The sequence below is a fragment of the Callospermophilus lateralis genome, chromosome 11 (genome assembly GCF_048772815.1).
Source record: "Callospermophilus lateralis isolate mCalLat2 chromosome 11, mCalLat2.hap1, whole genome shotgun sequence".
Taxonomy (NCBI): Eukaryota; Metazoa; Chordata; class Mammalia; order Rodentia; family Sciuridae; genus Callospermophilus; species Callospermophilus lateralis.
In genome coordinates, this window is record NC_135315.1 from 90,421,519 (window position 1) to 90,565,697 (window position 144,179).

The following is a 144,179-nucleotide window of genomic DNA, read 5'->3' on the forward strand; positions in this document are numbered from 1 at the left end:
CTGGCATGCTGGAGTCACGAGAGAAGCCTGCTGGTGGGGCGGTGAGTGAACCCCAACTCTGGCTGGTGAGGCCTCTGAGCTGGGCTGCTGTGGCCCTGTGGGCTGGCTCTGTGCTCCTGGACCCAGCTTCTCATCTGTCAGATGACCTGTCACTCAGCTTCTCCTGTTCTGGGGGTGTGGGAGGTTTTACTAGTGTATCCTTCCAGGGAACTCTAGCTTCTCTAATCTATCCTTACAAATATTCTTAAGTGTGTTCCTAATTTTAAGGTCCTATGTGATCTTTGTGCCTCTATAAAGTTCTGTTTTTCACAAATCACTCTGTGGACTTTTTGTTGACATCTGCCTCATTCACAGTGCATGTAATACATGGGCTCATGAAGATAAACAGATTTAAACTCTGTGTGTGTGTGTGTGTGTGTGTGTGTGTGTGTGTGTGTGTGTGTTTTAATACTTAACCAGGGGTTATTACCTTATTGTCATCTACAAAAAAAAAAAAAATGGAGCAGTAAGTGTTGGAGTTCAGGTCTGGAATAGCATCATATAAATGAAATCTCCAGAGTTTCTGTGGAAGACTATTAGTGAGGCCTTTCCCCTAGTCATAAGTAGGGGTGCTTAGATGCTGAGGATGATGATTTTTATTGTTTTTTTCCTATAAAGTGTACTAAAAGTTTTTCCATGATATCCTGAGTTGCTATTTCTATCATATTGCCTTTTCTCCAGCTGCCCCTAAAAACAGAATCAGAAACAGCTTCCATTTTTGATGCCATGTCTAGTTAATATTCTCCAAGTTCCAGAAATTCTTCTTACCAGTCCTGTTGTTTCAAGTGGGACTTTTCTTTCCTTTTTCTTTCTTTCTTTTTTTTTTGGTAGTGGGGATGGAACCCAGGTGTGCTTAACCACTGAGCCCCATCCTCAGCCTTCTTTTGTATTTTATTTAGAAACAGGGTATCACTGAGTTGCTTAGGGCCTAGCTAAGTTGCTGAGGCTGGCTTTGAACTAGCGATCCACCTGCCTCTGCCTACCCAGTGGCTGGGATTACAGGCTTGCACCACTGCACCTGGCTAAGAGACTTTTCTGCTTCCTCATTGTTAGATTACATCATCCTTGTATTGCTGTTGTAACAACCACAAACCCAGGAGCTTAAAGCAACACTCTGTCACTTTTAATTCTGTAGGTAAAAGCTCTAATGGGAGTCTCACCAGCTAGCATCCTTTCTGTTGGCTCCGTGGGCAAATCCATTTCTTGCCTTTCCTAAAATCTAGGGGTTGCCTGAATTCTGAGCTTGTGTCCACTTCCTTCAGCACCACCAACCCTGAGCTGAGTCCTGTGCTCTGCCCCCATGCTAGTACTCTGGAGAGAGCTGAGAAAGGTTCTTTTCTTTTATGGATCCAAGTGATTAGATTATACCAATCAGGATAATCCACGATAATCACCCCTCTGAAGGTCCTTAATTTAATCACATCTGTCTTGTAGGGTAATATGATCATAGGTTCCAGGGATTCTGTTATGAATATCTTCAGGGGACATGTTTGTGCTTACCACAGTCCTCAAAATTCTTTGAAAGGAAACGATTCTTTACCCTTTATGAAAATTAGCTTTTTGTGAGTTTGTTTGTGTGTGTGTTTGTGTGTGTGTGTGTGTGTGTGAAGGTGTTTTACTGTTATAGAAAATTTACCTGTTTCCTCATTCCCCTTTTTGAACATAGTCACACCAACTGTTTGCAAAGCATTTTACTATCTAAATAAATTTTTAGTTCTGCTAAGGCTAGAGAGAGAGCCAAGTACTCTTACATGTCACATAGTATGTAATTGTCCCTGAATCTTTTATTATAATGAGTAAACGGAGGAGTGAAGCAAACTTGTTCAGGGTTACATAGCCAGAAGTGGAAGAGCCAGGTTTCAAAAGCCTGCATTTTAAAGCTGTTCATTCTTTTCATTCTGCTTTTCTGCCTTACAAGTGATTATGAACAAACAAAATGAGCAATAGTAATGGAAAAACCTGAAATAATGTCAGATCTCTCTGCTTCTGCCATAATAAACAATAAATATCACTGGTGGTAGATTGATTGCACTAATGGCTCTGATTAATGGCCTGTCTATAGCCACATTCTTCCCCCCCACCCCCATAGCTTTGTAGTACTGCTTCCTTCCCGTTCCCCACCCCTGGTATTGGTTATGTGACTTGCTTTGATCAATGGAATGTTAGTAAATACTGCGTATAAACAGTTTTAAGAGCTCCTATGTGTTTCTGATTGGCTTTGTAAGTACTGGGTTTATTCTCAGATCTCTGCCCCTACCATGAGAATATGCCCAGACTAGCCCAGTGGGGTGAGCCAGGATATGCCAGCTGATTCCATCCTAGACCATCCAGCTTCTTTCTGACCCATCAGCTGCTCACAGTCTCCTGAGCATGTCTGGCCTGTGTCAGCAGAATCACCCGTCTAGCCTGTACCTTTGTGTACAAACATGTTTGTTTTAAGCCACTGAGTTATGGAGAAATTTGCAACAGTTGATACACAGCTCCTATTAGATATTTGAAAAATATGAGAAGTAATTTTAGTGTCCTCTGGAAGATTGTTTTGTATTAGTTGTAACTAATTAATATTCTTTTAAGATTATAATTCTAGCTGTATGAATGTCCCATGATATCTGCTCTTTCCCTGTTTTTAGCACAACATTAAAGTTCTTTAAATTATCACCAGTTTCACTCAGAAGCAGACTCTGTTCTTGAATAGTTAAGAGATTTTTTTTTACTCCATATGCTATTATTTTTTTAAATATATTTTTATGTGGTACTGAGGATCGAACCCAGTGCCTCACATGTGCTAGGTGAGCATTCTACCACTGAGCCACAACCCCAGCCTCAACAATGTATTTTTTTTCAAATCTTCTATTCTGGCAGCTTTTGATTTGAATCTCTAGTAACACATATATTGACTCAGAATTCACATATGTAACAGCAAGTAAAGTTTTTCGAAATAGTACTTATCTTTATTAGTATGATGTCCTCCAATATTTTCTATTCTCTTTTTATTGCTTTTAAAAAAAATGCTGGTCAGGGATCAGCAGACTATGACCAGCTGCCCCTGTTGTAAATAAAGTTTTATTGGAATGGGGCCCTCCCATTGTTCTTGTATTGCTAATGACTGCTTTCACTTGACATTGGCAGAGATGAGTCATGGTGACCTTGCCTGAAGTGCCTGATTTATTTTCTGACCCTTGAAGGAAAACTTTTCTGACTCTTGCACTGGGATGATTTTATAATCTCTCAGTTGGTTGTGACTCTCCATTTGGAAGTGACCCTGGGTACTTCTAATATACTATATATACAGAATACTAACCCATCAACCATGCCATACTCAAACTTTTTCTATTTACTTAGACCCAGCAATTAAATTTTGCTATTTAACATTATACCTGATTGGCTTGCTTGGGAAACTTTTCAAGCATTTCTAAAGTGTTTGATTATAAGTAGTGTTGTGCCTCCCCCTTTTAATTTAAATAAGGCTTTTTAGTGGAAACTAATTGGAATTAAAATGGACACAAATTCCATTCAAGTGCTAGTTATTTATTCATTAGATTCCAGCAGGGCCTTTTTTTGTGATATAATGGAGTCCATTAGTGGAAGAGGTAGAGAAACAGTGATCCTGCTTTCTTTTAAGAACATCTCTGGCAAGTGGTTCTTATTGCCACATTTCTGAATTAGGGTGGTAGTATTTCTGGGCATAATACAATTTAGATACATTAAATTATGAACTTTTGCAGTTGAACAGATTTTAGGAAATTTTTTTTACTCATATTTTATAACCTGTCAGAACTCAACTATAAGTAAACAACAATCCAATTTTTAAAATATGGACAAAAGACTTGGAAGCCCACTTCACTAAAGAAAATATATAGATGGCAAATAAGCACTTGAAAATGTGCTTTACATCATTCCCTATTCACTAAGAAAATACAAACAAAACTGTGATGTTACTCCACACTTATTAGTATGGCATAAATTAGAAGTACCACTTATATGGAGTACTTCCAAGACTTTAAAGAAATTAGAACTCTCACACACTGATGGTAGGAATACAAAATAGTATAACCACCCTGGAAAACAGTTTGACAATTTCTTATGAATTTAAACATATACTTGACATATGACCCAGCTACTCCAAAGTATCTATCCTTATGTAGGTTTCCATCACTCTATGTGTCCAGGTCAAATCCATCAGCAGCCCAAATTTTCCCAGTGTCCATTCATTTACATATTATTTATGACTGCTTCCTTGTACAACAGCATAATTTAATAGCTGCCAGCAAACCCCAATATATTTACTATGTTTCTGGTCCTTAAATAAAAACTTTGCTCTCAAGAGTCACACCTGCCATCAGGTGAGTGATCCTAGCCAAATAATCCAACTTCTACCTGCCACAATTTTCTCATTCATAAAAGAGAAAGATCCACAATATCCCTCACATTCCCTTCTAGCTCAAATTGAGTTTATGTTATTATTAGTCTACCAGCCCCTTAGTCAAAATACCTGTGAAGTACATTTATTAAAAATTAAGAATAAAGTAATATGAAGGAAACATTGATGCGCAAAGGAAATGAGAAAAAGAATACTCTGAGCCTTTTTATGAAATATAAACCAAAAAACTTAGTTTCTCCCAGTATCCTTCACCTCTCAGGAAGAACTGGAAACTAAGTCACTGGATGTCCTAACAATCTCTAAAATCATTTATAGAAGATTCTTGTTTTAATCATTTTTGTTTTGCTGTCACCAAAAGACCTGACAAGGACAACTTGAAGGAGGGAAAGTTTATTTTGGTTCACACTTTCAGAGGTTCAGTACATGGTCAGCTGACTCCATAGCTCTGGGTCCAAGGTGAGGCAGAACATCTTGGCAGAAAGCTAAAGGATATGGCAATCAGAAAGTAGAGAGATCTCTGCTTGTCACCAGAAATAAAATATAAATGCCAAAGATACCTCCAGTGACCCACCTCCAACAGTCACACTCCACCTGATAAGGTACCACCAGTTAATCCATAGCAATGAATTAATCCACTGATTAGGTTACAACTCTCACCATCCAATCATTTCACCCTGAATATTCCTGCATTGTCTCACTCATGAGCTTTTAGGGACATCTCATATCTAAACCATAACATTTTCCCGTTAGGATAAGGAGTCAGAGTCTAGTAGGTTATGGGTTAGTGTCAGAGATTCAATATTTCAAATGGCAAAACGGAAAATGAGTCTAATATATATGCAAACATGTGGCACATAAAAATCTTCCACTGTCATCCACCACAATGCCTTGACATTACTATCACCCCATATAAGACACAATGAGAGGAGAAGAGGAAAAAAATCTGTGAATACATATCTGGAATTGGAAATTCTGAGGAGCTCACAAACTTGGGTGTGGCAGAAGAGATCCCAAAAGTAGGGGACAGGGTAAACGTTCCCCAAACATGGGAGCTTTGCTGGCCTAATGACTTCTTGACTATCTGCTTCTGACATTTGTGCACTAAAAATATAGCTTTGTGTTTTAACTTCCTTTGTAGTGAGACCATCAAAGCTTGGTCTGAGTCTGTTTGAACAGGAGGACATGGGTTTATATTTTCCAATATAAACAGGAGGAAGCAGAGCTGAATCCTCTCTTTTTAGGTAACTGTGGCCGTTGGGGTATGAATGTCTCCGTGGGTGGATTGTGAAGCCTTTGGCTCACCCTCCAGTTTTAATGGCATTTCTTGCAGCTTCCCTGGAAAATTGGTGTTTGTTTTTGAAATACAAAGAGGTCAACCGGGACACAGTGCTGGAGGGAGCTCTGTCACGTGGGGTGAGTCAGGGTCTGAAGGAAAACACACAAACTGGGCTGCTATCCCATATATCTTTCCCACTTGAGTGTAGCAACTTGTTTCTGAGCATCACACCAAATCCTCTCCCCACAACAACATGCCTTTATATTTTAGGGTCTGCTGGCTGCACCTTGTCAGTCACATGTCATTTGGAAGCCAATGACAGAACCACAGGGGCCCACCACAGATGTTGCATCACACACCTGCACTCCATTGCTCCAGGCCCAGTTCCCTGCAGGCTCCTACTCACTGGCATCTCTGTTCTTCACCATGGTCATGAATTCCACTCAGTCAAAAACAGCACTCGCTGGTTCAGTCATGATGAGCAGCAGGATATCTAAACGTTCTCCAGGGATTTCTGCTCATGGGATTCTCAAAAACTTCATGGTATTAGCCTAGACATATTTCACGAATGATGAAGTTGGCACTGTGGGTTTTGATTCATTCAGGAGCCATTAGGTTTTGAGGAATCTGCTTTCAGTAAAAGCTCTGGAGATCGCACACAGGCAAGACTTTTCAAGGAGTGGTGAAAGGTCACAGGAATCCAGGCCAATTAGGGTCTAAAATATGAGGTTCATGTGAGTTTTGGCTCTCAACTATAGCTGAAAAGGCTTTAACAGCAAAATCATGTGAAATCCTGGCTGAGATTCCCAGTGCTGTGGAGAAAGCCACCCTCGGCCTAGATCTCAGTTTCCAAAGGCTCCTCTAATTCCTGGCCTTCTAAAATCCCAACTCAATTCATGGCAATAGTTCTCTGAGATCAGTTCCAGAACTCAGTCTCTAATGGCATCACACCAGAGTTCATGCTGAGGTGGACCCAGTCATCTTTTCCAACCACCACACAAAAGACCACTATTCTAACAAAAACACTCCCACATGGCCCTCATCTTCTTCCATACAGACACTCATCATAACATTCTGGCTGGGGGTTTCTATTGGGTGAGCAGTCTGAAATGGTGTGCAAAGTAAGCTCTCATGCCCATCATATGCCAAATGTCTTGGTAGCCTGGACACCCTTCCTGAGAAATAGGATGCCGCAGTCCAGCTGCAGTAAAATAACCGGGGGGTGACGAATAACTTGTGTACGTTGATACAGCAGTTGTGGAAGCCGTTTATTGTAGAATAAGAGTGGTATTTATACATTTTACACAGCCTATCTAATTAGCATAAAATAGATACAGCAGTCAACCAAAAGGAATCTCCACACTAATGGCTCGCTTTTGTTACTTCACAAACCACTCCCTCTGGCATTTTGCCAGGCACCGTGCAGACTTGTTTACAGACTCTAACATTTCTCTGGCAAAATAACAGGTGCCAATCTGACTTGTTTACAGACCTTAACATTTCCCCCTTTTGTTTAATTTAAATAATGACCATAGTGCTTTTTACAGAAACACCTGCTAGAAACAGAAAGGGAGGATACAAAATGTCACAATACCAAGCAAATTGATGGCTCCATGCAAGAAGCCTTTGGAAAAATTATACCAGCAATGACACCACTTGTAAAGATATCGAGTTACAATTTGTTGTAAATTATAGTTTGTTGTCTCAGTCCGGATAAAGCAGTGTCTCCATAGATTAACTCACAGTCCAGGTAAATCACAGTCCAGGTAAGTTCTGCAGGCAGCTAGCTTAAGTTTCCTCCGGTTCTCAGCAACACTGTAAATTCTTTCACCTTTGTTTTCACTGGCACTGGGATGAAAGCAGGAACTCCGGATGGCTAAAGAATATCCTGTAGCATTTCACTAAGAAAACAACCTTCTGAACAATTTAGTACATTATTTCAAGGTTTTTTACATTTGAAACAAGCCTTAATAGTGTTCATTATTCATCAGCTTCCAGGTGTGGGAGAACCAATGTAGTTACTGGCATTGGAAATGATCAAACTTCAGGGATGCCAGTAGCATCTTCTGCCAGCTGTAGCATTATGGGCAGCCCCAGATGGCCCTGGGAGAGTCCCAGACTCAAACTGCTTCCGGGCACAGGGAGCAAGAGCCTGCGAGACTGTGCCTCCAGGTCAGGCCTAGATTTGGGCTCGCAGTGGCGTTCCGCTCCCCCAGGCAGGGGGGCGAGGAAGAGCAGGCAACTGCCCCTTGAAAAATTCTTGCTGCGCCATGATCAGCTTGGGCAGGTGGCAGCCGCCTTGTTGATTCACGCACCCTCCAGTATCGAAAAGTATTCAGTAATAGCCTTTTGCTGTAACTTTTTTCCTGATAATCCTTCTTCTTCTGAACTTTCTCTTTCTTTCTGACTAGAGTTTCTGGGCTTTCATCAACACATGCCCTAACTATTCTTGGTTCCACTGGGGTGCCTTTTTCCCTTATCAATTTACTTCTCACCCCTTCCATATTTTCGTCACAAAGACAATACAAAGTTTCAAGACAAAAACAAGACGCAAACATACTGTATCAATCTTCTCCATTTTCTAGAAATGGTCATTTTTCCTCTTGCCCTATCTGCCTAGGGATGAGCAGATTGCTCCCATCCTATCTGTGGATGGGCAGCTTTTTTCGTCACTTACCACCAAGTGTCCCAGGGCTCCCCTTAACAGGCCACCATCTGCCGCAGTCCGGCTGCAGCAAAATAACTGGGGGGTGGCGAATAACTTGTGTACATTGATACAGCAGGAGTGGAAGCCCTTTAGTGTAGAATAAGAGCGGTATGTATACATTTTACACAGCCTATCTAATTAGCATATAATAGATACAGCAGTCAACCAATAAGGAATCTCCACACTTAATGGCTCGCTTTTGTTACTTCACAAATCACTCCCTCTGGCATATTGCCAGACACCCTGCAGACTTGTTTACAGACTCTAACATTTCTCTGGCAAAATAACAGGTGCCAATCTTACTTGTTTACAGACCTTAACAATAGGAGAGATAAAATGGGCCTGTAGTTAATACTGCTCTGCTTCTCAAATTAGAGGCCTCATGCCTGCCAGGGGTAGATTCTTTATGTGTACTGGACTCATGAAAAAACCCAAACACCTGTGTGCTAGTTACTGGAGGACTTGCAATAATTCATTTGACCCAGAGGATCCCTGTTCTTACTTCATACGGGTCAGGAGCCTGACCAGAGGAAGGCAAGAGACTTCATCCAATAGTACACTTCTTTTTCACCCTTTTAGATTAGGATGGACACATGGGATTTTTCTTGAGTTTCCTGGGGTGCTGAGAATGTAATTCACAGCCACACACAGGGCCAAGAGTCTGATTCAAACACAGCTTTTACAAAGCACTTTACCTCAAAGGCACAGATTAGGCCTCTTCATTTCCATTTGAAACTGTTTTCTTGAGGATTCCCAAAGGAATGCCCCAAGGCAAACACCTCCCTGACATTCAGGGGAACAGAACAATAGGGAAGAAAGAAGCCTGGAGAAAAACTTGGCTTTAATTGAACACTGTGGCACTGACAGCTCCTAATCATGCAACTTGGGTTGCCATCTATCCAAGCAGGGATTCTCCAGAGAGATCCGTACCAGTCATGCTAATTTTTGAGTTTTCTGAGATGCTTGGCATTCCCTTCAAAAATCCAGTCCATGGGCATGTCACACAGCATGAAGGTGATAACATCTTGGACACAAAACCACGAACCCCTTCAGAGAGCGGCCAAAATTCAGGAAGAATACAGGAACTTAGGATCTTTGTAGGTGTTGCCCATCTGCAAGGCAAGCAGCAGTTTATTCATAAATTGGCCAAGAGGAGTCCTGCAAAGATTTCCACTAGACAGGACACATTCACGGCTGCATTCTTCTCTCTACTCTCTGTAAACACAAACCCAGTGGGATCCACTGACATAGAAAGACTCACTAGTCTACAGTCCATTTCAAACCAACCACAACCACAACAGAAAAACTTTTTTCCTTCATGTTCTCAGAACATAAGACAAAATGACAAATTGAAACACACACCCACTAAGACACACAAACCGCCCCTGTATTTGGTCTGCATCCATCCACTCTGTCCTCTGAGTAGTGGGTGAAAATATGTTCCCCAGCTGTGGCCTGCCCTGTCTCAGCTCTTGTCTCCTTGGCCATCTCTGTGTAGCTGTCAGGAGCCAGCAATGAGCCAATACTTCTTTCTCAGGAAAGGCCCCTGTTCAGACCATTCAAGGCACTTGGCTATCCACACATCACTAGGTGCCAAGAAAGAATGACTCTGGCCTTGGTACAGACAAACAAGTGAGCCCACTGAGACTGGATGGAACTGCCTCTGGGTGCCTTGCCTCCTGGATCCCAAGTTCAGAGAGTTCCATCACCAATGAAGTGACATGAGGTCACAGCCACACACAGGGCCAAGGGTCTGATTCAGACACAGCTTTTACAAAGTACTTTACCTCAAAGGCACAGACCAAGGAAGTGACATGAGGTCACTTCCTTCAGGGAAGTTAATGAGGTCACTGCCTTGGCAACCACTTTGTCCTAACAGTTGTTTCCAAGAGTCCCATGAGATGGAGGCTGCCCCACCTTCCTGTGACATTTTCACAAGACATAAAGCTCTATATACCCTAGGAGCCTGGGATCAGCAATCCACCCAGGCTTGATTGTGTCCATCTTCCCTGCACTGAGAAGAGAGAGGCTGATTCAGCAACATCCCTTTATCCTGACTGGGTTGTTGGCCATGGAAGATGACTTTAGACCTCACAGGTCCTACCTAGCTGCCTACATTTGCTCCAGGGATCATTTCTGCATCTACCTTTGAGCTTCTCAGCAGCTGTAGGATTTCCTACATACCTGTATGGCAAGATCAACTCAGGACCTGCTGTTATGTGAAAATAGATTGAGGGAACTGAGTATGGTTAAGGGTCATATCATGTTCGATTTGGATTAGGAGTCATTCTGCTGGATGAATACGGGTATTGGGCAACTGGGATATTTATAAAGGTGAATTGTCAGTTACCTCAGTGTATTGGGGGGCAGTGAACTCTTCATGAAATTCGTATTTTTCAAAGTGAGAGTACTCTCAAGAATATACCAGTGATGGCAGTAGGATTATATATTTATATAGAAATATACATTGTGACCCAGGCGACAGAGACAGGGAGTCAGGAAGTTACATATTTGTTAATTTTGAAAATTCATGGAGAAGTAAAACGAGAAAAATGTGTGACAGGTTTTATAATATGTATCTCTGATGAAGAAAAAGGCAAATCCAAGTATACACCATGCCTCCTATCAAACGTTTCTACTTCTATTCCTTTAAGATTATTTTTATCGATGTTAGGATAAGGAGTCAGAGTCTAGGAGGTTATGGGTTAGTGTCAGAGATTCAATATTTCAAATGGCAAAACGGAAAATGAGTCTAATATATATGCGAAGATGTGGCACATAAAAGTCTTCCACTGTCATCCACCACAATGCCTTGACATTACTATCACCCCCAAATAAGACACAATGAGAGGAGAAGATGAAAAAAATCTGTGAATACATATCTGTATTTGGAAATTCTGAGGAGCTCACAAACTTGGGTGTGGCAGAAGAGATCCCAAAAGTAGGGGACAGGGTAAACGTTCCCCAAACATGGGAGCTTTGCTGGCCTAATGACTTCTTGACTATCTGCTTCTGACATTTGTGCACTAGAAATATAGCTTTGAGCTTTAGCTTCCTTTGTAGAGAGACCATCAAAGCTTGGTCTGAGTCTATTTGAACAGGAGGACATGGGTTCATATTTTCCAATATGAACAGGAGGAAGCAGAGCTGAATCCTCTCTTTGTAGGTAACTGTGGCCGTTGGGGTATGAATGTCTCCGTGGGTGGATTGTGAAGCCTTTGGCTCACCCTCCAGTTTTAATGGCATTTCTTGCAGCTTCCCTGGAAAATTGGTGTTTGTTTTTGAAATACAAAGAGGCCAACCGGGACACAGTGCTGGAGGGAGCTCTGTCACGTGGGGTGAGTCAGGGTCTGAAGGAAAACACACAAACTGGGCTGCTATCCCATATATCTTTCCCACTTGAGTGTAGCAACTTGTTTCTGAGCATCGCACCAAATCCTCTCCCCACAACAACATGCCTTTATATTTTAGGGTCTGCTGGCTGCACCTTGTCAGTCACATGTCATTTGGAAGCCAATGACAGAACCACAGGGGCCCACCACAGATGTTGGATCACACACCTGCACTCCATTGCTCCAGGCCCAGTTCCCTGCAGGCTCCTACTCACTGGCATCTCTGTTCTTCACCATGGTCATGAATTCCACTCAGTCAAAAACAGCACTCGCTGGTTCAGTCATGATGAGCAGCAGGATATCTAAATGTTCTCCAGGGATTTCTTCTCATGGGATTCTCAAAAACTTCATGGTATTGGCCTAGCCATATTTCAAGAATGAAGAAGTTGGCACTGTGGGTTTTGATTCATTCAGGAGCCATTAAGTGTTGAGGAATCTGCTTTCAGTAAAAGCTCTGGAGATCGCACACAGGCAAGACTTTTCAAGGAGTGGCGAAAGGTCACAGGAATCCCGGCCCATTGGGGTCTAAAATATGAGGTTCATGTGAGTTTTGGCTCTCAACTATATTGAAAAGGCTTTAACAGCAAAATCATGTGAAATCCTTGCTGAGATTCTTAGTGCTGTGGAGAAAGCCACCCCTGGCCTTGATAGACCCAACCTGATCTTTTATTAAAATTGGGAGCCATCTTGCCACAAAGCAATGAAAAGATAATTCGGCTTTACTATATATTACTGCAAATTCTGAACCTGTTTGGAATGCCTGCCCGTGCCTTGAACTCACCCATGCCTGGCTCTCTGACCAGATTGCAGGCCTCTCTGAAACATAGTGACACCTCATAAATATTGGCCTTCCCTGGCCAGAAAACGACCCTCTCTGAGGTTCTAATGGTCCTCATAAATTCTGATGTTGGGGCCAGCAAAAAATGTAAACTACCATTAGTGCGATGCTTGTCAGAGTTCTGTTATCTGTAACCCCCCTTTGTGTAACTTTCTGGGCTATAAAGCTGGGCTGTAGGAAAGGTGGGGCTGCTGTCTTGTTCCTGCCATTTTGGGAGGGAGAAGCAGCCCGGCTGGTCGAAATAATAAGCTTGCTTTAATTTGATTTTAATTGGAGTCGGTGGTCTTTTCTTGCGTCCTGGTCTAACAGCCTAGATCTCTGTTTTCAAAGGCTCCTCTAATGCCTGGCCTTGTAAAATCCCAACTCAATTCATGGCAATAGTTTTCTGAGATTCATTCCAGAACTCAGTCTCTAATGGCATCACACCAGAGTTCAAGCTGATGTGGACCCAGTCATCTTTTCCAACCCCCACACAAAAGACCGCTATTCTAACAAAAACACTTCCACATGGCCCTCAACTTCTTCCATACAGACACTCATCATAACATTCTGGCTGGGGTTTGCATAGGGGGAGCAGTCTAAGATGGTGTGCAAAGTAAGCTCTCATGCCAATCATATGCCAAATGACTTGGTGGCCTGGACACCCTTCATGAGAAATAGGAGAGATAAAATGGGCCTGTAGTTAAAACTGCTCTGCTTCTCAAATTAGAGGCCTCATGCCTGCCAGGGGTAGATTCTTTATGTGTACTGGACTCATGAAAAAACCCAAATACCTGTGTGCTAGTTACTGGATGGCTTGCAACAATTCATTTGACCCAGAGGATCCCTGTTCTTACTTCATACGGGTCAGGAGCCTGACCAGAGGAAGGCAAGAGACTTCATCCAATAGTACACTTCTTTTTCACCCTTTTAGATTAGGATGGACACATGGGATTTTTCTTGAGTTTCCTGTGGTGCTGAGAATATAATTCACAGCCACACACAGGGCCAAGAGTCTGATTCAAACACAGCTTTTACAAAGCACTTTACCTCAAAGGCACAGATTAGGCCTCTTCATTTCCATTTGAAACTGTTTTCTTGAGGATTCCCAAAGGAATGCCCCAAGGCAAACACCTCCCTGACATTCAGGGGAACAGAACAATAGGGAAGAAAGAAGCCTGGAGATAAACTTGGCTTTAATTGAACACTGTGGCACTGACAGCTCCTAATCATGCAACTTGGGTTGCCATCTATTCAAGCAGGGATTCTCCAGAGAGATCCTTACCAGTCGTGCTAATTTTTGAGTTTTCTGAGATGCTTGGCATTCCCTTCATTAATCCAGTCCATGGGCATGTCACACAGCTTGAAGGTGGTACATATCTTGGACACAAAACCACGAAACCCTTCAGAGAGTGGCCAAAATTCAGGAAGAATACAGGAACTTCGGATCTTGGTAGGTGTTGCCCATCTGCAAAGCAAGCAGCAGTCCATTCATAAATTGGCCATGAGAAGTCCTGCAAAGATTTCCACTAGACAGGACACATTCACGGCTGCATTCTTCTCTCAACTCTCTGTAAACACAAACCCAGTGGGATCCACTGACATAGAAAGACTCACTAGTCTACAGTCCATTTCAAACCACCACCAACAACAACAGAAAAACTTTTTTCCTTCATGTTCTCAGAACATGACATAAAATGACAAATTGCAACACACACCCACTAAGACCCACAAACCGCCCCTGTATTTGGTCTGCATCTATCCACTCTGTCCTCTGAGTGGTGGGTGAAAATATGTTGCCCAGCTGTGGCCTGCCCTGTCTCAGCTGTTGTCTCCTTGGCCATCTCTGTGTAGTTGTCAGGAGCCAGCAATGAGCCAACACTTCTTTCTCAGGAAAGGTCCCTGTTCAGACCATTTAAGGCATTTGGCTCTCCACACATCACTGGGTGCCAAGAAAGGATGACTCTGGCCTGGGTACAGACAAACAAATGAGCCCACTGAGACTGGAACTGCCTCTGGGTGCCTTGCCTCCTGGATCCCAAGTTCAGAGAGTTCCATCACCAAGGAAGTGACGTGAGGTCACTTCCTTCAGGGAAGTGAATGAGGTCACTGCCTTGGCAACCATTTTGTCCTAACAATTGTTGCCAAGGGTCCCATGAGATGGAGGCTGCCCCACCTTCCTGCGACATTTTCACAAGACATAAAGGTCTATATACCCTAGGAGCCCGGGTTCAGCAATCCACACAGGCCTGATTGTGTTCATCTTCCCTGCATTGAGAAGAGAGAGGCTGATTCAGCAACATCCCTTCATCCTGACTGGGTTATTGGCCATGGAAGATGACTTTAGACCTCACAGGTCCTACCTAGCTGCCTTCATTTGCTCCAGGGATCATTTCTGCATCTACCTTTGAGCTTCTCAGCAGCTGTAGGATTCCCTACATACCTGTATGACAAGATCAACTCAGGACCTGCTGTTATGTGAAAATAGATTGAGGGAACAGAGTATGGTTAAGAGTCATATCATGTTCGATTTGGGTTAGGAGTCATTCTGCTGGATGAATACGGGTATTGGGCAACTGGGATATTTATAAGAATGTAAGGTGAAATGTAAGTATGAAAATAGAAAACTAGGTAAGATCTGAAGCACACAAGGGTGTTGGGCCCTTGATTTGGATACATAGTTTCGAATTATGTTCTGCAGAGATGAATCCTCTAAATCCATATACAATGGCATGAGATCTTGTACCTGGCACTACTGAATGTAAAAGAGAACTTCCAGTGAAATAGAGAGAGTAGGCAGGATTCCAGACTAGGGTAACAAAGAAGAGTGAGTTTAGGATTTGGACCAAAGGCCCTTTTTGCAATCCAATGAATTTCTCTTAGAGTGTAAATAGGAATGTCAGCACACAAGAAGAGTCAGTCACAACAAGGCACTTGGGGAAATAGATATCAATAGGGATGTTAGGAGATCGGGCAAGGTATAAAATGAGTGATAGGGTCAGGGATATTTTCAATAGGGGGATGGTTGAATACACTATTCTTGGAATAAACAAGTGTATACTCACCATAGGATTGAAATTTGAAAATAGGCAATGCAGACGCAGATGATTTTAGTAATCCATGCTCTCTTTAAAATGAGGCTTTGGTAGAAGAATAAGATAAGTGTGAGTTTTGCATTTTGTGTCCAGAAGATGATGTGATGAAAAGAATACATGGAGCAGGTGACATGCGTATTTCTTCCACCATTTCTGGGAGCATGTTTTGAAACCCTATCATTTAGAGTTTGGGGATAAAAATAGGTGTATCCTGGGTCTACGTATATAGAGATGATGCATGAATAGACCATACAGTGAATAAAAAGTAAAATAGTTTACTATTTTAAATAATGGATTGAAATGAGATTTTAAAAAATACATGAAATCTGATATTCACATACAAACATTCAATCCAAGTAGTCATACATCTAGTGGTAATATTAGGGTTACTAATTACAACAAACTGTGTTTGAGTTTTGCTTTGAAAATGATATTAGGACAGTACGTGGCACATCGCAAATACTCACAAGTGTTAGCTATTTCTTATTTACATAGCAATTCCATGTGGAAGAACATTTCTTCTGATCATTGCTCTAGATCTTAGAGCAGATGATCTAGCTGGAATAGCACAGTTTACACTGGATTGTGTGTAGTGATTTCTTTCTTATCCTTGTTAGTCTTCAGATTTTATGAATGTACTTGACGTGTTCTCATATTACACTATGAAATTGGGTATGTTAATTATTCACTTAGAAATCTTCCTTTTAATGCAATCACTCAATTTACAACTATCATGGTTTTATCTTTGATTCAAAAAACATGCACCCTTTTTCATGTAACCTGGGAGCTATAGATGGTATGGTATTATTTTAGTATTCGATCTTCTTTTATGTTTATTATTTCTTCACTCATTGATATAGATTCTCTAGCCATTTGTTTACTAGAGAATGATAACCTCTAGAACTGGAAATTCAGTCATTAATTCAATAAAATATTTCTTCAACAAAGATCTGTTTATTCCTTGTGCATACTACAAAATGAACCGTTCCCACACCTTTCAGGATGCTTATTGTGTAGTCAGCAAGACAGAGCCAAAAGCACATGATTATGATTAGAGATGTGCACCAATGTCATAGGTTGGAAAAAAGAAGGGCTGAGGGAGTTCAATAAATCTAGCCAGATTTAGGAATCACTGAGTATGTAGGAGTTGACCATGCAGAGAGAGAGAACATCATAGATCATTCTGAAACACCTTAAATAGGCACCTTTCTTTGTAATCTATGATCTTAATTACAGTCAGCTTCCTTCATCATGGAGCACAATGTTTGACATTCTACCTTGAATTAAACAAGAAATTCAGACTTGCAATCACTGCCTCCATATTAAATTATTCGAAGCATAATGATTACATTAAACCTACAACATATAGTTTTAGACATTTCCACTACAACATATAGTTTTAGAGATTCCTTTTAGTATTAAATAACATTTTAATGGAACATTTCACACAATAGTGAAGTTAAAATCTCTTTTGATATAAAAAAGTAATGTGTGGGCTGGGGATGTGGCTCAAGTGGTAGCATGTTCGTCTGGCATGCGTGTGGCCCGGGTTCAATCCTCAGCACCACATACCAACAAAGATGTTGTGTCTGCCAATAACTAAAAAGTAAATAAATATTAAAAAAAAGTAATGTGTAACAATCTAGAAAATCTGGATATTAAAACATCAATGAGTTTTTAACTGGAAGAGCTCATCATTACATTACCTTCACCACCAAAAACAGGACTACTAAAACTAATATTGGTTATCACAAATACAGCCAATTATTAAAGAGAAGCCTAAATAAATTTCTGTGGGACAGTAGAGAGAAATATTTACTCATTTATGCCTTATGGAATATTCAGAAGGTAGTAATAATTAAGGAGTTTACCTGACTACTAGTTTCACTTAGAGCTTCCAGCATTTTTTCAACTGCTGCTTGTAGTTGAGAACTAATATTCAGCATTAATTCTTCATTTTCAGGATCTATTTCAGTTCCAGCAAAACCAATCCTTATAAGGTGCTGTGATAATTCTGTTCCTTCCTCAGTTACTTTTGAACACATGCTATTATCAGTTCTTGGCATATCACTTCCAGAATAGGAGGGTATGGATCTGTCTATAACTAGAATAACAAAATGTTAAAGGCATACATTAATAACAATAATTTCACTTTAAATTTTTAAAATCAAGTCAAATTGAAATCATTTTTCAAAGTACATGTGTTTTAATAACAGCATTGTAAAATTGCAGAATTTAAGATTTGGGTTATTTAGTAATTTTTCTTTAATAAAAGTTTTGGATTTTTGGGGGGGAGGGATACTGGGTATAAAATCCAGGGTCTTGCACATAATAAGCATGTGCTGTATTGTTGAGCTATACTCCCAACCTGATAAAAACTTTTTAAGATAACTGTTAATAGATATTTATCAAATGACAAGCATATAGAGTTTGCTAAGAAATGGAGACACTAAGGAGACAAAATCTGGTTCCTACCGTGAAGGACTTTACAGTATAATGAAACAAAACACATATATACATAAGGAAAAAAAAACTCTATCCTGCAGTGGGATGTAACAGGTTATGGAAGAATAGAATAAGTGCTCCTAATTTGTTTGGAGTAACCTGACTTTTAAGCATTACATATTTGAACATTACCTGCTCTGGCTACAGATTAAAAGAAACAGATAATTTTGTAGCTTGGTATTTTTGTAAAAAGTATACTGGGAAGAAATTAGGATGATGAGCAGTGCTAATTTAACTACAGACACTGTTACCATACTATCAACATTATTGTTACATCTTACATAAGAAAATCTGGTTGACATAGGCAGATGATAAACTTTGCAACTGAACAGAGGAGTATTAATGGAATATGTGGAGATACATAAACTGTTAGAAATTTGGGTCTGCAGAATTAGGGGTCATCTGTAAAAAGGTAAGAGTTTAAACACTGAAAGTGGTTACATCTGTTTTAGGAGTGATATTTAGTTAAAGGAGGAAACAAAGTTGGAGCCTCTGTATATCATAAGCTAACAAAAGAAGCCATATAAGAAATATGAGGTAGACAGGAAAGGGATGTTCTAGAAGAGAACATTTCAAAAAGGAAAAGACGTTAGTGAAGTTATTTGCCTAGAAAGACAAACAGTCAAGGATTATGCTATGAATTTAATGACTGAAAAGTCACTGTTCTCCTCAGAAAGAAGTGTTGGTACTATAAGAACAGAAACTAAGTCAGTTAAAGCAAGAGTTAGTCTATTCTTTTTAATTTTTTATACCTTCATTTAATATATAAATTTTTTATCCAGTTCTGAGGATTGAACCCAGAGCCTCACAAGTGCTAGGCAAGCACTGAGCTATATCCCCAGCCCAGTCTCTTCTTGCTTATTCTCTTATGAAGTATACTGAAGTTTACCTTGTAGTATGTGTGTGTGTAAGTTAAAAGAAACAAATAGTTATTTTTATGAATATAAAATAAAATTTTATGGTACAATATGACATTTTGTGGTACAGAGAAGCAATCAATGGTGAGAAAAAGACTGAAGATTCTGTGTACACATGGGAATAAATCTAAAACACAAATTACAGAAAACACAAGCACAAGGTAAAACAAAGCCATTTATAAATGATCACTGAGTGTTAGGTTTTTTTTTTGGAATGGTAACAACAACAACAACAACAAAAATAGGCAATAAAGCACCTAGAAAAGATAAAGATGTCAATCAGCTTAATGTATTTTTCAGGGCTGGAGATGTAGCTCAGTAGTAGAGTGCTTGTGCTTGCCTGGCCTGAGTGAGGTCCTAGGTTCAATTCCAAGCATGCATGTGCACACACACACACACACACACAAAAAAAAATTGAAGATAGAAATTATCTGAAATAATCTGAATATGTTCCATTAAAGAAACAAATTTGTTTGTTCCTATGAAACAAAAGAGAAAGACAGCAAAATTATAATTACCCATAATGACTAGTCTGGGGGAAAAAATCTGAGGACAAAAAAAAGAAGGGCTATTTTATAACATGCCAACAGAAGTCAAGAACAGGCAATTTGGTGAACAGAATCACTTGAGTGGTGAACCAACCACTCAGATGTATGTTGTAAACACAGCAAATAATAGTTATTCAAGTCTTTTAGTCATATACTTTATGAATTATACCATTCATTTCCTGATGCATAATGGTAAGCTTTTCAGGTTAAAGGAGGGTGAGCAATATCATAGTGTCTTCCCAGCCTCAGTGACTCACTCACTGAAGACCTTTATGGTTCCAATTGGAAATCATGTGAATCAAGCTTGACCCAAGTGTCTGACAGATGAAAACTATACTAAAAGATATGGAGTGGAGACTTAAAGAAATTTGTCCAAAGTCACATTAAGGCAGAAAAAAATGAGGCTTTCTCATTACTAATCCAGTATTCTTTCTATAACTTCCCACTGCTTCAAAAGTAAGCTGAAGCAAACACACTTCAATCCATGGACTCCTACAGGAAAGATGAGCATTTCTACCCCTAAACTATCACACTGCAAACCTAAAGGAAATTTTCTTTTAACAACCTAGGGAACTCATTTTTATGAACTGATCTAATATCCACTCAGGTTCAAGTGATTTGACATTTGGCCAAAATTTCCTTTCAATTTCATAAACTAGTTTGCTTTTACAAGGAAGTGAATAATAGCACAATCATTTATTATTTTCAAGTGTTAACAAGTTCATACATGTTTAAAGCCTGAACAAGTTCAGGCTTGAAGGCTGAAACTACATCACAAGTGATACTTAAAAAAAAATTGATTCACAATCAGATTAAGCCTTAATTTTTTTTTGTTATGGTAAATAACACAAATCTTTCAATGGTGCATTTTAGTTTTTACAGAAATGCTTCCATTAAGAATGTGAAGAAATGTCAAAAGAACTTCTTACATATGGGGCATATTGTCAATATTTAAAGCCAGTATTTTCATTAAAAAATGTTTTTAATCATAAACTCTATTAACTCAATATATCCTTAATGATGCAAACTAGGTAAGTATACCCCAATGATACTTAATTTTATTAGTAAAAGTTACATAGCCAGGCATGGTGGTACATGCCTATAATACCAGCAACTTGGACAGGAGAAGTATGGGAAGTTTAAGAGCAGCCTTAGCAACTTAACCCAGGCTCTACACAACTTAAGATAAAAAGGGCTGAGTTATAGATTAGTGGTTAAGTGTCTCTGGGTTCAATTCTTGGTACCAAATCAAACCAAAGAATGATTTGTGAATACAAAAATTAAGATTGAGTTAATTAAATGGACCAGCAAAATTATCTGTGCCACAATATTTTACACAATGTATTTCTTAACTTTGGATTGAATTTTTCTTCTAATGTTTTCTGAATCAACAGTTGATTTCAACAGTTAACATTTTTAAAGATCAATAATAATAAAAATCAATAATAATAATCATAATCAATTCATATATGTACAAAATGGTTGTAAGTAAAATATTAAGTATGATTTAATCTTCCCTTGAACAGTAATCTCAGTGTTTCCTAGACTATGAACTACTATAAAACACAGGCGATACAGAAATTACTGAATACGTGTTTATAGAATTGAACAGATAAAGTTGCTTATAATTGACAAACTATTGCTAGATATGTTAAAATAGACACTATCTATGGATATAGACAGTGGATAGAGGATTTGCTTTCTCCAAGAAAATGAACATGAACATTATCCTCTGTGTTTGCTTGATCTCAATTACCAATATTTCTTTATAACTCAGCATACTGCTCCTTAAGTAGTTGCTCTTGTTTGCTGAATATTCAGTAGCCATTTTAAGAAGTATCTATGAGAAATGCTAACAAAAAGGCAAAAAAAAAATGTTTGCAATGTACAGAACATTCCTTAGTGTCTTTTGAATATGGAAGTCAATCTAGTACAGTTCTTACCAACAGAACAGCAAAATTCCTCCCTAGATGATTAAGTGAAACCAGTTAATTACCTTAAAAATTTTTTGGTAGTCACTTTTATAAGTTTTAGGTATTTTCAAACATTACCTAGTTCTTCTTAATACATCAAGATCCATATATAGACATAATAGTCTTCATTGAGAACTTAACCAAAAGTAAGTCAATTTGAAAAATATATCTACCTAGTTTGAAAAGAGTAAATGTGGAAGGAAGGGTTTAAAAGTCAGGATTATTTCATCTTGTATTTTACTAAAAATGGAATTGAAAATTATTTTTGAACTCTCCTGAAGTGTCTTTAATTCAAATTTATTTTAAATTCCAAATCAATCTTTTCTCTGTAGTTAAAATGTACTGCTGGCTAACTAGTACTTAAGCATACCTTCTGTAATTGGAATACTTTCTGTTTTTCCCTGTGAAGCTTAAAAACTAGAGTGTTTCAAAAATTGTAAAGCTCTGGCATTTCAGAATATTTCCTTCTACCTGGGCAGAAGTGGTTGGATGTGAAATGATAGTGAACTATAGGCTTGACCTTCTAATTTAAGAATCCAGGGCCTATTTCTCTGGAAGCACCTGACTAACCTTTCCCCTCTTTGATTTCCTGATATCTTCTCCAGCAAGAAAAAAGAAACAGAAAAAACAAGACAGATTGGAGGTCACAATGTGATGGTAAAAATTTAAAATAAGAGTGTACAATCACAGATATAAAAATTGTGTTCTATATGTGTAATATAAATAGTAAAACATTCTGTTGTCATATATAACTAATTAAAATTTAAAAAAAAAATAAAAAAAGAAATTAAAAGAAGAGCCCAACCCACACAGCTACAGGAAAATGACAGAATTAGGAAAAAAGCCATCTCATAACAGGACGAAAACTGTGAAACCACTTTTCCAAAAGTAAGAAAGGACCTAACAGAGGATAGTCTTTGGTTTCTTATAATCACATTCTTCTAACTATCTCAATGCAAACTGGTGCTGGATTCCTACAAGTTCTTTATTTTAAGTTTTCCTGATTTACAGGGTGGTGATGTGGAACTTTTCTTTTATAAGTAGAGAAATGAAAGAGTCTTCTGGTTTGTGTAGGCATACCAAGGTATATAATGGCAACTCTAAAACATTCACTTGCAAATGCTATACAATAATACATATAGTGCTTTGAACAGAGGGGCTTTGTGTTTGGAGGTGCATTTGTTGAAAAATACTTGAATATTCTCTCTCCTATATATTCTACACACAGAAAAAGTGCCTTGAACTCAGCAAGATGATTTGAAGATGATTATTTCACAAGCATATGAAACTAGTATTACCTCTTATGTGTTCCTTGTGGATACCTGACTTTACAGATGCCTCTGATTCTGATCTCCAAATAAGGCTGACAGATGACTGGCCTTTACTAGATCTATCTAAAATCCCAAGAACACGGTGGCCAATAGTTTCTTCAACAACTATGGTAGTCTTTACAACTTCTAAGAGGATCTTCAGAAGTCTGTTGTTAGTTTTCTGGAGTGCAAACCTATACAGATAAATAAAAAATTATTAAAATATTTAATCTCTTTAAAAAACATTTAATCTTAAAATATTTATTTATTAAAATATTTAATCTTTTTACAGTATAAAGCCTTTACTACTAGCTCACCAAAAATAAAATGCAAAATATGTGTTTGGTGAAAAATATCATACAGATTTGCTCTATTTAAATAACACAATAACACCTACAATGAAGTGCTTCTTACTCTTAATTTATTTTTTTTAAAAAGTGATTTGTTTAGAAAACAAATTTATAACATTTTTAAAGGTGCATTTTATTGACCTGAAAGAAATCAAATAATAATGTTTTTTAAGATAGTAATAAATTGGAAGAAAACTTTAAGAAGACATAAAACTTGAGTTTCAAAAAGTTTGGTAATACCAATATCTACATAATTGCATTGGTTATACTGATCATGTTTATATACATATAAGGTTTATCTTTTTATGTGTCAGACAACAATATTTTAATAATTAAGAATCCAACTAGAAAAAAAGTGGTAGTATTTGTATAATTTCTTGGTGATAAACTAGATGTTTAAATTACAAGAACTGGCAAAGACCTACAACACCACAGGAAATATCATAGGCTGTTATTATACCTGCTCCAAAGACAAAAATATCTCTAGTTACGCACATTGCACTCAGCCAGTAGGAAAAAAACATATTTTCAACTAAGTAGAAATAATAGCTTGTCTTTATAGAGATAAGAAATACATCCTAATTTTAAAATGAGAAATATTGTTAATCAGCCTTCAAAATATCTTAGCACGATGAACATGTTAATGCCTATATTTCTAGACTTTTTTCCTCCTCTGCTTCACTCAAAAATATATACATTTTAAAAACAAAAACTGATCATACTGGACAATGTGATTAGAAAACTTTCTTTTTAGCTTAACATGAACATTTTACCATGTGAAAAAATGTGCTTCCATAAATGGTGATTCAAAAGATTATATGATTAATTTTATGAATAACTAAACAACTCACTCAACAGTTTAATTCAACAGAGATACTATGGTTATAAGCTTTATATTTAATACATGTAAGATATAATAAGAAACTTTCAGAGTAAGGTCCCCTGGCCTAAGAGACTTCTTTCTCAACCTCACATGTTGTTTGACACATTACCAACAATCTGGTTGAAACGGTATCTGTTTCACAGGCACATGACAGACCTATTTTAAGATAAGGTAATAAATGGAGAAGTTTTCCTTTAGTATTTGTCAAGTGAAAAAGAGAGTTCTATTTTTGTACCTAGATCAAATTCTCTGCTTATATAATCAAGAATGTTTAAACATAAAACCACAAATAATTTAGTTAGTGGGAAGTAAGGGTTTTAATTCCTTAACTTTTATTTATAGAAGTTTTGTTCAAGTCCTAAATCCCAGGAGTTGGATAATGTGATTAAAACTGATATAATGGTAAAAAGAAATAAAGATGAGCAAGATGTTTATTTTATATTGGCATGGTAACTCTAATTTTCATACACTGTCTTTCTTACTTGAGTTCCATACTGACTATGTTCCATATTGATGATCCAATGGGGAAGCCAAAATCTTAGGGGCCAAATTCCTCCATGCAAGCTGAGGAAGTATGTTAGGAGGACACAAAAGGGTTGACAGTCATAGAAATTGGAAAAGGAGGAAAAAGTTAGTAGATATTAGTTCTAATTAAAATTTAAAAAAATATTTCCATTTGAACAAAATAAATTTTAGATACTGTGCTTAATATTAATGTGGGATAATTATAGTATAGTTTTGTACATTTTAATATTAACATCTACAAAATGAAAGTAAGGAACGTTTTGTTAACATTGGGCCATTAATTTATTACTTTATAAAACTAGGATATGTATTGAAAGTTCTCACCTGTTATGCCATGAAAGCAAGAAAGAAACTAAATCTTGAATATTTACAAATGCAGTAATTTTTTTTCTGAACATAAACAAACCAGAGAATAGCTTACACTAAATCCATGCCCATACACTGAAGGAGGAAAAAAGAAATAAAGCTCACAGGTAGAACTGTTTTTAGTTTTTTAGGTTACAAAACAGCATTAAGAGGAATAAAATTAATCAAGAAAGGTTTGATGTTAAAACAATTCTAAACATTTAAAGTCAAGTTTATGATTAATAGCCAATTAAAATTTTTATTACATAAAAAGATTTAAAAATTTGTAATTTAATGTCTAAAAATTGATAATCTTTTATATATTACACATATATGGACATGTTTCATACATAGAAATATATGACATGTTTCATACACAAGATAGTATTCTTAAGAAAATACACATGTACAAGATAAAAGTAAGGATGAATAAAGTTTATTACATTTGAACAACCATTTTAATTGACTTTGCACTGAAAAAAATACACATTTTGTATACCTTTCACTGGACAGAATATCAGGAGGTACATCTTCAGGTTTTCTGTCCATTTCCTTTTCTTTCAATGTCTCTTCCTCAATTTCCCTTTGGTTTTTATTTTCATTCTGTTTAAGTTTGTGCAACGGCAGAGAGGACAAGACAGAAAGAAAACCTGTCATCTTAAAAACAGCATATCATTCTTCTATACTGGTATGATGTGAAACAGAAAGTGCCTGAAATAATATTTAACTACAATTTATCAAGAGATCAGCAGTATCAAAAAAAGGATAAAACATTCAAGTGTAGAGATGAAAAATGTTTTAATGGCTTCAAACTAATATACTCTATATAGTGTGACAATAAGGGTTGTCAATAAAGGTTGCTTCTTGGTAGAACAACAGTTTCTCCTACAGCAATGCCAGATTCAAATTATCTTAAACAGAAAGCAAGTCATTTTTTTTGTTGTTTTTTTTTTAATTTTTTTTAATTTTTTATTCGTTATTCAAAACATTACAAAGATAGCAGAATCACATCGGTTTCACATCCACATTTTTACATAATGCCATTTTAGTAACTGTTGTATTCTGCTACCTTTCCTATCCTCTACTATCCCCCCTCCCCTCCCCTCCCATCTTCTCTCTCTACCCCATCTACTGTAATTCATTTCTCTCCTTATTTTTTTCCCATTCCCCTCACAACCTCTTATATGTAATTTTGTATAACAATGAGGGTCTCCTTCCATTTCCATGCAATTTCCCTTTTCTCTCCCTTTCCTTCCTATCTCATGACTCTGTTTAATGTTAATCGTTTCCTCCTGCTTTTTCTCCCTGCTCTGTTCTTAGTTGCTCTCATTATATCAAAGAAGACATTTGGCATTTGTTTTTTAGGGATTGGCTAGCTTCACTTAGCATAATCTGCTCTAATGCCATCCATTTCCCTGCAAATTCCATGATTTTGTCATTTCTTAGTGCTGCGTAGTACTCCATTGTGTATAAATGCTACATTTTTATTTTATCCATTCGTCTATTGAGGGGCATCAAGGTTGGTTCCACAGTCTACCTATTGTGAATTGTGCTGCTATGAACATCGATGTGGCAGTATCCCTGTAGTACGCTCTATTAAGATCTTCAGGGAATAGTCTGAGAATGGCAATAGCTGGATCAAATGGTGGTTCCATTCCCAGCTTTCCCAGGAATCTCCATACTGCTTTCCAAATTGGCCACACCAATTTGCAGTCCCACCAGCAATGTACAAGAGTACCCTTTTCCCCACATCCTTGTCAGCACTTGTTGTTGTTTGACTTCCTAATGGCTGCCAATCTTACTGGAGTGAGATGGTATCTTAGGGTGGTTTTGATTTGCATTTCTCTGACTGCTAGAGATGGTGAGCATTTTTTCATGTACTTGTTGATTGATTGTATGTCCTTCTCTGAGAAGTGTCTGTGCAGGTCTTTGGCCCATTTGTTGATTGGGTTATTTGTTTTCTTATTGTTTAATTTTTTGACTTCTTTGTATACTCTGGATATTAGGGCTCTATCTGAAGTGTGAGGAGTAAAAATTTGTTCCCATGATGTAGGCTCCCTATTTACCTCTCTTATTGTTTCTCTAAAGCAAGGCATTTTGACTCCACCTACCTTACACCTAAGTGATCACCAATATGTTAAGCTTAGTAACTATAAAAATACGTCTCCCACCAACAATAAAGACAAACAAATCCTACTTCATTGTTGATCTACTGTTCCTAAATGCACCAAAGTCAATACTACCTGTGTTTGCGTACTGCTGCTGCGCAGCTCACAACACAGCTTCTCTCTTCCAGCTAAAGACAGCTGCTTTAGTGCTTCCAACTCCTCTAAAAGCACCCTTTCTCTTTCTGAAACCAGGTTTTCATTATTTAATGAGGATCTCTAAATAAGAAAAAAAAGTCATGGAAGAATATTGATTGCGATAGAGGTAAAAAGCAGAAACATCAAGCAGATTTCTTTTAACCCCTTGGGACCAAGAGACCTTGATTCTACCTTATGATTCATATTTCATTATTAGGGATTAAAAGGCACATATGAAGTTCAATGCAAAATTTGCAACTTTAGAAAAAAAGGTATTTAAACTTAAATATTCAAGAATTTGTATAGTTCGAGTAATATTTTCTCTGTCAATTTTTGCATTGAAATTTTAGAAGAATAAATTTACAAAATGCAATGAAGGAAAGCAAAACTGATTTTTCAAATGATATATTTTATTCTCAAATATCAATTTCCCTATTATTTTATATTTATAAAATACACGTTTTAGTTTTCAAAATTAAATTCAATAAAATTGTTTTCATAAGAACTTTCATGTAAATATTTCTTGCTTTTCTGCAATAATTTTGTGAGTATATTTTATATAGCAGTTGACAAGAATATAGCTCCCAAATACCATGAGATATTTAAATTTAGAAAAGAATGTTATATAAATTTGAATTTCTCTAATCAACAAGAGATGTGTCCTTGGAGAGAGTTCTAGAAACAGATTACTTCAGAAGATTTCCATTCATGATTAAAAAGATGGATTAAAGATAGATAAAGATAAACCTTGGAGATGGTAATTGGTAGACTAACAGAACTATAAATGAACATGGAAAAAGTGAATGACAGCAACTGTATACTCAAGTACCTCAGTATAATATTTCCAAAACTCTCAAAGTGCTTTGGCTATGTATGGTCAATAGAATTTTTAAATTTATATTGTAGTCACATTTCCAGTGCCTGAAAGGCAGTTAAATAAAATGATAATGCACATTGTATCAGTTGAGTTAGGTGTGCCTAACAAGGTCTAAAGTTGATCCCAGGAACTTCCTGATGTTAAGTATTTGTAGTTTATTTGTATCTAGGAAAAATAATTTTGACTTAAAAAAAAAGCCACATAAAAACTACCATTATTTCAATTGAGGAGAAAAGAGACTCTAAAGTTCCATACCTGGGCTAATTGTCTATTAAGTCTCTTAATCTCTTCTTGTAGCTGCTCCATGTGTCTCATGTGTGCCTGCCTCAACAGTTCTGTGGCCTGTTGATGTTCTTCATACTGTCATACAAGTTCTTGCCTCATATCTTCCAACTGTTCTTCATTTGACATCATTTGTCTAGAAGCATCCATGCTTGATGTCAACATCTTACCATGAATCTTTGATAGGAAAAAACACAAGCAAAAAACTCAATCATAACATATTTTGTGGCAATTAGTCAGCATTGATACTTTAACTGTATATGAAAACAATTCTATTAACAACATAAAGCATCTGAGTTTTAGTTTTATTATTAAACAAAAGCATAAATCACTTTTTTAAAAAAATTATTTTTTAGTTGTAGATTAACATAATACCTTTTTTCATTTATTTTATGTGGTGCTGAGGATCAAACCTAGTGCCTCACCCATTCAAGGCAAGCACTCTACCACTGAGCCACAACCCCAGCCATAAATCACTTTTTTAAAAAAAGTATTTTTCTTATTTATAATTCCAAAACAACATAAAGTTAATTTATTACCACCATATATGTTATTTTCCAAAAGGAAACAGCTACTTACCAGATAGTTTAGCTAAAATCTAATTCTAACCAAGAAAAACAAAATACTCAAGATTCTTTATCCACCCCCTCCAACCCCCACCCCATCCACTTTTTTTTCCGCCCGTACTAGAGATTGATCCCAAGGCCTCACACATGCTGGGCAAGTGCTCTACCACCAAGCTACACCTCCAGCCCCTTCTCTTAATGAAGTTATAACTCCTTTATATCTCTTGATATTTTCTAATGGGGAAATAATATAAACAACAACAACAAATACACACACACACACACACACACACACAAAGTTTATAGGGCCAGGGTTGTGCCTCAGTAGTAGAGCGCTTGCCTAGCATGCATGAGGCACTGGGTTCAATCCTGAGAACCACATAAAAATAAACAAATAAAATAAAGGTATTATGTCCATATACAACTACAAAAATATTTTTAAAAATTAAGTTAACAAAATATAAGGAATTTTGCCTATTTAATTTTTATTCATTGGTCATCACAGTATTATAGAAAACTGCTTATTCAAAGAAAAATTATAATAAATTTTATTTGGAAATAAATGCTTTACATTTATGAGTTTCTCACACTCATGAAAAATCAATAGGTTCTATGAATACTTCAATCCCTTAAGATACTAATTAAAATCATTCTGCCTTGAACAGCTACAGCTAAATTAGTTTTCATAAACAATTCACAAGTTTTGCATTACATAAAAAGCTGAATACTCCTCTGAACAAGATATATCTATCGTGAACACATAAAATAAATTTGAAATTCAGATAATTTTAAAAGAAGTAGAATTTATTGTTTTCTAATAAAGGCTGAAATTCGTTGGGGTAACAGATCCTCAACTAACAAAAAAAAGAATTAGTATATATATAATAAGATACTTTGAATTGTCTTCTTGAATTCGTAGCAATTTCCTTTTATGTTCTTACATTTAATTGAGCAAATCATTTGGCCACAGGTATTACCTAGTTATAATATAATTAATCTTCAATTAGTTTAAATAAAATTAACACAGGTATAATTTACAATGAGAACTTAACATGTACTGTGTCCATAAGACAACCAAGAATATTATGACATGACTTATTTTATACTTCACACCAATATTGTTTCACTTAATCAAATACCTTATAATTAATAAAATACATTAAAGTCAAGACTGGACTTCATACTTTCATTCTCTATTAATCAGCATTACTGCTACTGTTTTAAACTGAAGATATTATTATAAGGTTTTCTTTTTTATATTCAAAGAAGCATACTTACAGATTCACTAACTATAAATGTTTTGTCTTTGGAGAACATTTCTTCTGAAATAGTTAGTTGGTGGACCTCTGATTCTACTATATCATCAAGATGATCACTGTTTGGTAATAGAACTTCTCCATCTTTTCTTAACTCTTTACTAAGTAGCTTAAATTCTTTAAATTTCATGTCCAATGCATCAGAGGTCTGAAGATCAATTTGATCCTGAGATAATTTCATTTCATTAAAATAATGTTTTTCATTTTGCTGACAGAAAGTAAGTGCTTGTTTTGATGACATAGTATTTTCTTTTCCCTTTGATAGTCTAGATAGTTCAGTTTGTTGAGCAAATGCAATGCTCATTGACACAATGACCTAAAGAAATCAATCAAACAAACAAAAAGGATTAGATTTATAAATACCAGCTGGATTTAAAAAGTGGGTCATTACTCAAAATTATATGAATTAGAAAAAAGCCTGGCCTCATAGTTTTAAAAATAAAAATAAATCCTCTGATAAAGTGATACAGAGATAGGCTATTTTTCAATAAATTTAACATCAAAGTGTTTTACTGCTTGCCTTTTAAAATAAAACAAGCAAAACTTTTCTAACTATAACATCAATAAATGCTCAGTACAAAAATAAAAAAAATAAAAGTCTTCATATTTCTTCCTTCCAACAAAATTCACTTGGACATGAGTGATAATGTTCTGTGACAATCCTCCATCAGTATCTGTAGTTATTATCTAACATTACAATAATTTGTCAGGGTAATACAACTACTTTTTCTCTTCATAACTTTTCCCTCACTTTTAGAATGCCAAACTCCTTCACAAGGTAACTATTTACATTGTAACACATATATAAAAACTTGTGGCATTCTGAAAAATTGTAATTGCAATTCTATATCAAGAAAATAATGTTCTTTTCAATGAAAAGCACCGCAAAACATTCTATGAAGCAGCAATTATAGTTGATGCTGTTACACAACTGTTTGATGGACTATATATGAAACTTACAAATAAAAAAAAGTACATACCATCAATAAAATCCATGCTTTTTTTGATAGTTCAAAGATCAAGAAAATCTATAAACCAAGAAAATCTTGCAGATAAACTATAAACTTACCTTAGCTATTTCTTATTCTAATCTTTCTTGGTATTGTTTTTCCAACAATTTAACCATATTTGTTTCTTATTTCATTCCACATTCATTAGAAAACTAAATTAAAGGGTGAAATATGACAATTTACACTGATTTTATACCATTAATTTTAAGGATGTACCCAATATTCCAAAAATATCACTATTTTTGGACACTTTCAAATAAAAAAACATTTCAGTTATCTTTTAACAAAAAACATTTAATCTAATAATCCTACGAAATAATTACACTTACTATAAACTTAAAGATGCAAAAAGAGAAATATATTTACATATCTGTAATTATTAGCAAAAATTCTAGGTTGGGTTAAGGATACTTAAATATAATTAATAAGACATATGTATAAATGTATATTTATTTTAAGTAAAATGTTAACAAGTAGCTATGTTTGATAATGAAATCATGAGCAAATTTTCTTCTTGGTATTTATTAAAAGAACACAATTTTCCACATAAAAATTATTTTTATCAATTAAAAAAATAAATCTTCTTTTAGAAATGTAGATATACTGTCAACATGAAAGTATTTGTTTATTTACCAATTATTTGAATTTCATCCAAGAGACATTTAATAAGGGATGAGTGTGGCTCATATCTCTTCTTAATATCCAGAATGAGAAAGGGCAATAGTCAGTGATTTTAATTTTTACTATAATTTAGAATTATTGAGTGAAGATGAAAATGCAGTTGGGGGTTTGAAAAAAGTTTTGAATAATACAATGTTGAGGACAGGCAGAGAGTGTTTCAGTGGCAAGCACAGTAAAAAAAGCATTTTTCTATCATTACTTCTGTTGGAAGATGGCCTGATCCATTATTCCAGCCCTAGCACCTTGGATTTTAGGGAATCCTATACACCATTCTGAAGATACCCTCTGCTTCCATAAGGGGAAGAAAAGACTATGTTGGCCATGGTACTGAAGCTGATTTGTTACACAGTTCATAAAAAAAATGTTACAAAGAAAAAATTTAAACTGTAACAGGGGAGGAAAATTCTCAAATTTAACTTTCTCTGTGTTTTTCCTATGCTATGAAAATATTTCTATAGACATTCTGGATCTTTCACATAAGGTATTATCCTCATGCTTTATGCTTAATCTTAGCCAAATATTTACTACATAATTACAAAACTGAAGACATAAAATTGATAGTAAGAAAAAGTATCAGTGTACATAACTGTTTAAAAATGAAGATTAAAAATAACAAACCTCTATTGCATGATCAATATTCTCTTTTAGACAACTTCCAGGATTTACTACTGATTTCTGAACATCAGATTCTTTAATTACCACTGAATCAATAGAGAAGCTAAATATAAATAAAAAAGTATAAAAGAATTAGTGTTGTGTGTTTTATCCAATGTTTCTACCATGCATAACGTGTACTGAGGCAGTGGGGAGACAAAAATGATAGTTCCCCCAGAGTTACAAGTATTGTAACTTAAAACATTTTTGACTAAGTTTTCCATTTAAAAGTAACAATGAATATTATGTCAGTATAAATGTATGATAAAAAATACATTATGTAAAAAACATTTTTAATAAGTCTTTTAAAAATAACATCTTAGATATGGTTATATAGCAACAATGTACATAATATAACATGCTATATACACTGATACTACTTATATACCTAAGATATATGATACGTATTATTCATATTACATGGATATCTAAATTACACAGACACAAAACATATAATAATATAGAATAGATTATATTGAATTAAATATATTAAAAGAGCCAAGTACAGTGGTGCGTGCTTGCAACTCCAGAAATTTGGGAGGTTGAGGCAGGAGGATCAAAAATTCAGGATGAGCCTTAGCAATTTAGTGAGACTCTCTTTCAAAAAAAAAGGGGGGGGGGTTGGAAATGCAGGAAGATGGCTGAAAAAAGTATTTGCTTCCCTGACAGATCTGTGGAGTGAACCAAGAAAAGCAAAAAGGTCACTTTTTTCAACAAGATGGGTGAATGGTCCAGAACTAGGAAGGACTTAACTGGAATTTAATACTGGATACTCAGAACAGATCATGGACTCAAGAGATCTTGTATAATAAAATAAGGGGGAAAGGTCCCCAGCTCCAGAGCTGTAAAATAGCTGGAAGTACAAATCAGAATAATCCCTATGTGAATGTAGTAAAGCAATAAAGGAACCCCCATTCCTAGGAAAACAGAGGTGTTTTGTGGTATGGAGAGCTTAAGAGCTCAGAGATACTGCTCAAAAAACAACAAACAAACAAACAAAAAAACCCAGTAAGCTGTGCTGTACAGCATCTGTGTACAGGAGGGAAGCCACCAGCTTTCTTGGCGGCATGCATGGAGGACAGCAGAAAGAACCCTTGTGCAGCAATGGCTGGGGGGCCTGTAGCTAGGTGAGTCAATTATTGGCAGATCGAAGTCTGGCCCCAAAAATGTGCAAGGCAAACCCATGCTGTGTGATAGAGAGTGTTCCAAAGTGACCAGGAGAAAATCAAGCATGGAGGGACATTTACACAGGAGAATGCTGATCAAGGAAACCCACCTGGCTTTCCCCTCTCCATCCAATCAGCTGCTTGCAGTACTGGCTGGAAGAGAAGTTCCTGACTGTGAATTTGAAAGGACAGGCAAAGGAAGAGATCAAGTTTGGAGACCAAATGACGACCAGGGTTCATGGGGTCTGCAGGCAAAGTAGTGGGATAAGAACAGATTCCTACATCACATGTGTAGAACCTAAAGGAGATTCCCGAGGTACGGTCTTCCAATGTGGACAGACAATTGCTGAGCCTTGGAGGTGTGATGACTTAAAATCTTCAGACCAATAGGCACACAGTGAAGAGATTGGAACGTACCTAAGCCTACACCGTGGCTCTAGTAGTTCCGCTTCCAGGACTAATACTCTCACCCTAGCAACCCTAACTACCCTGAGGGTAGAGCTAGCATCAAATTCCAGTCAACATACCTAACTGCTCAGAAGAGAAGCTGAGAAACTTGAACTGCAATGGAAAAAAGTTTTCAATTTTTCATCCAGATTCCTTTTTTTTTTCTTTTCTCACTTGTCTACCATTTTTGAAACCAAGTATTTGTCATGGATCATTTTATTGAGGACTGGGATATCTGAATAGTACTTTACAGTTTTGTTGTTTATTTTTTTCTTTTAAAAAATTATATATATATTTCCCCTCTCATTTATCTGTTTCCTTGGATTCTCCTTCTCACTTTTCTCTTGCTAACACCCAACCTCTATTAAGTCCTTCCTTTATTCTTCCTATAATTTTTTAACTTCTATCTTTTCTGATCCTTTCTCATAAACATCACACCCTACATGACTTTTGTTCTCTCTTTGTCCACCAATGGAAACTATAAACTTTTTTGCAAACTTACTGTTTATATTGTAGACAATAATTGAACACATCATTTCAGTTTAATGGAACAAAACTGTGGATGCCTTAAGAGGAGCTATTTGGTTTAAGGCTGTATATTGTTTGTATTGGGTGCAGTTATTATTTGTCTCTTCCTTAAAGGTGAGGTACTAGAAATCTTCAGGGACACTATGAATCTACAGGGTAGAAACTGTACTGCCTGAAATCCACACTTCTAGAAGGACAGACATAAAAACAACATGAGAAAACAATGGAACAAAGTGGCCCAAACAAACCAAGATGATCTAATAATTAAACCCATAGACAACACAGTAAAAGAAATGTAGAAAAGGAATTTAGAAAGTACATATTAGACTGACCTGGTACATAAAGAATGATATAGGGAATAAAATCAGAGATAAATTTGTGGAGGTAAAGATCATTGCAGAAGCAGAGATTCTCAGAAAATGACAACAACAACAACAACAACAACAACCCCAGAAATCCTCAAAATGAAACAATCAATAAACCAATTAAAAATTCAATGGAAAGTATTATCAATAGACTAGACCATTTGGAAGATAGAACCTTGGGCAATGAAGACAAAATATATAATTTTGAAAATAAAGTTGACTACACAGGGAAGATGGTAAGAAACCATGAACAGAACTTCCAAGAATAATGAAATAACAGGAAAAGACCAAATTAAGATTTATCGGGATAGGTGAAGGCATAGAGTTACAAACCAAAGGAATGCCCAGTTTCTCAATGAAATAATATGAAAAAGTTTTCAAAATCTGAAGAATGAAATGGAAAATCAAATACAAGAGGACCTCAAATGTACAAGATCAGAACAGACCCACATCAAGACACATCATAAAGAAAAAGGTCAAATATAGAAAATAAGGATTGAATTTTAAAGGCCACGAGAGAAAAAATATCAGATTATATATAGAGGGAAACTAATTAGGATCTCAGGTGATTTTTCAACCCAGACCCCCAAAGCCAGGAGGTCCTGGAATAATATATACCTAGTTCTAAAGAAGATGGATGCCAACCAAGAATTTTATATATAACAAAATAAAACTTCAGATTTAAAGATGAAATAAAAACCTTCCATGATAAACAAAAGTTAAAAGAATTCATAACTAGAAAATCTGTGCTATAAAACATTATCAACAAAATATTCCATGAAGATGGAAAAAAAAGTCAAAATCAACAAAGGGAGGAGCCATACAAAAGGAGTAATCAATCAAAGGAGAAATTAATTCAAAGTAAAAAGTAGAAATAAACTAAAATGACTGGGAACACAAATCATATCTCAAAAATAATGTTAATGGTCTAAACTAATAAACCCAAAAGACATAGATTGGCAGATTGGATTAAAAAAACAAAACCCAAAAATCGGTTGTCTCCAAGAGACTCACCTCATAAGCAAAGACATCCACAGAGTGAAAATGAAAGGATGGGAAAAAACATATCACTCACATGGATTGAGCAAACAAACGGGTTTCTATCCCCATGTCAGATAAAGTGTACTTCAAGCCAAAAGTTAATCAGAAGGGACAAAGAAGACATTTCATACTGCTTAAGGGAATTATACATCAACAAGACATAATATGTTAAATATTTATGCCCCAAACAATGGAGCATCTACATATATCTAACAAACCCTGCCTCAATTTCAAGAATTAAATAGACCATAATACAATAATACTGAGTGACTTTAACAAACCTTTCTCACTACTGGATAGATCGTCAAACAAAAACTAAACAAAAAAACTATGGAACTTAATAATATAATCAATAATTTATACTTAACAGACATATAAAGAGTATTATATCCATCAACGAATACATGTTCTTCTCAGCAGCACACAGACTCTTCTCTAAAATATGCCACAAAGCAACAATTATGAAATAAAAAAAGAGATTATACCCTGCATTCTATCAGATCATAATGGAATGAAATTAGAAATCATTGATACAATCAAAAATAAAAACTCCAACACCTAGAGACTAAATAATATGCTATTGACTAACCAATGGATATAAGAAGAAGTCAGGGATGAAATTTTTAAAATACTTACCAGAGATAAATGAGAACTGATACAACTTGTCAAAATCTCTGGGACACTATTAAGCTAAATTCATTAAAAGAATGGAAAGTCAATGAGTATATGACCTAACATAAGATCTCAAAGCCTTAGAAAAAGAAAAACAAATCAACACCAAAAGCAATAGAAGGCAGGAAATAATTAAAATCAGAGCTGAAATAAATGAAATTGAAATAATCGGAACAATTAAAAAATTAACAAAACAAAAAGTTGTGTTTTTGAAAAAATAAATAAAATTTATATACTCAATCGTGCTAATGAAGACAGAAAACTCAAATCACTAAAATTCATAATCACAAAAAATATTACAACAAATACTGTTGAAATACAGTAGAGAATCAGAAGCTATTTTGAAAATTTATACTCCAATAAAAATGAAAAATTTAAAGACATCAACAAATTTCTAGAGACAAATGAGCTACCCAAATGAAATTAGGAGGACATCCACAATTTAAACAGATCAATTTCAAGCAATAAAATAGAAGAAATCATCAAAAGCCAACCGTTTAAGTAACGCCCAGGATGAAACAGATTCTTATCCAGTTCTACAAGACCTTTGACGAATTAACACCATTAAGCCTCAAACTATTTCATGAAACAGAAAAGGAGGGAACTCTTCCAAACTCATTCTATGAAGCTAGTATCACCTGATATCAAAATCAGACAAAGACACATCAAGGAAAGATAACTTCAGACCAATATCCCTAATGAACATAGATGCAAAAATTCTGTATACAATTCTGGCAACTCATATATAAAAACATTAAAAATATAGTTGTTATGGTTTGGTTGTGAGGTATCCCCCAAAAGTTCATATAAGACAATGCAAGAAGATTCAGAAGAGAAATGACTAACCTAATCAGTTAATTAATCCCCTGATAGGAATTAAATGAAGTGGCAGGGTATGGCTGGAGGAGATGGGAATTGGGGGGATGGCTATGGAGTATACATTTTTTATCTGGAGAGTGGAGTCTCTATATGGGGTATATATTTTGTATCTGGAGAGTGAAATCTCTGTCTCTGTTTCCTGATCACTATGTGAACTCCTTCCCTCTGTCACACTCTTCTTCCAGATGTTCTGCCTTACCTCAAAGCCCAAGGGATGGAGCTGGCCTTCTATGGACTAAGATGTCTAAACACCATGAGCCCTCAAATAACACCATGAGCCCTTTTCCTCTCTTAAACTTGTTCTGGTCAGCTCTTTTAGTAACAGAAATAAAAAAGCTGACTAAAACAATAGTGCATCATATTCAAGTGGGATTCAAGGTTGGTTCAACATACAGAAATAAATAAATGTAATTCATCACATCAATAGATTTCAAGAAGAATCATATGATCATTTCAATTGGAGCACAAAAAGCATTTGACAAAATAAAGCACCCTTTCATGTTTAAAACACTAGAAAAACTAGGGATAGTAGAAACAAATCTCATCACTGTAAAAGCTATACATGCTAAACCCAAGACCAAAATCATTCTAAATGGAGAAAAACTGAAGGCATTCCATCTACGAACTGTAGTATGACAAGAATACCTTTTTTTTTTTTTTTACCACTTTTATTCGATATAATCCTGGAAACTAGCCAGGGCAAGTAGACAGAAGAAAGAAATTAAAGGGATACAAATAGAAAAAGAACTCAAATTACTACTATTTGCTGACAATATGATTCTATATTTAGAAGACCTAAAAAATCCACCAGAAAACTTCTAGAATTAATGAAGGAAATTCAGCAAAGTAGCAGGATATAAAATTAACAACCATACATCAAATGCATTCCTATATATCAGTGATAAAGCCACTGAAAAAGAAATTAGGAAAACTACCCCATTCACAATAGCGTCAAAAAATAAAATAGAATATTTGGAATCAATCTAACAAAAGAGGTGAAAGACCTCTACAGTGAAAACTACAGAACACTAAAGAAAAAAATTGAAGACCTTAGAAGATGAAAGTATCTCCCACGTGATAGGCAGAATTAACATTGTCAAAATGGCCATACTACCAAAAGCATTATATAGATTTAATGCAATTCCTATTAAAATTCCAATGACATTCTTTGTAGAACTAGAAAAAGCAATCATGAAATTCATTTGGAAAAAAGAGACCCAGAATAGCCAAAGCAATCCTTAGGAAGAAAAGTGAAGCAAGAGGCATCATAATACCAGAACTTAAATTATACTACAGAGCCATAACAGCAACAACAAAAAACAATGGGATGACACTGGCACCAAAACAGACACATAGACCAATGATACAGAATAGAAGACATAGAGACAAACCCATATAAATACAGTTATCTCATACTAGACAAAGTTGACAAAAATACTCACTGGAGAAAAGAAAGCCTATTCAACAAATGGTGCTGGGAAAACTGAAAATCCACATGAAGCAAAATGAAATTAAACCTCTATCTCTAATCTTGCACAAAACTCAATTCAAAGTGGATCAAGGATTTAGGCACTAGAACAGAGACCATGCATTTAACAGAAGAAAAAGTAGGTCCAAACTCTACCATCTCAGCTTAGGAACTGACCTCCTTAACAAGATTTCTAGAGCACAAGAACTATAAGCCAGAATCAATAAAAAGATTCAAACTAAAATGGTTCTTCACTTCAAACAATCAATAACATGAAGAGAGTGCCTACAGAATGGGAGAAAACCTTTACCACACATACACCTCAGAGCATTAATCCCCAGGATATATAAAAAACTCAAGAAACTTAACACCAGGTGCTGGGGTTGTGGCTCAGTGGTAGAGTGCTTGCCTGGCATGTGTGAGGGACCTAGGGTTTGATTCTCAGCACCACATATAAATAAATTTTAAAAATAAAGATTCATCGACAACTAAAAAAAATAAATAAAAAACAATAAAAACACCAGAAAAACAAACCAATCAATAAATGGGCTAAGGAACTGAACAGACACTTCACAGAAGACATACAATCGATCAACAAATATGTGAAAATACATTCAACATCTCTAGCAATTAGAGAAATGCAAATCAAAACTACAATGAGATTCTATCTCACTCCAGTTAGAATGGCAACTATCAAGAATATGAGCAACAGGCCCAGGGACATAGCTCAGTTGGTAGACTGCTTGCCTCACATGCCCAAGGCCCTAGTTTAATACTCATGACCACAAAAAAAAAAAAAGAAAAAGAAAAAATATGCAACAATAAATGTTGGCAAGCATGTGGGGGTAAAGGTACACTCATACATTGCTGGTGGGACTGCAAATTGATGCAACTACTATAGAAAGCAGCATGGAGATTCCTAAGAAAATGTGGAATGGAACCACCATTTGACCCAGTTATCCCACTCCTAAGTTTATACTCAAAGAGCTTTAAATCAGCATAATACAGTGATGCAGCCACATCATGTTTATAGCAGCTAAATTCACAATAGCTAAACTACAGAACCAACCCAGGTGTCCTTCAACAGATGAATGGATAAAGAAAGTGTGATATATATCTTCCCAATGGAGTATTACTCAGCCTTAAAGAAGAATGAAATAATGGCATTTGGTGGCAAATGGATGGACCTGGAGAATATCATGCTAAGCTAAATAAGCCAATTCCAAAGAACTAAAGACTGAATATTTTGTCTGATATGCAGATACTAATTCACAATGGGGTGGGGGGTAGGGAAGAATAAACATATTTTGGATTAGACAAAGGGCAATGAGGGAAGGGGAGGGTTATGAGGGAAGAAAGGATAGTAGAATGAATCAGATATTATTACCCCAGGTACATATATAATTACATCACATATTCTACATTATGCACAACGAAAGAATGAGAAGTTATACTTCATTTATGTATGATATGTCAAAATGCATCCTACTGTCTTAGATAACTAGTTAGAAGAAAAAAGAATTGTTAGAACTAAAAAAAATAATTAGTTATTGAAACTACATATATAGAAATAATAGTTCATTAAATTTGATTTGTCTAACATTACCCACTTGGTATGTGGTAGATCTGAACATGAGTTATTTTAAATAAAAACAGTAGTTCTGAAACAAAAGAAGAGGGGTGAGGATGTGGCTTGGTGGCAAAGAGCCCCTGAATTCAATCCTGATACAAATATATATATGTGTGTGTGTGTGTGTGTGTGTGTGTGTGTGTGTGTGTATGTATGTGTGTATGTATGTATATAAAGATATATCTAAGATATATTAGTGAGTTAAAAAAGCTTGTAAATTCTCACTTCCATTAGAAACCTGTTTTAACATATATGTCTATATAAATAGGAAAATGTCTGAAAGAATACATATCAAAAGTAACAATGATTGCTTATATTGGAAATGAAGTGTGGCAACAGTAAAGAGAAGGTTCTTAACTTACAGTTAGTTTAATTTTAACTTACAATCAGTTTAATTTTAATTTTATCTACCCACATATCTTTTGGTATGTATGTCTAAATTCTGTATTGTTATATAAGCATTCACTACTTTGTAACAATGTTTTCTTAAAATGTCTAATCTTATAACAATAAGGTAAGATTAGTATTTAGAAATCATGTGGATTTAGAATATATCAGTGACTTAAATAGACAAAGATAAGCTTAAATTCTTAGGCTGGGGTTGTGGCTCAGTGGTAAAGTACTTGCCTAGTGTGTATGAGGCACTGGGTTCAATTCTTAGCACTGCATGTAAATAAATAAATAAATAAAATAACAACTAATAAAAATGTTTTTTCAAAAGGCTTAAATTCCTTAATTGAAGACAAACAAAATGAAACAATACTTCCTCTAAATTTATATACATTTGGATACATAAATTACATACATATATTATTTATATACACATACACATGCACACACACAATGATTATAATGTATGCGTACATATAAAACAAATAATTTTAAGAAAAAATAAAGTAGAAAAGTAAGACACAGACTCTTTGGGGATGATTTTAATTTATGTAAGAACATGACATCTAAGTAAAGATCCAAAAGAGATGAGGGTGTGGGCATACAAATACCTGGAGAATAATCATTCTAGGTAGAAGAAAAAGCCAATGAATCCCTAAAGCAGAAGCGTACTGATATGTGATATATTTGAGATCACAGTGGGGATGTATGAGGTTTTTTTTTAATCTTTTAAAATTGTTTTTAGTTGCCAATGGACCTTTACTTTATTTATTTATATGTGGTGCTGAGAATCAAACCCAGGACCTCACACAAGCCAGGCAAGCACTTTACCGCTGAGTTCCAACCCCAACCACATGGGATTATGTGGTTTGAGAACAGTAAGTGATAAGATAGTCAGTAGGAAATGAAAGTCAAAGATGTCATGGTCCTCAGGACTAGTGAGACTGTAAAGAGCAGAAGAGGATTAGAGTAACATGATGTAACTGAAATTATAAAAGCAAAGGTGCTGGCACTTGTGTTGACTATATAGAGAACAGACTGTAAACAGAAGTTAAGTAATCCAGGTGAAACACACAACAATGGCAGGGACCAGTGGAGCAGTAAGGAGTGGCACAATTTTGATGTACTTTGAAGGTTAAAAAAAACAAGATTTTTTCATAGAATGGCAGAGAATTATGACAGAAAGGAGTCATGATGGATGACGATGGCTACAGAAGGAGCAAATTTTAGAAGATCCTGATCCAAGAAAACATATATAGTGGTAATTGAAGATCATTTCTTCTCTCCTCATAGATCAGGGTTCTATTTGGGAGATGATGAATTTGAGCATTAGACAATCAAATGGAGTATATTCAAGTCATAGTGGAATGATCATACTTAGACTATTTAAGTATTCACCATATCAACATATCAAAGCCTAGGCATAGAATAAACAAGTAAATGTCTACTACCTGACTTATTTTAATTCAGAAAATAGATTAATAATAACATCTTTATAAAAGTATAAGTAAAATTCCTATAATAAATTCTCTTTGGTTTATACCAACATTTATTTCACACATTTCAAAGATACAGAATTATATCCTGCTCTTATTTCTTAAAAATGTTACATCCTATCTCTTTGTTAAAGTTATATTTTATTCTTAAAATAACCATTCCAGATGATACTATCATTGTTACTAAGCTACAAATACTGCTGAATGAAGTTTTAAGTAAATAGATACCTTGGGTCCACCGTGGCCTCACTAATGGCTTGAAGCTTCTCCTGTAGAGAATAAATTTCTGCCGTATGATTTTCTTCAGTTTCTTTCAATTGTTTGCGCAAAAACCATATGAAGTTTTCTAATTCTTGAATTTGTTCTTCAAGTTGTTTAATTTTTTTGGTATCTTTCAGAGAAGATAACAGGAAGAGAAGACAATACACATTTCAATACAAACTTCTCAGTGAAATAACAATCATTTTATTTCAATGTATAAAAATATTTATTCTTTGAAAAATGTTTTGAGTGAAACTCAGGTTTTAATTTGACTCATTCTGACTGATGAAAACAAGAAAACAGTGTGATTCAAGATCATTTCTCCTATCCTTATGGTATAGTATCTCTAAATTCAACAATTTTATATCTTTAAAACAATTCAGCAACATGAAACAAAAGAAGGGTTGAAAAGGGACCAGAGGAGAGTAGTTAACACCTTTCACTTTCCTCTTTTATTTTTATTTCTTAAAAAATGCTGATAATTAATCACTAAACTAGCTTTTTTGCCAATTAAATCAGCCATTAGTTAACATGCAATTTGGGAAATAGTGGACAGACTACCTCAAGAAGATATCAATTTAAAAAAATACAAACTTAAAATATTACTATATTCAAAGAACCCCTGAAGTGAAAAAGCATGGTATTATCTGATATGCTTGAAATTCTATTCTGTTCACCAAAGCAATTCCAATAATAAAACTCATTCCTAAAAGCAAAAGTGAAGGCCTAGAGATACCTTGAACACAAGAAGTCTAGTTAACTGGCCAAATAATCATGAAAGAAAAACATTAACTCTGACTAATTGTTTATGGTTCACTGTATGGTTCCATAACATTGTTACTACCCATTATTCCATCTTGGTCTTTTAACTCACTCTCTAGTTTCCCCTGATAACTCATTCTTGTCCTTGACCTCTTGTCCTAGACATTCATGCTGATTATAAATCTTTACCTCATAATTAAATTTTTCTCCCAGGTTTCAGACTTCTATTTTCAACTAACTCCTATATATTTTTTCAAAGTCAATAAGTATTCTATTCTTAACTCAATATATTTAAAACTGAATTATTATTTTTTTCACAAATTGGTTCCTTTCTAAGACTAGAACCATACTCTAGTTTCTTAAGCTAGAAACTTGGGTATCATTCTTAATTTCTGCTAACATTAACGACAAACTAGAACCTAACTCTAAGTGTTGAACTTAACTTTCTATTATACTCAATTCAATCTGGCTGGTCTTCCCATCAATAATTTTATCCCTTCCAACTGATCCTATTGGTATCAACTTAAAATTAAAATCTTATTGTTACTCCCACTATTTAAAATCCTGCTGTAGGTCTTATCACCAATAGCATAAAACATAAACATGTTTCATCAGAGTACAAAAAACCTTTCCTGATCAAGCTCCCTCCAATCTCTCCAGTTTTATCTAGCTAACACAACCTGAACTCCCAGTTCTCCCAAATGGATGCAATCTTAGATAGAGCTCAATGCTTAAGACTCCATAGCCTTCCCCAAATTTCCAACCCAGTTACTCCTACCCATACCCTCATACTACTCATCTCCCCAGGAAAGACAAGACTCCTTTTTCTCCCTCCATTCTTTACATTTCAGAAATTTTCGGTGTATTTTATATATGCTTTCCCAATGGATTATAATTTCCTATGGGAAAATGACTCAGTAATTTTAGTTTTCTCTAGCACTTAAATGAATATCCAATGATTATATGAACAAATAAGTCTAGGGCTTAGATATACAAGTCACCTTCCCCTGTGAGTTCTAAGGACAGAATTATGAAATGGTGGACTCTAAGTGATGTTTCATGGTAATTATAAGTCAGAAACTATTTACCTGTTTCTTCTGTTTTTACATTCTGTAGTTCTAACTGGTATATTTTCTGAAGTTCCTTGATCTTTTCCTCTTGAGTAGAAATAAGCTCCTCTTTAAGATTGCAAAGAGCTTTTTTTTTCATTTTCCATATATTCACAAACCTGATCCACGTGAGCTGAATAAACCAGTGAAAGGCATATGCACTGAGCTTCCATCTGTAGCCTTAAATCATTCTGAAAGTGAATATATATTAGAAAAATTTAAAATAATTTACTATAAAATAATTTGCTTTTTGCATATACTAAAACAAGAGGAGAAATAAATTATAGTTTAAAACTTCACAAGAGAACCAATGACATTTTTTTCTTCATTCTTCATTCAGTTATACTGAGCTACTTCTTTTTTCAAGGAGAGTAGTATCATTACCTCAATTTTAGAGCAAATTTTGATATTTGGTATAGCTTATGATTTGTCCATATTGGAGAGTCTTTATTCTGACTGTCCAGGACTGCTCCCTACAGAAACAAGTTGCCTCTGCAGGAAACAGCCTAGAGCCTCAACATTTTAGGATGTTTAAAGGCGAAAACCACATCCAGATTGACTTGGCAACCAGCAAGCAAGCAAGCAAGAAGTAGTACAGAAGCAGAATAAAGCCATTAGTGAAACAATGCAATGTCTTAATTAAATTTTCATCTCATTCATTTCTCCTGGGATTTTTTCATAATCATAATCAAAAGAGAAATGGATCAAAGTGACCCTAGTTGAATACAAATTAAAGAATGGCTACTAACATCTAATCAATTATTCCCCAGAAAGGTACACTGCCCAAGGAAAATGGGAACCAAAGAGAACAATTTTACATTGTGTAAGAATTGCTATTTTGTATTGTAAGTAGGCTATGCTAGGCAATTAGTAATGTGGTACAGTGATGGGACTTTCCTATGGGAGAAGCTCTTCTTACGTAATATGGAGTCTCAGGGTAAAATGAAGTGTTTGGTCATTGCTTATATAGCCTGTCCTATAACATTCTCCACTGGTTTTATGGAACTAATCAAATCATTAATTAATCATCATTGGTTTACAGCTACTGTAGTGAGTATGGAGGACCATCAGTTTTACAGAATGTATTTTTTGTTTTATATATCTTATTAAATAAACAGTTAAAGATGCAGGGTCCAATTAAAAACCCTAAGAGGACTAACAGCAATGGATCGGCTACAGCTGTGTAAGAGTAGTTAGCCAAGGAGACCAGGAGAACAAATTTTCATACCAATTTCTCTCATGTTGTCTTGGCTCTTCCTTATCTTTTATTTTTATTTTCAAATAATATTTTATTTTCAACTGGGAATTGAACTCAGGGGTTTTCTCTACCTGTGAGCTACATTTCCAGCCCCCTTTTTTTTTCAATATTTTCATTTTTATGTGGTGCTGAGGATTGAACCCAGTGCTTCACATATGTGAGACAAATGCTCTGCCACTGACCCACAATCCCAACCCCAGCCCTTTTTGAGGCAAGGTCTCAACAAGTTGCCAAGGTTGGTCTTGAATTTAGAACCCTCCTCTGCCTTAGCCTCCCAAATAGCTGGAATTACAGGCATGCACCACCATGCCTGGATTTAAAATACTATTTTAAATATGGAAAAATGCAAGCAATAAACTCAAACCCCAAATTAACAAGTACTCTAACATTTTCTCTATTTTTTTCATTCCCTGTACTCCCCATACACTTCTATGTTCTCATCACTCCTTTCTCACAGGCAACCATAATCATAGTTTGGTACAAATCCAGTCCAATTCTTACATTATTACTCCTCATTACAATACATTTTGCATTCTCAATGCACTGTATATTTTGTATTTTTATGGACTTACACAAATGATATTAATTTTACAAGTTTATTTTCTCATTCAATATGTCTCTGGTATTATTCCAAGTAGGTAACGGGGGGTTAAATGTCCAGTACCACAAACAAACAAAAAATTAACAGCATGTAGGCAACAGGTTAATTCATTTTAACTGTGGTATTATGACTATACTAGAATTTGTCCATTTCCTTTCAGGAGATAAATTGGTTTATTCCTAATTTTTGGATAAATGTGCTAATTTCTTTCTAATTAGTGGTTCTTAAATGTAACATGCATCAGAATCACTTGGAATGCTTATTAAAACAGGTTACTTTAGGAACCTAACCCCATCCCCACAGTTTCTGTTTCAGGAGAGGTCAAAGAGCTTTGAATTCTAACCCGTTACCAAGTAATGCTGTGCTTCTGGTCAGGAACCCCACTTTGAGAACTACTTAGAAATATAACTGCTAGGTCACAGATAGTGCATTTTTAACTGTGCTGGATTTGATCAAATTATTTTTATATAACAGTACTAATTTACAATGCTACCAGAAGGTTGAGTACTTATATACTCACAACCTCACCATTCTTTATATCAGACTAACTTCAGCAACCTAATGGGTATAAAATGTTATTTTATTTTTACACTGAATAGTAAGGTTGAAAGAATATTTTCATGTTTATTAGATACTTTGATTTCCTATTCAGGCACATGTCTTTCACATCTTTTGCCCATTATTATTTTGTTTTTAGACCTCTTGTTACATTAATTGTTCTTTCTATATTCTTTATAGCTTTTGTTTGCAACTTACATTCATGGCAAATATCTAGTCCCAGTCCTCAAATCTATTTTACATTATTGTTTTTAAAAGATACAATAAAAATTTTAAATCTTTTCCCATGCTTTGTCTTTATTAAAAGTTTTTCCTATCTTAAGATTCTATTTTCTTCTTATGTGTACATTTTTAACCAACCTGATTTTTTTCCCTAAAGCGACAATGATCTAATTCCCTAACTTCTAACTTCTAGTATCAAAAGTCAATTGTGCTCAAAACAATTTTGTTTTTTTTTCCTCCCAAACAATTTTGAATACTCTAAGCTTCTTCTGCTAATTTGGTTTATTTTTTGGATTTCCTCTGTCTCTGCTCAAATATCATCTCATCAAAGTAGTCTTCCTTGACCTACCCTATGCAAAAAAAGCCCTACACTTAGGGAGATCTTATTCTTCTTATCATACTGTAATTTTATTCATAGCACTTAAGACCACCAGAAATATTTGTCTGTATTTTATAATGTTCATTTAAACCCTAAAAAGTAAACTTTATTCTTCCTTGATCATTTTTATTTACTGTTAAATTATGAATGACTTGAACAGTGCCTGGAATGCAGTAGAGATTCACTAAGTGATTCATTGATTTGTAGGGCCTTCTTGCTAAATTTTTACAAGATACAGATCTGTTCTGGGCTTTTCATTATATTCTACTGATCTACTTAACCATCCTGGCATTAAACCATATTGTTTATAATGATTTTGTAATAAGTTTTGATAACAAATACATACTTTTTAAGATTTTCTTGAGTATTCTTGGCTATTTACTCTTCTATATCAATTTTAGAATCAGTATTCCACATTCATTAAGAAACCTTATTGTAATTTTGACTAGAACTATTAATTAGGAGAGAACTGATATTTTTCTTTGTATCTTTCCATTATGGATATGATATGTATTAGCACACAGTCAGGTCTTTGTGTCCTTCAATATTCTATAATTTTCTTAACAAAAACTCAAAACATCTTATTATCTTGGTTTTAAAGTTTTGCCTGATCTGTTCATATTTTTTCTCATTTCCTATTCTTGTCATATTGCAAGAACGGGAGAAGCATTCACTAAGAACTACAAAACCATATTGCAATAGTAATGTTGACAATGGGTATGTATCCTAGTCCAATCTTTATTCTAATGGAAATGCTTCTAAATTTCACCATCAGAAATATAATCTGTCAACATTTTGATGAAAATCAGCATCATGACTAGAAAATTTCCCTACTATTCCTGATTTCCTAAAGCTTTTTTTTAACTTATAAATGGGTTGTCAAATTTTTTATGTATTTTTTTCTGATATGCACTAAAATAATCATGGATTTTGTCTTGCTACATAAAAATGTAGAGATTACAGTCACAGATTTTTTTTTCAAATGTTTAACTATTTGTCCACTCTTGGTATAACTTGCTAATATTTTATTTGGAATTTCTGCAACTACACTTACAAGTTAGATTATTCTACAATTTTATTTTCTTTACAATTCCTATCAGGACTTCATATTAATATTGGCCTTCTAAGGTGAACTGGGTGGTTTTTCTTTCTTCAGTTTTTCTTCTTTCTTTTCTTCTTCCATTCTCTCTTTAATCCTACTTTAGTGGACAATTACACTTTTGTTCTTGGAGAGTTAATAAGAATTACTTGTAAAATGGTCTAAAGTCTAGCATTTTGGTTTGAGATGAGGCAAAAGGGAAAACTTCTGACCACTACTTCAACTCTTTAATGATTACTGACTTATTCATTTCTATTTAATGGTTATTTGAACTTATTCATTTCTATTTGCATTAGTTCTGGTAGTTTATATTCTTCCAGAACACCATTTAGAGTTTGCTTATATTTTCAAATCTATTGGCAGAGATTATTTGTAGCATTATTTATGACTTTTAAAATTTCTTGTGGTACCTGTACATATGTCCTTATTTCATTCTTGATTTTGCTTATGTGTTTTTCCCCCCCTTGGTCATATTTTTGGAGATCTAATACCTGTAAATAATCTTTTCAAATAATAAACCTCCAAAGTTCTTGAAAAATTTTCCCACTTGTTTATTACAAGTTCTCTTATTTTTTGCTCTTTATTTTCTTCCTTCTACTTCCTTTGAATGTAGATATTCTTGACACTTTTCTATGCTGTTGAATACTTAACTCATTTCAATATCTCATTTATTAAATTGATAATATTTAAACCTAAAAATTATTTTTTACACATCATGTTACATACATTCTACTTTTTTTAAAAAAAAATATTCATGTCTCTCCTTGTGCATTTACTCTTCCAGATGAACTATAAACCAATTAAGTTAAATTTCTGTAACTTTTTAAGTTGGATAAATCTAGAGATAACTGACATTCTATAATATAAAAAATTGCCCACTCAGAAATGAGACTTTTCATTTATTCAAATATTTTTCATTAAAGTATTCTAATTTTATTTATATTGGTCTTACATATTTTTGGCTAATTTTGACATTTATTTTACATTAGGTTTTTTGGATTTTTTGCTTAGATTATTTTTCTCAATTTCTTAATTACACCTGTGAATTATCTACTTCTATTTATGCCATGTATCTTTTTATCTTTGGAATGGTTAGGGCTTATAGAACAATGCTAAATAGCAAGCGACAAAAGCTATTCTGATTTTCATTGTAACATGAAGGCCTATCTTGATTCACAGCTGATTCTTTATAAAGCAGCTTTGTTTATTTCCCCTATTCACCCCTCATTCATCCATTCGTAAAACATTATTAACTGCTGATCATGTGCAAAACATTATTCTAGGTACTAGGGATATAGTAGCTGTCTATATAGCCTATATAGTAGTGTCTCTTCACTCACAGAACTGATATTATGGTTCCTCTTGAGGTTTCTAAGCTCCAGTAGATGTTTCTGAGCTCAGTATCTCTTCCAATACCAATAATTACCTCCAATTGTAAACACACACACTTGAATTTATGGCTTCTCTCAGCATCAATAACTAGCCAATATCTATAATGTTCCTGCCACTCCTTATTTCTTGCACCCCAATGTTGAAAAGACTCTTTGATAATCTGGAATTATACCTCAAAACTATTCATTTCTTTCTTTTCAGTTAAAAAATTATTTTTTTTCTTTTTCATTTTTCTTTTTTGGTACTGGGGATTGAACTCAGGGCACTCGACCACTGAACCACATCTCATCCTTATTTTGTATTTTATTTAGAGAGAGGATCTCATTGAGTTGCTTACTGCCTCACTGTTGCTGAGGATGGCTTTGAACTCACTAGCCTCCTGCCTCAGCCTCCCTCAGCTGGGATTATAGGCGTTTGCCACTGCAGCTGGCCAGTTAAAAATTCTTAACAGCCACATTTATTTTGGTTTCAGTGAGATATATCTGCTCTAATTACTAAGTTTAATACTGAGAGTAGGAGTATTTTGTTGCCTCTGCAGTATTTCAGACAAGTAAACAGTATCACTATGTAAGTCACCGCTCAATTTCTTCTGGGAGCTTCCCTCCACCTGCATACATACCTTACTCCCCCCTCTGTATCAATGATGGGGTTTATTTTAGTAATGATAAATGGGAGCAATTTACAGACTTGCTTTTTTTCACTTTGTTTAGTTAATTTCAAGGAGAGAGTATCTAAACACCATTGCAAGTATCTTCAATACAGAAACAAAATTCCTATTAAAAAAAATTTCACCAATTTGACAAATGTGCTTCAAATTCAGGTCTTCTTTGAATAATGCTTTTTAATAAAATTTAAATTATGTCTGACATTTTTTAGGAGTAATCACCACCATTTATAGTTTTAAAAAAATTTGCAATATTTAACATAGCAATAGTAGTTAAGCAATTTGAAATTCTTGGGTCTATTCAAGTTATTAAAAACGTAAAAATGACCACATTCGATAAGATCATCAACATGAACATGTCATTAGAAATAAAAACAGAAAACTTTCCGATGACTTCCTATTGTACTTAGGGATAAAAATCTAAACTTACAAAGTCTATAAGGGGCTCCCTATGATTGAGTTTCTTCCTTCTTCAAACTCTTCTCAAACTCAACTACATAGGCCTTCAATTCGGTTCCTCAAATTTACTCATGATACAACTGCTCTAATTTCCATAATGCAGCCTCTTCCCTCTCATTCGAATCTCAGTTCAAGTGTTAATTCCTCCAAGCTCCAGACCACCACCCACCTCCACCCATCATTCTCAATTTCTTTTGTGAGCTTCCCTGTTTTATTTTATCACAATACCGTGTTTTATTTCTTCATAGACTGTTAACAATATTTCTGTCTTATTTTCTCATTTATTACCTGTCTTTCCTCACTGAAATATATACTCCTTAACTTCTTCTCTCTTTCAACACTAAACTCTTATATCTGCAAAAGATATTTATTACCTAAGTTTTAGAAGCACATAAGTTTATTTAGCAGGATACAGTTGTGGCTCAGTGGTAGAGAGCTTGACTAGCATGTGTGAAGCACTGGGTTAAATTCTCAGCACCATATTATAAATTAATAAAATAAAGGTAAAATGTCCATCTACAGCTAAAAGATGTTTTTAATTATAAAAAGTTTATTTAGCATTATCATACTGAAGATACACATCAGACTTTTCTGTTATTTCTAATATGAATAGCTGACATAAAAGGAAATAACCTATTATTTTATGTGTTTTATTTCTTTAGCTGTACAGAGAATTAATACTATTTTTTTTCCTCCTCAGGTATAAGACTCAAAAAACTCTAGGGCTTAAGTGTTTTTCTTGCAAAAAGGAAAAAGAATTTATAACTACTGAACAACTGCATAAGGTTCTAAAACACTCAAGAGTTTGTTTACAATTGTGGAAGCTTGAAAAAGATCAGTATGAAATAAAAACTCTAAAAGTCTTTGAAATTGCAACAAAATACTAAGTTATAAAATCAATAACTTTTGTAAAGTTGAGATTCTAAACAATATTATTTAAATTATTGTCTTTACAAAGAAAATATTGCATTATTTCCTGAGCAGAATATATAATAGATTAGCTAAAAGAAAAGCAGTTAAAAAAATAGGAAAATTAAATGATAAATGATAGATCCAAATGAGAATTACATGATTCACTTTCATTTTCTTTTATAAATTTGTTTTAAGAAGGTGAAAACTCTTTTTAGCATGAAATATACATTTTCACTGTGCTATACCATATGTAAATAAGTAAACATACCTGTTCTGATTTAAGTACATAAAGTTCCTGATGGAGTTTATTGTTTTCACTTGATTGATCTGTCCCAGGTGAGGACTCATTTGTTACTGATGGTGAAAATAACTGTTCTTGCTTGCTTTCTCTTCTAATAGCCACATTTTCAAAAGAAATTTTCTCTTCCACTACTGTTTTTGATTCTTCTCCAAAATCTTCACCTACATTAGATAATGATCCTTGAGAATCCTTGTTTATAATAGTTACTATTCCATCTTGTAAAGAACTTAAATGAACATCACACATGTTTATATTTTCTGCTCTATGATGGTTAATTAGGAGTTCTAGCTCTTGACACCTCAATAGAATTTTCTCTTTTTTCTTGCTTTAAAGATTTGACTTCTTCACTGAAAAAATTAACCTCACCATGTTTCTGTTTTAATTGTTCAGAGAGATCAGACAGTTTCTCTGACAATTCTAGCTTTTCTCACTTGGTTATCTCAAGTTTTTCCATAAGTTCTGTTGTATCTTTCTCAACAACTTCACAGATTTCTAATGGCTCTGCGACAAAAGCTTTGTCAGTATCAAGCATGGCACTTTTCACTTTGATTGTAGCTGGATTTATTCTTTGTAAATGAAGCTCTCCATTAAGTGCTTTAAGTTTACTTTTATACTCTAATTCTTGTTTGTTTTTACTGTCTTCTAAATCATCTTTTACCTTGAGAAGGCAAGTATACTCCTCCTGTAACTCTTGATAGTTAGCTTCAAAATTTTTTTCAGCAAATGAAAATGTACTTCTTTGCTTTTCAATTTCTTCATTTAGCTGAATACACTGTTGTTTGAGGGCCTCATTCTCTTTTGTAAGCATTTCCATTTCTTTTTGCCAGCTGCAGTCTTTGGATATGGACTTGCTGGAGTCAATGAAAATCAATTTTTCTTCTTGTTCAGCAGGAACATAAATTTTCAACATGTCCTCAAAAGCTTTTTTCTCATTTTTAAGAATGTTATTTTCTGCTTCAAGTTGTGAAAATTTTTCTTTAAGGTCATCCTCTTTTTCCTTTATTTGTTTCTCCAATAATTCAATTTTAAGTTGTAATTCCTGAACTTCTTGTTCAAGCGTACCTTTTTCTTTTTTTCTTGTCTTAATATTTCTATTTCCTTTTGGAGTTCATGCATCTGAAGGGTCGTTTCTTCTGATTTTGAATCCATGATGGACTTCTGTAAATCTTTTAGTTTTGAAATTTCCAAAACCAACGGATTCTGCTTAGTTATCAAATTATCTTTTTCAAATTGAATTGTTTCCATCTTTTGACTCATTTCATTTTGTAAGCCATCTATCTTCTGTTTATAGTGAATGCCTAAGCTATCTTTAAGTTTTTCAATATTTATTCGATGTTCAACTTCTAAATCATCTTTTAGTTTCAAAAGTTCTTCTTCATGACTAAATAGGAGCTGTGTTCTCAGCCTCTCTAATTCAGCTTCTTGTGATTCAGTCATTCTGTCTAATGCAGCATTTTTTTCTTTTTCCAACATTTCAAGTTTTATCTTGTAATCTGTAACTTCTGCTTCATGTTTTAAATTTAGTTCTTTCCTAGATTCACATGCCAGAACAATCTCAGCTTTTAAAGCTTCCACTGTACTAAGGGACTTATGTGCTTCATTCAGTTGACTTTCTTGTTCAGCTCTCTGAATTTGATCCCTTAAAAAGTTCAATTCTTCAAAGAGGTCATCAAGTTGTCTCTGCAGAGTAGATTTTTCTCCTGAAATTATTCCTAGTTCTTCTTGGAGTTTTTCCTTTTGCACATTAGTATCTTGTAATTTCATATTCAGTTCATTTATTGCCACGTTCATTAACTTTATTTGATCTTCATTAATTGTAATATTTAAATGTGATTTTAAAACACTCTCAATTTCTTCCTTATGTTGTGCTTTAAGTTCCTCTATCTGTGACATGTGTTGCTTTATTAACTCTTGTTTCATCTGTACTATCTGTTGCCCATACATTTCATCCATCTCTGCTCAGAGTTGTTCTAATCTTTTCTGCATTTCTTGTTCCACCATTTTCTGTACCACATCAGATTCAAACTGGCTATCTGTGTAATGATGTCTTTTCTGAAGGTCTTCAACTGTACCCATTAATTGTTTTATTTCTTCAGAACATTGTCTTTCCTTTTGCTTAGAATTAGCCAGCTGTAATTTCATACTTGCAATTTGTTCTTGTAATTCTCTCATTAATTTTTCAGTGGCTGTGACTTGATCCTTTAGCTCAAGATTCTTTTTTTATTCTTCTATTATTCTTATATTTAATTCCTGGATGATCGCCTCCTTTTCTTGTAATTCTTTTTTATTTGACTTTTCTACTTCATCTTGTTCCTTTAGAAAGAAAAGAAAATGAAAATATAAGAATGACATTTTTAGCTTCTGGCAACTTCTTATGGGTGTCTCCTTTTTATAAAATTCTATAAAAAGCAACTGTTGGGCCTGCCCCCCCCCCTGTTTTTCCCAGTACAAGGAGACCTAGGACTTATCTACCTGACAGTACATATGAGCAAACAATATAACAGTTTTACCCTTCTTGGGAAGAAATTTCTCTTACATTGTGCTGTGATTAAATATTTAAATTTAAAAATGCAATCTAATTTGCCTAGCATGTGTGAGGCCTTGGGTTTGATCTCTAGCACCACCAAAAAAGAAAAACAAAACAAAAACCAGTCTGACTAAATATCTATATAAACTATCACATTTTCATTTTTCTTATTAACTGGTCAATATTCTAAATATAAGTATTTCTGATGGCTAGTTATAGTACTACATACTATCTAGACACTCTCAGAAGACACAAAAATATAAAAACCGGTCCTCCCCTGGATTCTCATAAGAAACAAAAAAATAAATAAATACCGGTCCTCCCCTGGATTCTAGTGATTTGAAGGTATTTCATCGACAAGTGCTATAAAATGAGAACAACAAGAACTAAAATGGATTCCTTAAAGTCTTCCTTAACTTTATTCCTGGGGTTTTAAGTGAATCAGAAATTTAGGGATATGCAATGCTTAAGTGACTGAACATCAAGTGACACCTAAGACCACTACTGTATATTTACAGCATACCAACTTGGGCTTAGACCCACAGTTCAAACAGAAAGATAAAAGACCATCAGATAATTTTCCCCAGTTCCTATCTTTGGAACTGGAGATTAGGCTAAGACAAGACATATTAACACATATTCATTAAACAGTTAAGAGCTATAGTCCCAAAGCCAAGGAAATAAGTGAAATCCATATAACTGATGAAAATATAGGTAAGGAAGTAAAGTTATCTTAAGGAGACATGAGTCCTTGCCAAACAGGACTTTTAGGCGCCTTGAATGAATGTACTAAGAAAATGTAGGCATTGATCAATTGAGTATAGTTCTTGGAAGAAGACCAACGCACCATCAACCTTTGAGAAGTCTGATCCCTCTCGAAAAACCATACTGAATGCAGAAAACAATGTTGGGAGTTACAGCAAGGAGCATTTAAGAAGTTTAGTCTACAGACATGAACATTACTACTCTGAGATGAATGTAACAGGTTATCTCAACCTCATGCCACTGAACATCTGATTCCTCCAACACCCTTTCATCTAATACTTAATAAACAAATTTTTAAATTATTACCTGGCTTTTAAAATTCATCTGTCCATAGAAAGAATATAAAATCCAATGAGCTTAAAATCTCAAGTTTGTGATAATTATTTCTCCTTGTAAATTCACAGTCTTATATTTAGACTTAAACATTAACCTCTTAAACTAATTCACCTCTGATATAGCTCAAGAAAAAAAAAATATGACTTCTGAGCCTAACAAATAAAGGCCAAATTTAGCACTACATAAACCAAAGTTATCTTGTGCAGCCTCTTGAGTGAGACTATGAGCTGTTGTCTGAGTGTCACATATTCCTTTTCCAATTACATCATATGTTATTACCAAGTGCTGAGCCTTCTTAATTTCTACACTAGAATGCAACATTAGTAAATTAGTGTAATCTATTAATCCTGGTATTTCTATCTGTACAATAAAGATAAATTTCCTCTATCTCCAAGAATGTGTTTGAGGTTAAAATAAAATAATTAAGGTATTTTATTTTTACTGAGCTTTATACAAATATATTCATATACTAGAAAGAAATTTATAAATCATTTGGAACCTATATAAAATGTAAAATCAGGACTGGGGCTGGGTCTCAGAGGTAGAGTGTTTGCCTCACATACATGAGGCACTGGGTTCAATTCTCAGCACCACATAAAAATAAGTAAATACATAAAGATATCTTGTCCATCTACAACTTAAAAATTTTTTAAAAAAGTAAAATCAGTTCATGATGGTCAATTTTAGCTAAACTGTTAAATAATAACTATTTTTGAAAAATGTTAACATTGATATAAAAATCTGTTATAATTTTATTTCCTGATTTTCTATAAGATGAAAGGAATACTCCTCATAAAAGAAAATAACTTAATTCAACACTGTCCAACACCTAATATGATAACCATAATTCTTCATTCAACTATTAAACACCACAAATTCACAGTTTTCTTTGTTTAGCTTTTTTCAAATTACATGGTTTTAAATCACTTGTTCTATGTTACAAAACTGAGAGCCCTTCAGTCAAGGAAACCTCTATTTTTAGAACTACACCTGAAAGAGTGGGGAATAATATACTTCCTGTTTGTGACTACTATGACACAGGAGGTTTGGAGGATTAGGATAATGAGCCTTTGACTATCAATATAGTTACTTCAGCTGCTCTGACAGAACTACTACTCAAAGGGATTAAATATTTTGAAAACTGAGAAATTAAAATATAATAATAAGAACAATAAAAGTATTATTGCTAACATTCAAATAAACAGTTTATTTTCATTACTAAAATGAATTACATAAATTTTAGATTATCTGAAATTATACTGCCTAGTGACAATAAGAAATAATAAAATCCTAGATCCAGGCACTTTCAACTTAGGCCTCGATTGTCTTTCTACTCTTACCCTCCAGAAAGACACTTCCAAAGCCTATTGCTTTCTAAGTAAATTACTTTTTGCTCCCTATACATTTTCAACATTCCAGCTTGGGTCTTTATGCCCACTCCACACCCCACAAAGAATATCCTGCCTATCTCTATTTGTCATGAATTCATAAACAATTCTCTTGATTACCAAATAGGTATTGAATAGCTGTTCCATATATTATGTTCCATATATTATACCAATTTATGGGTAAACAAAATATAAATAACACATAATTCCAATTTATAGATCTATCTCAAATATTACCTCCCTGCTGATGTCTACCCTGAATCTTTTCCTCATAAATCAGACCTCGTCAAAACATTCATAACACTTGTTACCTGCACTTACTTTTTATTTTGTGGTAATTGTGTACATGGCGCACCTCTCCATGGGTTCAGTGAAGAAAGGGGACATCTTAAGGTCCGTCATATATCTTTTGCAAGGGTTACTACAGAATAGGTATTCTGTAAACACTTGCATAATCTTTAAATTACCTTAGTTGAAAAGCATGCCCTTCTCATAATTTTAATTTGTACATTTCCTATTTTTCAAAGAGGAGTCTCTGGAGTCAGATAACTGAGCTTTGAAATCTGGCTCTATCAATACATCACTTCTGCACCTGGATTATTTCCTTCATCTTGCATTGTCTTGGTACCATCATTTGTAAATGATAAAGGTACCCTTATCTCATGGGGTTGTAGTGATGATTCAATGCATTAATATGTGTAAGAGGCTTTGAATACTGCCTGTTATAGAGTAAGTACTTAATAAGTGCTAGTTAAGGCTTTTGTTATCCAAACAATATTCTTGTCTTGGTAATTTCTCAACTTCCTGCAGAATTTTCTAAGTTTATAAAATATGCTGTATTATATGTATCCTCCATCTTCATTATTCCCAGATTCTGTATTTGCCTACTTGCTCAAATTTATTTGAAACCCACAAATCCATACCAATGTTGCTTTCATAGACATTTGTAGACACACACAGAGTGATGGAAAGAAATTTGACTTACTGTAAAATGATGTTCAGCTACATTCAAACACGGTGATCACACTGCCTTTTTTCAGCTCTCACAGAGCAAAAAAGAGGACAGAGATGGCAAGGATCAGAGTGCAGTGTAGTGCAAGGAGCTCAGAATTTCAACTCTGGCACCTGTTAATGGGGCAGCTTTAGGCAAATCACATCTAAACTTCAACTTCTCAAAAAAACAAACAAAAAAATGGAATCTACTAGCATGAATTGCTTTTAAGATTAAAGATTACAATCCATGTGATACATTTCCTACCAGGAGCACTTATTGACTAAATAATTCCCCCAAACTGGAATATAACTCAAGTGAATAAAAAGAATCAACCACATTTTTTTCTAGTTTAAATTTACAAAATTTCTTTTTCATAATTTTATAATCATGGCTAAAATAAGAAGAAATACATTTAGTTGGAGGAAAAAGGATAAAAATCCTAGTTATAAAAATAGATTCTCCTGAGACTTTAGTTTAACATAGGCAGATCACTTTTAAGGAGCAGAGTAATGAGTAGTATCATCTTTAAAACTATTACTACGAAATTCTCAATGTTTTTGAAATATATTATTTTATATACTCAAAGAGTTTGTCTCAATTGTGAAATTTTGGGTGCATATGCATAAAAAAAGATAAACACCTCCATTAAAAACTTTAAAGTTAATTACAAAGCTGCTACAAGTAGGTTGACTTCCTTAAGATACACATACTATTTCATATACTTTAATTTTCTCCTGTAAGAAATTAGTTTGCATTTTGAAGTCTTCTTTCTTTTTTTTATAATCTTCTAATAGATGGTTTTGTTCTTCAAGCTGTTGTTGATGAGTGAGAATCTGTTGTTTGGCTTGCAGTAACTCTGCAGCTGACTTACTGTGAGTGCTGTTTCGTAGAGTTTCACTAGCCTGTAACTTGAAAATAGAAAGAAATCTCAAAATATTAAATTTTGAAGTGACACTTTATTGTACCCTCAGCCCACAGGGGTTCTCTGGAAACTATGCTCACTTCATAGGCTTACTATCTCAGTCAACATCTTTCCATGCTGTCAACATGCTGATAGGTCATGTGCACTTTGGGTAATGAGCCAAAGAATTTACATTTCACATAATAAAGCTGAGAAAATAGGAGAAATAAGACAGGCAGACAGGCAAAAAAAAAATGCGGACTGAAAGTTCTTCCTGAATTCTTGATGACTTTTCAAACTCTAGTTCCAATTTCTCTCAGAGTTCTGATTGTATTTCTGCCCTTAAGTTCTATAAACAAGCCTGTATTCTTACCTTAAATTCCTCCCTTTTGTTTAACGCAATTAGATTATAGTTCCAACTAAAGATAAATGGAATATATCCAGTTGTCAGTCTAGTTATAATTGAGAACCTAATTAACATAAAACCATACCAGGGTTGGAAAAAGTAGGGTGTAACTGCAGGTTAAATTTCTGCAAAAATACACCTGATAAGACTTTGTAGAATTTTTAAATAGAGACAGGGAAGAAGTACAAAGAAAACAACAGCAAGAAACTACCCAAGAAGTATAAATTAAATTCTTGATTAATGTAACACTTATTCACTAGTTTTTCCAGTACGGATAAACAAATGGCTTTATAACAGATTTGTTCTAGAAAGTGAAAAAAATTAAAAATTCATTATAAAAATCGAGTAAGTCTTGTTCTACTTGTAATACTTACTTGTTGGAATTGAATCTGCAATTTTTGACTTTGCTCTGTCAACTCTAAAAATTTTCTCACCCTTTCGTTTCTTTCCCTTCTTGCCTGTTGTAAATTGGCGGTGAGCTGTGTGATAATACCATCTCTTTGTTTAACTACTGCTTCAAATTTTTGTAACTAAAGGAAATCAGTGAAAATAATTACATTCTAGGCTTATATTTTACATAAAACTGATTATCATTGTTACAAGCAACTTTTTTAAAAATATGAGATTCAAAACACATTAGTGGAATTCTTACAATTTGTATGCTATCTCCCACATTTGAAACCTATGAGCTTTAAGAAATTTGTTTTACTTCCAAATCAATCTGAAAGAAATTAATGTGCACATGCAAAAAATTTTCACTTATTCTGGCTTTTCTATATATCTAATTCTAGAAGCAAATGCCTTTATATTGGGGAGCTCCCCCAATCTGTTACCGGGCAACACCACCAACTTGTTTTTGGAGAGGATGAAACTGAAATCTATTCTGTCATCCTCATTAATATCCCATTTTCATCTTGATTCATAACTGATTACTTAATACAAGAGATCTCACTCTAACTGCAGATAATATTTACAGGGACTTGCTGACATTCTTAATGGGTTTAAGTCATCATTTTTTAAAAAAATATGATTTATACCACAATTTTCTTTCAGGATCATTAGAAAAACATCTGTCCTGAAATCGCTAAAGTTATTTTACTCTATCTTAATAAGTTAAATAAACAAAGTAACATACATGTTACCCCTATTAGTTGAATTCTAGGTGTAAAATGGGATTCTTAATACTATGTGCATGAACCCCATTTTTCTCGTGAATGAGATAATCTTAAGTTAACACCTGTAATTCTCATTAAATAAATAAACTATCATTAAGATTTCCTGGAGGGCTGGGGATGTGGCTAAAGTGGTAGTGCACTCACCTAGCATGCATGAGGCACTGGGTTTGATTCTCAGCACCACATAAATGTAAAATAAAGATATCGTGTCCACCTAAAAAAAAATAAATATTAAAAAAAAATTTCTGTTTTTGTTTTTGTGGGTAGCAAACAAAGGCCACAGAAGGTAAATGTACCTGAAGCAATCCTTCAGTCACATAGGTGGCCCTCATTTCTTCCAGTTCTCTGTTCAGTTCTTCGGGCTCGTGTTCAGATTTTCCAACTAATTCGTTTTCTATCAACTCTAGGTGAGTCTCACTATAGTGTGCGCCTTGTTCAGAATAAGAATCAATGACACCAAATTCTTCTTCCTAAATTAATCCAATATTTTTAATAATTCAGTACTAGCAACATTCCTGAGAGGAATTCGAATATTGAATTCCATAGCAAAATTCACTTTAAAACATCACTCTTCACTTTGAAGTTCACTTCTATGGTAATCTGGTTTGCTATTAATGTGATATTACCCCTAAACAGCATATCTGCAAATTTTGTTCCAATTCCATGTTATAATAAAAATGAGGTAACTTTGTTTTGTTAAGCAGTAAAGAAGATCTAGTAACTTTTAGAAATCACATACAGAAAGAATTACATACAGGAGAAAGCTTGGTTAGTAAGTCAAATGGTTTTAAATAATAAAAAATATTAGTATCATGAGTAGTTTTATATACTGTACCATTAATAAATTGGTAGGCTTTCCTGTTTTCACCACATTACAGCAATCATTTACCTGTATAAAAACAATTTCCTGATATATTATGATAGACCAAATTTTATTTACCTAACAATAATATTTCTACTAACTGTGTATCTTTTACATCTAGGGAAAATGCCTTAATAGCAAAACAAATATGGTAATTATATTTAACTGAAGTATCTAAGAGGCATATAAAATGCCAATCATTCCTCAAACATCTAAGTTCTTACAATGCAAAAGACACTTTCATTTAAGTTAACTGAAGTTCTAAGTGTAGTTCCTATTTAGTCTTCAGAAAGAAAACTAAAAGCTTCAAGTTACTAGATCTTCTTTTACAAAATGCTTCCTTAAAATTAGCTAAATATATTTTTTAAATTAAGCCTTATTTATTTTCAAATAAAACCATTTACTGGTATAAATTTTATTAAAGGCTAGTAAGCAAGCAAAGGGAAATAAAGTGGTAAAGAACACTCCCCTAAGAACTTTCCTCTGGCGATAGTACTACTGCTAGTCATGCCAATCTAGACAGATGTGGGGGCTTTCTTTAACATATCACCACTTGTCTGTAGAACAGATATTTTGTAGTAAGAGAAAGGAGGATGATAGAATATGTATATAGGGTTTAAGGAGTGGGAAATTAAATTCTTATCAATTAATCATTTAATTGCCTTTTTACCACTAAGAGTACAAAAACCAACTTCATTCCTGCCCACATTCCTGCCCATATCTTAAGCCTTCACAATTCTATGTTAATAGAACCCAGGAGAATGAAATTGTTAACATTGAAATATGTAGGACAGACTAGTCAGAATGTCTAGTCAGAATGTTAGGATTAAATCTGTATGAGCCATGACACATTAAAAAGTAAAAATACTAGGACTGAAGATGTAGCCCAGTTGTAGAGCATCTGCCTAACATGTGCAAGGCCCAATACCCACAACTGCCAAATATAAAAAAAGGGGGGGAGAGGGTCCTAACTAAGAGACTTTTAAAAAATCAGTTTGATTGCTCTACTTTTATTCTAAGAATAATCTCTGAGAAATAAAGCTAAATGGAAGGCAAAAAAACAACTTTTGTTAACACATTATTGTAATTGGTGAAAAACCACAAGAATGTAGGAATACTAATTCTAGATATAAAGTCACTTGTGATAATTTTCAAATTATAATACTTCTAAATTTCAATTAGTTTTTCATGACTCAGAAATGACACATTCTGATTGTAGTACACACTAAAATTTCTATTTTGAAGTAACAGTGTAATAAGATGAATATTTGTAAATATCATCAATGATCATGTCAAATATCATGTTATCAGTATTACATAAATTACTTATCCAGTATAATAGTTATATCTAATACCTCTAAAGCAAATATTCAGTTAGTTCTCCTCTAATTCAGTTTAAACATATTTATAATGCCCCACAATGAGTTGGTTAGGATCTATCGCCATCGTACTTTCTGGCCATCATGTTGCCCATTGTAGAGTTGTCTTGAAGTGCCTGGGCTGTTATGATCTGCTCTGAGTTCGCTGTTCAGCCCTGAGTGCTAGTCACAATGCAGCAGGTTGAAGACAGCCTACTGGAGGATTGTCAAAACCTTCATAACTAAGATTCTCAACTTCTTATCTAAGATTTTTTTCATAAGTTTGCAGAAGAGTTCTCAAACTTCACCTCACTCTCCTCCATTTCATTCTTCTCATCTTCATCTTTAGTTAGTTGCAGGCCTTCCCACCAAATTCCCCAAGCTACAGCATACAATACTCATCAATATACAACCTGAAAGCCCTGTTTCTCCACTCCACAAAAGCAGAGTTGCTATCTGATCTTTGCTCTCATCAGTGATGAGACCTGAGGCTCCTTCAGGCAACAGACATTTTTGACAGAAAAGTGATCTCACCTCCAGACTGGGAGGTATAATAGTCAAGCAGCTCAGAAAGGCATCAGTAGTTATTGGGAGTCCTCAGAGCTTCCAGGTTTTAGAGAGTTTAAGAGAATGCCTCTGACTTTTTTCCCTGTAGTTTTCTTTATTTTGTGCCAGCTCAGAAAAAAGCTCAAGGCAAATTTTAAAAATGTCTTTGTGAATGACTTTCAAGATTTTGCTCTGCTGGAGCATTTTCTTGGCAGATGTTCAGAGGCAGGTCCTCAGAGAACCACACCATGGATAAAGTTGAGATAATTCTGTTTTGCAAGTACAAGGCTAGCCTGAGCAACTTAGCAAGTCAGTTTCAAATAAGAACAGCTGGGAATGTAGCTCAGTGGTAGAGAGCCCCTGGGTTCAATCCCCAGTAACAAACACACACCCACACTCAAACAACAAAAATAAAAACTGTAATATGTTAATTTAAGAACATAGTTTTTCAAGCTGGGATTGTGGCTCAGTGGTAGAGTGCTTGCCTAGCATGGGTAGGACCTGGGTTCGATTCTCAGCACCACATTAAAAAATAATAATAAAATAAGGGCATTGTGTTGTGTCCATCTACAAAAAAGATTCATATTAATTCTCTCTCTCTCTCTCTCTTAAAAAACATAGTTTTTTTCTATAAAAAGCCTACAATAAATTCAGACTTATGAAATATACTAAGTTGCTTAAACATTCAGAGTAAAGAATAATTTTCCATGTACTGTAAATCTGGGAGCAAAAAATGACAATCATATCTAAAAAGAATAAGATAACAAAGTGATACTTATTGCAAACATATAAAGAAGGCAGGTATTTCTTAAGAGACCAATGCCTATTTTGTAGTTTATCACCTAAAATAAAAATCATCATTGTCAGGCATGGTGATGCACACCGTTAATCCCATCTTCTCAGGAAGCTGAGACAGGAGGATCACAAGTTCAAAGACAGCCTGGGCAACTTAGTGAGAATCTATCTTAAAATAAAACTGAAAAAGGGCTGGGAATGTAGCTTGGTGACAAAGTGCTTTCCTAGCATGTACAAGGCCCTGAGTTCAATGCCCAGTAACACACATGCACACACACACACACACACACACACACACAACACTACAGCAACATTAATTCCAATAATTAATTCCAATAAACATTTATATATATAAATGTATGTGTGTGTGTGTATATATATATACACACACACACACACTAGTAGTCAAACATTTGTAAAAAGCATTACGCATTACTATAAAAATCATACAAATTATAAAATTTTTACTGTGCTAATGGCTATCTTAAAATGGTCATGGATCCTAGAAATGCAGACTCACTTTCCTAAAAACCAAATTAGGGCTGCTATATAATTAAGGATTAAGCAATTCAAACAGTTAAGACTTTAGCTAACCACTGGAAAAAGATACAGCAGTAAAATATAATTTTCAGTTTTTCAATCCATTTATATTATATTATGTTACCTTAAATTATATTAAATATATACAGAAGCATATAAATTTATAAGAAATAAAGTACAAACAATCAATAATTTAAAAAAAGTATCAATTTTATCTATGACATTTTTAATTGGGATATGTTAGTCTTACCTCCGAAATGTAATCATCTGCTGTGGTTGAAATCTCACTTTCTGGCTACAACAAAAGTAAAACATGATTACAATTATGACATTTTCCCCTGCTAAATATCATACTTTACAAAAAAAAAATTCTGCTTTACTAAGACATTGCTGTTAGTAACAATGATAGAAAATTCACAAAAATACTATTAAAAAACTAGTAAAAATTATCCAAATATTTAAAAATTTCATTTCATTATGAATTATAATGACTTATAATAATGCATATAAAATTTATCACAAAGCATTGTTATAAATACAAAAGTACCAAGAACTTTTACATATATAGTAGATGTCATCTGTTAGCCAAAAGCATCAAAGACACCATTCCTCTAATTCATGTAACTCTTTTAAATAAAAGTAAATCCTTAACATGCCATCAGAAAAGTTCAAGTTCTTTAAAAGAATCATCAGTTCTTGATGCTAAAAAGTCAATGACTTTGTCAAGCTTCCCTCAGGTGGATGTTAATGACTTTTCACTGCCACTACTTTCTAGTTAGAGGTAGAATGTTTTAAAATCTGGATGAATACTTACATCAACAGAAAAGATCTGCTCATGCTTAAGCATTTCTTCATTGTTTAGAGTTCTCATTATTGTGGATTCAGGCATCACGGCTGATCCAACACCCTGAGAACTATTTATGAACATCTCCTCACTCTTTGATTGATCAATATTCAAGCCATGAACATCATTTTTACTGCTTGAGGTTTTCTTCTTTTTTGGCTTCTTATGAGGGTTTTGTCCATCCAATCGAGCTCTTCTTTGTCGAAACTGGGCAAGCTACAGGAAAAAAGAATCATTAACATCAATGATAATTTTTCTTTGGGATCACTTTCTTTAAAAGATTAAACTATCACCAAATTAAAACGATGATAATAATATAGATGACTTCACAGTTTCAGAATAACTATTGGATTGAATATTTGGGTTGTAAAGGTTGTAAAACTAGGTACTTGTGAATGAACTTATTAAATATTGAGGGGTAAGAAATGAACATGTCAAGTCTAAAGAAGAGGAAATTAGCTGAATTAGGGGAATAACTATTCTATAACTAGAATAGGGGAATAGAGGAACTCTCATTCACAGTATAATCTCTAGATTTAAAATAATATGAAAATACACACAAAACCAAGAAACTCCAAACACACTTGTTCTGTTCTACTACTTTATACAAAAGATATTGTCTATAATTATCTTTTATACAAAAAAGATAATTAGCCTATTAGCTATACAAATGCTCACTGCAACCATATTTATAGTGGGAAAAACTTGCAAGTAACTTAAAATTTTAAACAGCAGTGTTTTCTACCCTTTATCATTTGTCTGTCATCATCAGAATTTGTACCAAACCCTAGTCAATGATACATTATCATTTACTTAACATATTTTAAACACTGTATTTTCTTTAAATTTATTTTAAAAGGAGATGTAATCTCTGGCATAAATTGAAAGTTAATATCACTTGTTATTTCTTTTAAGAGATAAGTTGAAAATAAAAGAAATGATAAATCTATTATTGAAATTTTAGTAAGAGGTTGCTGAAGGCTATGAAAAAAAATGGAAAAAATAAAAGACTGTTAAAGAGAGACAAGCATCAAACAGATTTTCATTATCATAAGCAGAAAGAAAACTGAAAAAGGTAAAAACTTTCTTACTATACTATCCAAAGTTTTTTAAGACCTAAAATATTTTCTTACCACCTAAAATCAGAAGTACACATTATATACCAGGTAACACTAGAACTAATTATGGTGAACTTATATTAAAAATGCCAATGCAAACAATTGCTATTAAAGACTTTGTGATATAATACCAGGTATAAAGTAGTATTGTAGCATATCTATTTCTTTTCATGAAAGGAAAATTACACTTCATTTTTTAAAAGATAAGGCAAGTCTCAGGCTCATAGCTTTCAATGATTATATCCAGTATGAATTTAAACATCATTATATTCATAGGCATAGGTAAATTCTGGAAAACTACAACCTTAACAACTTTTGTTTACATTTGGAGTTCAGATTACAGGTATTTTTCCTATTGCTCACTTATATTTTATTTATTTATTCTTAAGAATTTTTTTTGATGGACACAATACCTTTATTTTATTTATTTTTATGTAGTACTGAGGATCAAACCCACAGCCCTGTATATGCTAGGCAAATGATATATTGCTGAGCTATTACTGTATTTTTTTAAATACAGTAAGTTTTCTGATTTTTATATAAAGCAACTGCTGACAAAGACTTAAAGTTAATTTGAGCTCCTGAATCACTCTTAAGAGGAGAAAAAAGAAGACCACATGTAAGTTCCTTTCTGCCTTAAAAAGAGGAAATATATGCCTAGAATTACCATAACTATTAACCAGACCACTTACAAAGATAGCAAATAAATTTCTTATTATCTAAAGTACTAAAGCAATCTTGCTAATGTTACTATCAAAATATGTGGCAAATACATTATTTATAAATAACATTTTATACTTAAATTATGTGCTGTAGATGAAGAAAAGCATATAAACAAGCTCTATTCCCTTAATAAAGATATTTAATTCATAAGTCAGAAATAGCTCATGATTATACTTACAGAGTATAAAAATATATCACATTTAACGTTTTTCCCAGTTATTTAGTAACTACCCACTGTGTTGAGGAACAGGTGCACGACCAGTTGCCTCTATTTTCACATTATTAAGCTGCTGGAATGTACTTGAACTACTTGGAGCATAGCAGATCATTCTTAAAAATAAACTAACTAGGAATATTGGCAAATACTTTATCTATAAATAGAATCAGAAATCCAGGAGCATTATTTAAAAACATCCCTTAGAGAGAATGCAATGCCAAAAAATAAATACTAATAATGACATTTATAATATTTATACTCAATTTCAGAAACTTCTTGAAATATCACGTTTCTGCATCAGAATATATTTAGTCAGCAAAATTTATCAAGGCAAAGATGAAGATTTTGCTTAAAATTCCAAGTGTTAGATTATATCAATAATTTATATCTAATATTTATTCAAGTGTCAAATATATAACAAAGGAAAAAACATTATTTTTGCATTATAGAAAGAATGACTTAGACCTGGGGATGTGGCTCAGTGGTAGAGTGCTTGCCTAGCAAGCACACAGGGCCCAGGTTCAACCATCAGCACAAAATGAAAGATAGACAAATGAAGAATGGAAAGTTTGATTTAAACAACAACAAAATAACAACAACAACAACAAACAAAAAACCCTCAAAATACGAATATCTGTTACTAAATGCAAAAAAGAAGCACACAGATATGGAATAAAAAGTAGAAATAGTTCCATTATAGTATTTAGAATGAATCACTTCTACAAACATAATTAAAGATACTGTTCTAGGCCTATACTACTCATTATATGAGTCATATTACTTTTTCAGAAAAATTAACCAGAAGGTAAACCCCATGAGGGCAAGGACTTTTTTTCCTCCCTACTTGTATATATTAAAAGCCTAGAGCAATATTAAATAAATATATGTTGGATTTTTTATCTATTTTTTAAAAAGATGTTAGAGTCTGTAAACAAGTCTGGATGGGCACCTGGCATTTTGCCAGAGGGAGTGGTTTGTGAAATAACGCCAGTGAGCCATTAAGTGTGGAGATTCCTGATTGGTTGACTGCTGTATCTAGTTTATGTTAATTAGATAAGCTGTGTGGAATGTATAAATACCGCTCCTGTCCTACAATAAACGGCTCCCATTCCTGCTGTATCAACGTACACAAGTTGGTCGTCATCCTCCGGCTAGTTTGCTGTAGCCGGACTGCGGCAAAAAGAAAGAAAGAGAGAGAGAGAAGGAGAGAGAGAGAGAGAGAGAGAGAGAGAGAGAGAGAGAGAGAGAGAATTTTAATATTTATTTTTTAGTTATCAGCACACAAAACATCTTTGTTTGTATGTGGTGTTGAACCCGGGCCGCGTGCATGCCAGGCGAATGCGCTACCACTTGAGCCACATCCCCAGCCCCTACGTTGAATTTTTTATAAGGATAATTTATCTTTTATTGAAAAGTCACCACACTAAGCAAGATCATATAAAAGGCATACCTAATTCTACTTTATTAAAATGTTCCATGGTTTCAAAATTAAAATGACCAATTTTCAAATTACTTGAATCACTCTTAAGAGGTGAAAGATAAAAGAATGAGACAAAGTGAATTTCTTTGTTCCTTAAAAAGAGGAAATATATGATTGAAATTACTGTAACTATTAAATAGACCAACTAAAAAAATGGCTAATAAATGAATACGAACATAAAAATAATCCTTCTCACTATAACCTCCCTCCTCCACCAAGAAAACCAAAACAGAACAAAAAGTTTCTCATAAAAAATAATATCCATAATAGCTTTCTGGTAAGACTATTGTTTTATAAAAATGTGAAAGGGATAAGATTGTATCATGTATTCAATTATTTATAGCTATTTAGTTTTATTTTAAATTTGAAAAATGGCAAGCTAGCAGATAAGCAAAAAATCTGAATCAATTAGATAACCATTTGATGCTGAAATAATGCACTTTAAATTACTGAGAAAACATTTATTCTAAAACATGCTGAAAATTCAGACTACAGCCATCTGTCTTTGTCATTTGGAAGCTAATTATAAAAGTGTTAACATATGTAGTCACAGAAATAGTTGCAAGATGTACTGGAAAGATATTATGTTCACATATTTATCTTTCAAAAGTAGACCAGATCACAAGTAAATGTCTTATCTTGACCAGAACATGAATAAACAACTGAATATAAATATATTGAGTTCCTTAAGTTCAATATTTATAATTTTATAAATGATCATTTTCAATAAAACAATACATTTTCAAAATGTTATATATAAAAACATGCCAAGTTTTTATAATGTTCCTTCAAAAATAAATGACTAATTGAAGTCTGTTTAGGTTTTTGTGTGTACATTGACTATTTACTACATGCCAGGCACTGTGATAGACATCAGTGAAACACATGGCCCCAAAAGTAGAACTTCACAGTATAATGCCAAACTCTATTATTAAATGGAGTGAGAAATAAGGGTTACAGCAATTTCTTAAGCCTGGCAATCGTTCATATATACATATATGGACAGCGAGAAGAGAGAGAAGAGGTGTATTGTGTTATAGGAAACTGTATTGTCCTGATTTTCTTTAAAAAGGACTTCCAAAAGAGATGTGTTGTAGTTTTATGCCTGGAAAGCATAAAAATTGGATTTATGTCTGGTTGTAAGTATATAGTTCAGTTATTTAACAAATATTTATTGACTGCCTATCATGAGCTATGACAGGGCATGTAGTGATAAATAACACATATGAACTCTCATGAATTGCAATCCAGTAAGAAAGATAATATTAAACAAAAAGAAATATGTACATTCAAGTTATAAAAAGTGCTTTGAAGAGAAAGTATATGCATTAAAGACAGCATACAATGGAAATTCAATTTGTGGGACTGTGGGGAGAGGTCAGAAAATATCTTACTGAGACAAAAATGTAGAAGCTGATATATAAAAATCAATTTGTTAGGGGCTGGGGTTGTGGTTCAGCAGTATAGCGCTCACCTAGCACATGCGAGGCCCTCAGGACCCATAAAAGTATATAAACAAAATTAATGTATTTTGTAGAAATAAAAAAAATATTTTAAAAAATCAATGTTACCTGATCAATATTATAATCAGTGGCAAAACAAAACAGAACTAGAGTATCTGACTCCAAATCCAACCTTTCATTATACTAATTTGCTTTCTATGTATTTTTAGGTCCTTTTTCATTGTATTTCACAATCCTAGAACATTAATTTTAAAGCATGAACAAATGAAATTGCCAAACTGACAAGTGTTTTTTAATGAGAGGAAAAACAAACGTGAAAATGCACATACCTCAAAGAGAATGTTACAAAAATATGTAATCTGGTAATCTCTATAGTATTTAAAAATAACTATAAAAAGTGATTTTTATGTTTTTCCTGTAGAAAATGGAAGAAATCCCAAATAATTCTAATTATGGTGACTATTTGTTCTTTGCAGGGCTGTCATTAAGCCTTTTTAATATTTCTTTATGGATGATAAACAAGAAGCTATATAAACTACCACAGAAAAACTTTGGTGGCCTAACCATGGAAACAAAAAGATTATAACGACTAACCTAAACACCAGCTGAAGAAGGGCAAATGAGAGCAAAGATAAAAGCAACATTTTAGGATGCTCTGAATCATATTTTCCAAAATAACAAAAAGGTACAAACCAGGCCTAGTAGAATGCCTGTAGTCCCAGCTATTTGAGAGGATGAGGCAGAAGGACCTCTTGAATGTAAGAGTTTGTGGTCAGCCTCAGAATTAGCAAGACACACTCCCCATTCAAAAAAAAAAAAAAGTGTAAGAAAAAAATAGTGCTAAATAAAACTAAGGAAATCAAGAATGGAAAAGACCATAAGACTTTAAATCATTGAGCAACCAAACCTATTTATAGCCTATAATCTCATTCAATTCGATCACCTTCATGTTTAAAAAGAAAACAGATTCTTTAGCTTAAGGAATCATCTTAATTTTGTGTACTTCATGGCCTGGGTATACAGACAACCCAAATATTTCTTGAATTTCAAAACAATATGGACTACATATAATATAGTGCTGAGCTGTCATATAGTACTAGCTATGTGACAGTGGACAAGCCACTTTACATCAGGAGAATTCAGTTTCTTCAACTGTATAATGAAGAGATGCATTAGAAGGATCATTTAAAATTTCCTCCAGGTCTTGAGGTTTTTTGAGAAAAATTTTCAATTATTTCCTTTCCTTTCTCCTTTCTTTACCTGCAATTCTAAGGAAACCAGCATTTTACTTATGAAAATTTCTAAACTGTTGCTTGAAAATACAGGTCAACAAAAAAGTATATAGCTATTACTAAACAATCCCAACTGAAAAATGGTATAGGATACAGAGAAAGTGGAATGATTCAGTGTTCAGAATGAATCACATCTAAGTACATAAAATTACCAAAACATTATTTTATTCTCATGTTATTAAGTATCATTCAGAACAAATTACTAGAAAGTTCCATAAAGGAGGGGATTTTTAATAAAAATCAATCATTATACACTCGAGGTCTAGAAGAGTGACTGCATATAAGCTCTGAATAATTGCTGAATTTTTAAAAACTGATTTTTTTGTGAAAGAGGCACCTCTAGGCATTAATTATAGGCATTATTTCTCAGAACTTCAGAACTCCTACATAGTTTCTTTAACCAAAAACAAACAAACAAACAAACAAACAAAAACCCTAAAATGATATATTCAGGTTCATGGCTACACATGGCTATAATTACTTAATGCAATGTAATGTTATGCAGCTGTCAAAAAATATTTTCAAAAAATTCTAATGTGGGAAAATGTTCTCAGTATAAAGCTGGGTAAAATAAGAGCACAAAACTGCATAAAATGAATCAAGTGGAGTTTTTAAATATATTTGTGCATATAAACAAACTATTAAAAATTAAAACAAATTATTAAAAATAATTACTTGTAGATTATGAGACTACAGGTAATTTTTTCCTTCTTTGAAAGATCTTTACTGCCTTCTACCCCTACATATCTTTAAGGAATATTCACTGATAATATTATCATGGCTCCATATGTTACTATAAGTATTTTTTATGGTGTCTATGTTTTCCATTTACATCTGCTTATTTTATACATATAGATGCATGTAAGTATATATGCATACACAGAGAGATCTCTGTATCTAATATGCACAAATAAACATATACAACAAAAAATTTAGGTCATGAAACAATCTTTTTAGTTTCTTCTATGAATCAATACAGTGATATTAGCACTAGAATAACAAGACAGAGTGAGGAACAAAGTGATAAATGCTAAAGCAGTGGTACAGTTTCATATTGGAGTCTCATTTCATTTTACTATCACATTGGTTCCTATGTTTATGATGAAAACCAAGAGTGTTTTCTTTTTAGCCTGAAGTCAACTGAATCCAGTACTCCTGGCTCTAGAGCAATCCAAATCAATGTGAGAGTTTCATTTCAGATGCTTGATAGAAAATGTCTAGCAAGAATATCATTTACAATTGCTGCTTGGGATAGTGTACACAGTCTTTGTATGCTTATGTCTCAGGCTGTCTTCTCCCACCACTGCCATTCCACCACCAATAATAACTATTTTCTTAAAGAATAATAAAACTATATACCTACTAGAAATCACATCCAAAAGAGTATTATTCAGATACCACTTACCTCTGCTTCATTTCACTGTCATGCAGGTTATTTTATTATTTATTAGGTTTTAAGTCTAGGTTATAAGTGATTCCTTCTGGTAAGCATATAGTTTTGGCAGGAAATATTAACTCAAAAATACAAGAACTGGGCTGGGGTTGGCTCAGTGGTAGAGCACTTGCCTTGCACGTGTGAGGCACTGTGTTTAATCCTCAGCATCAGAGGAAATAAATAAAGATATTATGTTCATCTACAACTAAAAAAAAATAGAAAAAAAATAAAAGAATTGCTACCTCTGTTCAGTTCAGTGATCCATGTTAATGGTCAATGGGTATCCAGTGTTCATCAATAGTTCCCAGGGATGTCTGTTTGATGATTTATATAATGAAACCATGTAGATAGTATTAACAAATACAAGTTTTGCTTTTTCATTTTTTTTAATTTTTTAGTTGTAGATAAACACAATTCCCATTTTATTAAGTTATTTTTATATGGTGCTGAGGACTAAACACGGTGCCTCATACCTGCTAGCCAATTGCTGTACTACTGAGCTACAACCCCAGCCTCACCAGGTTGCTTTTGATTTCACTCCCTCTTTCTACCTCATTTTCAAGGACACTCTCTAGTACTCAAGGACTAAGGGAACACAGGATTCATGATTTCTATCCAACTCTAAACCCTTGGCACTTGCAGACAAAACCTAACACAGTAGAAGTATTTGTAACAGTAACAAAACTGGAAATGACCTAAATGCTCACTGATGAGAATGGACACTGAGATAAATTTCTATAATGGAATACTATCGCAGGAGTGAAAATGCTCTAATGATATTGAACAAAAGGAAAATCACTGAAGACTTCACATAATGACACCACTAAGTTCAAAACCAAAAAACTAAGTATAGTTTATGTACACATATGAGGTATAAAAAGCAAGGTGATGATAAATTCAGAACTATAGTTAGCTCAGTTGCTAGGGGTGGAATTAGATAAAGATTTTAATGCATTGGTACATGAATGTTTTTAATCTAAGTGATAGGTGTAGAGGTCTTTTTTTCACTTGTTTTAATATTATATATATATATTTACCATGCATTCTTCTGTAGGTGAAATACTGAAGTACTTTTAAAGTATGTAGAACTTCCTTCTGAGGGAACTGGCCAGTACTTACAACTTCTACCATCCATGACATCTGTTTTCACCCTCTTTTGGTAAGAGGAGTGAATCAATTAGATTCTTCTCTTGAAAGTAGGGAACAAGGAAGTAGCAGAGCTGTCCAGAAAGGTTATAGAGAAGAGATAGCTTGTATGAAGGATTCTAAAATTAGTGCATAATTTGATCCTCATGTAATTACAGCCACACCACTAAAATGACCTCTAAATTACAGTACACATGATCATCCTACAAGATAAATTGCAGCCCAAGACACTTTTCTCTATATCCAATACAGCCAGTTTTCCTTCTGGCATTAAATAATCCTTACAGAAGCACACCAAGTAAAGTACCTGGCTTATAAGAAATCATAATATATAATCACTCAAGTATTGCAAAATCATGCAAAGTGGCTCTATCAATGGGTTTTAAACTTTTCTGCTCTTTGAAAATCTTTTTAAAATAGTGAGACTTTCTGATTTTGGCATGGGGTGTGTTCTAAACAGTAAAAAGAATTTTTAAAAAGCTTACCAGGAGCTTCGAGTGTACAGCAAAATTTGGGAACCACCAGATAGTGGTTTATTTTATGAGATTTGCTTCCACTGTTTATATATTGGGTTTTTTTTTTGCCTTTTAAAAAAAAATTTAAAAATGTATTTAATGGGAAACCATTCCACTATATAGCATAGGTTTGGAAATTCATCCTATAATATTTGTTCATACACAAACTGATGTGTAAATAAAGGAAGTTAATATACAAAAAAATATGTAAATGAGATAAGAAATGGTGGCAAGAATGGCATCAATTTCCCATGGCTTTTCAGATTCTCCAAGGCCCGACTACACTTCTCCGTCCTTCCTCTGAAATCTCTGCATTTTTACAACAACCCTCTCTTACCTCATCTTAACTAATCTTAGTTTTTGTTTTGAAACAAAGAAGTTCTACCAGAATTAGACTATTTATATTCAGCGATCTTAATCAAATCAATACTTCATTTAAAAGAAATGATAGTTTTATTGCTTCATTTGTACAACAGTAAAACATACCTACCACCTGGTGGCAGCATACCTACCTAAAAATTATAAATTATTTGGAAAGAACCCTTTCAGAGGTTAAGATATAACAAACTTAAAAAAAAAAGTTTTCTGCTATATTTAGGTTAAAATTCATACTACTTTTAAGTGATACATACAGCCCCTCATTATATGATCCCAGCATATTTCTCTACTCTAGTTTTCTGCTATATAGCTTTAATCTTCTAAATTCCAACATGACAATGATTTTAAGAATGGCTAATAATTCTTTAAGACTTTTTACAGCCTGACAAAATTCTAAAGTATTTTATACTAAAAGGCTAAATCTTCACATCAACCCCAGTACCAACATTTACAGATGAGTTACTGAGTTACAGAGAGGTTAAGTATAACTTTATAAAGACATATAGCCACTAAATGACAAAGTCACACTTGATCCCAGACAATCTGGGTTAGCCACTATAGGTTATACTTTTCTCCACAAAATTTTTGAAAAATTCCACTCAGATGTCTCATAAGGAACTTCTAATACAAAATATCCTAAACTGATTTCCCAATCTTGCCTGAAGTCAACAACTGAAACTGTTCTTCTTTTTCTCTTAGTGATAACACCAACCTTCTATCCATGTTCTCTCCTTTACCAACCAATCACATTCTGATTTTATCCTCTCTATATTTCTTGATTATCCCCCACACTTTCACTCCTATTTCACTGTCTCAATTGTAGTTCAACAGCCTCTAAATAGTTTTACCCTCAAGTCTATCCTCCATACAGCTGCAAAATGGAACAATCTGAAACTCAATCTTTTTAAGTATCAGTTAAAAATAATTTTTTAAATGCAAGAATTTAAATGAATGAATGTATATGTAACCATATTACTCCTTGTCTTAAAACCCATCAACATATCCCACAACCTTCAGGATAGAAATCTCCTTAACATGAAATTCAAGACCCTCAGGATAGAGCCCAGACCTACCTTCTTTAGCTTCATCTCTTGCCCTATCTTGCTTATACCTTTATACTCCAATAATACCAAGCTCTTGTACAACTTCCCCCAAGGAAGTCAAACTGTTCCACACCTCGGTGCTTTACTCTTCCTGTCTCATTTTCCTGAAGTTTCTACCCACACCTCTCTCCTTTTTCACCAAGTTTTTCTCAAAACTTCAAGGCTTCATTCAGAGTTTATCCATGCAAGAAGCCTTCTCTAACTGCCAAATGGAATCAGATATTCCTCCCTTGTGTTTTTCATAGAGCCAGAATATTACACTCCTAAATTTATAAATATCTGTTTATGTTTCTGCCTACTACTAACTAAATGAAGCTTGTATTTAGCAGATTCCATGTCTTTCACATTCTACAGTCTAGCACAAGATATAACAAGCAATAAGTGCACAAATGTATTTATCAAATGAGTAAATAAATGATTATCTGCACTTCACTTACTGTATTGTGGTTGACTTTCTATTCTATTAGAATGTGAAAATATTAGGCGCAGGCCTGTGGGTTTTTTATCTCTGAATCTACACCGACTTGCATGGAGGTCAAATAAATATTAAATAGATTAATAAGACTGAAAATACCTGAGTAACAAAATGAAAGGAACATTTTAAGATCAAGAGAGTGACAATGTACAGAATCAACTTGAGAAAATTAACAGAGTCAAAAAAAAAAAAAAAAAAAAGCACATAAAAGGTGAGTTAGGCCTGATTTTTTTAGGGTGTGAGATAGGAATAGAATGAAGCAGATTTTGAATTTAAAAAAAAAAATTAGGTTTGGGATTTGGCTATGAGTATAAAAAAATAATCCCATAATGTTCAAAGGATTTTTCAACCAAGATGCATCCCGAAATAGATACTACTGTGCATAGAAAATATGATGGTGTGTGAGACAGAGAAAACTTAGAACATTAAAACAATTTAAATTCATATCCTAGGAAAAAAATAAGTATAGACTCTCCTTTCATAAAATTAAAATCTTGAGGCCTATATAAAATATTATTTCATCCTTTTAATTTACAAAAAAATAAATATCATATTCAAAAATATATCTCAAATTAAACTTTTTCTGTCAAACTTTATTTTAAAAATTGGTAATGGTTGTTTGAAGCAGAAAAATGAAAGTCATTAGAAATACTCAGACATGTAGTTCACTAAAAATGAATTTATGCAAGTCAAAAGTAAACATTAGTTTGACAAATATAAAAGATATCACACCAAAAATATTTATCTATTAGTAGAAAATAGAATATCTGTGACTTTTAGCTAAAACCCATTATTTCATTTAAAAAATGTCCTCCTAGTGCACATTTGTTATTGCAGTTTTTACAACTTTTCTAATAACTTGATCTTTAGAGCATCTACTAATTTATTCAACTTTCAAGGAATCAACATATACACATGTATATGTATATCAATGATGCGGGAAGTTAACTGAGATCATTGACCACACCAATGGCAACAACCCCCACATCTCCCTCACACACTTTTCACACATTAAATTTGATTCTTGAACTAGTATTTTATTTATAATTGGTTCCTTTTTCTATCTTCCCTGGGAAAACAACTAGTAAAGAAAGACCGACTTGAATAAAACTGAGACCTCTGAGGAATAAATAAAACCTAATTACTGAGCCCCCACAATGAACAATCATTAGAAAACAACAAGGAATTTTATAGTATATGCAATATCAAGAAATAGAAGGCCTAGCATGCATGAGCCTCTGGGCTCAATCCCAGGATTGCTGAGGGGCTAGGGAGTGGCTAGAGAAAGAAACTGTAGATCTTGTTAGTTTTTCAGAAATCTGTAAGTCAGAAAATCTAATCAATCAATACAATTTATAAAGTCAAATTTTTAAATAGGACTTTGTATAATATATGGAGTAGTTCTGAATCATCAAAATAACTTGAGGCTCTAAAAAATGATCTCTAAAAGGGGAAACACATCTACACACACACAAAAATCTTATAATTACACAAAAAAATTTAGATTACATAAAAATCAGAGCAAACAGTAACCCAAAAGAGGAAAGCAACTGCGAACAAGCATTACATGTTCTTGTAAGATAAAGGAATTTTACATAGAATAAAAGAATATAGATTTAAATAAATAACCTAGGCAAAACTACTCCTGGAACAATGCTAAATTTATGAATAGTCTTAACGTTTAGCACTTTTGAACAGTGTAAAACCCATTAACAAATTAACCAAGCTTTAGGAGGTGTACCTAAATGGGCATTAAATATCCTAAGTTCTATTTTGGTGAAAACTACCACAAAAAGTAAAAGGGGAGTCAATATGACAATAAAAATCCTTTCTACTAGGTAGAATACATACACATGTCTATTGTGTTCACACAGAAAAATGACACGGCTTTTTGTTATGGAAGACTAAGTCATTTTCCCCCCAAAACTGATATGTATTGGTAATGATCAAGTCAAAAGGCCAACAGGTGCCCATTTGACCAGCTAGTCAAGGAATGGAATGACTCACTGCACCACAAAAAAACTCAAACTTCACCATCACGCTGTAATCAACTCACCAACAGCTTATTCAAAGGAAGTACCAGTTGAAATTTTGGTGAGCCAAACAAGCTTTAAAAAAAAAAAAAAAAACGAGATGGAAGATATCTCACTGGAAATGTGTATTTCTGTCTGCTCCTCTCTTGTACATGATCATACATGCTCTCTCGCTTGATGATATATATATATATATATATATATATATATATATATATATATATATATATTAATAATAATATGTAAAACAAATTCCTAACAACCAAATTACAAGAAAGGTTAAAGGACTTGAATAGTCTGAAGATCTACAAATGGCCAAAAAGCATACAAAAAAGACACTCAGTGTCATTAGTCATCAAGAAAACAAGAATTAAAACCACAGTGGGAAATCCCTTTATGCCCACTAGAATGGCTATGATTTTAAAAAAAGAAAACAAATTTGTTGAGATACAGAGAAACTAGAATTATCATGCATTATCAGTGGGTATGTAAAATGAAATGGTACAGTAAAATGGTAAAGCCACTATGGTAAGCAATTTGGAGATTCTTCAAAATGTTAAATGGAATTACTATAAGACCCAGAATTCTTAATCCTAAATATATGCCCAGAAGAAATGAAAACAGGTATTCAAATGCTTGTATACAAATGTTCAAAGCAGCACTATTCACAATAGACAATACATGGAAACAATCTAAATGCCGATCAATGAATTAAAGTGTGAACACATTGCTGTATATACACACACTGGAATATTATTCAGTCATAAAAGGGAATGAGGCATGAACACATGCTACACCATGGCTGAACCTCAAAACATTACACTAAGTGAAAACAGCCAAACATGTAAGCACCACTACATGTGGCCCTTTTTATTTATTATTTTGAGACAGGGTCTCACTACATGGCCTAGGGTCTCACTAAATTGCTGAGACTGGCCTAGAACTTGTGATCTTCCTTCCTCAGTCTCCTGAATCTCTGGATTACAGGCATGCATCACCATGCCTGGCTCCCAATTAAACAGATGCTAACCAATTAAATAGAATGCCTAATTTTAATTTTATAAAAATCTTACTAAGAAATAAAAATAATGTCCCTTATCACTAATGTTTCACAATTTACCAGAACTTTTTTCTATTTGTCATATTAGAAGAAATTAATTCACATTTCAATCATCAGCAGCCTAAATTAAATGTTTAATAGTCATAGTTTAGCTCTTTCTACAAACCTTTTTATTTAAAAAAAATAAGAAATGTTTTTGTTTGAAAAATTTTTGTCCCACCCTTGTCATAGTCCAATCCTTTGGATAATTCTATCTTTTTTGTTTCCTCATTGCTGTGGGTTATCATTCAGTAAGGATGTCTGTGGTGTTCTGTCAATAAAACTGAAAAGTGAAAAGAGAAAGTAAAATAAAAGACACATCCAAGGGACTAGATGAGAACAGGAGTGGGATAAAAATTGTTCTCAAACAAAATTATCTCTTCATTGGATTTTACTGATGCTCTGTTTTCCTGCCTTAGAGAAATTTCTTTAACATACATTTCAAGAAGCCTGTCATGTCTATTCTTTCCTCTCAACACCATGATTTCTTTTATTTCAGCAAAGCCCAAAAGTCATGAATTAGTTTTAAATCACAGGAACGCACCAGTCTCTGATGGAGGCATCAAATTGCTATATCCAGAAAAAGCTTAAAAAATTGTACGTTGTAAAACTGTTATCAAATGTAACTTTGAAAATTAAGTAAGACCTGTCACAAGTATAGAAAACTAGAAAGTTTAAAAGAAATCAGAGAGGGAGAATGGCTTTCTTCACTGTGGAGCAGAATATCTGAAAATGCAAAGAACAATTTTATACCATAACTAGCTTGCCTATCAGAGCAGCACAGTAATTGAAAAATCCTATCAATAACCTAATAAGAGAGCTTACACAGAACATTGTACACAACACTGGCATTACTCTACAAACTAAAAATGCTTGTTAAACAACAACAACAACAACAAAAAAACTCATATAATTCCAAGTTACTGAATGTAGTAAAAATTTTAATTATTCAATAAATAATGACAATTATATAAAATTCTATAGAAGTATAATACTTTGGTTTTGTTGAATTCTAATACATTTGAAGCACTTTTTAAAAATATAGCAAAAGTGATTTATAGGACTAATTTCATTCTAAATACACAACTGTCCTTTAATTTTGTTCACTAATAATTAACTATTTTATTTATATAATCATAAATAATTTACTTGGAAAAAATGAAGTCATTTAAAATGGAGTTGAAATAGTTTGGTTGATTCACTACAAGGATAGCCTATGTGGGGCCATCTCTGTCAGGAACTTGTAAATGAGGTCAAGCCCAGCTCTGAAAATATTTAATAATGTAGTTAACATCTCCAAGTATTGGGCTTCTTGCAACATCAATACTGAGGAGATAGTTGAGGACCCAACAGCAAACCAAAGAACTACCTAGCATCATAAAAACTGAATTGCTGCTAAATCCTTTCTACTAAGTTCCGTTAGCCCTTCATCCTTACAAATCATTCCATTAACCTCAGTTTCTGGGTTCCTTTGTTACAACAAATCTAAAGCAGCAAGTTAGGGAAAAAGGCAAATGAGAAAATACAAAGCTGGACAAGCAAGTTCATAGGAAAAACCAAAAAACTGACAGCAAGGAAAATGGATAAGAATGACAAAAACAAAAAGGCGATCCATAAATGTCCAATAATATAGAATTCTGACTATATAATACAAGCGGTACTGGAGTAAAAATTAGAGTTCCAGGACTACACTAATGTAGGAGACCTAGTTATTTTGCATTTCATATTCTTGTTCTGTATGAGAGTCATACAACATTAACCTGTTTATCATACTGCATGTAATATCTTTTTCTTAAAAATGATACCTGGGGCTGGGATGTAGCTCAGTGGCAAAGCGTCTGCCTTGCATTTGCAAAGCCCTGGGTTTGACCCCCAGTTCCAAAAAAGACAAAAAAAAAAAAAAGAACCCCACCAAACAAAAAAAAGAAAAAAGAAAAAAATGATACCTGAATATTGTGCCTGATCATAAAAGAATAATGTTGTAGAGAATTTGTAAAATAAAGTATAAAAAAATTAAAATACCTATAACCCACTACCCAGAGATAACCACAACTGACATCTTGGTGCATGTTTTTTCAGATGTCTTCATATATAAATACTTACACATACCTTTTTTTTTAACCTGACATTTTCTGTGGGCATTTTCCCAACTTGAAAAGTGTTTGTAGAATTATTTTAATGGCTACATAAAATAATTCATTCTCCTATTACTGCAGATTTGGGTTAATATAAAATACTTTACAAAGTACACTTCTATACTGTAGGGGTTGGGGTTGTGGCTCAATGATGGAGCACTTGTCTAGCAACATGTGCGGCTCTGGTTTCAATCCTCAGCACCACATAAAAATAAATAAATAAAATAAAGGTACTGTGTCCATTTACAACTAAAAAAATTTTTTTAAATTATACTATATAGGAAAGGTAGCAGAATACAACAGTTACTATTATGGTATTATGTAAAAATGTGGATGTGTAACCGATGTGATTCTGCAATCTTTGTAATGTTTTGAATAACCAATAAAAAAATAAAATAATAAAAAAAAGAAAATGTAAAAAAAAAAATTATACTATACTGTATACATGAGAATTTTAAAATGATCATTTATTATAAGGTCTTGAAAAAGGAAATTTAGAGAAATCTAGAGAGAAAGAAACAGAAGACCAATTACCAAGAAAAAGATTAAAAATTTGTATGTTGTAAAAGTGTTATCAAATGTTAACACTTAAGTCTTATGAATAAATGAGATACTTGGAGAACCAAGTCTCTGAATAAATTTTGGGAAATGATCATTTTAGGTGGTTTCTGATACCAGCAATAAGAGACTTCTAATTAAGAAAATTCTGGGTTACTCTTATTAAATTCCAACCTAGCTGGTAACACCACACTTATTAAGAACTTATTCTGTCAATCTGCTCATTCATTCAAGAAGCAAATGTCAGGGACTGCCCTGTGCATGAGCTAAGCCCCTCTAAAAGCCTTGAATAAATGGGATATTGGACTGGCAACATACGCCACATCATGTGTTATACCAAGCAAGTGGCCTTTACCCCCACTCATCAAGGAAGAGCCTCAGCTCTGGGCTTGAGCAGTACCCAACAGGATTGGGCAACCCCTGCTGAAACACTATCCCCTGCCTTATTGGGGTGGAACATTCTATTAAATGTCTTTTCCCTAATAAACAGAGGGGTTCCAAGTGCACTCGCTCTCTTGCCCCCTTGCCTTCCAGCGTGGAAGAGGACCCTTGAGGTGGCAGAGCAGGCCCACCCTCCACCTGAGAAACTGGTGTCCATGGGTTGCATGATTCTTCGCTGTTTCCTTACTTTAATGTTGCAGCCAGCTCTTTTGACCAGCTCATCTTGCCAGCATGCACAGCTGGAGAGAAGCAAACACTTATTGAATATCTGCTATTTGAAAAGCACTATGCTAGGTTGCATTTAATTGATATTGAGAGTTTTCCTTATAAAATATTCTAGAAAATGAGTCAGTAGCATTTAAAATATTTTAACAAAATGTTGTGTGGGGGGGTAAGATCCAAAATCCAACCTCTCACTGTACTTATTACCCAGGAGCATCTGTCTCTCCTACTTTGGAAAGCAGAGACTGTTGCCATTTCTCTATTTCCACCTCTTGATCTAAGTTTGCTGATTATGTGTCTGTTCAAAGTTAACTATGTTTAGTAGAACTGCTTTATAAATTTTGTTTGGTGTTGGGGACTAAACTTAGGAACTTGTGCTCTACCATTGAGCTATATCCTAGCCCAAGAATAACTATATTTATAATAGTTTTTCAATCCCATTCTAAAAGCACATGTTTATACAAATGAAATAATGTACATACTTTGTTTAGTTTTGTTTTTGCAGTAGTGGAGATAAAGGGCAGTAGTGCTCTACCTTTGAGCTATAATGTAAGCTCCCCCCCTTTTTTCCCCCTCAGACAGGATCTTGCCTCAGCCTCCTGAGTAGCTGGGATTACAGGTGTATACCTCTGCAACATCTAAACTATTTTTGATAATGTTGTTTTCACTCTATTTACCATGTCCCTCTCAGCCTTAATCCTTTTAATGATTGTATAATATTTCATTGCACTTAGATGGCTGAGGAATCATGACCTCAGTAAAGTATTTTATACCAGATAGCTAATGTTACAGCAAACATATGTTGCCTTAAAGGCCTCAAGGATCTCTTACTGGAAACTGGGTTCATTTCTAGGGGAAAATAAACTACAATAAAAATTAACTTAAAAAGGTTTTTACCCCATAGGTAGACTTTTGAAAGATAAAGAAACATATACATAAAGAAATCAAAATTCTACTTTGCCAAATCTACTTAGAGCAAGCAATTTAATTATTATGAAATGTGACTGTTCAAAGTTAACTATGTTTAGTAGAACTGCTTTACATACATTTAAGAAAGATATATTTGGTAGAAGGCAGTAAACATTCTTAGGTAACAAATAAAATATCTAACCAGAATTTCCATGCTTTTGAAAAGGTACACAAAATTACTTTCAATTCCTTAGATGCAGAGTGTTTGCTTAGTCCCTTGCTTAGTCCCTTGGGTTGCACAACTGTAAGCAATTTTGGGCTTCTGAAAATGCCAATGTTCCTTCATTTATATATCCTAGAGTAAAAAACAAAATCTACCTGTTTACATACAAGCATTTAAGTCTTAACATTAAAAGGGGGAGATTATAAAAAAGTCAATTATATTTTAGAAATACGAAGCTGGTTAACCTACACATTCCTTTAACACACTTCTGATGAACATCTACTACTGCATCTCTGCAGTAAGGCCTTTCTTTCATTGATTACTGAAATCATTGACCTGGTTTCCTTTGTTTATGTGGAAGAATGAAGAAAGGAAGGAAGAGAGGAAAAATAATTAATTGTGTTTCAAGTATGATTGTTATCCATTAGCTGTAAAAAGAATATCACCTATAAAAAGTAACTCATTGTAGGGAGGAAGGGGGCCTTTCAGGCAAGCCTAAAGAGCTTCTCAAATACGTAATTTAAAAAAAAATGCTATTCAATTTATATTTTGTCTACGTTAAATTTTTCATGATGCCCCAAGAAGGATATCTATGCATAATACAATTTTGTAATGTTTGCGTTACAATTTCCATACATATACACACGCACACACACATAAATTCAGAACTTCACTACACACACACACACACACACACACACACATAAAAAAAAATTATTTAAAGCAGAAATTCTAATGCTTTGTTCTGTGGAATCTTTCTATGTTCAGAACTTCCAATCCACAGGATACAAAACCAACTGCCATGACAAAGACCTGCTAACAGGAACGTACAAAGACACGCTTTTAAAAACGGCCCTAAAGCCAAGTTCACAGCTGGCACTTGTGGCACACTCAGGCCACTGCTGAGGCAGCTGTCACAGGCCAATCTCACACACGTCCTCGAGTACCAGCGTGCCACCTAAGGAAGACAAGCTGATGATCAGCGCACAAATTCCCCACTGAATAAAAGGAAAGCTCTAAATCCCCGCCCTGGAAAACACAATGCCTGCACCACCCATAAAACTCCCTTTAAAAGTGAAGGGCTGAAGGTTTAAAGGCTATTAATTACCACCTAATTATCAATACGGTTTAAAAAAAGAGAGAGAGAGGTGTTTTATTGGGCAGTAGTGAGAAAAGAGCCACACCATTCAGTCACCATCGAAGTCTCATCAGCTAGGTAGCAGCACCGGGCTTTACATGTCCTAGGAAAAGGGGCAGGAGGGAGGGGAGGAAACCCAGACCCTGCAGTACCTCCCTCCGAGGGCAGCACACCCGGCTGCCGCAAACTCCTTCCCCAGGCCTCCTCCCACCCTTTCCCGGCCACCGCCTCCCACCTCTGGCCCAGCGGTCCCCGGCTCTCCTACCTTCGCTTTACCAGCTTCTATCTTTCTCCTTCTTTCTTCGTCCTCCATGGCTTCTGCGGGGTAGGCAGGGAAAGAACACGGAGGGGGTTGGGGGTAGAAAGGAAAAATCGGTTCAGACCAAGGTGGGACGGCTAGCTCCGCGACCCAGGCCGCAGGGCCTGGCCGGGAGCTGCCTCCCCCATGGAACAAAACCAGTCAGTCGCTGCAATCACTGGCGAATCGTCCTCATCCACATGAGTACAGCAGTCGCCACCGCCATCTTCATCTCCACGTAAACACAGAGTGAGGCGGGAGTCAAGACACGTCACAGCGTGCAGGCGCCTGGAACTCCAAGTAGCCTGGCAGGTGCGCCTGCGGCCCCGCCCCGCAGGTCTCTCGGGCCGAATGTTCTAACCCAGTCCTCAGCATGTGCCCTGGGGCTCCAGCCTGCCCAAGGACCCCCACTGTGCAGGGGATTCAGTGCTTCCAGAACACTGGGGTTTTCCAAATTACACAAATAACAGGTGCTTCTTGGGGCAATTGGCGAAGACTCCTGAAAAACCCCATGGGAAAGATGGGAGGGAGGAAGGCGCGGGATGCTAGCCTTCAACCTAGACTGAGTCCCCCTGGACTCAAAGAATTGGGGGGAAACAGCTCCGTTACTTCCTTAGCCTGAGAGCCCCGCCCTTTTTCCCCCACACTGGTTCCTGCCCAATTTCGGGTTCATCCTTCAAGGCCCACCCCAAGCACCGCCCCCAGATCGCTCTGATGTCTTTGTTCTTTGCAGGGTGACTGGGACGTGTCCAGTCAAAATTTACTCCCCTCGCACACCTCTTAGGGGCGTCGGTTCATCAACAGTGTTCTGAAAGAAGCCTGAACTTTGAAAAATAGGCAGGAAACAAAGCCGATCTATATTAACTTTCTAGCTTTAATGACTTAAAACAAGTTACCTATCATGTCTGACCTTACCTGAAATTTTTGGAAGGGTTGTTGGTGTACTTGACTGCCCCTGGTATGGTAAAACATCTGACTTAATGTCAGTTTTTTTTCTCTCTCCTTGTAGTTTCTTCATTTACTCTGCATGTTTTTAAATAATACTCCAGGACTCCCAGTTTCTTGACGGCAGAGACTTATCCTGAGTCATTTCATTATTACTGAAATGATGAGCCTACTACTTTGCATGCAAGAGACACTTGTTGGCTTGAAATGAAACGTGTTTATAAATTGATCATTACTCTTCACCTGATCCCTTAATCCTTCTGTTTTTCTCTGTACTCTCCAATCCTCAAATCCATTCCTAGGGTGATCTACACATTGCATTGTCTCAGGTTGATAGTTTCTCCTTTTTTGAATCATGAGTTCAATCATAGAAGTAGTGTGGAGTGAAATTTGGATTTAAAAAAGAAAAAAGGAGAATTTAAAGAACTTAAATGTACATAAACAGAGCTATTCTGCAATAGTCCTAATTTTTAAAATTTATAAATTTTAAGATTTTGTTTTCTCAAGCTCCCCCATTGCCAACTTGCCCTGTTATCTCAACCTGAATTGAGAATTGGATGAGGTTAGACAATTTACCATAGGGAACAAAGAATTGATACCAAAAAAGAAGTTATTTACTCAGTCATATTTCAAACAGTGCAGAGATTTAAATACTGCCTGGACTAAAGGATTGTGTTTGTAGATTCTGATTGCCTAGACGGAGGAAGCCCCAGGATATTTGATAGATATTCCTTTTTGTTAGTGAATACTGTTTTCTCAGTGGCTTAGGAAGTCAACTATTTGTTCTGGTGTGTGCTGAAAATATTCAAGAGCATCTGCTAAAGCAACAAGTTTATTTCAATATTTCCCTTCACTAATAGCAATCAACCAAATACATTGTTTTACATGTAATGGGTTCTTAATGAATATTGAAAGTTGTGTGTTGAATTCTATTAAAAGAGGAAGCATGTAAAATTGGTGCTCTAAGTCTTATTTATAGCATCTGTTCATTCATTCCATGTTATATCATTCACACATTCGTGTCATGACACATCATTCATTCTCTCAAGTCATTCCCTAAAAAGATGATATTTCATAAAGAACTTGGAAAAGATAAAAGAGCCCTGGAGATAAGTGAGGGAAGAGCAAATCCAAAGGCCCTAAGCTAGAGTATGACTAATATATTAAAGAAAAAGCAGGAGGCAAGGGTGGGTATAGTGGAGTGAGCAAGGAGGAAAATAGTAGAACAGAGAGAAAACAGGGCCAGATCCTGTATAATTCTGGAGGTTAATGTAAGAACTTTGGCTTTTACTGAGTGAGATCAGGAGCCATTGACAAATTCTTAGCAGATAAGTGACCTGACCTGACTTATGTTATTAAAGGACATCTGGCAACTATTAGTAGAAAGGACTCTGAGGGATCTATTTTGTTCTTATTGCAATAATTCAAACAAGATATAATGAGAGTTTGAACCATAGTGTAGCAGTAGTAGTAGTAGTAGTAGTAGTAGTAGAAGCAATGATATAGGATCAGATTCTGAATATAGAACTAACAGTGCCATAGAAGTTGTAGATTGAATGTGAGGTTTGAGAAAAGAAGAGTCAAGGATGACTCTGGTGTTTTGTGGTCTGAGCTACTAAAGTGATGTAGTTGCCAGGAACTTGGAGGAGGGCAAATTTGAAGATCAAGAATTCAGTTTTGATACAGCTTAGACATAAAAATTAGGCATCCAAGAAGTAATGTTACCCTTAGAAATCTGAGTTTGAAATTCAGGATGTACACACAAGGCGTAGTCTCTCTTCTGAGTGTTCAAGTGTTCTCCTTATCTTGTACTTTTAACTTTTTAAAAATGCACTGGGTTGGAGTTAAAAATCAACCACCAAATGGATCCCAACACCAATCTGTAACCCAGGAGCTCCAGGATGCCAGGTGTTCACATGTCTAAATCCCTTCTCAGCACTGACAGTGAGTCAATTATCTTTTTATAATTAAAAAAAGCACAAAATTGAGTAATATCGCATAAGAGTATCAGAAACTGCCTAAGTGGAAACCCACTATTTACATTTAAAACCTGTAGCTAAAGCTGCATCCATGACAATGGGGAGGTCCTGTTTGTTGGCAAACACTAGTAGGATGTCCCTCGTAGCCTAGCTTATCTTTGGCGCACTCTCAGGAGCTCCTATGGACCTCCTTCACAAGTTGTCATTGCTGTCTACCACAAGATCAAGCCTTGGGTATCCTGGAAGTAGTGATGTGGTAGCAGGAGGGTCTTGCAGACCTCACATGCCCCTGTGGTGAAGCTGGTGTTCTAGTACTTATTGGTCTTCACATGAAAAACTAGGTGAAAATGGTGGTCACGATTTCACCAAGCTTCAGTTGGCACATAATTGTCATCTTCCCTACAGCATCCAGACCCACCATGAGAATGCACATTTCTTTTTTACCAAAAGGCCCTTGAAGAGATTTGCAAAGGTAGTCCCCATGCTCACAGGCTGATGGAAGCTACAGTGGCTGGTGACCAGCAGCAACTGCTCTGGGTCACATGTCAATTTTTTCCCCATAAGATGGCAGTACTCCTAAACCATGTTTAAAATGTTACCTTGTACTGAGTCTTATTCCTTCAAATATCTCATCAATAATTTATTGCAGCCAGGCATAGTGGCACATGCCTGTAATCCCAGTAGCTCAGGAGGGTGAAACTGGAAGATTGCGAGTTAAAAGGCAGCCTCAGCAAAAGCGAGGCAATAAGCAATTCAGTGAGACCCTGTTTCTAAATAAAATACAAAATACAACTAGGGATGTGGCTCAGTGGTTGAGTGCCCCTGAGTTCAATCCCTGATACTGATCTCTTTGCAAACATATACTCATTTTTCCTGCTTTTTCTAAAGTATCTGTTGTGAAATTGAAATAACCAAGTTTTGCTGATTACTTCCTTCAATTTTCCAATCTAAATTAATATGCAGATGATCCATATAAAAGATCCTATGGTAATGAAACTGCTATATGACTATAACCTAAACCAAAATTATTTAGAGAAAATTTCCATCTGTTTCTTTGGTTTGTAGATCAGAGTAATTATCTACTCAGTTGCTTAACCATTTTGTCCACCTTCATGGCTTTGTTTCCCCTTAGAAGACTTTGCCAATACCATTTCCTCTGAACATTTCTAATCATCATCTGCAATGCAATGAGCTCCTATGGGCCTCCTTCACAAGCTGTCACTGCTGTCTACCACAAGATGAAGCCTTAGGTGTCTTGGAAGTAGTGATGTGGTAGCAGGAGGATCTTGCAGACCTCCCATGCCCCTGTGGTGAAGCATCTTCCCTTAAACTATGCCCAACATATTTTCTGCAGTGACAACACGTCCAACCTTCTCTATTTCAGTCAATGACCTTCTTCTAGTCTCCTCAACTTTTCATGTTTTGTTTGTCTCTTCCTCATCCATCATAGCTTATCAGGAACTCTGTCCTCATTGTGCTTTCTTTCCCAGTGTCTCTTGACTCTTTCCCATATTGTCCTTTTTCATTGCAACCATAATAAACCAGACCCTTATTATCTCATATTTTGAAAATCACAAGAATTCAAGCTAGGACATCTGCTTCATTCTTCCCCATTACATTCCAGTCCTCATAACTCTATAAGATTAGCTTCCTAAAACACAAATTTCGCTAAAATTCTCCCATTGTGTCCTACTGCCCATAAAATGAATCTCAAACTCCTAGATGTCATTCATGTGTCTCAGTTGAACTATGTGATCCTAACTCCAATTTCTCCCATTCATCAATTTCCCATTATAGTCAGACAGATGCTCGCTAGGCATTAATAACATTTTACACATTGCCAGAAATCCACATGACAATATCACAGCTTTCCCACAAGACAAAAATTTATGGTACATACAATTTAGCTTCTTTTGTAAATGTGACTATTCTTCTTTGTAACTAAGGCTAAAGTGAAGGGAAACAAAGGAGACATTAAATGCTAAAACCAACTATGATGATTTTTACTAATTAATATAAGTGAAAGATATAAATTTTAAAAAATAGGAGGGAGCATAGTGGCACATCTTCCACATTTTATAGAATAAAAAACTCAAAGCATGAGAAGCTAAGTGACTTACCACCTTCCATGGTTGGGCAGCAAAAGTCCTAGCAAGTCCTAGTTCCAAACCATCTATTTTAGTCTTACTCCATTTTGCCAAAATGAATCTTCAAACAAATAAATAGTAGATTTTAAAATTTATATATATGAATATATAAAATATTTTATATAAGTATATATTTATACATATAAATATATAAATTTATATATATAAACATATATATTTATATATATATATATATATATATATATATATATATATATATATATATGTATATATTGGTCTATTTAAATTGTGTATATCTTCCTGATTCAATTTGGGAAAACCGCATGACTTAAAAATTTTTCCAATGCCTTCAATATCTTCTAATTTATTGGAGAATAAGTTCTCAAAATAATTTCTAATTATCCTCTGTATTTCTGTAGTGTCTGTTGTGATATTACCTTTTTCATCATGTATGCTGGTAATTTGAGTTTTCTCCTTCTTTTTTGTTAGTGTGGCTAAGGGTCTATCAATTTTATTTATTTTTTCAAAGAACCAACTTCTTGTTTTATCATTTTTTCAATTGTTTCTTTTGTTTCAATTTCATTGATTTCAGCTCCAATTTTAATTATTTCTTGCCTTCTACTGATTTTGCTGTTGATTTGTTCTTCTTTATCTAGGGCTTTAAGATATAATGTGAGGTAATTTATTTGTTGACTTTTTCTTCTTTTAAGGAATGAACTTTCCCCTTAGAACTGCTTTTATAGTATCTCAGAGATTTCAATATGTTGGGTTTATGTTCTCATTTATCTCTAAGAATTTTTAAATCTCCTCCTTGATGTCTTCTGCAACCCACTGTTCATTCAGTGTTTATGGACCTTTATTGATTTATATGTAGTGCTAAGAATCAAACTCAGTGCCTTGCACATGCTAAGTAAAGGCTTTACCGCTGAGCCACAACCCCAGCTCAGTAGTAGACTTTTAAAGGAATAAATTCATGCTTACAGAATGTATTAAATACAACTCAGAACAAATTTGTTAGCTGTTTAGTTTTCAAATGGTTACCCTTTTGAAATAATAACAATGAAACTAATACTCCTTCAAAGTGTCCAATAATTGAATAAAATGTTCTGGAAAATTTAAAGTGTTACTATTAAAGAGGACATAATTATAAGCATACAATTTAAGACATTACAATTGATTAGTGAATAATATAATATATGCACGGTAATTTCAGGTCTTCAGAGACTTTCATACCATTAGGTAGTCCCAGAATATAAACAAAATGAGTTCCCAAAGAGTTGTCTCAAAGACCTATATCATTTTTTATATTGAAGATGTATTTAGTTTAAATGTGAAGGAATACTTCAAGTTGTTAGTCTTTCAGTATCTCTTTTGTTTCAGCCAAGATTCTGTGAAATGTTAAAAAACCCACTAATTTTTGTGTTACTCTTCTCACAGAAACTCCCTGAAGGTGCATTGTCTTCTGCTGGTTTTGAGTGAAACCAGCCTTATTATCCTTAGCTACAACTGTTTGGAGTACTGTAAAATGTGACACCAAGAAGACTAACCTGCTGTGAGTTAGAGCAGTATAACATTTGAAACAATTTTAGCACTCCATTTTGAATATGTGGGCCTAATCATATATTCTATCATATATTCTACCATATATTCCCTTCTTGGGAAATCAGAGGTCTTGTGATCTAAGAGAGTTCAGTTCATTAGGATTTAAGCATGATTCCAATTTTCCATGATTCCAATTTCCTGCTCTGCTCCTCAATCTTCAAAGTGCCTGGAGTAACTATATAACTAAGAAGAAAACATCCTGGGCCACATTACATCCCACTATGTGTTCATACAAGACCTCCATTTCCAAAGGTGATCTGGGTGCAATTTTTCTTTATATTTTTCTGGAGGCTAAAAAATAGATCTTACATAGGCTATATACCATTTTTATAAATAGGTAAAATAAGATAAAATATTTTAACTCTTTCTGTATCCCCAGAATTGATTAATTTTTATTCCTTGCATTTTTCATCCAAGAAACTAAAGAATGAAATCCACCATTGTAAAGGTATATAATTCTTTTTGTTTGTTTGTTTCCAAAAAACAATAACAAGAAATCAAATAAAAATTGGAACAAAAAAATCCCTAAAAAAATGGAAAATGAAACAAATGAACCCCACTATATACCAAATTAGTGGCTTAACCCCACCGTGAAAAGATAAGTGCAGAAGAATTGATAGAATTTTAAAATAATCATTTTTGTAAACCCCCAGAATAATGAATCTGAACAACATTTAAAAAAAAAACAGCTTTTCTTTTATTTGTTAATGTCACATAAGAAATTTAAGCATGTTACACTATCTTAAAAAACACGACTAATTCATTATAACAGAGAAGCCCCGCCCCACAGCCCACCGCCCCATCCCAATTCCCTTCAGAAATTAAGAATCTAAGAGAAGTGACCATAAAACAAAGTTTTGTGGAATCCTTCATCCAGAGTGCTTACATGATGATCATGTTAATATTGCCTTCTTACAAAATTTTTCTTTTCCATTTTTTAAAAAAATTGTAACCTTGATTGCTTATTACAAAAAAATTCAGGACAAAAGTTCAATATATTGAAAAATGCTTTCCCCCTCCCTCACAGCACCGTTATTTATAGCAGAAAATAATCAAGAGCAGATTGCTAATCTAGATGGAGCAATCTTCAAATTATGCCCAGACACACAGTGGTTTATTTAACCTCCCCTCCCCTTCTCATAAGAACTTAAAAAGAAAAAAAAAAGAAAGAAACACACACACATAAACGGTTTTTTTTTTTAAAGTCCAAAAGTTTTAGGGACCCTTACCAAACAGTACACAGTTAGTACAGTGTCAATAATTCACATATTGCAACAAAATGTATGAATATGATTTCTTTTACAAAACTTTCAGTGTCCAAAAGGAAATTGAGGCCATCAGATTCGAAGCTTAAAAATTCACATAAAGGAAATATAAAAATATTCTGTGCTTCTGAGAAGGCTCTGCATGTATATAGGTAAGGATTACCATACTTCTTTATCTTGAGGAAGACAGTTGACTTGAGAAGTTTACATAATTGCACAGCTTTTATTGGATGATCTTGGGGATCCCTGCTGGTGGAAAATTTCTTCCTCAACAACTACTCCAGTTGGTTCTTCCTCCTCCTCTTCCTCTTCACGTATGGTTGTTTTAAAGACTGTGCTTCTTTGTGCAACCTCCTCTCCCTGAGAATTTTTCAATATAACCTTCACATCTTCACCAGTGCCCCAAGAATTCTGGTTCTTCCAGATGAGGTCAGTGGGAGGACTGGCTGTGACACCGGCATTTGCAGCCCAAATTGTAACAGTCTGGCCTGCCTTCAGCACATATCTTGAGGTATATTTATAACTGACCGAAGTGTCTCCAATTTTCCTGATCATCTCCCAGCCTCCCATTGGTTGATCCTGTTCAGAAGTATTCTTCAATGGAATAAATTTCCCATCAACATCTATCTCTTCGATGCACACGTTCCCACTGGCTGAAGCGGAATGAGAGATGCTGACACTACTGCTGGCCTCAGATTCTTCCACATCAACTCTCTTCCACTTTCCTCTAGTTGTGCGCACACTGCGACTTGAGGATGCGCGGGACACTGTCACACGGGAAGAAGGGCTTGGCGAGAGCTTCAATTGCTCTTCTTCACCTTGTAGGAGTTTCCTGTAAGCACTGATTTCCATGTCCAGGGCTAGCTTAACATCAAGAAGTTGCTCATAATCATTCAGCTGTTGCTGCATCTGATCCCTTATTTCGGACATCTCTCTCTCTTTGTCAGTCAGCATGCGACGAGAGTTGTCTCTTTCTTTAGCAAGCAAGTCCTCCAACTCTTGAATCCTTTCCAAACATGCTCTAGACTCTTTCTGTAGATTAGAAAGTTGAGATGAAAGGCTTTCAATTCTCCTTCGACTTTCCATCAGTTCTTCCCTGGCACTGTTGACAGTAGAAGTATTCATCTCTGAGGACAGTCTGGCATTCTCAAGTTTGGCATGGTAGGTCTGCTCAAGCTTTTTCTTGTATAGCCTCACTTGGGCATCATGTTGCTCTCTCATCTCATGAAGGGCTTGAGCCAGCTTGTATTCAGACTCTATCTGACGTCCAGAATCCACCTCTACCAAGCGTGTTTCGTGCTTTCTTCTTGTCTCATTAATTTCCTCTTCGTACATGTTTTTAAGAAACTCCATGTCCTCAGGAAGGCTCTGACATCGATTCTCCAAATCCACTTTAAGTAAAGTTTCATCTGCTAACTGTTTTTTTTTGGCAGCAGATAAAGAGGCTTCCAACTGGGCAATCTGATCCTTTAGATCCTCTAAATTTTTGTCGCCAAGGGCAGTAACCAGAGCTGCATCTTCAGAGTTCAGTGCTGCTTCATATTCTCGAAGCTTGATCTGGGCACCATTCAGATCAGATTCTTTCTTAGCATAATTGAGAAGCAGCTGGTCGTGCTCGGCCTTGAACTTGCCCAGCTCAATCCGCAGCTTGGCGCGCTCTCGGGCCGTGTCGTCTAGCGAGCGTCGCGCGGCAGCCAGCTCGGTTTCATATAGCGCCTTGAGTCCGGTGAGCTCGCGGCCGCGCACCTCCTCGCGCTCCGTCACCTGCAGCTGCAGCGCGCTGTTTTTTGTTTCCAGACTGCGCACCTTGTCGATGTACACGGCCAGTCGGTCATTGAGCTCGCGGAGCTCCTCCTTCTCCTCAAGCCGCCACAGCCGCGTGGGACTCAGCAGAGTGCTGGGGGCGCCGGCGCGGCTGCCACTCCGCAGCGGCACGGGGGTCGCGGTCGCCATGGCGAGCAGCGAGGAGAGCACAGCGATGAGGCAGCGGGCAGCACCCGCACAAGAAGAGGCTGCAGGAGCGAGCCGGGACCGAAAGCCCAAATTGGCGAACCGCACTCAGGTACAGAGATCGGCGTGGGGAGGGAGAAGCACCTGGGATGGCGGCAGCGGGTTACAGCACAAAGGGCAAAGGGGAAGCGCTACGAATCAATGGATCGTAAAATGTCCTTTGTAAGAAAACACGCACACACGCACACGCGGGAAGGAGGGAGGGGAGGCTGACCAGGAGACCGAGCAGGTCCGCTCAGCCGCTGCTGAGTCTCCCGCCCGCAGCACTTTGTTTCTTCTCTGGCTGCGCGGAGAGGCGGGCGGTGGGGAAGGAGGGCAGCGAGGGGCGGGCGGCCGGCAAGCCGCGGAGGGGGGCGGAGGTCGAATCTGAACAACATTTATCAATGGGTGTTAAAACCATTACTTGTAAGACTAATCAGGAACTTTATAATGAAGGGATAAGGCTCTTCCACCTGAAACTACTGATCAAACCCATCATCAAAGTGGAATAAGCAGACAATGCTTCATGGTGTGATGCAACAGAAAGTGCAGTAGCACTGCCCATGCAGTGTTCTTGCCTTAAAAAAGAGAAAGAAATGGCTGACAGGTTTGGTGCTGCATACCTGTAATCCCAGCAGTTCAGAAGGCTGAGGCGGGAGGATTGTGACTTCAAGACTAGCCTTAGCAAATTAGTGAGGCCCTAGGCACCTTAGTGAGACTGCCTTAAAAAAAAAAAAAAAAAAAAAGAGGCCTGGGAACTTAGCTCAGCTGTAATGCACCCTTGAGTTCAATCCCCAGTAGAGAGAGAGAGAGAGAGAGAGAGAGAGAGAGAGAGACAGGGAGCACATTGCCATCTAATTAAGCCTCTATATCCAAATGCTATTATACAGGAAATCCAAGCAATAGAAGAATAAGTTAAAGGACACTGTGAGACAGCAATCATCCAAATCTAGAACATGAGATATTTTGTGTGACTAGCTCTATGTTAAAGAATTACTGTTAATTTTGTTAGGTGAAGTGGAATATGTAAAACAGAAGTATGCTTATGAGAGGAAAGCTAAGAAAGGCAGTACTCATAGAATAGATTTTTATAAATCAAAAGACATTTATTTTGACTGTTAGAGGAATCACCATAGATCACTTTTAGTTTCCAACTCTTGTATATAAAAACAACATGATATTTGTTGGTTGGAAAGCCTTTAGTTGAACATGTTGGCAGACAGTATTTTATTTTCACTTTATTTACAGAAAGTCTGATGATCTGAATAGTTCTCCAAAAGCTAGTAATATAAAATATGTAACCCATTTGTATAAATGTATCTTTAATATGTTATGTACTATATGTATTGTTATAAGCAACAATTTCACAAAATTTGTTCTTGTTTCTGGTATGTACATTTGATTAGTTTTGCATTATTAAACAATAGGGAATGTGAGTTTGCATATCAATGAAATTTAAGACTGTGAGGCTGACCAAGGGATTGATTTTAAAAAATACCTTATGTATGATGACATAAAATTAGAAATGGATCAGACACTCTGTTATCAGTATTACTATACTTTTTCATGATTATTTTTCTTTTTATTACCTATTCAGTTATTGAAAAACAGAAATTGGTGTTCAATAAATATCTTGTGACAATTTCCAATCTGTGTATTTTAATTTCCAAATTATTCTAGCAATATCTGCAGTCCTTAGGATCTAGAGATAAAAACACAAAGAATGGATAAAATGAATCCACAGAGCCTTTTATATAGTTTTAATCTTTTTTCTTTAATTTCATATTTTATCATTGATAATTGATGAAAGTTATATCTATACAATATGAGCTAAAAAGAATTAATAAATCTAGACTTTAGTAGAACAACTGAACCATTGCTATAGTTTAGATTTGGAATGTATGCTAAAGGCTCCTGTGGTAAATACTTGGTGCCTATGTGGAAGTGGGAGAACCTTTAAAAGGTGGGGTCTAGTAGGAGATCTCTAGGTCATTGAGTGACTTGCGCATGAAGGGGATATTGGTACCCTGGACTCTTCCTCTTCCTCTCTTTCATTCCTGGCCCTCAGGTAAACAGGCTTGTCCCATCACATGCTTCTGCCATGTCATATTGCCTTGCCATAGGCTCAAAAGCAACAGGCCAACCAACCATGGATTAAAATCTCCAAAAGTGTGAGGCCCAAATACCCCACCCCAACACACACAACACTTTCTTTCTGTTTTCTCCTTAGGAGACAGCATCTCTCCTTACCCAGGCTGGTGTCCAACTCCTGGGCTCCTGACCTTGAGTGATATTCCTTCTTCAGCTTCCCAAGCAGCTGAGACTACAGATTCACACCATTGCTCCTGACCCTTTCTTCTTTTTAAGCTGATTATCTCAGGTATTTTGGTATAGTGATAGAAAGCTGTCTAACATAATCATCTAGCTAATGACTTCAATTTTCTCCTTCCTGCCTTCCTTCTTCCCCCAAACACTGTAACTTAAGAGAATCTCCCACATATTCTGTAACACAACCCCTATCTTTTGCTTCTTCATTCATTCTCATTTATCTCTCAAATCTTTCTGTCGTGCCCTTTAGAACTCAGAAGCATAATCAGCAAAACCCCCAAATATCTCTAGCCTTTTCTCTCTTCTTTCCATTTACTTCTTGATCTGCTAAAACTTGGCTCTCCCCTACAACATCATTTTTCCCATAGTCCTCTTACTTGGGCACTATTGCTTCCTAAAATGCTTTATGTTACTGGAGGTAGAGGTGGGCTAAAAGTCCTCTTGTCCTTTTCTGTGTCCTAGACCATGATCCTATCTAAAATTCATGTCATTAGATAGATGTACCAACTCCTTATTGTAGATCTCAACCCCTCATTTATTGAAGATTTTAGGCCTGCCTCAATGACTCTCTCTACTTCACTTCCTATCATAATTCTCATGATTTCAGTATTGTAGCAACCCTTCCGGTACCCTGACTTCTCAGTTACTTGATCTTGTATCTTCCATTGATCTTGTCCTTTATTCCCTCTCAGCCATCCATTTACTGTGACATTGCTGACTTTGTCATTACTAACACTTGCACTTGTTCCTTGATAATCTCAATTAAAAGTATCCCACTCTCCAATATATCTTCTTATTTTTTCAGCTGATTTCCTTGGGGACTCCAATTCTCAGTCATTCTTTTCATCACAATATTTAATACATTAACCACCAAATCATCATGCATCTTATCATGTTCTTAATTCCTGTCTTATTATACAGCTTAGATTTATGGCCTGTCATTATAATAACTTCTTACATATACCCTAACTCCTTCAATCCTACCTCTCTCCCTCCCTAATCTTAAATAAAATTTATGCTAGCAGTTGAACCTGGCTTAATACAGAATACTCAATTATGCTACCCAGTCTTACTTTAAATTTGCTACATTTTCATAGCTAATTATCTTGTCTTTGTTAACTCAATCCATATCTTATCTTCCCTTACTTCCAATACTATTTACAAGATCCTCACTCTTAGATAATAATTTTTATTCTTAAATGCTTATAAAGTAGATACAACTCTAATAATAAAATGTTGGCATTCTCCCTCTGCCATATCAGTCAACAAACTTGCATTGTACTCATATTGTACAAGTTCCTTTCCTCTAACAATGATCACCTCACTCCAATTTATAGTAAATCCTTCCATTGGTTCCCTTTTCCTCTTTCTGCTTTAGGGTATTGTTTCAGTAATTATCCTTTTTCACCTGCAATTGACTCTTAAATGAATCATTACCATTAGCATATAAAAATGACATATCTCCTATCTTAAATAACAAAACAAAACAAAAAAACTCTATTGACTCTATGCCATCTAACTATCCCACAATTTCTGTAGTTCTTTTTTTGCAACAAAACCCCCTCATATTCATGGTCTCCAGCTTCTCTACTCTGTTGAACTCACTTGAAGAAGGTTTTTTTTTTTTTTAATACTGAAGATTGAATTCAGAGGCACTTAACTACTGAGCAACATGCTCAGCCCTTTTTGTTTTTTATTTAGGGACAGGGTCTCCCTGAGTTGCTTAGAGCCTTGCTAAGTTGTTGAGGCTGGTTTTAAACTCACAATCCTCCTACCTCAGCCTCTGGAGCAGCTGTTGGGATTACAACCATGTGGCCATCATGCCTGACTTGAAGCAGGTTTGACCTTCACCACTCTACCAACCTGTTCTTGTCAAGGTCAATTGTGGCCAAAATTTAGCCAAATCTAATGTTAAACATTGGTTCTTTCTTATTTTCCTCATTTATTCATGTCTCAGGGTCTAAGATCAATCCTCAGACATTTTCTCCATCTCTACTCACTACCTTGGTTATCTCATCTAGTGTCATTGCTTAAAATACCACTTATATGATTCCTATTTATATCTCCAGCTTGGGTCTTCTTCCCCTTGAACTCCATATTCATTTCTAATCAATTACTAGACAACTCTATTTGAATGAATAATATACATAAATGTAAAGTTTTCTCTAAAACCAAACTTTTGTTGTATTCCCCCTAATCCTGTTCTTCCTATTCCAGTGAGTGGTGGCCCTGCTTTAGGAGTTCCTCAGCAGTAATCTTGGAGTTATCCTTGTCTTTTCTCTTTCTTTCATAACCCTTATTCAGTCCAATAATAAGCTGTGTTCAAATATATCCTGTAATCCAAGCCACTGTCTCTTACCTTGATTTCTGCTAAGGTTTTAAATAATAGTCTTCCTTTTACCCTGTTGCTCACTTAATAGTATATTCTTCACACAATAGCCAGACAGATCCTCATAAAACATAAGTAATGTAATGTCATTCTTGTACTCCAAACCTTTTTTATGGCATTTTGTATCACTCAGAGTAAAACCCAAAAGCCTTATAAGGCCTTCTGGATCTGTACTTTTACCTCATCTATGCTTCTGTCTTATTTACTCTGATTCAACCAAACTAGCCTTCTTGATCTTTATCAAAAAAGCCAAGTATGTTTCTATCTTAGGGTCTTTGCACTTATCATTCCCTTTGACTGGCTTGTTCTTTCTCCATATAGCCATTCCCAACTTGATTCATACCCTCCTATGATAGGAACTAGAAAGGCAAATACTTTCCTAGTCTCCTTTGCAGCAAAGATTAGCCATGTGATCATATATGATCATGAAACACAAAGAGATATTTCCTAACTGGCAAGTATTTAGGAAAGCTTTGAAAAGGAATGGATAATGAGATACTACTCAGCACTAAAAAGGTACAATCTATTGATACACATGAACTTATACAATCAAAATTATTATGTTAAAAGAAAAATCCAGACAAGTGTACATGCTATATGATTTCATGTTTATGAAATTTAATTATAAGACAATCAGAACTATAGGTGTTTCTGGGATAGTGAGGGAGCTGACTTCACAGGAGCACAGGGAACTTTCATTGGTGAGGAACTATTTTTCTGTTGATTTGTGTGATGCTTACATTAATTGATTGGCATATTTAAGAATATATTAACTTTACTACATGTAAATTATGCAATTAAATTTTTTTAAAAAGAAAAGAAAAGAATGAAAAAAAGACACAGAAGTGGCTCAATTCCTTTCAGCCACTCCCTTTCTCTGGAACATGATTCCTGGAGTTGCCACAGTCACTTGTGTCTAAACAGAAAGATCAAGAAAATTGCAGAGACATTTGTTGTAAGCTTGCTAAGTCACTAAACCACTGCCTCCCTCCAGACTTCTTGTTATGCCAGAGAAATAAATTATTATTTATTTTAGCCACCATAGTTAAAATCAAGGAAATGTAAAATATATTTTACTCCAAAAATGAGACTAGTGATTTAAATGTTTAATAAATGTGATTCGTTTTCATTTCACATTTTACCAAGTGAGATTCTATAATGATTTAAAATGGTTTAGTATCATAGAAGCACTTACATGGGAAAATGGGCAGATCAAGAAAATTTACCTCATTGTGGATTAAATATTAATAATGATAAAGTAGAAGGCACACTTATAAAACTTAATAATTGTATTTAAAATAAACAAAAGGACAAATAAAGAACAAGATCTTACATAACTTTTGCTTTACAAATTTGATCCCTAAAAGGAAACAAAACTGCAGTGGCTAAAATAGAAATTATGCAGGCTGAAAAAGTTAAAATTGTCTATCATAAAAATAATTGTAAGAACTAATATTTGTTGAATGCTTTCTAATTACCTGACAATCATGCAATAAAAGCTTTTAGACATTATCTCAGCATATTCTTAACAACTCTATGAAGTATATACTATCTCCATTTTGGCATGAGGAGTCTGAGTTGCAGAAAAGTTGAGCAGCTTTATCAAGGTCATGAGGCAAATAAAGGTGAAAGCAGGCATTAATGATGGGTCCATCAGATAGTAAAATCAAGAACCCTTAACCATGTCTATGTTCAGTTTCTCTGTGTTGCCACAGGACAATGCATCACAATTTTACTGTGTTTTGTTGTTGTCATTGTTTTGATTTCTGCCTAACAAATATGTGAAAAGGACCCTGACAGTTTCTGAACCATGGGGTCTTATGCCTGCAAATCAGATCATGGATCTCCTTATAAAAATTAAAATAGATACTGTGGCTAGTAATCATAGTTTGTGTAGTTCACATTGCATTTCCGTGGGTGTAGTCCATAATCTATTCTCACTTTGGCATTTAAAAGGTGGTAATACTTTGCATAAGAAATTAGAATGATATTTATTTATTTATTATATCTTAATAAAGCCAAAAAAGAGTAGAATAATGATCAGTTATAAACTGTTAATAGTTGCAAAATTTGAATTCTCAGAGAATTCAAAATATACTGATGTATAATATCTTTAAGTGAAATTTTCTGAAGATAACTGAAATAGTTTCCGTTTTGTCTTGGTAAATTTTTTCAAGTGTTACTGCATTTATTGCATGCACCCATAATTTTTAAAAGACAATAATAGCACAACTGCAAAATTAAAACTAGTCAGTGAAATTAAATAACCTTTCCTGCACATAAGAAAAAATTAAGAGAACTTTTGAGAAAAGAATGAGGTCATAGAAATGAAAACTATACTCATCCCCCTCCCTACTCAGTTGCTTAAAGCATCTGGAAAATTCCCATTAAAATATTTTAGCAAAATCTAGTTTTTAGTCAGGTCCTGAAGCTTCACTATTATACTGTTACAGCTTAGAAATGAGGTGTCCCCCAAAATCTCTAGTGTGAGATAATGCAAGAAAATTTAGAGATGAAATGATTGGGTTAGAAGAGCCTTAATCTAATCAGTGTATTAATCCACTGATAGGATTAACTTGGTAGTAACTATGGATAGATCCCTAGGGTACAGCTGAAGGAGGTGGGTACCTGGGGGTGTGCTTTGGGGATTTATATTTTGTTCCTGGTGAGTGAAGCTCTTTACTTCCAGTTTGCTATGTCCTGACCTGCATTTCTCTAACACATACATTTGCCATGATGTACTGCTTCATCTTAGGCCCAAAGCAGTGGAGTTGGTCATCTGTTGATTTTGAGACTTATGAAACTGTGAGCCAAATAATCTTTTTCTCCATTAAAATTGTTATCATCATGTCTTTTGGTCACAACAATGAAAAAAAAACTGATTAAAACATAGACTAAACTCCTTACTTCATTCTCAAAAAATAGAAACAACACTTAAAATTTACTATTCATTTTCTGTAGGACTAGGGAATAGGAAGAGCCAAGAATAGAATTGTTGTTCTATTGAATTATTTTTAATTTCTTGTATAAATCATATATACATACACACACACACACACACACACACACATACATACACATACACACACGGCACCGATTGCTAATTATCAATAGAAAATATAAGATGTATTTAAATGCTTAATTATTGAAAAAGTATTATTTATTTTATAATTTCCCAAGGTATAAAAGATAATAGTGATTACCCATGAGGCAAATAAGATACATTTTTGAAAAGTGGGTTAAAGTAACAAGGAAGTTGTGGCAATGAATTTTGAAGCATTTGAATGTTTTGAATGGTTCTAAAGAGTAAGAAAACATATTAAAGAACTTATTAATAAATCAATGGTTGTGCAACTGATGTGATTCTGCAATCTGTATACGGGGTAAAAATGGGAGTTCATAACCCACTTGAATCAAAGTGTGAAATATGATACATCAAGAACTATGTAATGTTTTGAACAACCAACAATAAAAATTAATTAAAAAAGAACTTATTAAAAAGAAAATAACTTAGAGAACTTCATTTTATTTTAATGTGCTTGTTAAGCAAATCATACAGTTAAATATAAATTTTCTGTCTTTATGAGAAAGTCATAAGGAAAAAGAAATCAAGCTGATCTTGAACTTTTATTTACAAGATTAAGTACTGAGATACATTATGGGGAGATAGCCCAGGGTGGGGGGCATATTATCTATGTCTATGACACAAGTGTTTTTTATGAAGATTCCCATTTGTCAAGGACACAGTATTGCTCAAGCAGCATCCTCTCTATTTAGAAAAAGGATGTCTTCTATTCTATTCAGAAAGATTCCAAGTGAAGTTTAGCAACCTCCACAATGCCCTGGCCCAACCCGTGATCTTTCTCTAAGGTATATACTCTGTAGAGTTTCTATTGCAGAGACATGAAAATAGTAAAGAATGGTGGGGGATAGTTTGCTGTGGCAGGGCTCATTCAATACTCCTTCCTCTGGGTCAAACTAGGGAAGAGGAACCAAGAAAGATATGGGAGATAACATTAATTTTATGTTTGTATAGCACTGGGTACTCTGAGTTTTGTTTACATTATTTCAGTTAATCCTCCTAATATCCTTGTAAATATATATATACTAGCAATTAAATTTTACAAATAAGAAAATGGAGACTGAGAGAGTTGACTTAATTTTTTCATTATCACATGGATAAGAAGTAACAGATATGGGATTCAAACCAAGATCTGAGCCACTAACACTTGACTACAAGTGTTATAGGTGGGGAAAAAGGAATAAATAAAGAAAATATAATACTGAAGCACTTTAAAACCAAAAAATATCTCTCCTTCAAATTCCATCAATTGCACATTTGTACCTAAAACAGAAGCAGACACAGCACAGCTGCTTGATAAATACTTGTGAATGAATATTTTATAAAAGCTCTAAAAGAAAGGGTGTGTGTGTGGGTGAAACAGATTCAGAGATCATAATGGCATGACCTTTCTCAATTTTAGAAGCTGCAAGACAAGAGATCAATGTCACAAAAATGTAGGGGAAAATAATTTTCAGCCTCCCTGAATTCTTTATCCAGCCAAATTTAATCAAGTACAAGGGTAAATTAAAGATACTTTAAGATTTGTAAGATTTCAAAAATAAGCTATAGGATGATATATCGAATTAAAATGAGTAAGGAAAATTTTTTAAAAATAGGGAAGCATAAGTTCCCCAAAACAAACAAACAAACAAACAAACAAACAAACAAACAAAATAACCAAGAGAGTCACCACATGGGAAAGACAAAGAGAAAATGTATAATGATAATTAGGAAAAAATTTAGCCTGTCATCATGCCGAAGTCTTGGAGTACAATTAGTTCAGACAGGGGCGTCTTCTCAAGTCTCCTAGCAACGTGGTGAAGCTTGTAATGTGCGTCGGGGGAGGGGACCCCAAGGTTTCCAGGCACTTTCCAAACACAGAGCCATCCCCAGACTACTTTTGGCTAAGAGCCTGGGATCCTCCTCTCTCTACCACTTGTACATATGGGTCTAGGGACCATCAGATTCTATATTACTGCTATGAAGCTCCTCTTGTCTTCTGACTTCCTCCCACTGTGGCCCACCACAACTGACCACTGATTCCTCCTCAGATGCTCCTGTGCTCAACTCCAGTCCTCTTCACCCTTGAACTCTATCTCACTGGTTTCCAGCTCCTCCAACTGGGCCTCAAGAAAGGGGCCTGCATTTTCCCAGTGGGGGCACATTCTCAGATGGCAGGCCAGAAAGGCAGCATCCTGTGGTGCTTCATGACCCAGGTCTCACTTAGTAGGAAGACAACATCTCAGAAAGTATGAGAGGGACCCTATACAGCAGATTTTTGCAGAAATCACTAGAACTGTGACACCCACCTCCCCTGCAGAAATCAGAGCCTCTGTGTTTGAGTAGAACTCTGGACTCTAGACCCAAATCCCACAGTTCTAGCTCATGCACGGCTCTCAAGTGTCTTAGCAGAATCACCTATCAGCACCTCTGCAGAACTCCAGACTGTGCATAGTTCCCATGCAGGTCACTTGGCTGCTACCTATCCACAGCACAAGGCCATCACCCAGCTCCCCCCACCTCACCAGACACCCCAGCACTGGAAGCAGACCAACTCCATTTGGAAAACCTTTCTCGCCATATTTGGTGTGTGTGGCTCTTAGATGAGATCTCCATCTGAGCAGGTACCTGGTTTCCAACTCCCTCCTCCTGGAGGCAATAACTCAGCATAATGACCTCCCAACACAAAAACAGCTCTCAGTTGGGCAGGTGTGCAGTGCAACCAGGGCACCGCCTGCCTAGTGTGAGCCTGGGGGTGAGAGGTCCTGCAGTTGGGATCTGCTAATTAAAAGAGGAGAGGGTGACTAAAGTTTGGAGCATAACAGAGAGACCAGGATCAGGGAAATCTCCAGGCAAGAGAGGGAGACGATACCTGGGGCTCAAGTCAAATGAGTGGTCCCAAAAAGAGACCCATGAAGTGCAATTTCCCTGCTGAAACTGGTGGGTGGCATTCCCTGCTTCCAGATGCTCTACACCAGGTCCAGTCTTCTCACTCTGGTTACCTACACCATCCTGAGGCCAGAGACACCAGCTTAAAACAGATAACCCCACCTACTGGATGAGAAGAAAAGCAGAAAAGAAACGGGTCTCTAAAACTAGCAATAACCCTAGTTTATTTGAAGTATTTTTTTTTCCTTCTTTCTCTTCTACCCTTTTATCCTCTGGCCCTCACATCTTCAACATATGTGATGAAAGAATCCTCCATTCAAGACAAATCTCCGGGGAGAATTCCAATTTTATTGCAAAAGGCTGTGTGCTTATATAGATCTCAGGAGAGATGGCAGGGCTTAGATAAATGGCAGGTCACACGTTTATTGGCAAGTTCTTCCAGATATCAGTTCCGGAGCCCAGGAATTAGTTCTAATTGGGACTAAGGTTCCCCGCCAGCGAGATTTGAAATTGGCGCCTGCGGGAGAGTTCACACCCGCAGGAACTTTTTGTGCCAGTGAAAGAAAGGGGAAAGTAGGAAGAGAAGGTCATTAGGTGCCATGTTGGGGTTTTTCTCTGGGGTGCAGCTGCCGTTATACTTTTCCCAACATGTGAAACCAAGAACTTTAAATGAAATAGGACTTTGAGGACTGAGTCACTTGAATAATGTAATATAGAGGAGTTGCATAAGCCTTTTTTTTCTTGTTCTTCTCTCTTTTCTTCCTTTACCTTTTTCTTTCTTCTTCTTTCACCCTCCAAATTTTATTATTTTTACATCCTGTATTTTTCTAAATACATATGTGTGATTGTTTTATGTACTTACTGTCTTCTCACATACTTGTCTACCCTAAATTACTTTCTGTCTATTCCTCTGCTACTAACCCTCTTCATATATTTTTTTCACATTTCCTAAGATATATTAACTCTATGCCCTCACATCTTTTCCCCTTAGCATATCATCCTATACCCGACCCCTAGTTTATTGTCCACCGCCAGAAACTATAAACCTTTTCATGATACCGCTGATTATATTTTAAATAATAATTGAACCCAATATTTCTGGACATTAAGACTAAAATGTAATTGTCTTAATAACAACAATTTATTCATAGGTGATGTATTGTTGATATTGGGATCTGTTAACATTTTCCTTCCCCACAAAGGAGGGATCTTGGAACCCTACAAGTGCACTACAAATCTAGAGGGTAAAAACAATAATACACCAGACTCACAGAGTTGAAAAGGAAGACACACGGGCAACATGAAAAGACAAGGGACAAAAGTACTATAAACAAATCAAGACAACACATCAACAGAGCAAGGAGGAAGAGCAGGAGGAAAAGATTAACATTAAACAGAGACATGAGGTGGGAGGGAAAGGGAGAGAAAAGAGAAATTGCATGGAAATGGAAGGAGACCCTCATTGTCATATAAAATTACAAAGAAGAGGTTGTGAGGGGAATGGGAAAAAAAACAAGGAGAGAAATGAATTACAGTAGATGGGGTAGAGAGAGAATATGGTAGGGGAGGTGAGGGGGGATAGTAGAGGATAGGAAAGATAGCAGAATACAACAGTTACTATTATGGCATTATGTAAAAATGTGGATGTGTAACCGATGTGATTCTGCAATCTGTATTTGGGATAAAAATGGGAGTTCATAATCCACTTGAATCTAATGTATGAAATATGATATGTCAAGAGCTTTGCAATGTTTTGAACAACCAATTAAAAAAATTAAAAAAAGAATCATTGGCAGCTACAGCAGAAAAAATGACAGAGAAATATTTCAGGATATACATGGTTAAAACGTTCTGTGAACTCAAAGAAGATATAAGAGAACAAATACAAGCTGTGAAAGATCACTTTGACAATGAGCTACATAAACAAATCCAAGAAGCAAAAGATCACCTCAACAGAGAGAGGTTCTAAAAACAAACAAACAAACAGAAATCCATGAAATGAAAGAAAATTAAAAGCTCAAATGAAAGAATCACTAACAGAGTAGGAAATCAGCTAATGAAGATTACATATATTATCTTTGAAAGCCCATAGATCACACAGCGAAAATGGTAAGAAACCACAAGCAGAATATTCAAGAAATATGGGATTGCATAAAAAGACCAAATTTAAGAGTTATTGGGATAGAGGAAGACATAGAGGTCCAAACCAAAGGAATGAACAATCTATTCAATGAAATAATATCAGAAAACTTTCCAAACATGAAGAATGAATTGGAAATTCAAATTGAAGAAGTCTCTACAGGACACTGAACGTACAAAATCACAACAGACCCACACCAAGGCACATTATAATGAAAGTGCCCAACATACAGAATAAGGAGGAAAATCTTAAAAGCCACAAGAGAAAGGAATCAGATTGCATATAGGGGAAAACCAATTAGGATAAATGGCAAATTTTTCAACACATACCCTGAAAGCTAGAAGATCCTTGAACAACATATATCAAGCTCTGAAAGGTAATGCGTACCAACCAAGAATCTTGTATCCAGCAAAATAAAGCTTTAGATTTGAAGATAAAATAAAAACCTTCCATGAGAAAAAAAGTTAAAAGAATTTATAGCTAGAAAACTGGCACTACAAAACATCCTTGGCAAAATATTTCACGAAGAGAAAATGGAAAACAACAATGAAAATGAGCAGAGAGAGATGGTACACTAAAGAAAAAACTAATCAAAGAGGAAAACCAAGTCAAGTTAAATAACAAAAATAAACAAATATGGCTTGGGATGCAAACTATGTCTCAATAATAATCCTAAATGTTAATGGCCTAAACTTATCAATCAAAAGACATAAACTAGCAGATTGGATTTTAAAAAAAGACCCAACAATATGCTGCCACCAGGAGACTCATCTGATAGGGAAAAACATACTCAGACTAAAGGTTAAAGGTTGGAAAAATCATTCAACTCACACAGACTGTGGAAGCAAGCAGGGGTTTCAGTTCTTATTTCAAATAAAGTAGACTTCAAACCAAAGTTAATCAAAAGGGATAAAGATGGATAATACGTACTGCTCAAGGGAACCATACACCAACAAGACATAACAATCATAAATATATATGTCCAAACAATGGTGCAGCTATGTTCATCAAACAAATTCTTCTCAAGTTCAAGAGTCAAACTGACCACAACACAATAATCTTGGGTGACTTTAACACACCTCCCTCACCACTGGATAGATCTTCCAAACAAAAGCTGAATAAAGAACTCAATAATACAATCAATAACTTAGACTCAACTGACAAGTATAGAATATTTCAACCTGCATCAAGCAGATACACTTTCTTCTCAGCACACATGGATCCTTCTCTAAAACAGACCATATATTGTGCCACAAGCAACTCTTAACAAATTAAAAAAAGTAGAGATACTACCATGCATTTTATTAGATCATGATGGAATAAATTGGAAATCAACGACAAAGTAAAAAATAAACATTTCTCCATCACCTGGAGACTAAGGAATATGCTACTGAATGAACAATGGGTTGCAGAAGACATCAAGGAGAAGTTTTAAAAATTCTTAGAGGTAAATGAGAACACAGACACAACATATCGAAATCTTTGGGACACTCACTATGAAAGCAGTACTAAGAGGAAAATTCATTGCATGGAGTTCATTCCCTAAAAGAAAAAAAAGTCAACAAATAAATGACCTCTCACTACATCTCAAAGCCCTAGAAAAAGAAGTACAAATCAGCAGCAAAATCAGTAGAAGGCAAGAAATAATTAAAATTAGACCTGAAATCAAAATAAAAAAAAAAATTTGAAAAATTGACAAAACTAAAAGTTGGTTCTTTGAAAAAACAAATAAAATTGACAGACCTTAGCCATGCTAATGAAGAGAAGGAGAGATTAAACTCAAATTACCAGCATACTGATGAAAAAGATAATATCACAACAGACACGACAGAAATACAGAGGATAATTAGAAATTACTTTGAAATCTTATACTCCAATAAAACAGAAGACATTGAAGGCATTGAAAAATTTCTTAAGTCATACGACTTGCCCAGATTGAGTCATGAAGATATACACAATTTAAACAGACCGATATCAAGTGAGGAAATAGAAGATGCCATCAGAAGCTTACCAACCAAGAAAATTCCAGGACTGGATGGATACACAGCTGAGTTCTATAAGACTATTAAAGAAGAACTAATACCAATATTCTTTAATTTATTTCAGGAAATAAAAAAAGAGGCAGTAATTCCAAACTCATTCTATGAGGCCAATATCACCCTGATCCCAAAACCAGTCAAAGACACATTGTAGAAAGAAAACTTCAGACCAATATCTCTAACGAACATAGATGCAAAAATTTTCAATAAAATTCTGGCAAATCCAATTTAAAAACCTATCAAAAAGATTGTGCACCATGATCAAGTGGGATTTATCCCAGGTATGCAAGTTTGTTTCAACATATGGAAATCAATAAATGTAATCCATCACATCAATAGACTTAAAGATAAGAATCATATGATCATCTCAATAGATGCAGAAAAAGCATTTGACAAAATACAGCACCACTTTATGTTCAAAACACTAGAAAAACTAGGGATAACAGGAACATATCTCTACATTGTAAAGGGTATCTATGCTAAGTCTCAGGCCAACATCATTCTAATCGGAGAAAAATTGAAGGCATTACCTCTAAAAACTGGAACAAGGCAGGGATGCCCTCTTTCACCACTTCTATTCAACATAGTTCTTGAAACACTGGCCAGAGCAATTAGATGAAAGAAATTAAAGGGATATATATAGGAAAAGAAGAAGTTAAATTAGCATTACACGCTGACGACATGATTCTATCTAGAAGACCCAAAAAACTCCTCCATAAAACTTCTAGAGCTAGTAAATGAGAAGTAGTAAATCAGATCTTCAGCAAAGTAGCAGGATATAAAATCGACACCCATAAATCAAAGTCATTTCTGTATAGCAATGACAAATCCTCTGAGAAGGAAATGAGAAAAAGTACCCCATTCACAATAACATCAAAAAAAGATATTTGGGAATCAATTTAATGAAAGAGGCGAAAGATCTATACAATGAAAACTACAGAATCCTAAAGAGAGAAAACGAAGAAGAATTTATAAGATACAAATATCTACCCTGCTCTTCGATAGGCAGAATTAATATTATCAAAATGACCATACTACCAAAAGCATTACACAGATTCAATGCAATTCCCATCAAAATCCCAATGGCATTCCTCATAGAAATAGAAAAAGCAATCGTGAAATTCATCTGGAAAAATAAGAGACCGAGAATTGCTAAAGCAATCCTTAGCAGGAAGAGTGAAACAGGTGGCATCGCCAAACCAGACCTTAAACTTTACTACAGAGCAATAGTAGCAAAAACACCATGGTATTGGCACCAAAACAGACTGGTAGACCAATGGTACAGAATAGAGGACACAGAGACTACCCCACAAAATTTCAATTATGTTATATTAGACAAAGTTGCCAAAAACATGCACTAAAGAAAATATAGCAATTTCAATAAATGGTGCTGGGAAAACTGGAAATCCATATGCAACAAAATGAAATTAAATCCCTACCTCTCACCATGCACAAAACTTAATTCAAAATGGATCAAAGACCTAGGAATTAAACCAGAGACTCTGAGTCTAATAGTAGAAAAAGTAGGCCCTAATCTTTATCATGTGGGATTAAGCTCCAACTTCCTTAATAAGACTCCTATAGCGCAAGAATTATAACCAAGAATCATTAAATGGGATGAAATCAAATTAAAGAGTTTCTTCTCAACAAAAGAAATAATCTGTGAGGTGAACAGAGAGCCTACATCTCAGGAACAAATTTTTTCCCTCACACATCAGGTAGAGCACTAATCTCTAGGGTATATAAAGAACTCAAAAAGCTAAGTACCAAGAAACCAAATAACCCAGTCAACAAATGGGCCAAGGAGCTGAACAGACACTTCTCAGAAGAGGATGTTCATTCAATCAACAAATATTTGTAAAAAAAATGCTCATCATCTATAGCAATTAGAGAAATGCAAATCAAAACTACTCTGAGATATCATCTTACTCCAGTCAGAATGGCAGCTTTTGGGCTGGGGTTGTGGCTCAGTGGTAGAGCACTTGCCTAGTACATGCGAGGCCCTGGGTTCCATACTTAGCATCACATAAAAATGAATAAATAAAATAAAGGTATTGTGTACAACAAAAAATAAATATTAAAAATTTTTTAAAAAGAATAGCAGCTATTATGAAGACATACACCAATAAGTGTTGGTGAGGATGTGGGGAAAGAGGTACACTCATACATTGCTGGTGGGACTGCAAATTGGTGCAGCCAATATGGAAAGCAGTATGGAGATTCTTTGGAAAACTGAGAATGGAACCATCATTTGACCCAGCTATCCCTCTCCTTGGACTATACCCAAAGAACTTAAAAACAGCATACTACATGGACATAGCCATATCAACGTTTATAGCAGCACAATTCACAATAGCTAAACTGTGGAGCCAACCTAGATGCCCTTCAGTGTATGAATCGATAAAAAAAATGTGGCATATATACACAATGGAAATTTACTCTGCAATAGAAGAGAATAAAATCATGGAATTTGCAGGTAAATGGATGGCGTTGGAGAAGATAACATTAAGTGAAGTTAGCCAATCCCAGAAAACCAAATGCTGAATGTTTTCTCTGATATAAGGAGGTTGATTAATAGTGGGGTAGGGAGGGGAAGCATGGGAAGAATAGATGAATTCTAGATAGGGCAGAGGGGAGGGAGGGAAAGGAAGGAGGCAGGAGACTAGCAAGGATGGTGAAATGTGATGGATGTCATAATCCAAAGTACATGTATGAAGACACGAATTGGGTGTCAAAATATTTTTTATGCAAACAGAGATATGAAAAATTGTGGTATATATTTGTAATAAAAATTGTAAAGCAAAGAAGTATATGTATAAAGACATGAATTGGCATGAACATACTTTATAAACAAAGATATGAAAAATTGTGCTCTATATGTGTAATAAGAGTTGTAATATATTCTGCTGTTATGTACTTTAAAAAATAAAATCAATAAAAAAAAACCAAGTAGTCCAAACAGGAGCAGGAGGACCTGGACTCCAGGAGGGTTAAGAAGAAATAAGGAAGAAGGGAGGAGAAAGAAGGAGGAGGAAAGAGGAGGAGGAGGAGATGGGGACAGAACCAAGAGTTTGCTTTTTTATATTTGTTCATAAGGGGAGAATTTCTATAGTCCTGTTAGTGAGTTCATGAAGAATGAGTTAGAAGTAAACAGAAACCAGCTGGTGTGGTGGCATATGCCTGTAATCCCAGAAGCTTGGGAGACTGAGCCAGGAGGATCACAAGTTCAAAGTGAGGTACTAATCAACTCAGTGAGACCCTGTCTCCAAGTAAAATAGAAAATAGGGCTAGGAATGTGGCTCAGTGGTTGAGTGCCCCTGAATTCAATCCTGGGTATGCTCCCAAAAACGTAAACAAAAAACAAACAATACTGTATGTCTTAGTTATTAATAATATTTTTTTTCATAATAAAAGAGGAATCCTATGACAAAAATTATAACCTTGGGTTGAGAAGAATCTGTGGAAGTTATGTACAGGAGTCAAATTCAAAATTTTCATAATAAAAAGCTGATAAATAATTATCTGAAATGAAATAATAAAAATAGTAGTATAAGCATAGTAGTTGGAATTATGAATGTAAATAGGTAAACAGAAAGACATAAAAGAATAGAAAAAAATTGCCACTGTGGACTGGGCATAAAAGATTGAGAAGAAGGGGCTGGGATTGTGACGCAGTGGCAGAGCACTTGCCTCGCACATGTGAGGCACTGAGTTCAATCCTCTGTACCACATACAAATGAATAAACAAAATAAAGATATTAAAAAAGATTGAGAATAAGAGGATATTTTGAAGTTCCTGTTCTTCATTATAAACATTATAGTTACTATTTGACTTTTTAAAGTTACACAATTTCAGTAAACATACAATTTTATTTAGTTTTTATTTTTTAAAAATTTGCATACGTATATATTTGAGATGGAATTAGTTAAATAATTACAAAAATTTGACAATGTAAGTTTGCACAAAATAACTTCAGTAGCAAGGCCAAGCATGAATATTGATTTTTCAATAAAGTCCTGAATTTAGTCAAATTCAAACACTTGCTGAATGTAATTTTTAGTTTTCAAAGAACACTAATATTCAGCCTCTTGGTGAATATTAGTAATTTGATGAATTAGGAAAAAAATGAGAGAGAAGCAGAGGATCATGGGAGGCAAGGAACTTACATATACACTTTTTATAGGCAAAGTGAATTCAAGTCCTCTGATGACCAGTTCAATTCCCTATCTGCATCAGCTAAAAATACCAAAAATAAAGTCTAAATACCTAAAAATAAATGTCTATAAAGATGGTTGTGTCTCTAGAAAGTACTTACCTCAAAATTCACAGCTTAATTATAACTTCTTAAATGATCAGCTCTTCTCTTTCTTTTTCTTTTTTTATTATTAGTTGTTTGAAACATTACAAAGTTCTTGACATATCATATTTCATACATTTGATTCAAGCAGATTATGAACTCCCATTTTTACCCTATATACATATTGCAGATTCACATCGGTTACACATTCTACTGCCATACTAGTGTATAAACATACAATTTTAAATTTAAAAATTTCCTGTGGATTTAACAAAATTATGCTGTGTGCTTGTATAAGTAGACCACAGTGAATAATAAACATTCCAGTGGTTGGCGTTGGGACTGGGGACTTAAATGAAGTAAATCAAATTCCACACATGTATGATTTTGTTAAAATGGACCCAACTATTATGTATAATTATAATTCACAAAAAAGAAAAAAATCAAGTAATAGTATTGTAGCAATGTTATTTAGAGTCATGGAGGTGATAAAAGAACAAAAAACAGTTGGTAAAAGCCAATGGTTACCTCTGAAGAGTGGGATTAAGGTCTGTTTTTTAAATGATCATAGAAATGAGTGCTTTACAATAAAAATAAATTAATGATTCTAAAAAAATAAAGGTTGGCTTATCAGATATTTGTGAGAATGGGATAGGACTAAAAAATAACTGTGAACTAGTTGGCTCTCATTGAAGACACTTTGACAGAATACATATTTTAATAGAAACTACTATTTTGAGAAAATGGGTATGTTCATGCTTTACCATGATGATGTCACTACAGTTTGCCTTTCTAATAACTCAATCTTGTTTTTTTTTAATATCAAGGAGTGTTGTCTGTTGGCTTAATAGGAGTTACCCAAATGCTGAAATCCAAATTTGTATACTTGAGTTGAAATAACCTTCCGGGAAGAATTAATCATTTTGGTCTTTTGTCCTAATCTTATTGTAGGCACAGATTTTATCTAATACCCAGTGAAGTCATTTGAGTTCTGACACAGAAAGAGCAAAGAAATGGTATTAAATGAACATTCAGAACTTATGCATGTACCATGGCAGCAACCCATCCAGTTATGAATTACTGGGTGAAATTATTGCTGGTGAAGTTAGTGAGGGTGAAATCTTGTTAGCTTTGATTTTTAAAAGACATTTAGTCAAAGATTTTACAGTATCTCTTAAAAATTCATTTGAATTTCTTTTAAATATGTTTACATAATATTTTAATAAATAGTGAAAAATGTAACATACATGTGAGGGAAAGTATGAAGATATAATGAAATGAAATTAGCCCACCACCTAATTTAAGAATGGGAACCTTACCAAAAACTTTGTAACTCTTGAGCATTCTATATCATATCCTCTTTAATTATAAAATAGCAATCTCTATAGCTATCTTCAATTCTCCCTGTCATGTTTAAAATTAATATCCTCTGATTTTTTTCTCTGGAGATAAATATTTGTGACATGTTTTGGCTTGCAGTCACGAATAAGTGAGCATAATATTTTGGAGTTGGTAAATCTAGTTGCAAGTCCAACTCTGCAACAATCTCACTAATGGTATAACTGTAGAGATGTCATTTAACTCTTCTGACCTACAATTTCCTCATTTGTAAAGAAAATAATTTCTAATTTATAGGGCTATTGTAAGACTTAAGTGAACTAATGCATATAAAACATTATTTTATAGAAACACTATTTTATAGAAAATGAATAATTGTGATCTTAGAACCTTTTTGAAAAGAATGAAGGAAAGATAATTAAATATTTGTCTGATTACTTCTTTTGTTAAAATCTGCTTCAAAAACAATTAAACAAAATCTGGAAAGGACATGTTTTACCTTATCTTTTCCTAGATATTTTAGTAACTTAATCTAGTCATGTGCATGAATGACTTTTATTGATTGTAGATATTGGTTGTCAGGTCAGCTAAATATCCTATAAGTTAATGAATTCAATAACTTTTAAAAGATTAGAAGAAGGATGATGTAAACCATAGAAATTTGTACATGAGTAATGTATATGGTATATTAATTTAGTTTAGATCTATGTTTAGCTGAGACAGCATCATAGGCACACAAAAAGAGGGGCTATGACTTGGGAAACATTTCACTTTAGTCTTCAAAACCATATTTTTTTTCTACTTTAAGAAATAAAAGAATGAGCTGTTCCAATAAAGCAGAGGAGACTGTTTCCTGTTAGTCCATCACCATGGTAGCAGCATCTGCTGAACATTCAAGATGAACCACTATTCCAGCAATCCAGAGGACGACTCCTACATTTGTACAGGGAGGCTTGTTTAACTAAAGAGATGTTAAATCATTTCTTGTATACTCTTGAGTTGTGTATAATGTTAACTTTTTTTTTAAAAAACACTAAGGTATGTAAAATTCTGGAAGAAATTAAAGATAGACAACATTATGCAGCTGCAGAAATTAAATATGTGTTGAAAAGACAATAGTATGGAGTATTGACTGTTTAAGCTTAAAAGTACTTAATACTTTGTTATCACATATAATGCTGATGCTAGAAACTATAATAATAATAATAATAATAACAATGATGATGATAATGACCATGCTATTGTGAGCAAATTAGAACAGGATGCTTGATGTTAAAAACACAAGTGTTTATATTGGTGCATTTCTTGCTCATTCTTAAAAAGCTGTTGCTTCATTTTCATGTGATATATATTCTGTGTTGTAGTCATGCTTTTTGACTTGCATGTTGTAGTGAATATGCTATAGAGTTAAATAGTTAGGTTAATTTTTTTTTTGAAACTCAATTGTATCTATTTTTCTTATACAGAATCAAAGAAGTAAGAATCAGTACCAAACTCCAGGTAAAAGGGTTTGATCTGATTGATTTGGCTGCATACTTTTTTATGCATAACATTTTAAATTAAAAATAAACACACATGTCATATTACAAAATGTAGAAGTAAAATTTTAAAAAATTTAAAGTACTAGCAGAAATGATGTAGTATTGGGGAAACAGTCTCTGTCAAATCACCCATTTTCCCAATTAAATTAGTCCACAGTTTCTTTCTTTCTTTCTTTCTTTCTTTCTTTCTTTCTTTCTTTCTTTCTTTCTTTCTTTCTTTCTCTCTTTCTTTTTTAACAGCTTATTTTTTTTTCACAGAAGTTGGCTGTACTTCCAGAAGTTCCTTTCTCATTACAGGGTGAGAATGTGACTTGTACTCAGCAAGTCTGTCGCTCCACCTTCTTCTGCAGAGAGCTTTTCCACCAGGTGGGGGCCACAGCTACCAGCACACAGAATACTCCACTCTGTTTCACACCTTCCTGTGTATTTTGTGCTCAGTGAAAGAAATGGCAGTTTATATCCTAAGTACTAATGTGAAACAACAACCTTCTAGGTATTCAATGCATATCTTAGTTTTCCTTTTAATTGAGTAGTCATTGGTACCCTTAGAAATCTACCTTACCAAGAAAGGAAAACTTTTTTGTTTTCAAACATTCATTTTACTTAAGGCTTTAATTCTAAAACAAAGTGCTTAGTCTTTTCTATTATTTCTACTAGCTTATAAAACTTTTTTCATTTTATAAAGTAATAGTATTTTATCATCTGGTCAGAATTTTTATATCCCTACTAAAATTATTATTATTTTCCTATTTTTTGAGATGTATATCCAGAATACCTACTTATCAATTTGAGGGTTAGTTGTAGTATTATAATGACTATTATAATAACAGATTAAAATGTGATAGTCCCAATTTTTGCTTACTTAGATTTTTTAAAGTATCTATTTTAGATGTTGATGGATCTTTATTTTATTCATTTATTTATATGTGGTGCTGAGAATCAGACCCAGGGCCTCACACATGCTAAGCAAGCGCTCTACCACTAAGCCACAACTTTAGCCCCTTATTTAGATTTTTGATATCAAAATTTTGTCTGTACACAACAACCAAGTTATGGAACTAGCCCAGCTTCCCATCAGTAGATGAATGGATTAAGAAAATGTGATATATATGCACAATGAAGTTTTACTCAGTCATAAAGAAAAATGAAATCATGGCATTTGCCCATAAGTGAAAGGAAGTGGAAAATAACATGCTAAGTGAAATAAGCCAGACACTGAAAATCAAGGATTGAATGTTTTCTCTAATATGCAGAAACTAGAACAAAGTAAGGGGAAACAAGGTGTGTGGGTGTGTGGAGGAGAATCAAATATCATAAGAACAGAGGGAAGATTAGTGTAGTAGAAGAAACAGAGGGAGAGAGGAGGGATAGGAAAGACAAGAAAATGTGGGATGAATTTGATAAAATTACACTATGTGCATATATAAATATACTACAGTGAATTCAACCTTTATGCATATCTATGAAGCAAAAATTAAAAATAAATAGATAAGTAGAAGATCAGTAGAGGAAGGGGAAAGGAAGAGAAAGGAGGGGAATGATAGAGGAGGCACCAAGGACTGAAATGGAGCAAATTAAATTCCAAACATGTATGATTATGTCAAAATGAACCCAAATATTATACATAACTAATAAAGGCATAAAACCACAGCAAGATACTACTACATACGTATTAGAATAGCTAAAATGAAATACTACCAATACTAAGTGTTATTGCAGATATGGAGCAAGTGTAATTCTCACAAACTTCAGTTAGAGATCTAAAATGGTACAGTCATCCTAGAAATAGAAAACAGTTGTCAATTTTTTAAATAGATGTTGATCATTAGACCTAGCCCTCATACCACCAGGTAATTGCTCAAAAGAAATAGAAGTTAATATCTGCCAAGAAATGTACATGAATGTCCATAACATGTTGTTACAGTCCCAAACTGAAAACAATTCAATGTCCATGAGCAGGAAAGTGAATTAATAGACTGTGGTATATTCATATAAAGGGTTACTACTCAACCATAAAAAACAATGAGCTATTGATACAAGCAATAACTTGGAGGAATTTCAAAATAATTGTACTACATGAAAGAAACCAGATCAAAATTTTTAACAAGCCAGTCACAGTAGTGTGTGCCAGTAATCCCAGCAGTTTGGGATGCTGAGAGAGGAGGATCCAATTTCTAAGCCAGCCTTAGCAAAAGCAAGCCACTAAGCAACTCAGTGAGACCCTGTCTCTAAATAAAGTACAAAATAGGACTGGGGATGTGGCTCAGTGGTTGAGTGCCCCTGAATTCAAACCCCGGTACCCTTAAAAAAAAAACATTCTAACAAATGCAAACTCTAATGACAGAGAGAAGATCTGGTTACTGTCTAGAAGCAGAAAGGTGTGGAGAGAGGAATTACAAAAGGGCATGAAGAAAATTTAGGGACAAAGAATATGTTCATTATTTTAATTTTGATGATAATTTCATAAGTGTGTACATATGCCTAAATATATCAACTTTTACACTTTAGATATGTATAATTAATTGATACCAATTCTAATGCAATAAAGACAGAAAAGTTTTTGTGTGTACAATGATTTTTTATCATTATCTAGAATACTAGATAATTGTACCATAAAATTTTTCTACACATAATTTTAATAATAGCATTACCAAAAGAAACAGAAAGATTTAACTATTTTCATGATTTTGAAAAACATAATTAAACACCATTTCTTGTAATATGACAATTCTCTTTTGTAACAAACTGAAATGATCGTTTTCTTACTGTTAAATTACTTTACATTTTTTTATATTTCAAATATTAGGTTTTTCTGACATTTATAAAATAAAAATAACATTTTGTTCTTTTATTTCTTTTGTATACAAATATGAAGTGAGTTCTACTAAAAAACACCAATCCTCTCTCACATATGACAGCTAGGAGTATATTGCCTCTTATGGGGGGTTATTTGATTCTGTAAATCAAAATTAAAATGCTCATGTTCTCTGACTCAGTTTCAACTCCTATGCATTTATTCTATAATCTTTCATATGTGAAATATAAAATATATGCACATGAAATATTTGTTACCGCCTACAACTAATAGTATAAGACTGAAACTATCTAAATGCTTTATCATTAAGAGACTGTTTATAGTTTACTTCTACAATGGATCACTATGCAGACATTAGCCTGAATGATGTCCTTTTATATGTGATGATTTAGGACAATTTTCAAGAGTTTAAAGCCAAGAATAGAGCAAAGAATATGATCACACTAATGCTTTTGGTGAAAAGAGGGGAGAGAGAAAGAGAAAGGGGAAGGGAGGGGGTGTGTGGGTGTGCACAAGGCAGGGGGGAGGGAGGGAGGGAGAGGGAGAGGGAGAAAGGAAGCAGGTATTTTATATGTATGATGGCAAATGCATGGATTTTCTTTGGGAGAATCTCCAAGAAACCATGTACAGTGTTTCCTCCAAAGAGGGAACTGGGTAATTGAGGAAAGACAGAGAGATTTATTGTATATGATTTTGTATCTTTTTATATATGATTTTGTATCTTTTTATCAAGTATATGCATACACACAATTTTAAAAACTAAAAGAAATATAGGCTCATGATATACAGTAAAGTGTTACTATTTCAACTAATACACATAAAGCTTAGCCATGGGGCAGCAGAGAATGAAGAGAAGTAATTCTGCATAACCAATTCTATAGGCACAATTCTGCATCATCTGTCTCAGAAATGCAGGCTTGCAGAAATAAGATAGAACATTTTTTCATGTTTAATTTAAGTTACTGTCAATCAAAACCAGGCATTGATGAAACTGGCCACATGGACAGGAAGGAAAAGGAGTCACAGAGGCAGAAAGCCGTGCACTGTCGCTTTCTCCAAGAGGCCTAGGAAATGTCAGGTTGCGCTGCACCCCAGTGACAAAATGGTAGCCATTACAGTCAGGTTAGAAAGGGCTCACTTTTGTTCAGAGCCGACTCTACGTCATTGAAGAGGGGGATCAGATCTTCAGACTCCAGCGTTCCTAGGTCAACGTTGGTTCCCGGGAGACAGTCAAGGAAATCAGGGAAGCGGGTCTGTTGCGGGTTGATGTTCATAGGTGTCTGACCTGTGGTTTCTCCTGTGTCCATCTCGTCCACGTTGCTGAGAAAGTCCTCAGGGCTGGTGGGGACACTGTAGCACCCTAACCCCAGGCCACTGTCAGTGCTCTGCTCCCTTGAGTGGTAGGGCCCCCCATTGAGAAAAGGATCTGAGCTGTTATTAGTGATGGATCTCATATCTGGGGTCATGGCAGGAGGGTTTGCAGCAGCCTGGACTGCGGCATTGTCTCGGCTTCCATGGGGAGCTGTCTGCAGAGGGCAGCTTCCTGCCGCAGGAGCTCCTCCTGGCGCACGCGGATCCTCTCTCTTTCCATCTGGATCCTCTGCAGCCGCAGCTTCTGCTGCTGCTGCTGCTGCTGCTGCTGCTGTTGTGTGGTCAGGGCGGTGGGCAAGGCGGTAGGCAAGCTCATGAGCCCGGCCGGGTTCTGAGAAGGCCGGTTCTGCTGGCTCAGGGTGCTGGGCGCCATCTGCTGCTGGTGTTGGTGACTCATCACCAGGTTTGGCTGGGATGCGGCCATGGAGCTCTGAGGCACTGGTGTGGAAGTGACGGCAGGGCGGAGGCTCATATGATTCAGGGGCTGACTCATCGCCTTCCTGGGGTCTTGCCAGGTGGTGATTTTTTCTGTGTGATTGAGGAATTACGGCTGCCCAGTGGCGGTGAAGGCCATCTCCCAGCCTGGGGGCAGCAGCAGCTCGTCTGTCACGTCGTAGGACTGCTGGCGGAGGTGCGCGTGCTGTTGCGCGAAGCTGGCCATATCGCCCGCACCTTTGCCCAGCTGCAGGGATGCGGGAGAGGAATGCGCCGGACATGCTGCGCGCCGCTGGCCAGCCGCAGCCCGGGGTGGCCGCCCGACGAGTCGGTACTGGACTGCCGCGAGTGCGAGCCCGAGTCGGGCTCCTTGAAGAAGGACTCCAGCAGGATCTTCTTCTGCCACGAGCTGGCCTTGGGGTTCATGACAGAGTTGAAGAGGGCCTCGAGGTCGGTGTCGAGGTCCTGCGTGACGTGGATCACTTGCTGACCGGGCGGCGGGAGCGGTGGGGGCGCCGAGGACGGATTCATCTTCTGGGCGCGCAGCGAAGCCGAGCCCAAACGCGCGGCGGCCGCCGTCCCGCCGGAGCTGGCCGTCAGTCTGAGTCGCCCGGGTGCGTCCGGAGCTGGCGGAGGTGGAGCCCCGCGCCCGCTGGCAAATCTCTACTGGACTTGGTGCCCGGCCGCCGAGGGACTTGCTCGCTCACATACCCCGAGCCGGCCTCAGGCGCTCGCGCGTGGCGACAAGGAGGCGCAGAAGCAGCAGACGGCGCAGCCACAGCAGCTCCGGAACTCGTTAGATTAATTTTTTAAAGACACTGTAAAAAAGGAGGCTTTTTGCCTTTGGAGTTCAGGACTAAACATACAGCATGATAAATATTTGGGTGAAGTATGAAAAATTCATTCAAATGTTAGATTAGCACATGTTGTTAAAAGATTCATTTGACTGATTTTACATTTAGCCTGCTTCACCAATAGTTGCTTTCTTTGGAGTGTTTTAGAATTTAAATACAACAACTAGCTATGTGGAAATTTGCTTAAAAACGATTTGTGTAACTACTTTTAATCAGAGTGTCAGTCATGAGGTTAGTCACTGAACCATCTAGTTCAATCCTTCTCATGTCATCAGAAAAATCTAGACAATGATATTGACTTTCTGGTGAACCTGAATTTTAAGGAATAAAATATATTTGGGACGAGAAAAGATGGTTGAGAATTATTCGAGAATTCTTAAATAAAGGGAATTCGATTTCTTTCCAATTTTTAAAATTATAATTCATATTGTTGTTACAAAATGTAATAGAACCATCACTCTGATAGTAATAAATCTTCATAAAATACATTTTCTTCTTCTTTTCTGTCTTTGTCTTTTGGAAATGTTCACAGAGGATCACATTGCCTGGTCAAAACAGAGAACAGAGTCAAACTTAGGGTTATATTTCATATCAGGAAAAAATAACATAATTTTGAGTTCTTATCTTTAATTAGACAAATATGTGAATTGCAAAAGCAATTTCCTTAGAATAATTCTAGGCATTATAATAGGGATTATTTTCTCCAATTGTCATGGTAATTGATAGCAAAGTATGGTATATCATGAAACTCACCTTGGCATTGGGAAAAATCATACATAGCATATTCTGCTAGGCCAAATAAGAGAATAACTTCCTCTGTCTCATTTGTGACTGGGAAAGTCATTAGTCTTATCAACAAAAACACATGTCATTAAAATCTGCCTTTATGTCCTTTGGCAAATCTTAGAGGCTGTCCTATCTCATACTAGAAAGGAGAATTTCCCAGTATGGAGTTACACATATTCATTCAGTTCTCGATTTACAAATGGATTGAGTTTCAAAACTTTGACTGCTACATAGAGTATAATTCCAATTTAAAACAATGTTCTAGATGGCACAACTGTTCTGAGGATAACCCACAAAATGAATTGTTGTAAAAAATACTAATAAACAAAACAGTTGCAAAACAAATGCCAAAACAGAAAACAACAAATGGATTAAAAATAATTTTTATGAGGCTAGGGATGTAATTCAGTGGTACAGCACTTGCCCTGAATGTACCAGGCCCTGGGTTTTGCAGTACTACAAAAAAACAAATACAACAACAAAAAGCTTATATTATTATGTTGTGTTATTGAATACTGGCTTCTGAAAAAAAATTTTCACAAAAGAAGATAGCCTTTCAAAAACATTTTTATTATTTAGCTATATATATGATAGTGGAGATCATTCTGATATATTCATACATGCACAAAATACAAATTGCTCCATTTCAATCCCGTGTACTTCCACTTTCCCTCCCTTTCTCCTTCCCCCTATTTCCCTTCCTCTACTCTGTTGGTTTTCCTTCCATTTATTTATTGTTTTTTAAGTTGTTGCTTTACACATATACATAAAGGTAGAATTCACTATGGTATACTAATATGTATACATAGCATAATTTGGTCAATTTCATCTGGCAACTCCTCCTTTGTTCCTTCCCTCCCCTCTCCCTCTCAATTTCCTTCCACTACTCCACTGATCATTCTTATATTTTAAAGAATATAGACTTTTATGGCAATTTTGAAAAGAGTTTATTAGTATTTTTATGAACTCTAAAGGTTGTTTTTAATTTTTAAATGCCAAAATTCCACTTTTAAAAAATAAGTAGTTTTCTTTTCCTTGGTTTACATTGATAATAAATAGTCTTACACTTAAGGATGATAACAATCAGTGAATTGAGAGATTTGTAAAAAGGAATCAAATCTGGGATTGACTGGGTGCAATTAAAAAAGGGAGAAGACAGGATTAAAGATGAGGTATCTCAGAAAGAGGTTATTAGGAGGAGTTTGTCATAAAATAAATAGAAATATCTGGCAGCTTGACATAAGACATAACTAAAGATAGATATTTAGGACAGATATTTTCTATCTGTAAAGGTCATTAAGTGATCTTGTTTACAAGGGAGAACTTTGTTAAAATGAGATGAGCAGAGGGGATAGGAAGCAGAAAGAAGTGGGAGAATACTAGAGTAAACATCTGCTGTTTTTGCCTGCCCAGCAACTGTTAACCCTTTTGCCCTTCCTGTTCCTTTGGGGCAAGGGCTTATTCATGATGAATAGCAACCACCTATAATTACTGGAACTGGGAGTTCAGGCCACAGTGGGATTAAGCCCTAAGTATTGGGCTGCTGAGCTTCTAGCTTAAGAATCCTTGATTTCTCCCTGGACAGGAACAGAATTGGGCCCAGAATCCAGCGTTGATATTTAACCAGGAGATGAAAATTAAGCAACTTCTGTTTCAAAGGTGTAGTTGTTGTCAGTTCTGGCTATATATTAGAGTCATCTGCTGGGGATTTAGGAAAAACAAACAAACAAACAAACAAAAAAACCAACTCTGAACTAAAACTAAAAACAGACCAATGCCAGGACCTCATGTTAAACCAATTAGATCAGAACCCCTGGGGGTAGAAAGGTAGGCTTCAACATTTTTAAAAAGCTCCCTTGGTGATGCTAATAAGCAGCTAGGATTAAGTTCTGCAGGATATGAGGTGTGCAGAGGTGAAAAAGTCAAGCATCTACCTCATGGGTGAAAGTTAAGAGGTAAGTTCTTAGAAGCAGCTCTGGAACAGGCAACATTTCATATTTGGTTGGCATGGCTATTGTCAAAGTAGGATTTGGAGGACATAAGTTTCCTAGTAGATATTATAGTTAGTAATGAAGCGAGAAAGTTAGAGGGGAGTAACCCAAAGCTTCCCATTCCTTGTTAGTTGGCTGCTTTGGACATCCTTATATCTGATCCTTTGGTTATCTGACAAGTAGTACTTGCCTTCTCTCTAGCACCTAGCAAGGACAGCAGTTACTTAAAATTTTTATCAAAATTTAGGTTTATTTGCATTGATTTGAATCTTTAGGATAGGAAGAAGAATGAACAATCTTTTTGATAAATACAACTACCATTATGGTACAAAGAGAGCAAAGCTCCCACTCAATATAATCTCTACCATTTAGAGCTGGAAGGAACTTTTAGACTGTATTTCCCCTAGACTTGTAGAAGAATTAAGAGTGGTGAGGCCATAATTAACTAGACCAACTACCATGAAACCTCCCATACAGATGGGGAGAAAAGAGTGATATCTACTTGGTAGTTGATGAAAATGGCTTTGGATAATTTATGCCACTCAACAGAACAGTGGAATGATAGTTATTAGCCATCTGAATCCATATACTCTTTGATTTGAAGCAATGTGGAAGACTGCATATGACAAATGTGCTGCATCAAATGCTTTTATAATATATAGACTCCTTCTTGTGGTCAGGTCAGTTCATCAAGATAATGAAAATTAAACAGGCAAGAATGCAATCAATAATATTTATGATACTCAATTAAACTGAGGAGAATATGTAGATGTTCCCTTCCCTAATCAATATATTGCTATAGTGGATACCAATCCAAGAGATAGCTAACTCTATGGGTGGAACAATAATTTTATTTTATGATACTCTCTGGAGTTAAGTCCACCTGATCCTGTCTAAGAGAGATTCTGGGAAACATTAGATGCAAGGGGGATAAAGCAACCTCAGACACCAAGGGGAATGACGGTTGAACGATCACATCCCAAGAGAACAAGAGGAACTGTCTTGCATCTCTGGATGGTTCTCACTGGAACATGGAACCCTAAGTAGCCCAGATCTTAGCAACTGTACCTCATACTGGGTAAATCAGTTGTCTTGGAAACTCAGAAGTGTAGAAAATGCTGCTAGTCTTGCCAATTAACTGGCTAAATATAACAAAGATCCCATGTTTTCAGGGGATGTGAGTTCTTCAGTGAGACTGATGGAGCAACTGGTGGACATCCTTGATGTAATGTCAGGTTGCTTATTTGTTGACTTTTTCTTCTTTTAATGAATGAGTTTAAGGCAATGAAACTTTCCTCTTAGAACTGCCTTCATAGTGTCCCATAGATTTTGATAAGTTGTATTGGAGTAGGCAATGGCTGCAGTGTCCCAAGATGGAGGTGGGTTGGGCCTTGGCTCAGGAATGGGTTTGCCAGTCAGAGAGTGGTCTTCTATTTAACGTTGGTCTAGGCTTCCATGCACGTCAGTGGGTCGGCCCTGGACTTGGGCCTGGGCTCCAATGTGGATCTGATAGTAAGTGGGGCAGTCCTGGGCAGGGGCCTCAAAAAATTATCATTTCAAAATTAGTGCACAACAATCTTCTGGGCATTAGTAAGACTCCCAACTTCAAACTCACACTCCCAGTCAAGCCTGTGATGAGGCAGCATTAGTGAAGATGATGCTCTTGTGGCAGATACTTCACTTTAGTACATGGAGACAACTCAGGGAATAGAGCTCCTTCAAAAGAACTCGAGGCTCAGCTCATTCCTCAGAGAACTCACTCCCTTCTCTACTAACCCCAGAAGAAAGACAAGATAGCTATATTTTCTAGTTGACTGCAGATGTGGAAGTTATATCTTCAGCTCCCAACAGAGACTACCTTCATACAAGCATGCCCAACCAGAGACTCTCCCTATCAGAAGAGAAATCCCAACATGGAAGAACATCTCTCTCCCTCCAAGAGGAGCGAATGAGGATATTTACTATAAAAGCATACCAAATCCTAGAGCTGGACAGCAGCTTTAGATGTGCTACTGTCAGCAGGGGCAGTGATGGTTATGTAATTCCACTAACAAAGATGGGTGTACCCTGGAAGGAGATGTTAGAGGAGGACAGATGCAATTGGTAACAAGTCTTAAAAATACAACTAAGGAATTCTAAGTGCCACATGCAAGTATTAATAAGTAAATAAAGTCACAATTGGTTTGATGCAGCTCTCCCTAAACTCTGGAGGAGATGGCTCTGTTGAACTGTGGCTCTCCAGTGTAAATAAGATGACTGAATCTTGCAATTCTTTGAATTTTTATAAAATATACAAAAACTTTGTATATATACAGAGTATAAACTAAAATAAATTATTTATTATAAAGAAGAGAGATGTTTTAAAATTCTGCTGTTGTACAGAGAAAATTTGAAAGAAGCAAAACAAAATTTTCAGCTATTTTTCTGTAGCAGTTTGTGAATTAAATTTGTAAATATGGCTGCAATATTTTTGTAGACCTGAGTTGCATTGTATATAAAACTTAGGCTTTAAAATCCTGTGGGGCAAATTTATTGTATCTTATTGTTCCTGACAAGACATGGAAAAGTAGGAAAGATATTCTGCATCAGTTTGTAGTTGATTAAAAATCTTTTACATTAGGGCAAAGATTGAAAACATGTTTGGCCACTAGCAATCAAGCCATAGGTTTTATTTTGTACATTTTCTTAATTGTACAATGAACTAACCTCATGGAAAAAAAACAATATTTTGTTCTTTTGATAGGGTATAAATAAATACATTGTGTCTAACTGAAATATAATCTATTTTTAAGATAATTTGAAAAAAATATTGAGAAAAGTTCCTTGTTGCACATGTTATAAAATGTTTTCTCTTACCCTTTCTTATGGTAAATTACATACATTTTTACTTATGTGTTTACAGTGTTCTCCTTTGACCAGTTAGTGTTTAGTCTTACATTTAAATTTCTAATTGCTTAAAGAATGTGTTTTATGGGGAGAAAACTCTTCGAAGTCCGTTATGCCATCCTTCACACAAATGTGCTGAAATCTAAAAAAAGACTATGTCATCCCTTTGTTTACTCAAAGAGGGCACTGAGCACTTCTCACAGACTTTCTAGTAAACAAAAGGTGACTATTCTTATTTTTAAAAAATAACATAAAACAAATATAACTCTTCCGTCTATATTTTGTAATTAGTTTACTTTATGATAAAGTTCTAATAAAATGTAAATTGTTTCAACAAAATTCCACTTTTCAGGGGCTGGGTTGTGGCTTACTGGTAGAGCACTTGCTTAGCATGTGTGAGGCACTGGGTTTGATTCTTAGCGCCACATATAAATAAATAAATGAAAGGTCTGTTGAAAACTAAAATAATATTTTTTAAAAAATTCTGCTTTTCATTTCATGCCTTTGTCTAAACCTGTTAATAATGAGCATTTCACTAATATCTAATATGCAGTGAAAATTTTAATGTTGTTTAACATTAAAAAAATGTAAATTTTCTCAAGTAAAAAAATAATGTAATACATGATAAATGTGACATTTCAAACTTGTGCAAAGAAAGCATTACTCATTAAATAATTTTAGAACAATTAACTAGGCATTTGGAAAACAAAATAAAACCTCTACTTCATTTCTTATCTCAAAATAAAGTCCAGATGATTCAAAGATTTAAAGGAAAAACAAATAAAAATAATAATGAACCCATCCATTTATAGTCATCCCATCCTTGACAAAGGTGCCAAAAATGTACACTGGAGAAAAGATAGCTTTTTTTTTAATACCAGGAATTGAACTCAGGAGTACTCACCCGACTGAGCCACATTCCCAGCCCTATTCTGTATTTTATTTAGAGACAGGGTCTCACTGAGTTGCTTAGCACCTCACTTTTTGCTGAGGCTTGCTTGGAACTTGCGATCCTCCTGCCTCAGCCTCTGAAGCCACTGGGATTACAGGTGTGCACCGTGGGGCCCTGCTGAAAAGACAGCCTTTTTAACAAATGGTACTTGGTAGCTAGTTATTGCTATGTATAATGCAACTAGACTCTTACCTTTCAAATTGCACAAAAGTCAACTCAAAATACATCAAAGACCTCAGAATTAGATCATAAACCATGCATTTCCTAGAAAAAAATGTAGGTTAATGCTCCAGCATATAGGCACCGGCTACAACTTTCTCAATAGGACCACTAAAACTCAGGAAATAATGCTGAGAGTTAATAAATGGAATGGCATCAAATTAAAAACCTGCCCTCCAAAACTAAGCGATTAGGAATGTGAAGAGAGAACCCACAGAATGGGAGAAAATCTTTGCTAGTTACTCTTATAACACAAGATTAATATCTAGAATATACAAAAAATTTGAAAACTATAAAAAATCCCAATTAATAAATGGGCAAATTCAACACACACACTTCACAAAAGAAGAAATCCAAATGACCAACAAATATATAAAAAAATATCCAGCATCATTAACAATTAGGGAAATGGCAAATAAAAACTACACTGAGATTTCTTCCCACACCAGTCAGAAGGGGACTCATCAAGAATGCAAATAATAAATGCTGAGGAGGAAATGGAGAAAAATGAATATATTTACACTACTGGTGGGATTCTAAATTATTACAACAACTATGGAGATCAGTATGGAAGTTTCTCAAAGTACTAGGCATAGAATCACCTTATGACCTGCTATACCACTCCTCATTATTTGTCCTAAAGTCAACATATTATAGTGCTACTCATGTTTATAGCAGCACAATTCACAATAGCCAAACTATGGAACCAGCCTAGGTGTACATCTACAGATTAATGGATAAAAAAATATGGTATATATACACAATGGAGTTTATTCAGTCATAAAGAAAAATGACATTCTGTCATTTACAGAAAAATTAACAGAACTTTAGACCATTATGTTAAATGAAATATGCTAAATTCAGGTGAAGCGTTTAATGTTTTCTTTCATATATGGAAGATAGTGAGGAAAAAGAAAAAGAAAGGTGGTGTGGTGGGGGAAGGATCTAATGAAAATCAAAGGGAGATCAGTAGAGGAAAAGGACCAGGGGTAGGAAGGAAGTGTTGGGCAGTGATATTGCTCAAATTCTATTGTTATATTTTGTACATACAGAAATATGTAACAACAAATCCCATCATTATGTACAACTATAATGCACCAGTTGAAAATGTGGGAAGAAAAAAAGTAATGAAAGTACTGGTAGAAGATATGAGTGACTGCTCTTTATAAACCCAGGGGGAGGGCTGGGGATATAGTTCAGTGGTAGAGGACTCATCTTGCATGTGAGAGGCCCTGAGTTTGATGCCCAGCACCACAATCAAATAAAATAAACAGGAAGTTAACAATATTGCAGCAAGTAAGTAAAAATTGAAATGCTCTTACCAGAGGGTAAGAGCACATGTTCTAGAAGAACAGCCTGGGTTCAAATCCTGGTTCCACATACATACTAGCTTTATGACTTTGATAAAGTTACTTAATCCATCTAGGCCTCAGTTTTCCCATTTGCAAAACTATGATACCTACCTAACAGAGTGGACTAAGGAGAAGAATTATACTCAGGAATATTCTAGAATAATATAAACCAAAATAATATTAAAATGTAAATAGTTGTTATTTCAAGGTGATAGAATTGTGGGTGAATATTTTGATACTTTAAAAAAACTTATTTGTATTTTAAAAAGTGAATTAAAATGTTATTTCTCCCTGAGTATAGGCATAGGCATACAGTTGCAATTATGATCATAGACTCTAGAGCCCAACTTCTGAGGCTCTATTTCTAGTTCTATTACCTGTGTGAGCTGAAGTATTTAGTCTTTATTTCAGTTTCTTCATCTGTAAAATGGAGATACTAGTACTTCCATCATAGAATTAAATAGTTAATAATATATGTGAAGTAATAAGAATAGTACCTGGCAGATAGTGTTGGATGAGTGTTTTCAAATATTATTAAATATTTTCCTCTTTTATGTTCTCTTAAGATTCCTATTCTTTGGATGCCTATAATACAGTGGTCAACACACTAAACTACAGTTACATGAGTGTAGCTCCTTATGGTTTAGTGCAGATGTTGGCAGACTGTGGCTCATGGGTAGGCCACCCTCAAGCTAAGAATGGTGTTTGCATTTTGAAAGCATTGTTCAAAAAGAAAGAAAGAAATAATATGCAACATAGACCTTCAAATCTTAAAATATTTATTATGTGGCCCTTTGTATAAAAATTTTGCCCAACCTTGGCTTAATACATTTCCTCTTTCAAATATATTTGCAATTTGAAATCACCACAGTATAGATAATAAGGAATAAATCTTTAAAGGAAGAAGAATGATTCTGGACAAGAAAGATTTTATTTCATTTTTTTTTTGAATATTTGGGGAATTCCCAGTTCTCTAGTGAGATAATTTTTTCTACCAATGATTAAGAATCACTTCAGGGTGATTAACAGCGTGGTAGAATAAAACAATTCCAAAGATATTTTACACTTGAGACTGAATGGGATCTCAAAAGATTATCCTGTTTCTTCTGGACAATTCTATCCTGATGATGTTGGCAATCCAACTTCCATGGGAAGCCAGGATCATATTGGTCCAGAATCAGCAAGTGTGCCAGTCTAAGTATCCAGTTCTTTGCCACAGACACTTTTGGTAGTGAGTGTGGGAGTAGGAAAGCTGACTCAGCAAGTCTTTCAGAGAAAGAAATTTGCAGGAAGTAAAATCATTAGAAATGTAAAGTTGTTAAAAAGCAACTGTTTTGAAAAGGAAGGCAGTTTTGAGCTATCTTTTTTGTTTGTTTGAAAATAAATAGTGTTAACTACTTTAAAACATCTCTGGGCAACTTTTACCTCCTGCTTTAATCAACCTTGACTTGATTTTTCATTTGTTTTCATATGTAAAAAAACAACCACAGGCAAGAGAAGAGAGAGTAGGTAGAGTCCTGGGGAGAGATAATTGATGTTCTGATAGCAAATTCTTTTGCTTTTGTTTTCCTAAAAAAATTCTTCATTTAATATTCATTATTAAAGGGTCATTTTGCTAAATAGAAAAAAAAAGACATTCCTCTGAGGGTACTCAAGTGAGACTGTAGGAAGCTGACAGATGAAGTTGATGAGGAGGTAGGGAATACATTTTTATTGAATTCAGGAGTCCCATCAGTGTGTAATATCAACAGCGTAGGCAGTGGATGGTGACTTCCTTTCTGACCTTAATTGGGTCTGCTGAGATTCAAACATGAGTGGTCAAATGAGTTCTGTGAAATTCTGTGGCAGAGCAAGACAGACAGGCACATTGGAGACAACAGAACAGTCTTTAGTTATAACATGGCAGGAGGCAATTTAGACTACAGCACAGATTCTGCATGTGAACTTGACTTTTGGCCTAGCTCCTGAGTTCTAAATCCATTTTGGGGATGGTGAGCTGCAGAGTCTGTGCCTTTCCTCTGTGACCATCTTTTGTATTAAAAAGGTGGTGGTGGTGGTATTGCTGATACTGACTTTTTTTTTCCCAAGAAAGATCATTTAAAAAACAAATACCAGGGCTGGGTCTGGGGCTGGGGCTCAGTGGCAGATCACTTGCCTTGCATGCATAAGGCGCTGGGTTCTATCCTCAGCACCACGTAAAAATAAACAAATAAAATAAAGGCATTCTGTCCATCTACTATTACAATAAAATAAAAAATAAATACCATATAAAAACACCACTGTTTCAGAAAAGAAAAATATTTGTAAGGGAGATGTAATATGATAATATAAATTTGAAATAAAAATTAGAATTGTTTTAGCCTTCATAAAACACTCAGAAAGATGAAGACTTAAGAACAGTCTGTAGGAAAAACTCTTTTTCACCATGTTCCTATGAGTTTGTTTCATCCTGTTTTCCTCTTTGTTCCTTCATCTTTTACTCTTTGCCTTTGGTCTTTCCCCCAGCCCTCAAATGTTTCCATATTTCAATCACACTTTGTTTTTCTTAATTTTATTACTTTAGTAGAGACTTGAGTCAACTATTGGAAGGTAGATGGGAGAAGCAAGTAGAGGAACAAGACACTCAGTCTGAGAAGCTAAGGTCCAGGAGGGCAGGAACTTTGTTTTGTTTTCCACTATATATAAAGGCTCGTAAGCCTGGAAACAGGGCCTTAGAATGCAGGTGCTTGATAAATGTTCATTGAATAAATGAATAAAATACAGGCAAGGTATATACATTTCTTTTGTAATGCTCCATAAATAACAGAAAGGTATTAGTCATTACAATACTGATGTAAGACTCTGACTCGTGCGTTGCCAAATACCCAATAGGCACCTCAATAAATATTTATTAATGTTAATGACAAAAACGAGCCTTTTCAATATTTATATTTGAAATATGTACTCTGCCAATTCTGCAGCAGGGAAAACTTGCAGGATAATTACATTTTGCAGATATATCTAGTGATTTATTTCCTAGAGTCTCAAATTTTGTTAGAAATATGATTATGGTAATTTTTTAAAATCTTAAGGTTATTGGCAGACATTAGTATTATTTGATAGATGGGGAACATAAAAAGGAGAGGGAAATGGATTTATAAAAATATCTCATAGTAGATTGAAGTAAAGTCAGGAATGAAAGTTAACATCTGTTTCCAAGTTTCACTAGCTCTGGAACTAAACTAGTTGTCAAGAAGTTGTAATAAGGCATGGTTAGCTCACATGTATAGAATTGTCCTCTGGACTAAAATTTAATTTTAAAAGTGAATTTTTCTTTTGATTCAACCTGTGAGGTCTGGCAGGTAGAGGCTGTTTTTATTCCCCCACTGGATTTACACTGTGGTTGTTCATTCCTGAGGAGTCAGAGGGTAATGTTATTCATTTATATTGCTGCTGTCTATTTTTTTTAAATTAGCTTGATCTTATAGAAATTGAGCAATATTTTGTTTTTGAATATACAGATTCATATTATTTTTTCAAAGTACAGCAGTTGAAGGTAGACTAGTTGTTGGTACTTACAATAGCAAATGACTTTAGTAGGGTTTTTTTAGGAAATAAATTCATAGATATTTTAGAAATGTACCACCTATTCTTTCATGCATGAATAAAATGAGTAACTTGTCTTTTATATTTAAAATAATAAAAACAAATGAATTTTGTAGCCTTTCCATGTTAAAATTCTGTCATATATGGCAGAGGTGCTCTACAGGGAAAATGTTTATAGCAGCACAATTCACAATAAACTGTGAAGCCAACCTAGGTGCCCTTCAGTGGATGAATGGATAAAAAAATGTGGCATATATACACAATGGAATATTAATCTGCAATAAATGAGAATAAAATCATGGCATTTGTAGGTAAATGGATGGCATGGGAGAAGATAATGCTAAGTGAAATTAGCCAATCCCAAAAAACCAAATACAGAATGTTTTCTCTGATATAAGGAAGCTGGCTCATAGTAGGGTAGGGAGGGGGAACATGGGAGGAATAGAGGAAGTCTAGATAGAGCAGAGGGGTGGGAGGGATAGCGAAGGGGCAAGGGGTTAGCAATGATGGTGGAATGTGATGATCATTTTTATCCAAAGTACATGTATGAAGACACGAATTGGTGTCCACATACTTTATATACAACCAAAGATATGAAAAATTGTGCTGAATATGTGTAATAAGAATTGTAATGCATTCCACTGTCATTTATTTTTTTAAAAAAAATCAATAAAAAAGAAAAAAATTCTGTCATGTAAAATCTCTCCAGAGCTGAGGGTTGTAGCTTGGTGGTAGAGCATTTGCCTAGCATGTGCAAGGCCTTGGCTCTACAACTGAAAAAACAAAAAACAACTAAAATACCTTAAAGAATTAGGTATTTTTATCACTTGTATGAAACTATTAAGCTATAATTCACCTGCATTAGAGGCAATGGAGATGTTTATAACAATTCAGAGACCACAATCTCATCTCAAATCTACTGAGCAAGATTCTTAATACTGGGGCCCAGAAATCTGTACTTTAAAAAAGCTTTTGGGTGATCTCAAGGTGGGAAGACTGGGAAGTAACAAGGTTACAAAGGGCATTAGCTGTGTTCCAACCTTATCCTGAAGGTGATGAGGATTTAAAATAGGCAGCAATGTAAATTAATTCATTTGATTACTTTTACAACTTATTTATTTGGAGAGTTAATCCCCTATCAAAAAAGACAATGAGGCTAAATGCCTACAGAATTGTATTTTTGTTAAGATTATTTCAAAGGCTATCATGTGTATATAATTTATTCTTTACCATTCTGGCATGGATGATTCCATTTGTGTGTGTGTGTGTGTGTGTGTGTGTGTGTGTGTGGTGTGTGACAAAACATACAGACTACCTTTATTTTCCTATTATGATTCATAAAAAGATTAAAGCATGGAAAAAGAAATTCAAGAACAAACTGGTAATATTATTAATATACATTCATAATTACAGAACTACAGGTAATGAGTAACTGTAAATGAAGTCATTATGCTAATTAAATGAAAAACAGTAGTGCTGCAATTTGTTCAAATCTTGTGTACATTTATAGAGTCCATTCAGGTAACAAGCTATAGTGACTTGTGTATAATTGAAATTGTGGTATCTGCCTTCTGCATAAATAAAAAAAAAATGTTGTAGTTAAGTTCAATGTTGAAATGAGAAACTTTAAATGTGGCTCAACCAAATAAAAGGTGGTTTCTCACTTGGTTACAGCCAATACAGGTTATTGGGAGAAGGTTGGAACTTTACTCTAGGCATGGACCTAGACCTTTTATAATAAATCATTCTGCTCTTCTCTACAGCCTTAACATTTAGCTTGAATCCAGCCTTTGGACAAAGTGGAGAGAGAGCATGAAGTTATGCATTCTCTTAACCACCTCACTGGAGGTGACGTACATCTCACCTCCTCTACATTACATTGGTGAGAATCAGTGACATGATACCACTGAGCTGTAGGGTATCTGGGAGCTAATAATTTGTCAAGAAAGAAAGGAGCCAGTCTCTGCCACAGAAGATTGTTCTTCAAGATCACTTATGTCAAAGATACGTACTAGAGAGTAGGAACTGCATAAGTTGTTCCTGTAGATATTTTCCAACTCACATATGTCCTTACAGTCAGGCTCTGAGGTCGGCTGCCTTTGTAAGGTTGCCCAAAACAAACTTTATCAAGCTTTCTAATTAATTGCCAATAAAAATATATTTTATGGGGTGGTTCAATACCAGTACTTATTACAAATGCAAAAATTTTATATTTGTTATTAAAGAAACAATAATTACCTTTACAAAATGTGGTACACTCTGGTGTTTTCTCTGTTCTCTCTCTTCCTCTCTCATTTCCTTTGCTTCAAAACTGGTCTCATCTCTAGTTTTGGGAGGCTGTATTTCATATCCAGCAGAGCCTCTGCTCCTACAGTGAGATATTCAGGGGAGTTTGAGTCTAGATATTCTGACATGTAGATGTTTCTCACTGCAGGCCTGTAGGTACCTAAGATTTGCTATCATCACCTCATCACTAACTTCTCTGTGCTTTCCTCATCTTCTGCACCTAGAGTTCTGAATTTCAGACAAGTAATGAACAAGTCTTTGATATAACTATGTCCCTTGCAGTATTTGAGACATATTTTACTGAAACATTATTTGTTGAAATCAACTGAGTGTCCTATATTTTATTTGGCACTCCTACGTACAGCAAATAAGGCAATATGGAAGGGAGAGTTTGTTAGGGTTTGGATGTGAGGTGTCCCCAAAACTCATATGTGAGACAATGCAAGAGAGTGAAATGATTGGCTTATGATAGCCTTAATCCAATTAGTGAACTAATCCCCTTATAGGGATTAACTGAGTGGTAACTGTAGGCAGGTAAGGTGTGGCTGAGGAGTTGGATCAACAATGACATGACTTGGGGTTTATATTTTGTCTTTGCTGAGTAGAGATCTCTCTCTGCTTCCTGGTGGACAACTTGAGCTGCTTCCCTCACCACACTCTTCCACCATGAAGTTCTGCCTGGAGCCTTAGGGAATGGAGTCGACTGAGATCTCCAAAATCATGAGTTCCCAAATAAACGTTTCCTCCTTTAATTGTTCTTGTCAGGTCTTTTTGTCACAGCAGCATAAAAGCTGACTGTGAAAAAAGGCTAATGTATTTTTAGTTTTCAGTTGTTCTTTGTTTCTCTTGGCTGCTGATAATAAAGAAATTAGATAGGCATTAGATACCACTGTGTTTAGGGACATAAGTGCAGAGGCTGTGGATTTGAGGCCTGTTTTGTAGTGAGGAAGGCAGAGGAAATTGTATTCAAGGTCAGTGGAAAGTGGTGAAGAGATAGGTGGTTAGGGATGAGGTGGTTCTGGCCTCAGAGAGAGAGGGGTGGTTAGGAAATGGGTATATTCATGGAATGTTCCTGTAGTCCTACAGTGGCAAGAAGTCTTGGCCCACTGTTTTAGTCAACTTTTGCATCATTGTGACCAAAATACCCAACAAAAACAACTTAAAGAAGGAAAAGTTTATTCGGGGCTCATGGTTTCATAGGTCTCAGTCCATAGATAGCTGACTGTATTATTCTGGGCCCGAGATGACACAGACTATAATGGCAGAAGGGCCCAGTGGAGGAAAGTACCATCATTTCATGATGGTCAGAAAGCACAGAGATCTCCTCTCACTAGGGACAAAATATAACCCCAAAGGCACGCACACCCTCAATGAACTACTTTTTTCAGCCACACTTTATCTGCCTACAGTTACCACCCAGTTAATCCATATCAGTGGTAATCCACTGATTAGGTTATAGCCTTATAATCTGATTTATTTTGACCTGTGAAAATTCTTGCATTGTCTGGAGCTTTTGGGTGATATCCCATATCTAAACCATAATACCCACCAATGCCCATTACCCCTTCATCTCTACCTCTAGATATCCTACTCCTCTTTTTCAGGTCTCTCATTGCTACCTGAGCTCTGTTGTAAACTCTCAGGTGACAAATCATCACTGAGAACTTGGAGCATAGGTAGGGATGTGAAATCTTTAATGTAATAGGAAGGTGCTTTTGTGGTGAGGAATGCATTCATTGGATTCGTAGCAGAAATTATGAATGACTTTCCCGTAGGAACATGGTCTGAAGTGGTATTATGTTCTATGGGAGGGATTCTACAAGAACTTCCTTAGGAGTATAATACAATGTGGAATTTTAGGCTTCATGAAAAGATTTAGAATTTGTAGACTTAGGATGAAGCTCTGGATTCCGTATGTATGTATGTATGTATTTATTTATTTTTAGTACTGGGGATTGAACTCAGGGGCACTCAACCACTGAGATGTGTCCCCAGACCTATTTTGTATTTTATTTAGAGACAGTATCTCACTGAGTTGCTTAGTGCCTTGCCATTGCTGAGGCTGGCTTTGAACTTGTGATCCTCCTGCCTCAGCCTCCTGAACCACTGGGACAATAGGGGTGTGCCACTGTGCTTGGCTTCATATTTATTTTTTGCATGCTCTTAGAACCACAGTTTAGAAAATATTGTAACAAACTTTAACATGGCATATTATAGTACATTTTAATCTGTATAGTTTAATATTGTATGATTAATATTCTATTAGGAAATTATAGTAATATAGGCATAATATAAATTTAACTAGCATTCATAAATTTTCTGGGGAGTGTCCTTTACTTTTATTCATTTTTAAATGGATGGTTTCAAAGTTTCATACTTATAAAAGACTTTTGGGCTCATGTCCCTTCCCAAATTGGGGACATGACAAATATAAGTGCCATCTAGTGGCCAATGGAATTTTTGCTAAAAATGCAATTATGACTATGCCAGAGAATTTTGATTTTTTCATGTTACCAGCTGGAGGTATACTAACTAAGACACAGATGTCATACTTCATTGAAAGTTTTTCCAGGAATAGGCTCCCTCCTGAGGTGGCTGCAGCATAGATAGCTCTGGTCTCTCCATCTCTGAAGGAGACAATGTGAACGGGAGGGCTTGGACCACAAAGTTGCTCTGCTAAATAAAGAGTATTCCCCCAGGCCTGTTATCAAGAGGTTGTGGAATATTTGATATTTGTTCATTTTTTATTCATTCATTCATTTCAACATTGAGTCAATCTTCATTTATTCAGTGCCAACTAGGATTAAGGCACCATCCTAGGGGATAAAGATTTATAGAACCACATATTTTTTTTGTCTTTTGAAGAGTTTTGTGATGCTTTTAAAGGTGACTTGGTCATGATCTTAATCTTAAGGGGCTCCTAGCATATTAGAGGAGATAGGAAACTCCTAGCATTGCTCTAGGTACAATTTTGTGGGAGATAAAACATGCATCCACAAAACAGAATGATGGAAGATGGTGGCTGAGTTGCACAGCTTCATCTGTAAATGCTGCAGGAGGACAGAAAGCTGCCTCTCTTAGTTCAGCACTTTCTATCATTCCACATAGCTCTGTATATTCTGGAATCAACAGATGGCTATTGTAGAAGGCATGATAAAATTTGCTATTTTTTACAACCAGGTCTATCACCTGCTACACAGCATCTTTACAAAACACAATCAGGTCCTGTCATGGAAGTTCACATTCAAATCAGCTATTTTTTTCTTAAAAATATATGTAGATTTTAGGTAGCTTTTGCAACTAATAAATTGAATAAAATTTCTAGTGGCTATTTTTTGGTTAATTTAATGATGAAAAAACAAAGAAAAGCTTATACTTTAATTTAGCTGTGGTGAGTTAATAGCAATTCCCCAAATCCCTTTCCTTATAGCAGCTTTAAATTTTGTCGTGTTTTTCAATCCCATGTCTCCCCATTTTTCTCCTTCATGGTCATGAATGATTAATTTTATTAACTTAATATTAAACTGATATTTTTACTGTAAATCTTTTCAAACATTCAGAAGTGATTTTGTTTTAATGGTTTGAATTTGTGTTTTTTTTTCAGAGATTTCCTGGGTTTTTTCAAGTACTGATGGGATAAGGAACTTAAAATATGATTTATAAAGCAAGTAATATATGTGACATTCATATTTCCTAATAAAGTCTGCAAGGTGAAAGTTGGTCTAACTTTTTTTCCTTCAAAAATTTCCTGAACCACTACTCAATTAAAACCTAACCCAAGGCCCTAGATTGTAAAGCATCTAAAACAATTTTTAAAAATTGGTGTATAGTAGTGGGCTTCTTGTTACATTATAAATACATGGACATAACATAATAGATTGTTATTTATTAAATATATTGTTCTTTTATAAGGACATAGATGATGCTATCTTTAAACATGGATATAAGAAAACCTTTGGGTGATTTTATGGCAAAATAAATTTTGGTTATGTTTAAGTATTGATAACATATTTTAACTTTTTTTTGCCTTGCCTAAAGATTCCATTAAACTTTGTAATGAGGTAAGTAATGTTGATATTGAGAGTGAGTAATGTTGATATTATAAAATTTTCATGACTAATATATGTTTTGTGAGTCTTATGATTTTCTAAATAAAGAAAACACAGCCATGAGTTGTCAGCCATTATTTCTGAACTGTGGACTGAGAGTGGGCTACAGTGGTTCCTCTTTTTTGGGTGAAGGACACTCACTGTCCTCAGATACTCCTGCTAGGCACAGCATTGGCCACAGCTATTCTACCCTAGCAGAGTAAGATTATGTTTTTGTGATTTTTATCAATTTCTCCTGTTCACCAAATATAAGTTTATATCATATGTGTTTAATGTTTGTTATTATTGTTTACATAGGAACAACCTTATATTAACTAGCAAGTCAATAGGCAACGCTTTGACCTGCCTTTTTGGATGAAGACACTTCACTCATTTATTTGGCCATTTGTTCCTTCAACAAATATTTATTAAGTACCCTCCATCAATCAGGTATTTTTCTAGGTTCCAGAGTTTCAACAAACCCTAAAATAGGGACATAAAATAACCCATAAAATTGTGGACAAAATAGGCCACTGTTCTGACCCATAGGCTTACATTCTAGTAGGTGGATATGAATAGTAAACAAAGCAAATGAGTAAAACATAGTATTCAGATGGTGACAAGTGCTATAGAGGAAAAAGAGAACAGGAAATGGGGAGTTCCAGGGAGAATGAAGGGGTTCAAATTTAAATAAAATTGTTAGAGAAGACCTCAATGAAAATGTGATATTTGAACAAAGAAAAGAAGGCAAAGGAGTGAGCCATGTAAATGTATCTGGGGGAAGAATGTTCTAGGTAGAGAAAAGAGCAAGTACAAAGACCCAGAGGTAGGAGACTGCTTAGCGTTTTTAACTGAGCCACAAAGGGGCCAGTAAAGCAGGAGCAGTAGTAGAGGGGAGAGTCCAGGAGATGAGGTCAGAGATGTAATGGGGTCAAATCATGTAGATTATTGTAAGGACTTGGATATTTAGTGAGAGACGGGGAGAACCACCAGAGACTTTTAAGCAGTTTAAGTTTTTATCTGATTTATGTATTGAAGTAATCATTATGGTTCTTTCATTGAAATGGGGACCACGGTCATCAGCTAGAGTGAGGATGAGGAAGAAGGTGCTAGAAGATAGAAGAGAGATCATGATGCAGTTGCCTAGAAGAGTAGAACAATGATTTGATTAGGAAATATATTGTGACAGATGACTAAGAGAAGAGAGGATGAGGCAGAGGAGCTGGTTGTAGGGGAAAGTGATTTAGTGATTGACTCTGGAATTTAGACTGGGTAAGGAGAGAAGGGCCAGGTGAAAAGGTGTTAGGATAAATGGATTGAAGGGGTCACACTGCAGGATTGTTGGGCACGTGACAAGAGTGATCTAGTCAGGGAAGAACCTTGAAATTGAGATGGCAGTACAAAAACTGGATTCATTTAGGGCATTGTGAGGAAGTTCTCTTTCTTTCTTTTTAAATATTTTTTAAAATTGTTGATGTACCTTTATTTTATTTATATGTGGTGCTGAGAATTGAACCTAGAGCCTGATACATGATAGGCAAGCACTCTACCACTTAGTTACAACCCCAGCCCAAGGAAGTTCTCTTTCTTAAATGAAGTATGAAATGCCCATGTAAAATGTTGATTATAATAGAATCCTTTTGTATCATGCCATTCATTTTAGATTTTTTTCTTCTAAATATTTTAACTTTTAGAACACCAGCAGAAGATATCTTCAATAACTGATTTAGGAGTTCAGTGCTCAGTTTGTAGATTGCACTAAAGGAAAAAAACACAACCCTACACTATAACAAATGCATCTTTACTGGATTATTTACCTTAGCAAAATGACAATGAACAAAACCTAAATAGGACCAATATTAAAGAGAAAAATGTCCCCTATTAAGTTGTAAATTCTCAATGAACAAATGATAGGGACATTTATGCTTTCCACTGTACCAGGAACTAACTGTACAGTAGGAAAACACTTGTGGATGTTAGCATATTAATGTTTACA

At 35.2% G+C, this 144,179-nt stretch overlaps 1 protein-coding gene and 2 pseudogenes across 1 annotated transcript; all 3 read right to left on the reverse strand.

The window, feature by feature from the left end:
* Positions 1–16,933: 16,933 nt before the first annotated feature.
* On the reverse strand, positions 16,934–86,664 carry LOC143410672 (A-kinase anchor protein 9-like). Its single transcript, XM_077110648.1, is given in 23 exon segments — positions 16,934–16,984; positions 17,579–17,811; positions 22,949–23,154; positions 25,563–25,666; positions 27,307–27,447; positions 28,499–28,702; positions 30,370–30,723; positions 31,477–31,569; positions 32,717–32,816; positions 43,063–43,240; positions 44,946–45,058; positions 45,060–45,157; positions 52,779–53,129; positions 53,131–53,885; positions 53,888–55,124; positions 59,532–59,729; positions 60,503–60,658; positions 61,600–61,773; positions 62,139–62,192; positions 65,655–65,699; positions 66,219–66,464; positions 79,650–79,701; positions 86,504–86,664. Coding segments are annotated over 23 exon segments (5,304 nt in total).
* An 8,035-nt stretch (positions 86,665–94,699) lies between these two features.
* LOC143410292 (lamin-B1 pseudogene) lies at positions 94,700–96,501 on the reverse strand (annotated as a pseudogene).
* A 25,846-nt stretch (positions 96,502–122,347) lies between these two features.
* On the reverse strand, positions 122,348–123,770 carry LOC143410169 (WW domain-containing transcription regulator protein 1 pseudogene; annotated as a pseudogene).
* Positions 123,771–144,179: the final 20,409 nt, after the last annotated feature.